General features: G+C 40.1%; 2 long non-coding RNA genes across 3 annotated transcripts; both read right to left on the reverse strand.

Annotated features, from left to right (window-relative positions):
* Nucleotides 1-45,591: 45,591 nt before the first annotated feature.
* LOC311097737 lies at nt 45,592-56,269 on the reverse strand. Its single transcript, XR_014609311.1, has 3 exons — nt 56,161-56,269; nt 50,424-51,003; nt 45,592-46,864 (listed from the first exon to the last, which is right to left on the reverse strand). It is a non-coding gene; the product is annotated as an uncharacterized lncRNA (long non-coding RNA).
* Nucleotides 56,270-90,444: 34,175 nt separating this feature from the next.
* On the reverse strand, nt 90,445-119,041 carry LOC311098213. Of its 2 annotated transcripts, none has more exons than XR_014609404.1 (3): nt 118,589-119,041; nt 91,875-92,449; nt 90,445-91,150 (listed from the first exon to the last, which is right to left on the reverse strand). It is a non-coding gene; the product is annotated as an uncharacterized lncRNA (long non-coding RNA). The 2 variants fall into 2 exon arrangements; XR_014609405.1 differs by lacking the exon at nt 118,589-119,041 and adding an exon at nt 93,645-93,709.
* Nucleotides 119,042-144,179: the final 25,138 nt, after the last annotated feature.

The following is a 144,179-nucleotide window of genomic DNA, read 5'->3' on the forward strand; positions in this document are numbered from 1 at the left end:
GAAACCAGGGACAACGCGGATATGACGCCATTGACGGCGACAAAACGGAAATAAAGCAACGGGACGTCTCTTCGAATTAAATTACAAATTTCTCCTGGTTTAAAAGTAGTTGGAAACAGTCGAGATAATGCAAGTACACAACTAAAAATAATATATAACATAGATATAGTGATTTATAGTGATTGATCTAAAGGATGAGCAGTTTTGTAATACGGTAAGAAAAATATTATATTCAGTTAAAGGAGAACGCCGGTCAATTTTAACATTGAGCTCATTTTTTTGTACATTTGGAGTGCTGTCAATACAGAGAACAACGACAAAAATCGGTGTTGCCTACACCGTGTTATCCTCTTTTTAAAATTTGCACCCTGTTGACTTCAATAGGGCAAGTGCTAAACCTGCTTTTAGCCTCTTAACACCCTTGATGTGTCATTACAAGTGCACAGGTCATGTGAGTGATTCCTTCAGAGTGAACGCGTGTGACTCTGACTGCAGTATATGTGAAAGATATGAATATGAATATGATATGACACTTAATGACAGTTGTAATAAACATGCATAAGACCTCCTTCATATTAATGACATCTGTCATGTCATGATTATGAAGGTGTCATGTCAGTCTTATGCACACTCCTTCAAGTAAAGTGTTACCGGATTTGTTTATTGATGAGTATAATTTCTTGGATGATAAATGTAATAACAAGGTTTTGAGATCACTTATTACCAAAGATTATTTTCATCTTCCAGTTAAAAGAAAAGTTGTATCTCCAGCGTTTTCAAAAGTTGAAACTATCAAAGTTAGAACCAGATATTTGTCATTTCTAAAATGATATTCTGATATTCTAGCTAACACAGCATTAAAGACTTTTAACATCATTTTAGCTCAAAACTCACTTTCATGTTTGAATGCCTTGTTTGAATCACCATATAAGGTAGAAATATTTATATACGATACAAAAGACTAAATGCGTGCAACCATTACCATAGTAAACATGGTAAATACAACTGCTTGAAGAAATCAGACAAATTATATAGGCAATCACAATCGTGTATTTATTTTATCTGTCAGTACGTCACGTCTCTTTAACCATATTTGGTTAATACCATATTTGACTGTCTGATAACCATATTTATCTCTGCATATGTCATAAAATAAAGCAACCAGTGCTTGAATTTGGGGAAAAAAGGTGCCGGTACTCTCTTGCATTGGCAAATCATGACATTTGAGATTTCTACAGCGAAAAACAAAACTTGGAGATATTGCTGGTACAACAACAATTTATTGTTATTTATTAACAACATAAATGCATTTAAACAAATTGTGTGTGCGTGCGTGCGTGCATGAAAACGGAACTCCTCCAAGTCTGCAAATCCAAAAATACAATTATGGTGAGATTACTACATTTTATTTAATTAAATGCATTTATGGTGAGATTATTATATTTTCATGTCATTCTGTGTTAATTTTGACCACGAACCATGTGCTGTCACTTTAATTCAGCGCAGGCAGCACAGCAGAAATAGACTCGGTGTGGAAACGAACACTGCACTACTTTATACGCACTGCACCTGGAACGGATCACCGGACCACATGCGCGTGAAGTGTGAAAGCTCTAACCTGTTAACATGGGTGCGGAAAAAATACGCACCGCATACGCACTGCAAACGGAGTATATGTGAAACGGGCGTGACACTGACGCTTTTTCTGTCAGTGGCAGAGTACCGGCTACATGCGAGAAGTAGCGGAACGCAAGAAAAAGTGCAGGTACGCTTAAGAGTAAAATGTAGAAGTGCCGGTACTGCATACCGATGAGTACTGCCCCACTTCGAGCACTGAAAGCAACTCCGTTTTTTCGGTAACTTCCTCTGTTTCTCCGAATGAAAATAACTGTATTGGGAGAGAGACTGCTAAAGCTCCTCAGGTCGTATTTCTGGTGGAAAATTTGTAGAAATGATCATTCTTCCTAAATGTGATAAACATACTGTCCTGTGACTGCATATAAACAGAAACAGATGCAACTCTTTTCTCTTTGACTCTCAACGAAGGCGGTCACATTTTCTTCCCCTCCTCCCCCTTACCTCCCCTGCTTTGCTCCTCTCGTCTCGTCTAGTCTTGTACTTTGAGAGACTCTCTCCGCACTGCTCTCCAAACTAAGAAATTATGGATTTGATCAACTGGTCTCTCAACGCAATTGACACCATCTTCTCGACGAGAAGCTTGGGTTCGGGGGAACCTGACTGCCCTGCCGGAACGTTCGCAGCTGGCTACACGATGGACGCGTGGGAGAGGTGGTGGGTCGTGTGTCTGGCGGCTCTTTCCTTGGAGGACATTGAAGATATCTACCTATTCGGAACCATGATAACAGGTCTTCTGCTGATTGGATTAGGCATTGCCCTGGTTTATCGAGGAATTAAGAAAACGGTGACAGCTGTTCAAAGCCTCACAGGGCTGCCCGTCATGATTGAAGCAGTGGGCAGAGCTGTCAGCACTCAGACTGGGTCTATGAACCACAATATGGATAACATCATGGAGAAGTTCACAGCTTTGCAAAGGCAAATGGATCGTTTCGGAGATCAAAATGGACCAGGAGAATAGCCATGTAAATTGGAATGCGGCTACTCGCCCCAAGACCAAACAATCCCAATCTTATCTGCTTTCGGCCCCCCTCAACCAGCACTGGCCTTGGCCAAGGCCGCTGTTGGAACAACAACTCCCCCGGAAGAGCACTGCAGTGAGATGCTCTCGCTCTTCCCCACCTGCTGATTGTTGACTCTGTCTGGGACCTGATCAAGGTTGTCTCCATGGCAAATTGCTGTGTATCGCTATGACAATCCTGCGGAATGAGGCACCTAGATTATGATGCCAGGCGTAGTGACTCTCCAGGCCTACACATACACAAACTCTTACATATATATACAGATATGCAATCATCCCCCACACCCCCCATCCCTCGCCTTCGCCGCTTTGTACCACCAGTCTGACAGGCGGGTCTGTGACCAGCGCCGAGAATGGCTGCAGGACCGGATGGCTGCTTGCCTGTGCTGGGTTACCTCCATCCCCCACTCCCCTCCCCTGTTGCAAGTTTTGTGTGTTCATGTTGTAGAGTGTACTGATTATGTGCTAATGTTGCTGAGGTGTTTTTTTTCCTGTTCCCAAACTGTACTCCTTACAGGAGCATTGTCTGGGGTTTGCCTTTTTTTCTCCTCACCTCTCCTCATGTCATGCTGTATTTTTTTCCTCAATCCCCTGTCTTCCTGTCCTGTCTACCCCCTTGTCATATTGTATGTATGTTTGTATGGACAGGTTAATGGCTAATTTCGCTGGTACTTGTGACTAAGTGACAATAAAGGCTACTACTACTACTAACTGAATAAGTACGTGTGTCCTCTTTCTTTTGTGATATAACGTAAATACCACTTTATCCTTGGCTCACACTGGCCAGACAGTGAAAACGCAGCAGGTTTTGGGCTAGGTGCTCCAGGCTATTAGCCCCGCCCGGCCCGGCCCGTTTAAAGCCCTGGCTCACACTGGCCCGACAGTGTAAATGCAGCTTATGAAAGCCTGTAGACTGATTTTTGAATGAAGGACTAGGGTTGGTTTAGCTAGGATAATCAAATGGTGGCATTTACGTGCGCTCCAGAGAACATCTCTTTCGTTCAAATAAAACTAATGCTTATACAATTTTTAGGATAAGAGCCTTTCTGTACTTTAATGTCAATATAGGGCTGGGCGATAAAACAATAAGTGCTGCAACCGATCCCCAACATTTAATTATATTTGACAGTGCCTCGCCGCGTTAAGAGGATGGCCGGCAGATCGAAGAAAGGGGACCAGAAAGGAGAGAACGACCCACCGAGCGCTGTGTTACCCGTGCAAGCAGATATGCTAACTAAAAACGAGGCCTCCCTTATGACTAAGTTCCAGGTGGAATTTAACACAGCGTTCTCCAAACTTGAGGAGCAGGTTGACAAATTCCAGAACACCTTACTGGACCACCAACAGTGTCTCTCGTTGCTGGAGACATTTGCAGACTCCACGAGCCAAGACATGAAGAGCATGGAAGCCGAGCTGGCCGCGGTATCGTAAGCTAACGCAAGACTACGGACCAAGCTCGTTGACCTGGAAGGCCGCACTAGAAGAAACAACATAAGGATAGTGGGCCTCCCAGAGAACTTTGAAGGTGCTCAACCTACGGCTTTTTTCTCTCGAGTCTTAGTGGAGGTTCTCGGCGACCAAATACTGAACTCTGCCCCTGAACTCGACCAAGCCCACCGCTCACTAGTTCCAAAACCGGGACCGGGCGGCAAAGCCCGGCCCGTTGTCATTCGTCCTTAAGTTTCAAGAGCGGGAGTTGGTAGTGCATGAAACTAGACGGTTAAGGGGCAAACTAAACTACAGGGGTGCTCAGATCCACATATTCGAGGACTAGTATCCTGAAGTGGCCGAACAACGCTCTGAATACTGGGCTGAGATGAAGCAATTATACGACCTGGACCTTAGACCAACTCTCCTTTCCGCAACGCAATCTCCCTTCCCCAAAGGCCGCTCAGGCTCTCAAAAAGGCTGGCTGATCACCATTTAACTGTGCCCCCCTTGGTCAAAGCCATCGTGATAATGCAGGCACCCTTTTAGTTATCATACAGCCAATGCACTTCAGTTATACTTGTGTTTCTATGTGTGTGTGGGCTTGTGTGTGTATGTGAGCGTGCACGTGTGTGTGGGTGTATGTGTGCGGGTGTGTGTGGTTGGGTGTGTGTGCACATGCTACATCCCTTCGCAGCCTATTAAATTTTTTACTCTCAATTTTAGTGTTTGATTTTATGGTTGATGTTAGCATTTTTGTTAAGCTTTGTTGATGGACACTGGAGAAAGATGCTGTTGATTAACATTTGAGTTGTGTCCCCCTTGATCAGAGCTATTGTGACAATGCAGGCACCCTTTTTGTTATCACACATCCTCTTATCAGCGACGAGGCTGGGACTTCTAACATTGCATCTTGTATCCGCTATGCAGCCAAAAAGTTGGCCTGTTTGTTCTGGTACTGTTCTGACATTCGACTATTTGGCTGTTTGTTGGAGTTGGGGACAATAGGAAGTCATGCGGAAGTGTAAGAGACACACCGCTGTGCAATGGACACGTTTTTTCAGGACAGAGGTTTCTGTGTGTGCATGTGTGTGCGTGGTGGTGCTGTCTGTGCACCCCCCCCCCCTTTTTTTACCTGCCCCCCCACTTGAAGCTCCCAGCTCCCCCTCTCCCACCCCCGGTTCCAACCCTCGCTTCTCCTACTCATGGAATGTCAATAAGGTACGAGCACGAATAACATTATTAGATTCATCTCATGGAATGTGAGGGGGGTGGGTGGCCCCACTAAGAGCGATAAGATTGTGGCCCACTTGCAACAGCTTAAAGGTGATGTGTTCTTTATTCAGGAGACCCACTTGCGCAACAGGGAGGTTACACGGCTAAAGATGGTCTGGGTTGACCATGTTTTTCACTGCAGATTTAACGGTAGGGCCAGGGGCACCGCCATTGTGATTCGTAAAAACGTCATGTTCGAACCAGGAAAAGTGGTGTCAGACCTCAACGGTTGTTTTGTTGTCGTCGCTGGCAAATTGCAAAACACACCCATCATTTTGGCCAGCGTTTACGGCCCTAACTGGGATGACTGCGCATTTATATCCAAATTTTTCACATCGCTACCAAAGAACGAAAATTATCATAAAATTGTGGGCAGGGATTTTAATCCCATACTGGACAGATCGTCGAACAAACCGTACTCTTTAAGCAAATCAGCCAAAACCCTGCATGACTTTGTCAAACGACTTGGCCTCATAGACCCATGGACACACATCTCCTACGACCAAGACATTCTCTTTTTATTCCCTCATGTGCATCATACCTACACGCGCATAGATTTCTTCCTCCTAGACCAGTGTTACTCATTGCGCGGCTCGCGAGCCTCATGCGGCTCGCCATGCTTTAATTTGTGGCTTGCATGGCGGTAAATAATACAGTGATATGATAATGCATTCACTAGAGATATTTCATAAAAACATTAATAACAAGTAGGGCTTTAACATAACCCGTTAAAAACTCAAAGTGTCAGCTCTATTACAAATTTTTTTGATCAGATTGAAAGGGGTGGTTTATCGAGAGAACGTGAAAAAACTTGATCGATTGAAAACCGAAACTGAAAGGACGACGTATGACACGCTGAACGAGCTGTTCTCCTGATGAATAAAGCGTCATATAAATGAGTGTGCTGTCATTCTAAAATTCTCCTTTCACTCAGCATCTGTGAAGTGAAGCAGGACAACGGCTCACCAGTCCTTGTTTCAGATTATCAGACGAGGTTTTGGGCATTTTTACGGCACACGGTTCATATGTTCATATTCCGATTTGAATCTTTTGACTTATAAACACGCACATCAACCCGATCATGTATCACATCACGATGTTTAGCGTTCATGTAAACTACAATACATTCAGATTCATCAATCGGAATGAATTCAGTCCGATTGAAACAAAAGTTGTGCATGTAAACATATCCAGTCTCTGCAGAGTTGCCAGTTATGGCGGTCTTTCCAGCTCTTAAAGGGGCATTCCACCCATTTGAACATTGTTTTTTATTTAAAGTGGGTCATATATGTAGTCGAAATGTAAAATAAATTTTGAATTTGGTGCCTTCGTGACCGAGGAAAGACAAAAAATAACTTCAGGACGCATTTGTATGAAAGACAACAACTCCCACAATGCACCACATTGCACAGCTCCGCAAGCCACTCCCACTAATCCAGAAAGCGCATATCTGCCTATAAGAGAAATCACTCTTCCGTCTACAAGGCTAGCTACCACCAGAGCTTGAAATTCATTTCACACAAAATGTCTAGTTAGTTGGCGAACTCATTAGTGCATTACTCCTCGTTTGTATTTCTTTCGAAAAGGTGAATTATTGCATGGTACCTGGATGTTCAGTCAGAACATATGCGGTGCGAAACTAGGATAGTTCACAACACAAGCGTCCGTGTCCTCGTCTGATTCAGAGATTTCGTCCAGGAGAAATTGTCATCGTTGAAATTCTTTGCCGCAGACGGACTCTATCTCTGTGTTTGTAGCGGTTCGTAGTTGCATAGTGAGATCACCGGCGCCACCAGTCCGCCCTAACTCGAGCCAGTCTTCTGGTCTTCTGCCAGAAGTCTTCTGGTCTTCTGCCTCGGCTGCTCTTCGCTATAATGCGGCTTGTAAAGGTAGCCACAAACACCTGATTCAAGCATCAGACTTCCAAAATCCTCTTCTTCTATATCATATTGAGTACTCTCCTCCGCTATTGTCATAACTTTACATCTGTCTCCACAGCGCCTGTTAGCTTAGCTTCAAACAAGATGGAGGATATTGCTTTCAGTTTCAGAGAGTAAAGTCCCACCCACTGATCTGTAATAGGTCTGTAGCGTGAGCGGGTCCCGCCCCTGGGAAAGATGAGGAACGAGTGTCTGTAGTCTCAACAGAAATCCCCCCCTCTTACACTTCCTGCTACAATGACGCAAAATGACGATTTTTGCGTCATTGTAGGAGGAAGTGTAAGAGGTAAATAACAGATTTCTCCCGTCTCAGGGGAAAATGAGAGAGTGTTGCACGACCATTCAACAGTATGACTGGGTTTCTAACAATGCAAAGCTTAATGCTAATGGGTGGAGTGTCCCTTTAACGCTGCATGTGCTCTTGGACGGTTAGATAGGCCTACAAGGTGGGCTAATGTAGAAAAAAAATCACTTAAGGTCATTCTGGAATGAATATTTTCTGGAAATCCTGTTTTTTTTTTTCATTAAAGGAAATCATCTTGTCTCAGTTACAAATTTGACTGATAAATCATAAATAATGGGGTTTTTTTTCAGCCTTTTGTGTTTATTGCATTGCATATTGTATGTTCAGGGGTGACAGATTGATAGGCAGACATGGTATTTATGACTGGATGTAACTTTTTATACTTTGCGGTAAAATGGCTCTCCTACTGACTTTGTCCTATCAGTGCGGCTCTCATGAAAAAAATAGTGAAGACCACTGTCCTAGACGATAGACTGCTTTCTATGATTAAATCCAGTGACTACCACAGTATCATAATATCAGATCACGCACCAACTTCCCTTGACCTATACTTCCGCGCTTACTCTAACCCCTTCAGGCAGTGGAGGTTTAACTCCTCTCTACTGGCGGAGGAACTCTATAAGCAATTTCTGCACTCCCAAATCGCTCTTTTCTTCGAGCTGAATGATTTGCTGGATACAAACAGAGGCGTATAATGGGAGGCTTCGAAAGCATATATTAGAGGACAGCTTATCTCTTTCGTATCTAATTTAAAAAGAGTCCCAATCGGTAGACTTACTACAGAAAATTAAGGACATTGATGACAAATATGCGGCCGACCCGGACCCTACCCTTTACAGAGAATGTCTTAGACTCCAGACAGACTTCGATCTCTTATCCACGAATAAAGCCAAGCTTCGTCTGCTCAAATCCAGACAGCGTTTTTTTGAGTCGGGGGATAAAGCTGGGAAACTTCTGGCTCATCAGGCCAGAGTCGAGGCAACCTCACGGCTTATTCCTGCCATTAGAGCTAACTCAGGCGAGATCCACACTGATCCTACCACCATTAAAAAAATGTTTGCCGAATTTTATGCTGATCTGTATTCCTCTGAATGCCTTCCCATTGCAGACGGTATTCTTAATGATATGACTTTCCCCCAAGTAGACACCGCATCAGCTAACGAATTGGGTGGCCTGATAACCACTGCTGAGGTTCAGGAAGCCATTAACTCCCTACAGAGCGGTAAATCCCCGGGGCAGGATGGCTTCACTGTGGAGTATTATAAAACCTTTTTCCGCTCTCCTCGCACCAGTTCTAAGAGATATGTACAATGAGGCTTTTCGTCAGCGTCATCTTCCGGATATCCTATCGAAAGCCACCATTTCCTTAATTCCTAAGAAGGGGAAAGATCCCCTGCTCTGCGGCAGCTACAGACCAATCTCGCTTCTCAGTGTGGACCTCAAAATTCTCTCAAAGATCCTCGCACTCCGTCTTCAACGATTAATGCCCTCGATTATCTCACTAGATCAGACAGGGTCGTTGTCAGGCCAACAGTCTTTCCATAACACTAGACGCCTACTTGACATCATTCACTCGTCAAGCAAGGATACCCCGGAAATTGTTGTGTCCCTCGACGCCGAAAAGGCCTTCGACCGGGTCGAACGGGGGTACCTGTACGAGGCAATGGACAGGTTTGGCCTGGGTGACAATTTTATTCTATGGGTCAGACTGCTATACTCATCCCCGATGGCTTCGGTTCAAACTAATGACATGCTGTCACCCCCTTTCTCACTTCAGAGAGGCACCAGACAGAGCTGCCCTCTGTCCCCACTCCTGTTCGCCATAGCGATAGAACCTCTGGCCATTTGGCTTCACGTGGAGGAGGGCTTCGAGGGCATCACACGATTTGGCATAACTCATAAAGTTTCACTGTATGCGGACGACCTGCTTCTGTACATCTCTAATCCTGTTGCCTCACTTTCTGTGATTTTAAACATTCTGGAACGGTTCGGTGCGTACTCCGGCTATAAGCTCAACTACCAGAAAAGGGAGCTCCTAGTGCTAAACTCTCTGGCTAAGCAGCTCCCACACTCGTTATCGTCATTTAAGTGGGCTGACGACGGATTTAGCTACTTGGGGGTTCATATTACAACAGTCGTGTCAGACTTGTCCCGCAAAAATTTCTTACCCCGGTTGCAAAACTGTAAGTGACTTTGACCGCTGGTTGGTCCTACCACTCTCCCTCATAGGCCGGGCAAATTTGGTTAAGATGGTTGTCTTCCCCAAATTCCTTTATCTGTTCCAGCATATCCCAGTACTCATTTCTAAATCTTTTTTCGACCACTTCGATCCCACTAGGTTCCGCAAGGCGATACTACAATCCCCTAAGTCTGAGGGGGGTCTGGCACTCCCTAACTTTAGACGATATTATTGGGCAGCTAACCTGCAAAAACTTTTATACTGGATGAGCGACGACTGTGCCTCACTTCCTGTCTGTGGTGTGGGTCATATCAAATCAAATCAAATCAAGTATATTTGTATAGCGCTTTTCACAATACAGATTGTATCAAAGCAGCTTCAAAGTATTAAAATAAAATAATACAACAAAGTTTGTTTCTAGTGGAATTTATTGATTGATAGAATAAAATTAAATATCCCCAAAATATCCCCAACTGAGCAAGCCAAAGGCAACAGTGGCAAGGAACCGAAAAACTCCATCAAGTGACCTAATGGTGTCCTAAAACTCCATCAGGTGACCTAATGGAGAAAGAAAAACCTTGGGAGAACCCAGGCTCAGTCGGGGGCCAGTTTTCCTCTGGCATTTATGAACTAGAGGCCGGATTGTAGTTTGAAACTGTGAGATTAACAATATTATATGAATGCCTGGCTGAAAAGATGCGTCTTTAATCTAGTTTTAAACTGGGAGAGTGAGTCCGAGCAACGAACAGTATCAGGAAGGCTATTCCAGAGTTTTGGAGCCAAATGTGAAAATGCTCTCCCTCCTTTGGTGGATCTGGATATCCTAGGTATGACCAAAAGCCTTGAATTTATTGATCTTAAAGAGCGCGATGGATTATAGGGTGATAGAAGATCCGTTAAATAGACTGGAGCTAAGCCGTTTAGGGCTTTATAAGTCAGTAGCAATACCTTATAATTAATACGGAACTTTATAGGTAGCCAATGTAGTGATGATAAAATCGGTGTTATATGATCATATTTTCTTGATCTAGTAAGAACTCTAGCAGCGGCATTTTGGACTAACTGTAGCTTGTTTATTGAGGATGCAGGACAACCGGCTAATAAAGCATTACAGTAATCTAGTCTCGAGGTCATGAATGCATGAACTAACTTTTCTGCATCTGCAACTGATAGCATATTACGTAGCTTAGCAATGTTTCTAAGGTGGAAAAAGGCTGTTTTTGTAACATACGAAATATGATTTTCAAAAGACAGGTTACAATCGAGTATAACACCCAGGTCTTTTACTGTAGAGGATAAAGTAACAGGACATCCTACGATGTCAAAGTTGTATTGTGAGAGGTTCTGTGGGTGGTTTTTTGAGCCGATAAGTATTACCTCTGTCTTGTCTGGATTTAATAAAAGAAAATTACGCGTCATCCAATCTTTTATATATTTAACACACTCTGTCAATTTGGATAATTTAGCGTTTTCATCCGGCCGTGATGAAATATATATTTGAGTGTCATCAGCATAACAATGGAAACTAATTCCATGTTTCCTTATAATATTTCCAAGTGGCATCATATATATTGAGAATAACAGAGGGCCCAACACAGATCCCTGCGGCACTCCATAGTTTACTGGAATTATGATCGATTTTTCTCCATTTAAAGAGACAAAATGGTAGCGGTCAGATAGGTATGATCTAAACCAGCTTAATGCTTGTCCTTGAACACCAGTATAATTTTGTAGTCGATCTAAGAGTATTGTGTGATCTATAGTATCGAACGCAGCACTTAGATCAAGTAAAACTAGTATTGAGATGCAGCCTTGGTCAGAAGCTAAGAGTAAATCATTTGTGATTTTAACGAGCGCAGTTTCAGTGCTATGATGCGGTCTGAATCCTGACTGAAACTTTTCATAGATATCATTTTCTTGCAAGAAAGAGCCCAGTTGAGTGGACACAACTTTTTCTAGTATTTTAGACATAAAAGGTAGATTTGAAATGGGTCTATAATTTGCTAGATTATTATGATCTAATTGTGGTTTCTTAATGAGAGGTTTTATAACTGCCAGTTTAAATATGCGTGTATATTAGATGTGTTGTGTGCCGTCTTAAAGTGACAGTAGCCTAAAGGCCAATTTATACTTCTGCGTCGAGTGTACGCCATAGTGTACGTCATAGGCTACGCACGTAGGCGACGCCGTCGTGAGCATTTCTGTGTTGCTCTGCAGTTACACCACCGAAACACGTTGGCGGGGGGCAAGTTTTAATGTTCCACTGTGTTTAGAATCATCGCGGCTGTTTTAGTTTAGGCTATAAGCGACTGAAAGAGCGCGGATCATGTTGGAGTTGGAGCTTATCGAGGTGGAAAAACAGTTAATTTTAGTGAAATTACTAAAACTAAAAGGCAGAAACAAGAGAAGGCGTCGGAGGAGATGGTATGTGCGACCCGTGAACCTGCTGACGGTTGAACTGAATTTAAAAATGACGGGCGGTGCAGAAGAACACGCCGGAAATGCGTAGGAGGAAATGTGCTGCTACCAAGCCGACCAATCACAGATTTTGCGGCCCACGTCGTCGCGACGTGTAGTTACATTTACGTATGATACACGTCTATGCGTATGCTACACGTACCTACTGCGCGCACCTGACGCAGAAGTATAAATTGGCCTTAATAGTACACATGCTGCCGCTTGTTAAGTTAATTTGATTCTTTAGGGTTTAAATGAAAAGTTTGTAATATACTTTAATGTATTGTAAGAAATTGTAAGAAAACACTAATTTTACCTGGTCAAAAACAGCTCTGTTTTCAGCATGCCATTTAAGTGCATGTGTCTTTAAATGATAATGAGCTTTGCTCACCCCGCCCCTCTGTTCTGTGGGGCGTTTTGACACAACTCACAATTGAATGTTGCCTTGACAACAGTTGAGGGTATATTTTGGAGAAAGAATGGCAGCGGGAGTCTCTGAGGATACATCTGTGCATTTACAGGATGTAAACAGTATTTTGCAGGTATTGTGTTACCATTCATCTTCATGCAGTTATAACTGGGGTTTTTTTTTTACATTACTTCTTAATCAGTAACAGACACCATTATAAACCATCTACAAAAGTAAGCTTAGTGTAGAGTAGAGTGTGGATCGGGACGAATTTTTCTGTCCGAGCCTGGCCCGCGTCCGACAGAGCAGTAACCGAACCCGACCCGAGCCCGACAGGCATAAAGATATTTATGTCCGAGCCCGACCCGAGACCGACAGTTAAAAAAAGTTTTTTCTCATACTAATGACACATGTACGTTTGTTTGTGTGGAAAGCCCACTTTTATTAAGCAACTGTAGGAAGGCATTCGGAAATGTCAACCGGATGAGTGCATCAGCGCGCACGGCGCAACAAGCGCACTTAACACAGGTGCGCATGCACGTGTTTCGTTGTCACGGCTACATAAACACATTTCCGCACACAGGAAGAGGAAGACAGATGTTATGGTAATATTTTACATGTATTTTAATCACAAAAACGAACGTTTGCATCAAGTGAAAGCATCAGGCACATTGGCTACCTACATAATAAGCTGTTTTAAATTTAAAATGTTCAATGTCTTATCGCGCTGATGTGACCGAACCCGACCATAATTTCTAAATATCCATCCTCTATTGTGTTACCATTCATCTTCATGCAGTTATAACTGTTTTTGTTGCATTACTTAATCAGTAACAGGCACCATTATAAACCATCTACAAAAGTAAGCTTAGTGTAGAGTTACCACATTAACTTTAACACCTGCGTACACAATTTGTAATAACACAATAACCATAACGCATTGTTCGTTATAAACGTGGGATTATGAATTATATTGATGCCGTAATGTACCCTGAGTATAAACCTTAGCCACATTCATTGTGAAGTGTGCAAGCGATTTGCAAAGATTAATATAAAGGTTAATAAAACCTTACACTCACTTCTTCTGGAGGTTCAGCAGGAACACGAATAGTTGGTACCGATCCTTTTTTCAGCAGCAGCTTCTTAGCAAAACCAGCTTTACTGACCCTCGTTTATAAAGCAGTCTGGTGAGAAATGATTAGCGCAAACATGAAAGCATTGACGTTGATCATGGGGAATATTCCCTTCGAAAACAAATTCTCCAGTTACTGGAGAAAAACAGACTCTTTCTGGAGAAAAACATGAGCTGTAAAACTGCCAGAAATGAAAGGAAACGACTAGAGATAAGCAAACTTCAAGTTCTCCTCTGAGGTCTTTACATGTGTGTGTGAGAGAGATAGAGAGAGAGAGACTTTTTTTACTTTTAACATCTCTTTAATTATAACTATTAACACAAAAAATACATAGCCTACACCTTTAACACATTACTTCATAAATACATAATCCTAATAAAATATATAAAAAATAAAAAATAACAAAATCAGCTTCTTTTAACATACATTACGTCCTCCCTCTTCATTGGGTTGACATAAAATATTCCCAACACCCCATAAATAGAAGAAAGATTCAGTATAATTCAACAATTCATACTTTTTACCAGAGCTCTGAACATCAGTATCACTATTAAACTGCATTTTTCACTTTCTTGTCAGCCAAATTGACATTTTTGCCTTACCAAATAAAACATTATAATCAAAACAATTTTGCTTTTATTTGAGGTGCTATATTTTGGTCCAACAATAAACAAAAACATTTGTAAAAATGAAACCAAAATTATGGCTCAAGTCTTTTAAAGAATTCCTAATAGACTAACCCTCTCCCTCTTTATGATACTTGAGGTAAAATCCAATTCCCTTTTGATAATCTATTACAAATTGTATTTTTAACACCTTCCCAGTTTTGTACCGCTTTGTACTTCTGAACCTAAAAAGATGCCTAAAAACTTAAATTCATCTTTTCCCACTTTGCATTTCCAGGGATAACAGGTTTTGCATTGACATGACAGCATTTCTCTTCATAATTGCTCCAAAATGCTTCCGTTTTACTCCAGTTCAGTTTTGCAGATGACGCTCTCTCATATAAAGAGATACTGTGAATGACAACATCAATATCTCTTTGATCTTTCACAATTACAGACAGTTATATCGTCTGCAAAAGCTGTTAACTTAAACGCATTGCAATTGCCTTCAACCTTTAGACCAGACAGTTATTTTCTTAAAGGGACAATATGTATCTTTTTAGGTATTTTATTATCTAAAATCAATATTTTTATTCATAAATATGTCCTCAATGGTGTCCAAATACCTCTGCCAATGATCTGACTTGTCCTCGTAAACGAGGAATTTATTATCTTTATATACATGGGACGGGTAGGTCCATAGATATCATATATAAAGGCTAGATGTCTCGTGCGCGCTGCTGGCCAATGGAGGTCGACGTCCGCACGTGGCGGCCATCTTGCGGCAGTGCGCTCGCTCACTCGTTTAATGGTGCAAATACTTTTAAATAACCATAACTTGCCCAATTTTCTACCAATTTTCAAACGGTTTGGTTTGTTATAAACGTCAGAGATGTAGTTATGACACTACATACATACACTGCATACATATGAAAAATTATAACATACATGTTCAAGCATTCGGAATTATAGCCACGTTAATAACGTTTGTAAGAAACCAAACCGTTTGTAAATCCGTCAATATTTCAGCGAGATATGAGGATTTGTGTGCATGCTGATCACTCACCTTAATGCACAGAGCACTGACATAAGATGGCCGAACGGTGATGCCGGAAGTGACTGCGCCATAAGACATCTAGCGTTTATATATGATATCTATGGGTAGGTCCACGGAGGCAGAGCCCGTCTACGGAGAGCCTGCCCACTCCCTATTAAGTCCTATTGTACCGAATTTTGGTTGTAGTTCCACCAGAGATCCACTGGGGGCGATCGTCCATGAGTGCAGAATGAATGGGAGTCTATGGGGCTATACGGCTAAATTTGTCTCTTTCACACGATTGCCGTTGAGAAATCTCAGATTTGATTGTAGGTTTTGCAAGTTCAACATGGGTTATAGGTCGAAAGTTGAATGAACGAGTACTTATGTCCTTTTGATTTCTTACAGGTTGAGTTGTTGTTGCCCATAACACGCTAGCATTCTGCTAATGAACGCTGATTGGTCAGTGAAGGACTGATTACGACCAGAGATGCTGCTTGATGGCATCGTGGCATCCGAAGCGGGACCAGAAACAAACAAAACAAAAGCTCTTCTAGCACGTGTATTTACCTGTGTCAGCTGTGTTGTCGATGCCTCGAGTGAAAAGAAAGTGCAAAACGCGAAAGCACCAAAGTGACTGAAGGATTGCCGTAAAGCAGCATCTCTGGTCGTACGATGTGTATGACGTCATTGACACTTTAAAATACTTTTTAAAGCAAATAAGTGACTCTAAAAAATCTAACACCCAGCAATGTGTAATTTCTTTGCATCTCCTTTCGAATACAACATTCAAATTACTACACAAAAAATTATATCCTGAGAAAAGTGGATTTTGATGTGTATAGCGCCATAGACCTCCATTCATTCTGCACTCGTCCTGTGAGCGCCCTCATATGGAATCAGAGTGGAACTGCAACCAGTTCAAAAGCCGGAATTGTACTGAGAGTGAAACTTCTCGCCTTATTAGACATTCTCTGACGGAGGCTTCCATGTAGTTCCGCCATCTTGAAAAACTATAATAGCAGAGAGGGACAAAAAGTACTAGACCAACGCGTTTCCACAACGCGTTTTCATTCAGAGCCCGCGTCACGTGACTGAAACCAGCAGAAACGGAGCAGAGCAGAGAGAGGCGCTTGTCACTGCCCAGGCAAGTTTAAAAGGCTGCACTGCACGGTTAAGTCACAGGATAACGAATCATCTTCATCGAAAAAATCCAAAATAAGACCGTAAAAGGAAACGTGACCGGAGATTACAAAAACAAGGGTTTATGTCGGGATAGCTAATGCAGGACAAAGCTTTCAAAAGAGACGCTGAAGTTGCCTGTTTTTTTCTCGACAGGTAAGTCAATGTTACGGTCTTAATTACAGGCTTTTTATTTTTATTTTTTTATTAGCCTATATAGACCAGCGTTTCCCAGCGGGGTGACGCGGCACCCTGGGGTGCTTCTGGCGAGAGCAGGGGTGCTGTGTAAAAAAACAATTTTTTACCATCAATCTTGGATCGTCGGAAGTCTCTAATAACAACAAATAATGCGCACAAATTTATAATAAAAATGCAAATCATAAGTTTTCGGCGTTGAATTGCGGAGGTTGCGCTTGCGTGCGATTTTATTCCCGTGCCTCATTCCCAGTGCGTCCACATAAAGCTGCCTATTTTTCATGGATGCGCTTACAGTCAGATACACACGAAAACATTGTCACAACGTCCGTCTTGCCGCATATTCACATAAACACATCGGTTATGTCCGTGCTGCTGTCAACGCAACGCGTGCGATTAATGTTTTTCAGTTTAACACGCTAAAAATATTTAACGCAATTAAAGCAGCATTTTTTTTCTGTCATCCTTTGGCTAGCGTTACATTATATAATCACGTTCTTCTTCATGCAAATGCTTCTAACCATGCAAGCGAGAAAATACAAAAGAGAATGCGCTGTCTGTGATGCTGACACGACGCGCGCCAGACTCGACTTCTCTTTCGCGCTGTCGCTTTGAGTATCCTCATCAGAGCAGTCTTAAATTAGTTAAATAAAGTCTTAAATGAACGTTAAGAGTTGTGAGAAAATGGGACGCGTGTGGGATCCACATGTGACAGTGCAGCAGTGACATCAGAATCAAATATCACTTCATTCATAAAAAGATGCCATTAAACAATTATTTGAAATATACTGTCTTTATGACGTTTCTACATTAATTTGGAGATTTACTGTGAAATTATTAGGCTACATAAAATATAGTAAAAACAAGCTATCTTGTGCAATTATAACAAAATTATCCCAATAATTATCACATTATCCCAATTATTATCCCAATAATTATCCCATACACTGAGTGAGCAAACATTTAGGTGAGATTTGCAATGGTAATTGAGCATGAGCAATGTTTATATATGAATAAAAAGCCTTAATTGAATATGTCATTATGTAAAGTGATCTCTTCAGAAGAAAGTAATGATTTCCTAGATTTTAAATGGATGGACAAAAAAAAAAATAATAATAATAGATAAAAATATCTATATGACAGTAGGCCTATAAGTTCTTCCCTGTGGTATTGAAAATTGATACATTTATTTATTTATTTATTTATTTATTGCTCAAGTCATACATAAATGTTTCATTCATTCATTCATTAATTCGTAACATGCATGAACAAAGAGAAAAAAAGAAACAGGAAGAAGAAAATCTTATGGTACCTTGTGCACATCAAAAATAAAAAAATAAAAACCCCAGCACATTTCAAGGTATAGTATCAAAGTAGTATCATGACAACACTAGTGTAGGGTGCCACACATTTTTTTTAAATTTCAAAGGGTGCCTTGACTGAAAAAAAGGTTGGGAAACACTGATATAGACAGTAGAACATAGTTAAAAGTTAAACAGGCTCTTTGATGAATAGCAGCTATTGAGTAAAGTAGAGAAGGCCCTATAAACAAGGTTGTAAGTTTTGTTTGTTCAAAACTGTAACATTCGTTTGTTCGTTGTGTCAAGTTGTAGTTTGTTTGAAATAACAAACCAGTTCACCCGAAGGAAAACTCGATGAAGTGCTATTAGAGGACATCCTGTCATAGCTTTTTGGCACATAATGGCTACCGTAGATGCAACACACATTTGAAAAAGCGAGGCGCTAGAGAGCACTATTTATTTGATTGCAAAATACAATTTCACCACTAGATGGGAGAAAATCCCACTTAGTGTCCCTTTAACATTCATATGAGTGGTTCCCCTGCGAAAACGTATAACTGACCGGACAGTGGGCATCCTTGTCTTGTACTTTTAAGCAACCTTATTGGTTTACTTAACCCAACACCTATTTTTAGAATACAAGAGGCATTCATATATAAGAGTTTGATCCAAGACATAAAACCATCTCCAAAACCCAAAAACACTCATTGTTTCATACAGAAAACCATGATCCACTCTATCGAATGCTTTTCCTGACCCAGGAACAGAAAGCCAACATTCACTTCATATAGTTTAGAGTAATCTAAAATGTCTCTGATCATAAAAATGTCATCATATATGGTTCTTTCTGGAGTAGAATTGATCTTGAACTATTACATCTCTTATACAGTTTTCAGCCTACTTGCCAACATTTTAGCTATTAGCTTATAATCAGTTGTTAGAATTGACAAAGGCCTCCAGTTTTTGAGATCACTCAAGTCACCCTTTTTTGGTTATAGTGTTAATACTGCCCGTTGGCAACTTGTGGGAAGGCGTTTTTCTTTAAAACACTCTTGGATCATGAAGGATCCAAATTTAAGAATACGTTTAAGATCTGCTGATCTTACTTCCTTACATAACATCACATGAAAAACTAAGGTGAATTACACTGTATTGGGCATTCAAGGTGAACATGATGGCATCAATTTACTGATCAGAAGTCAGCTTTAAGTCAGCTGTCTAAACATTGTAATAGTCAGGGGTTTTGTTAGTCTTTGATCTTCCAACTAAGTGTTGAACTGTGTGTGTGAAGGTTACATAGTCTTAGCTCTCGTGACCATTTGTTGTTTATACCTTTTGGGGAAGTCTTTAATCTTCCTACTCAGAGTTGAACTGTGTGTGAATGTTACTAGTCTTAGTTCTTGTGACCATTTGTGTTTATACCATTTGGGGAGCTCAGTTGGGGGTAATTGCCTCTATTGTCATCCCTAACTAAGGCTGTGTGCATGGTCAGCACCATTAAGGACAGCCCACTGAAATGCCTATAAAGAAACCATGTAAAGTTACGTTAGTCAGACTGATTTGGGAAGAACTGCAGCCGCGTCAACGCGAAGTCCTCAATAAAGAATAACTTTGTTTGAACGTGATCCCCAACGTCTCCTGGTCTCTTGCTTCGACGAAGAAAAAGTTTTCAACAATTTGGTGCCGTGACCCGGATAGAGTTCCAGCTCCTTCACCTGAATCCAGATTGAAACAGCAAGCTCAACAAAAGATCTGCTTTCCAGACTGCATCTTTTGGAATCCAGAGCGAAACCTCTAGCTAAACAAAGACTGCCAGACTGAATCTTTCCAGCTTCCTCCAGATTGAATCCTTCAAGCTCAAACAAAGATCTGCTTTCCAGACTGCATCTTTTGGAATGCAGAGCGAAACTTCCAGCTGAACAAAGATTTCCAGTCTGAATCTTCTTTTACAACCAAGGGTTGGTGAGTGCTACTCTATTCAAAAGAACCTTTAAAGACCAGTACAAGTTTGAAATCCTCTGCGCCGTTCAGAGAAGTAGTTAACAGACAGCTGCAGGGTTTTGTTAACTAAGTTTATCCTCTAAAAAGTTTTTTTTTGAGATGAAATTGCATTATCCTCTACATTGCTAGAGAAGGTTTATCCTCTGTAAAGTTAGTTAAGATTTATCCTCCGCTTTATCAGGGACGGTTAGCATTAGTGCTAATATTTTGGTTTATCCTTTGCTTCAGGCAGAGAAGAATTAGCTTTATGTGCTAGTTATTTCTGTTGATCCTCTGTTCTTGTAGGCAGGGAAGATTTTAGCGTAAAGTGCTAGTAATTTGTGTTATCCTTTGCTCTGGGCAAGGAAGGTTAACAATAGCTGATGTGTTAACAAGTGTACCCTCTGTGTAGACAGTAGAGAGAAGTTTTAATGTTTTTGATTGTGTGGTAACAAAGAAATTCACAAAAATGTTTAGGAAAAGTACTAGACTGATTAAACCTTTTTGGACAGATAGTGAATTCAAGTCTTTGTTATCAGAGCACATGGACTCCATCGTGACTGAGAAAGTCAGATTGAATTTAACAAAGAAATTTGGCATTAATCCAGGCAAAGTTTGGTCAATCGAAGATTGTAAGAAGGTACTAGGAGAAAGTATTCGCAAGAACAGTGTCAAAGGCATTATCTTCTGTCACAGAGAATTCGGTCTAACCCTAGCTACAGAACAGTCTAAGCGCAACTCTGAGCTAGAGAAACAGATCAAAGAGCTCCGTGCTAGAATATCTTCGTTGACTAAGAAAGTAAACCGCAACAAAGATGCAGAAAAAACTGATGTGGAAGAAGTTAGTCAGCCTGATAACAATTATCCTGACTTAAAAGCTTTCGTTGAAACAAATGTAGCCATCCAATCAGCAACTGATCAGCCTGTAGATTCAGTGCAGGTTTGTGGGGCTAGGAGAAGATCTCAGGGAACTGAAAGTGTTACTCCGAACTCTTCTGTTGTCCAAATACAAACGGTTGCCAAAACATCTTTAGGTCCTAAGGATATAGATAGACTCTCCCAGAGTTTACCCTCAGCACGTACAAATTTTTCTGAATTTAGAAGAGCATTGTTCAGCAAAATGCATCTCTATGACATGTCGTTGCCAGAAGTCACACAGCTGATGTCACAAATTCTAACTGAATCTGAATTCAACAATTTTGAGTCTGCTGTTACTTTCGAACTGCAACATGTCAGTAAAGGCGATTTGAGAGAAGGTGTTTTGAAAATCCTAAAGAATATCTTAGGACCCAAAATCGATTGGTCGAGAGTTACTAGCTGTGTACAAGAGAAAGAAGAAACTGTGAGTGAATATACTGAGAGGTTCTGTCAGGTAGCGGTAACGTACAGTGGAATAGTGGATGATTCCGAAAGTGTGTTAGCTGACAAAGGAGCTCTAATCCGAATTTGGGCAGATGGTCTTGTAGCTGAGTACAGAACAGCCTTGCCATTCCTAGATATTACGTGGGCTAAAAGAACTCTCAGAAGTAACCTAGAAAGTTTGGCGATTTGGGAAAGAGATTCTGATGTCAAAGAGAGAGTAAGAATTGCAGCAGCATCCATTAAGGTCAACTCAGAGAAGCCAAAGAAACGCAAAAGTCCTAGAGAAGCCAGTTGTTCTTACTGTGGCAAGCACGGACATTTTGGAAAAGAATGTAGAAAAAACAAAAATAACTTAAGACAAGTTAACAATGTTATGCAGCTCTTACTACATTTGTTTGCTACTTTAAAGCAGCCTCTCCCCTCCTCATTAAACTCGTGGGGCAACTTGATAAGATGTTAACCATTTAGGCTGTGAGTGCTTAATTTCCCCAGTAACTCACAACAAAGATGAAAGACTTATTTTTGTTTAATAGAACAAAAGGAAAGTGACTGTCACAGCCTTTGTTTGGGGGACATTCAGAAAACTCACAGCCTTAAATGTTATGCCATAGAATATTACAATCAGACCTCCATGCTCTATATGATGTCTATTAAGACTGATGTTTCACTGGAGAATGAAAATGTGCCAATTTTCTCACACACTGTACAGTGTGTACACAACACAGGGACAGAATAGGACACGGTTCAGTGAGGGCCCTGGAAAGAACTGACGCAACAGGCGTTCGGGGGCCAATCCAGGGTGAAGACAACCTCATAGGCCTTTCCCCATTTAGTCCATCCTTACCTCACTGGTCCATAGGTGTCAAATCAATTAAGAAATAAGGAAAGAATGAAACAACCGCAGCAGATGCTACAACCCTAGTGTTTAAACAAATACTGCTACAACCCTAGTGTTTGGACAAATACTGCTCTGTCGTCTTTTGTTTTCTTTCTTCCTCTGTGCAGATAAACACTTGATGGCTGTTCCAAAAAAATCCATATGCAACGACGTCTCACCTGCATATGAAGCCACAACCTCAAGAAGACAACTACACCCACTGCTGAACGAGCCAATCACAAAAGAAAAAGAAGAAAAAAAAAAAAAAAACACAACGCAGAAATACAAAACCTTCAGTCATCCATCGATATGATCAAGACTACAAGCCTGCACCATTATCTGAGTGCTGCACCTGGTTAATATGACTGAAGATAACTTTTCATGGTTCGGAAACCTGTTAGTATCAAGTGTGTCAACCAACAAATGACTCACGTCCAGCACAAGGAAATAACAGTTTTTCAACCAGAAAAGACTATTACTCGTAAGGTTTCACGGACCCTAAGTGCATGTTTGTTTCTGTGTCAACATGCAATTACAGATGAACAACACAGAGCAAGTTATATGTGCCTGTAACTTAGACAAGTTACAAGAATGAACATATGCGATGTGCCTGTAAATTACACCAGTTACAAGAATTAACTTTATGTGTTTAAATTTGTATTTTGTGAGAGTTTTTTAAGAACTCTCAAACGGGGGACTGAAGGATCCAAATTTAAGAATACGTTTAAGATCTGCTGATCTTACTTCCTTACATAACATCACATGAAAAACTAAGGTGAATTACACTGTATTGGGCATTCAAGGTGAACATGATGGCATCAATTTACTGATCAGAAGTCAGCTTTAAGTCAGCTGTCTAAACATTGTAATAGTCAGGGGTTTTGTTAGTCTTTGATCTTCCAACTAAGTGTTGAACTGTGTGTGTGAAGGTTACATAGTCTTAGCTCTCGTGACCATTTGTTGTTTATACCTTTTGGGGAAGTCTTTAATCTTCCTACTCAGAGTTGAACTGTGTGTGAATGTTACTAGTCTTAGTTCTTGTGACCATTTGTGTTTATACCATTTGGGGAGCTCAGTTGGGGGTAATTGCCTCTATTGTCATCCCTAACTAAGGCTGTGTGCATGGTCAGCACCATTAAGGACAGCCCACTGAAATGCCTATAAAGAAACCATGTAAAGTTACGTTAGTCAGACTGATTTGGGAAGAACTGCAGCCGCGTCAACGCGAAGTCCTCAATAAAGAATAACTTTGTTTGAACGTGATCCCCAACGTCTCCTGGTCTCTTGCTTCGACGAAGAAAAAGTTTTCAACAATCACCTCATTAAAGTATTTTCCAATGTATTTCCACACAGCTTTAAAAAAGTCCACTGATAGTCCATCAACTCCTGGTACTCTCCCAGGCTTCATCTGTTTAACGGCATCAGTTAACTCCTCAAATGATACAGAACTGTCCAGATTCTCAGTGTTTTAGTGAGAGAAGGAAACCGCTGCAGTATCTGTGACGCATTCAGTATCCGTTTCTTCTTTTCTATACAAGTTTGAATAAAAGTCCAGCGCAATCTTTCTCATTTCTCTTGCATCAAAAGTCTTTCGTCCATCAGTTTTTGTCAAACAATACATTTCATTTTGTTGTTTTGACACTTTTTCTGAATTAAAAAAAAATAAGCAGTGGGAGCATCTATCTCATGTACAGACATAGAATGAGATCTTATCAGGGCACCTTTAGCCCGCACTTGCAACAAATCTTCAAGATCTCGTTTCTTTTCACCCAACATGCCAGCTGAAGATGAATTAGATTTCTTAATCATACCAGATGTGATGTGTAAAATCTCTTGTTCTATTTCAGAAAATTGTTGTTTTATTTTTCTTGTTGAAAAACATGTATACTGCTGACAAAATATCTTTATTTGTGCCTTTCCTATTTCCCACCATTGTATTTAAATGATCAAATTAATTTTTCTTAGAACCCCATTCATTCCAAAACATTTCAAATTTCTCAATGAACTCTTTTTCTTTCAAAAATGCAACATTACATTTCCAATACAGACTTTTAAATTTAGATTGTGTCAAAACAATATTGACTATAATAAAATTGTGATCTGTGTGGAAGTGAAGATATGTAATATTTTCTATATGTTTGCATTTTCTTATATTCATAGAATAGTGTTGATACATACCCTTCTGAATATACGTATGTGTATGTCCTTGTATATGACCAGACAAAAGTTAATGTGACTGAATGTATGACCGAGACAGAGAGTCTCCATTCAAGGGTGTAATATGATTAAATAAGATAGACAAATCTAAACAATATGTTAGTTATGGCTAAGATGTATCTTGATGTAGCATCGGGAAAACAACCTTGGGGGAGGAACAACTATAAAGAATGAAGGATACCCTCCCACTCGTTGTCACACTCTGCAGGCACTTTGTATGGCTGTATGCCTGCTGACCTTTCCTTGCAAGGGAATAAATCATTTTTAAAGACAATTGATACTTGTTTGTCTCTTATTCAGTATTATAAAATTGTTTGCCACCACATCTGATAGACAGCATGAAGACTCAAATTTCATCATTTACTGTTGTTTTTAGTATTATTATTACTTTTTATTAACATTCATAATCAGTAGTATTATGTATCTCTTTTATACTTTTTATATACATTCATAATTATTTGTACCCATTGTATTGTGTTTATACAAAGCATAGCATAAGGGGATATACATTCCAACGTTAACCCTTTATGACCTACCATAGAACAGTTCTGCTAGAGTATATCTTTGTATTTTTACATGCTGTGCTGTCATTCTTTTGAGCATTTTCATATGCCATACATCAAAATAATCCTTACTCTCCCAATTTGAAGGCTATATTTGTAATAAATCAATAGTAACTAGATAAATATCTCAAAAGTGCAATAAAAAAAAAAAAAAAAAAAAATCATATTTTTTTTCTACATATTTTATTCAATACAGAAATTTGATAAATGCCAACCTCAAACTTGTCAATGTGAAAAACGTGCATAAAACGATTTTAAACTATACAGAATTGATTTGAACTGTTTACATAAATTAGTTTCTAAGATACACTCATTTATAGGTCTGTACAAATTGCGTAATATGCGTTTACAAATACAAAAGAAAAACAAACAAACAAACAAAAAACACAAAAATGCATTGCACATCATTTCTTTCTTTGGCTGCATACCTGGCTTTCTTCCTGATAAAACAATTTAAAACTATACAGAATTTATTTGAACTGTTTACATAAATTAGTTTCTAAGATACACTCATTTGAGTCTGTACAAATTGCGTAATATGCGTTTACAAAAACAAAAGAAAAACAAACAAACAAAAAAAAAAACACAAAAATGCACTGCACGTCATTTCTTTCTTTGGCTGCACACCTGGCTTTCTTCCTGGGACGGATCTATTCCTTCAAGAAAGTCGGTTTCGTCCTTGAAACGGAATCTGGAGCCGATGAGCAGACAGAGAGTTCATCTTCATCGGACGCAATTAGTATTGCCAAAACATCTGCGTCCGTGTACTTTCGTTTAGACTATGTTACGTGCGCGCACGTGTGTGTGTGTGAATGTGCTTGCATTTGTAAAAGTGTATTTGTGAGTGTGTAAAGGAGAAATAAATGATAAAATGAAGCAATGATAAAAAGACAATAACGAAAAGAAATACATACTAGTACAGCAAATGGGAGTCAAACGCATGGTCAAATGACGCAGCTTGTGACGTCACAACATGTGACAACCTTTGGGGTCATAGTGCACAGAACGTGATACGTCAATGAGCATCGGAAGATGTAACTATCAATCGCAGATCTACAGAACATGTGTGCAAAGACGTGCAATGCATTTTTGTGTGTTTTTTTTGTAAACGCATATTACGCAATTTGTACAGACTCATTAGAGGGTGAAAACAACGCAACAGGAGCATGTTGGAGGCTTCATCTGAACATGTTACATCTCTGGTTTTGTATGCAAAAAGAGTTATTGAGCTAGCGATTTGGTTTCAGTTTCTATAGGCTCTTAACCAGACACACGCAAACGGTCTTAAAGGGTTAATGGAAACCATATGTTCTTCTGCTGAATGTATGTGTTCCTTTTTTTCCTTGGTCAGTGGTATAAAAACCAAGCCCTTTTTGTTCGAAAATCAGGAAGAGATGGAAATGTAGAGAAGATGACTGAGAAGCTGAATTAGACCTTCGCTTGGTCCATTGTCTCTTCCTCCTATGTTTTATATAACCAAATAAATAAGAGATCTCTTGGCAAAATCACTGGTGTCTGTTTCCATGAAATTAAACAAAAGGGGAAAGCAAGATTTTTAAATCAACAATTTGGCATCACGAAGAACAGGATTGCATAATCCAGGCATTGGTCTAAGTCATTAAGGTAAGACTTTTTCCTTTATATAAAAGTTCTAAGTCTGCCTGATGATTAGAGACAATGATTGTAACTGCTAAAAAGAACTGTGTTGTTTAAGGAACCTGTGGTTTTGCCAATGAATATAAGACATAGTATAATAAAAATAAAAATAATTCAATTTAATTTGGCTTATTTAAGTTCTCTGAAAAGTAAACCTCTAAAATTATTTGATATGCTGGGATTGAGATGGATCTTTTTTAGAAAAAAGACCATCTAGTCAAAAATTTGGGAGAATTAGCTGTAAGACGGTAAAACTATAAATATTTGCTTGGTTTGGCACCGTTTGGTGTGAGGGGATATGGCGGGACTGTAAAAACGAAGGCAGAGTAATCCCTAAAGTATACCCAGCACGGAAGATTCGTACTCAGAAGGAGGCGAGGAGGTGAAACACAAGCAATGCTCGATTGACATGAGCGGTTAAGTGTGGCGAGTCTGTTTAAAACGATGGCAGGAAAAAAAAACTCTAAAACACGGTAATACGCTGGAGTAATACGAGTAAAAATAGTTAGGATCGCGTGCATTCCAATTTTGACCGTAAAGCTGTTCAAATATTTGAGGATACTGATCCGAGTAAGCTTAAAGAAAGAGAAAAAAAAAGGAAAAAGAAAACAAAGAAATTAATTTGAGATAAAATCCACAAATATTTAAGAAAGAAAGAAAAAAACCCGTCTCGGTTACGTATGGTAACCCTCGTTCCCTGAGTCCAGGGAACGGAGACGCCTCGTCGGGGGAGTTCCCCTGACGAATTGGGATCACGCTAGGGAGCCAATTGCCTTCGAGAGAGTTAACAACGAGCCAATGAAAGAGAAACTGAATTGGCATGCAATATTTGCATTCCGTGGCCCGCCTACCAGCGCGGGTATAAAAGGTGAAAGTAAACATTGCGCAATGCTTTTCGCTGAGGAGCCGAACAGTGTCCAGTCCTCCGCGAAGGTACAGCAACATGGCGACGGAACGAGGGTTACCATACGTAACCGAGACGTTCCCTTTCGTCAGCAGGGAACTCCAACGCCTCGTCGGGGGAGTTCCCCTGACGAATTGGGATCCCTACCAAAACGCCATGATGCTGGCCCCTTCCAGCGCCCAGCTAAGCTACCCTGCAGCAGTTTCCAGAAAATTTTGCGGGAGCTAGCTAGGGAATCACACTGCTGTTCTGCAAGACCCAATCAGTGGATATTGGATAACACTGGGAAAGCGTGCCCATCCCCAAGGAAGACAATAAAGGGGGGGGGGGGAACGCTGCGGAAGCTGAGGCAGCCTAGAGGAAGGCCCTCAAAATACACACATGTACTAACCATGTAGGGTAGTGAAACATATGGCAATCCTTGAAAGTAGTCCCAGTCCAGAGGAGTGAAGAGCGTACTCAATAGGGACGACAGAATGAGTCTGTCAAGGGGAAGACACGGCTGAAGTGCACGTGGCAATCACGGGTCGCCGCAGGGACCACTGGAAAAGACACCCAGTGTACTAGCAACTCCTTACTGAAGGTAGCAGACCTGGTGACGGGCGGTCCGCAACGTGGGGGGTGATGGAGGAACTCACGAGGTTAGCCGTTTGCTGGGTAACCAACGGAGCAAAAGACGCACGTATCCGCTCACGGAATGGCGTCGCAAGCCGACACACCTATTCCCTCTAATTACTGGCCGTAGCGAGTACTCGGGAGAAAACAGGTTCCACACGTAGACTATAAAACCTAGCGAACGTGTTCGGTGTCGCCCAGCCCGCAGCTCTACAAATGTCTGTTAGTGAGGCGCCATGTGCCAGAGCCCAAGAAGCGGCAACACTCCTAGTGGAATGAGCCCGCAACCTGGGTGGGCAGGGCTCACCCTGGGACTCATAAGCCCTGGTGATAGCATCCACTAGCCAGTGGGCTAACCTCTGCTTGGAGACAGCCTTCCCCTTCTGCTGGCCTCCGTAACAAACAAAGAGCTGATCTGAGGTCCTAAAGCTTTGCGTTCTGTCTATATAAACCTGGAGGGCCCGGACGGGACAGAGAAAAGCTAGGGCTGGGTCTGCCTCCTCCTGGGGCAGCGCTTGCAGGTTCACTACCTGGTCCGCGAAGGGAGTGGTAGGAACCTTGGGCACATATCCGAGCCGGGGTCTCAATATAACATGAGAAAGGCCAGGCCCGAACTCTAGGCACGATTCGTCGACCGAAAATGCCTGCAGATCCCCCACCCTCTTGAAGGAAGCCAATGCTAACAGGAGCGCTGTCTTAATGCTACATATGGCTCGTTTAAAGTCCAGCTGAAAAATTGGCTATGGGCAAACCAAAGCTGTACACATTAGTATGTATGTTTTATCCTCTTTTAAATTGTTTTATGTTGTAATGTGTATATGGTTGAGTGTTTGTGAAGTTGAATGTAGTCTTGTTTGAATATTGTATATAGGACTTAGTTAATTTATGAACTGACTGTAGATGTAAATTTTATTTTACAATGTTTTTGTGAGCTGTGTGATCCTAGCACGTGGGACTACGGATGGAAATTAGCCTTTGGCTATAATCCGGCATTTTTACATGCATGTACTCAATGTTATGTTCATTAAAATGCACTGTCCCAATCAAATAAAGAGAAAAAAAAAAAAAAAAAAAAATGGACAGGATATTAAGCTCGACTGTCAGCAAAGGCTCAAAAGGAGGACTTTGGAGCGCTTTAAGCACTAAAGTTAAGTCCCAAGAGGGTACAGGGTGCAAGTCGCGAGGTGGATTTAGCCTCCTAGCACCCTTGAGGAATCTGATGACCAGGTCGTGCTTCCCCACGGACTTACCTTCAACTACATCGTGATGTGCGGCTATTGCGGCAACATACACTTTGAGGGTGGAGGGAGACAGCCTTCGCTCCAACCCCTGTTGTAGGAAGGAGAGCACGACTCTGATCGGGCAAGTTCGTGGGTTCTCCCCGTGGGAAGAACACCAGCCGACGAACAGGTTCCACTTCAGAGCATAGAGGCGCCTCATAGAGGGGGCTCTAGCTGAAGAGATGGTGTCCACCACTGCCTGTGGCAGGCCATCTAGAACCTCCGCGTCCCGTCCAGGGACCAGACATGGAGTTTCCAGAGGTCTGGACGCGGGTGCCATAGAGTGCCCCGTCTCTGAGAAAGAAGGTCCTTCCTCAGAGGAATCGGCCAAGGAGGGGCTGTCGCGAGGAGCATGAGTTCTGGGAACCAAGTCCGGGTTGGCCAATACGGGGCCACCAAAAGGACCTGCTCCTCGTCCTCCCTGACCTTGCACAGTGTCTGTGCAAGAAGGCTCACTGGGGGGAACGCATATTTGCGTAAGTCCCGGGGCCAGCTGTGTGCCAGGGCATCCGTGCCAAGAGTTCCTTCGGTCAGGGAGTAATACCACTGGCAATGGGTCGTGTCCGGAGAGGCAAACAGGTCTACCTGTGCGGCTCCGAAGATTCGCCAAATCAGCTGGACCACCTGGGGATGGAGTCGCCATTCTCCCGGAAGGGGAGGCTGACGTGAAAGCTCGTCGGCCACACAATTGAACTCCCCTGGGACATGAACGGCACGAAGCGACCTCAGATGCTTCTGACTCCATAGGAGGAGGTGGGAGGCGAGTCGCGACATACGACGGGAGCGCAGACCACCTTGACGGTTGATGTACGCAACGGTCGCAGTGCTGTCCGTACGGACCAGTACGTGCTTGTGTCTGAGAAGCCCCTTGAGGCGACACAAGGCCAAGCGTACTGCTTGCAACTCTAGGCAGTTGATGTGCCAATGCAGCTGGGGCCCCGTCCACAGACCCGAGACTGCATGCCCTTTGTACGTGGCCCCCCAACCCTTGGCAGAAGCATCTGTGAATACCACAGCATGCCTGGAAACCTGGACTAGGGGCACTCCAGCCCGTAGAAACACAGGATCCGACCAAGGGGTGAAGGTTTGGCGACAGTGCGGGATGACTTTGACCCGGAACGTGCCGCTCTGCCACGCCCACCTCGGGACTCGATCGTGAAGCCAGTGCTGGAGCGGTCTCATATGCAACAAACCGAGCGGCGTTACTGCGGCTGCGGCTGCCATATGCCCCAGGAGCCTCTGAAACTGTTTCAGTGGAACCGCTGACTTGCCTCGAAAAGACTTGAGGCAGTTGAGCACCGACTGGACGCGTTCCTCCGTGAGGCGCGCAGTCTGAGCGACCGAGTCCAGTTCCATACCGAGATAAGAGATCCTCTGCACGGGGCAGAGTTTGCTCTTCTCCCAGTTGACCTGAATCCCCAACTGACTGAGGTGCCGGAGCACCATGTCCCTGTGATCGCACAACACATCTCGCAAGTGTGCCAGAATGAGCCAGTCGTCGTGATAGTTGAGAATGCGAACGCCTTGTTCTCTCATGGGAACAATGGCCGCCTCCGCGACTTTCGTGAAGACACGGGGCGACAGGGCCAGCCCAAAGGGTAGGACCTTGTACTGATATGCTCGACCCTCGAAAGCAAACCGAAGAAATGGTCTGTGTCGGGGAAGAATCGAGACATGAAAGTACGCGTCCTTCAGGTCGATCGCTGCAAACCAATCCCGGGGACGGATGCATTCGAAAATGCGTTTCTGCGTGAGCATCTTGAACGGGAGCTTGTGCATGGCCCGATTCAATACACGCAGGTCCAGGATTGGCCGTAACCCACCGCCTTTCTTGGGTACAATGAAGTAAGGGCTGTAAAACCCTGACCTCATATCGGCTGGAGGGACCGGCTCGATCGCGTCCTTCGCCAGCAGGGCGTCGATCTCTTTCCGCAAGACAGGAGCATCCACTGGACGCACACGGGTGAAGTGGATGCCCCTGAACTTGGGAGGCCGGCGTGCAAACTGAATTGCATAGCCGAGCCGGATGGTGCGAATGAGCCAGCGCGACGGCCTCGGGAGCGCTAGCCAGGCTCCGAGAAACTGCCGCAACGAGCCCACCCGCACCGCCGGCGTACCCGCGGAGGGGCAGCGAGGCGGAAGGCAGGGACACGGCTCCGTTGGCATTGTAGCGGCCGAGAGCGGGGCCTGAGTGTGTACTTGAACAACACCTACCTGCTTCCACCGAGGGACAGACGGCAGAGAAGACCCGAGAGTGTTCTGCTGCGGGCTGTCGCCTGGCGAGAGAAGGGGAGGAGACAAGCAGCAGGCCCCGAGGGCGGCTGCTGGCGTCGACGCCTTCCCACCCAGCGGCAGACAGGAGTGGCGTGACCGAGGTGGCGCCACTGCTATCTGAGAGCTGGGGAGAGGGGACTGAGAGTGGCGAGACCCGAGGGTGGCGCACACTGCCGTCCCACTCTCTAACGGGAGAGACTGCCTGTTCAGCAGACCCAACCGTGAATGACCCAGAGGAGGAAGAAAGGCGGAACAGAAAAAACAAACACAGGATTCTCCACCCGGCCCTCCCCCGGGGGAAGGAGAGGAGCAGAGGCCCCCTCCTGAAGAGCAGCTGTTCGGTCCTCCGGGTCGCCCGTCTCAGGAACGCTTCTTCCCCCTGGTGTTCTTCTTGGAGGTCGAAGACGGCTGAGCGGGCGGGGGAGCCCTCTTGCGACCGGCACCCCGCCTCCTGGGGTTAGACTGCTGCCCAGGAGGAGGAGCAGAGGGGTCTGAGGTTCCTCGGCCGCAGAAGACGGACCAGCAGCAGTCCGCTTTCTGGGCAGGACATGCTGAAGCGCCTCAGACTGCTTCTGGGCAGTGGAGAACTCTTGGGCGAAGTCCCCCACCGCGTCGCCGAAAAGGCCCCCTCGGCATACAGGGGCATTCAGAAACCTGGCTTTCTCTGAATCCCGCATATCCACGAGGGTAAGCCAAAGGTGGCGCTCCTGGACCACCAAAGTGGACATCGCCTGTCCCAGAGAACGTGCGGTGACTTTCGTCGCCCGTAGGGCGAAGTCCGTCGCCACACGCAGCTCCTGCAGCACCCCTGGGTCGGGACCACCCTGCTGCATGTCATGAAGTGCTTTGGCCTGGTGAACCTGAAGCAACGCCATGGCATGCAGGGCGGAAGCGGCTTCTCCACACGCCGTGTAGGCCTTCGCGGTCAGACCGGAAGAGAACCTACAGGCGCGGGAGGGGAGTGAAGGGGCACCCCGCCAAGTGGAAGCGACCTTCGGACACAACTGCATCGCTACTGATCGCTCCACTGGGGGGATTCCCTCGTATCCCTTCACCGCTCCACCATCCAGGGTGGTGAGGGAGGAGGAGTGAGTTGGTCTATGTCTGGCAGTCAGGGGTGCCGTCCATGACTTCGTCAACTCCTCATGCACTTCCGGGAAGAATGGGACCGGAGCGGGACGCTGAGAACCAGCGCGGGCCGCCCCGATACACCAATCATCAAGCCGCGAAGGTTCGGGACACGGTGGAGGGTTCCACACGAGCCCGACATTCGCGGCCGCCCGGGCAAGCATAGCGGCCAACTCAGGATCCGGCTCGGCCGCAGCCACCACACCCGAAGGGGGTAGACCCGCCGAGTCGTCACCTGAGGATGACCGCTATCCCTCCGATGCAGCGATAGACATCGCATCGTCAGGTGGCGCCCCGAAGGAGACAACCGGAACCGCACGGGGCGGCTCCAGTGGCTCCAACGAGGGCACTGATGGCAACGGCGCTACTGAGGAGTGGGAACCTCGTGAGGATCTTTCACCTGGCGAGATATTCCGCACTGTAACCCTCATACGCTCACCAACAGCCACAGCTGAAGTAGTCGCCTGCTGGACTGAACCAGCAGACGAACTAGAACGGGCGTAGACTGAAGGGACACCTTCAGCAACTTTCTGCTGAAGGATTCTTAGTCTCGAGCGGAGCGCCGCCAGAGTCATGTTCCCACAATGAGAACATGACTCGTTCACAAATGCTGCCTCTGCGTGCGCTAAGCCCAAGCACGAGACACAGTATTTGTGACCATCATCCTGCGACAGAAGTCTACCGCATCCAGAAACGCACGGGCGAGATGACATCTTTGTCACGTAGACAAAGACGCAGGTCGCCCGTAAAAGCTCTTTTAGAAAAGAGAGAGAACCTCTCTTTTACGTGCCGAAGCACACAGGGACCCACCGCGGCCACACACGGGGAAACTGCAAGCCCGTGTGGGCACTCACAAAACAAGCACGGCTGGCAGCAGGAAGCGGCGATCGCTGATGAGCGCTGTAACACCGACAGAGAGAGGACTCTTTCCTTGAAGAGGACTCGTTGAAAAAACAAACTCTTTTTGAACACTCTCAGGCGAAGGAAACAGCAGCAAACTTCAGTGTTGAATCCTGTTCGGCTCCGAGGCGATAAGCATTGCGCAATGTTTACTTCCGCCTTTTATACCCGCGCTGGTAGGCGGGCCGCGGAATGCAAATATTGCATGCCAATTCAGTTTCTCTTTCATTGGCTCGTTGTAGGCTTGTTGTAACTCTCTCAAAGGCAATTGGCTCCCTAGCGTGATCCCAATTCGTCAGGGGAACTCCCCCGACGAGGCGTTGGAGTTCCCTGCTGACGAAAGGGAACTGTTTCGAGTTAACTGGAAACTAAACAAAAATACTGGAAAACATTGGAGTTAACTTTTCTCTAAAATTTTCTTTTGTTCTGTGAAGTGAAAGAGAGGGAAAGAGAGTGAGGCAGCCCCTCCCTTTAGAATTTTCTCCTGTACCTTCACACATACATACAGAGAGGGAGAGAGAGAGAAGAAGGGCAGCCTCTGACACACACACATACATACATGCACATATGCATACACACACATACATAGGCTTGCAGTTCTGAGCGCACACACATATATACAGAGGGAGAGAGAGAGAAGCAGAGTACCATAGCCCCACCCTTAGAGAAACACATTCACACTCACAGACACACACACAGTCCTGCTGTTTGAGTGCATCGGCACAGAGTGATAAAACTTTGCAAGATGGCAGAAAGTGGCTGTAACAGCAGAACAATTTCGGCTTGGTACCTTGAAAGAAAGAACAAGAAACAAGCTAAGCTTTTTAAAAAAGGACTAGATATAAATGCAAATATCGATGCACAGTTTCGCTGATTCGAGTCTCAAAAAGACAAGATAAAATCACAAGCATTTCCAATACTAGCATCTCATTGGATTGTGAGACAAGGAGGAATTTGTTGCGATCTAAATGGTGGTCCAGTTCCACTTGCTGAAGCAATGAAGCCTCAAATTGAAGCATTTAACAAGTTTAACAAAATCATGTCCATTAAATGTTCAGATGGAGAAAATACAACCAATGATGATTTGTTTGATCCAGATTGGACAAACATAATAACTGAAGCTGAAAGGAAATATTCACAACCACCAGTGAAATCCACTGCCACAGTAACGCCTCCTCCTTACAAACCAATCTATCCAGCTTTGCCTGAACAATATACAAGTTCATCTAAACCTTTGACACAGCCTCAAGCTTCGAGATCAAATGGAGGTCCAATTGATAAGATGTACATTGCATCTGCACAAGCAGCTCCAATAATAACAAGGTCTAAATCAGCCCAGCCAAACAGAGACATGCTACGATGTACACCAGCTCGTAATTATGGATCTGACTGGGGAGATGAGACGAGATGACGACATGATCACAGTTGACAAGATCGGTCCTGAATTTTCTTCACTTGTTGTTAAAAGGGAAGACTTACAATCTGAAATGATGACAGAAGAGAGACCATTCACACCAGGAGAACGTCAAGCCATTCTCTCAGCTTTGCCTCCTCTGAAGAGACAAGATCCAAACACAGAATTTTGCCGAGAATTAGATTCTCTGGTTGAAGCGCATCAAATGACATTAAAAGACATACACACCATTGTGAAAGCTAAAATCCCAAGAGACAGATGGGAACGCTTGCCAGCTTCGATAACAACAGCCCAATGGATAAATCTGTGGATTGATGACCAGGGGCGACCCCTGGGTCTTTGGCAGGCATTAGATGTGTTTCGAAAAGAAATCCAAGAAATATTGGGAAGTGGAAAAATTCCATTCACATCAGTGACATTGATTAAGCAAAAGGATGATGAATCTCCAGATGAATATGCTCTGCGTAAGTGGAATGCTTACGAGAGATGGGCTCTCTGTGCTAAGAAACAACCGGACAGAGATGATGTGCAGTTCACTGACACACTTTTGGATGGCTTTAGCTCAAAATACCAACAAGCCTTATCACTTGGAGTAAATCCAGGCGAAACATTTGACCACATTTTGCAATGGGCTGGCCATTTAGAGATGGCTACAAGATCAAACAAGGAAGAAGGAAACAAGCCAAATCGAAGAGGAGTGGCAACAGCTCAATTCAACATGGACACAAAGAAGAGGATGATTTTCTGCACCAACTGTGGAAAGCGTGGCCACTCAATAAAAGATTGTTGGGCTAAAGGAGGTGGAGCAGAAGGTCAAGGTCCATCATTTAAACAAGTCAGTGCGAAGAAACATGATGAAACCCCTCAATGGAAAATGTTTACTGAAGCTCAAGTCCGTCAGCTCATTGAGGAAATTATGCGTCCGCAATAGGAATTAGCGGCCCCCTGTATTAGTAAGAAAAGAGACAATCGCCTTTTCGTTAATGCATTAATAGGGGGCCACCCATGTGACATTTTGCTCGACACAGGAGCGGCGATTTCAATAACAGATCTGAACCTACCTACAACAGATGAAACTATGGAAGTTGAAGGAGTTGGAGGAGGTATCACTAAATTTTGCAAAAGTATACAAGTTCCTTTGCAAATACATGAAGATGAAGTCTTATGGACATCCTTCTGGGTGGGTCCGAATTCACAAGGAAGCCTTATTGGCATGGACATTCTTCCATTGTTGAACATGATCATATTTACCGACAGTCGTCAAATCGCTACAACAGCTGGGATAATACCACACGAAGATCGCACATGTAATCTAATGTCTGTTGGTACAGCAAAACCAATTATCAGAGATTGGGGAAAAGATGGTGTGTGGGGACCTCTGTGCAGTTTATATCCAGATGTTTGGGCTAAACATAAATTGGATTGCGGTAAAGCCAACATTGACCCTGTTGTAATTGAGGGACCGATACATGCCCCTCATAAACAATACCCTATCCGACCTGAAGCAAGACACGCCGTGGAAGAGATAGTGGCAGACTTGGAAGCTGAAGGAATCTCATCAACCACTAATAGTCCTGTCTGGCCTGTCAAGAAATTGGATAACTCATGGAGATTAACCATCGATTACACAAGACTTAACAGTGTAACACCAAAACCACATCCTATTGTGGCCAATCCTGCCACCATTCTGAATGATATTCCAGGAAATGCAAGAATTTCCACGGTACTAGATGTACTGTCGGCTTTCTGGTCTATACCTATTGCCGAAAAATCTCAAGAGAAATTGGCCTTCACAGTGGGGGCCAAACAGTTTGTCTGGAACAGACTTCCACAAGGGCTTAATCTATCTCCTGTGGTATTCCATAGAACTTTGGATCAGTTCTTAACGGAGCGAAAAGCTGAAATTGAGAGTTCAGGAAGTGTTTGCCTCCAATACGTGGATGACTTGTTGATTGCAAGTCCAGACGAAAAGAGTCATATATTTGCTCTAAATGTTGTCCTACAAGCCCTCAAGAAAGGAGGATTCAAAGTCAATCCCGACAAAGCACAGCTGGCCAAAATCAAGGTTATCTACTTGGGCCAAGAAATATCTGTCGAGGGAAGGAGAATGACAGCAGAGCGTGTAGAGGCATTACGGCAACTCCCAAAACCTCTAACAGTTACAGGAATACGGAAGGTGATGGGACTTTTCAATTACTGTCGCCAGTATATACCTGATTTTGCCAGCATCACTAATCCTCTCATCGACTTGTACAAGGGAGGAAAGCCTGGAGCGGAACAGATAACCTGGACACCAGAAGCTGAGGAAGCATTTACGTCCATGAAAGAGAAACTGACATCAGCCCCAGCCTTGGGACTTCCTGATGGACGATTGCCATTCCATTTGTGGACCAGGGTGGGAAATGAGACCTACTCAGCAGTACTGTGTCAAAAACCAGGTAATCGATACAGACCTGTTGGATACTTTTCCACAAAGATTCCTGTCACAATGATTGGTCAACCACGATGTATACAAGCTCTCGATGGTGCCACATGGGCAGTGGATGCTGTTGAAAATCTGATAGGAGCACAAACCATCATACTTCATACTCCACACAGTATAGTGACGTTGTTGAACAACACAAACATCAAGACCATAACTGACGCAAGAAGAGCAAAATGGGAAGCAACTTTGTTGAACAAGGATTTGAGAGTGGAAATAATCAGAGACACATCCCTTAACCCTGCAACAATGATGCTAGAACCACATGAGGGAACACCACATGAGTGTGAAAAACAAGTAGAAGAGGAAAGCCATGGTCCTGTTAATCCAATCCCTCTTGAAAATCCAGATAAGGAGTTATGGGTTGATGGATCCAGTTATTACGTTGATGGAAAATGACATACTGGATGGGCTGTAGTGGAAGCTGATGGAACTGTTGTGAAGAAAGGAGCTCTTCCAGGGCAATTTTCAGCACAAGTAGCTGAGCTCACGGCACTTACGGCACTTACTCCTTATCAGAAGGAGATCGAGTCAACATCTACACAGATAGTCGTTATGCTTTTGGCGTGGTCCATGACTATCTTGCTCTGTGGAAAAGACGTGGACTTATCACTAGTAGTGGGAGTGAAATACAACATGCTTCCATAATTCGTCGCTTGATTGCAGCATGTCACTTACCCAGAGAAGCAGCCGTGATTAAAGTAAAATCACATCAATCTGACAAGTCCAAAGAAAGTCAAGGAAACATGGCAGCAGATGCAGCAGCTAGAGAAGCAGCTTTACTACCTCTTACTCCTGTTACCATGGTACAGGAAAACAGCAAAGATAATCATGAGGATCATCTTCTGTCATATCAAACAGAGACAGATGAAGAGAAAGAACAATGGATAAAAGCAGGAGCGAAAGAGGATGATCAAGGCATCTGGAGAATTCCAACAGGACAAGTGGTGATGCCGATTGGAACAAGAAGAGAACTAATGCAGTTGTATCATGGAAAAGTGCATGCTGGAGCAAAAGCAATGAAAACTCAAATCAGTGAGACGTGGTGGTGGCCACGAATAATGAGAGACATTGATGACTACTGTAGAAGATGCTTAATTTGCATGAAAGCAAATGTGGGAAAATCTGTAAAGGTGCGAATGTCACATGCACCCAGACCAACAGGTCCATGGACACACCTCCAAATCGATTTCACAGGACCTTTATCACCCAGTGGAGGGTACCAATACATTCTAGTAATCATGGACAGATTTACTAGGTGGGTGGAAGCATTCCCTACGAGAACTTGCACTGCTGAAGCGGCAGCACGAGTAATGGTGGAAGAAGTTTTTCCACGCTGGGGTCTTCCATATGAAATTGATTCTGACAATGGAACTCACTTCACTGGAAAATTGATGAAGTAAGCAATGAAATTGATGGGGATCAAACAGAAGTTTCACATTCCATACAGGCCGGAAAGCTCAGGCATGGTAGAACGAATGAACAGATCGTTGAAAACCGCTCTTACCAAAGCCATTCTGCAAACTGGCCAAGGTTGGCATAAGTTATTACCTGCTATTCTGTGGAACTTGAGAGCAACTCCAAACAGAGTAACAGGACTAACTCCTTTTGAACTGATGACTGGAAGAGCAATGGTCCTACCTCCTGATGCTCCGCCACCTGCGGGAACAGGAGGAGATTCTACTTTGTTCCTACTTTGTCCCGCTATCTAACAATGCTGGACAAAGCTACCAAAGACAATAATAAAAAAGTGCGAGAAGCTCAAAAGCAATGGGATGAAAAACATACCACTACTGATATTCCACACATTCCTGAGTTAGGCAGTTTTGTCATGGTCAAACGTATTGCTAGGAAAGGTTTAGAACCTAGATGGGAGGGACCATATGAGATACTTTTAACAACTGATACAAGTGTTTGCCTTAAAGGGAAGGGTGTAGGAACAGACAGATGGTATCATTGGTCACAAGTTAAACCTTGCTTAGTGAATGAACAAAATGATAATGATGGCTTATGGCCTGATATTGAACACTGTTCATCCATTAGCTTTAAAGATTGGGAATAAAGAAGTGATGTTTAATTATTTCTCTGCTTCCATTTCAGGAATCAAGTCCATTGACATTGATTAGAGATGGTTGTAAGTTATTCTCAATACGAGACATATTGATAGAACCAAGAATGGGAAATTCTGTGTGAAATTTTTTTTTTTACACATTCTACACTACATACAAAACACAACCTCACAAACAATGAACACCCGCTTACTGATTTTCTACCCCGAGGGATAGAATCCTTTAACATCAACGTTTATTTTAGTTTGTTGTTTTGGCCAGGAACTTGAGGAGTTAAGTAATTAACGAGTCAAGGCACTGGCAGAAGAATTATTAGTTTTTCTTTTCTTAGATGATTGGGGTTCATTTTTAAATGCATACACATAGATGTTAAATGACGCATACAGTAGTATGCGGGGACATGACATGGGGTTCTTTGTTATTTTGTTCTTTGTTTTGTTTTGTTTTTCTTTTTTTCTGTTTCTATTCTTCTGTCTTTTATATCTATTTCTTGGTCTGCTTTTCCTCCTCACTATCACTTCTATAGGTTGGCCACCTGGGAATGATGGTGGAACTGACGGCCGTAGTTCCAGTGGAGGGACTGAAGACTCAAATTTCATCATTTACTGTTGTTTTTAGTATTATTATTACTTTTTATTAACATTCATAATCAGTAGTATTATGTATCTCTTTTATACTTTTTATATACATTCATAATTATTTGTACCCATTGTATTTGTGAAGATGTGGGGGGAGAGAGACTTTGGGGGACTTTGAGTGTGTGTTGGAGAGACTGAAATGTATTCAGTGTTTATACAAAGCATAGCATAAGGGGATATACATTCCAACGTTAATGGAAACCATATGTTCTTCTGCTGAATGTATGTGTTCCTTTTTTTCCTTGGTCAGTGGTATAAAAACCAAGCCCTTTTTGTTCGAAAATCAGGAAGAGATGAAAATGTAGAGAAGATGACTGAGAAGCTGAATTAGACCTTCGCTTGGTCCATTGTCTCTTCCTCCTATGTTTTATATAACCAAATAAATAAGAGATCTCTTGGCAAAATCACTGGTGTCTGTTTCCATGAAATTAAACAACAGGGGAAAGCAAGATTTTTAAATCAACACAGCATGGAAAAATATTACGCCCCATTATTCTATTATTTTCAGCACACTTGACATAAGACCTGTCCAGTCTCGCTACACTTATCATTCCCTGCGAAACTTTTGACCATCTACTACCAAATCATTCTGAACTATAATACTTTTTAAAACAGAAACTGATACAGGATCTCATTAGGTGTTTCGGGTCTTTCGAAACAACAGACACCCTCTTTCAGGCGACCCAGCTGAGGTTGATCAGGCCTCAGCTTGTGCTCTAGCAGCATTTAACCATGGATCCGCTGTTTTGATCCAGAGCCACCTCGAAGCCTTCTCTGCAGCCTCTGTGCTATTGCTAACAGCCCTTCTCCTTCTCTCACCTGTGATGCCGAGTGCAGTGTAGAGGGACTTCCCTGCAAAGCCTCTGCACCCCACCTCCACAGGTAAGCACCCTGCCTTCCGCTGATGAGGCCATCATATTTCTCCCTCTTCCTCTCAAAGGCTTCCTCCATACGGTCTTCTACGGGTTAAAAATATTACTTCTGAATCTTTAAGCCTAAGAAACTCAACAACAACAAATGACAGAAAAACTAAACAAAAACTTGGATAGATCCTACAGCCATTTGCTTTATTTTTTCCATTTTGACAGTTTTACATTATCTTTTTGAGTTTTACTGTATGTACATTCGTTTTTGTTTTGAAATGACCTCATAGCCCACCATCTTCTGAGCTATCGCCACTGATTTTATAAACTTATTGACATCGGGAAAAAGCTAAAGCATATACACAAGTATCAAAGTGAAAGTCTTGGATGCAATTATGTTGTGTGACTGGAAAGACCAGAATCCACAAAACATTAATTGCATACTATACATGTAATGCATATTATTCTCATGATATACATTACTATACAAAATGCACAATTTCAAATACATATACACCCATATACACCCACATACACATATACACATATACACATATGGCCCCACCCTCTTCATGCTGTACATGCTCCCCCTTGGTCATGTCATCAGCCGGCATGGAATATCTTTCCATTGCTACGCTGATGACACTCAACTCTACATTAAAACAAACCCAAACCCCTCTGCAGCCCTTTCCACAATTTCTACCTGCCTGGAGGAGATAAAGGCGTGGATGACGGCTAACTTTCTGCAACTCAACAGCTCAAAAACGGAAGCCATTCTTGTTGGCACTCCACACCAGACCCGGTCATCCACCATCACCAGCATCACCTTCTCCGGCCACGACATCCATCTTTCATCCTCAGTCACAAACCTTGGTGTTAGAATGGATCCTCACTTGACCTATGAGGCCTACATTAAACAGCTTTGCAAAACCTCCTTCTTTCACCTCAGGAATATTGCAAAACTTCGCCCCATACTCACTCTCCCTGATGCAGAAAAACTTGTCCACGCCTTTGTCTCCTCCAGGCTGGACTACTGCAACGCACTCCTCATCAGGATCCCAAGTAAGAACATCCAGCAGTTGCAATACATTCAGAACTGTGCTGCCAGGATCCTGATGGGGGTACGGAAGTACCACCACATCACACCCATCCTAAAATCCCTCCACTGGCTTCCTGTCCAGTACAGGATTGAATTCAAAGTTTCCCTTCTGACCCACCAGTGCCTCCATGGCACTGCCCCTTATATATCAAACAACTCATCACCCTCCTCACGCCATCTCCGCTCTGGACAGGCCTACCTCCTCCAGCCTCTGAGGACAAGGCTTCGAACTATGGGCGATCGCGTAGGAGCAATTTTGAACCTGGGGGGACAGTAAATGCTAGAGGGGTTCGGGGGAATTTTTTTAAAATATATATATATAAAGCACTTAAATGCTCAAAATATGTCATCGTAGCCTAATATATGTTGTCAGTGCCGAGAAGTTTTGTGTGAGTAAATACATAGATTCGCCTATATGAATAACTTATACCTTAGTGGTCCAGTGGTAGAACTTTTGCCCACCGCGTGGAAAGTTATAGGTTCTAGTCCGCATTCCTATAGTTTTTTTTTTTTTCGTATACTTTTTTTCTCTCATCGAAACCGATTATATTCATCAGTGGTTGTATATCAAGCAGGGACACGTTTGTGTGCATTATATTTTGTGATATCACCAGAACGAATAGAGAATATACGCAACGGATTGAAGTGCGCGTCCGAGTGAAGACGGTGTTTGCGCGAGTCACACGAGAAAACACTGTATCGCAGCAGCAACGAGCACTTTGATCACTTGATTTAAAAAACACATTTCACTGACATGATGGGTTTTAACTTCATTCAGGAGATGTGGGGTAACTGCACAACTGACAGATGACTTTGAGCGCACCCGCCAACGGTGTGTGTGTGTGTGTGTAACCATAGCGACAAAACGACGTACTTTCGGATTCTGCACTTAAGCCTATAATTTCGGTTTGAAAAATGTAATTATGTATTTAAAAGTTGCAGAATGGATTCATCTGGAGACTCCGAAATCGGCAGAGATAGGCAGGCAATGCAAAACAAAATCTTACTTTGGGAAATAGTGGGGGGGACAAAACTTAGATTTTGAAATGTGGGGGGGGGGACATGTCTGAATCAAAAGTAAGATTATTGTCTGATAGGGACAGTGGATCTCTGGTACTATCACTCTATCCTCTGTCAGCATCAGAATTTTGTTATGGAAAAGTTGCTGTACTTCCTGGAAAATGAGAGAGCAAATGTATTATAATCTAACAATACAAACTGCTTTGAACTCCCCATACAGTAACAAGTTGCAGACTTAAAATATTTATTTAAAACAAATTATATTTAAGGGATTGTACAGTACTAAATATTTACCTTGGAGTCATGCGGAGTGTGACCAGTAGATGGCTGTATAGCCCTCTATATAAACATATATCCATGGCTGTGTATTCCCTAGTTGCTGGATGTTTTCAGTCATAATTATTTGCATGTATTAAGTTTTTAATTTGGACAATAATTTATTATTAAAGACTATTAAAGATTAAACATTTTTCTCAGAAATGTTAATTTTAAGTGCAATTTTTTGTATTATTATTAGTCATATATAGACACAGAAAAAGCATTTTGTTACTCATACTAGCTACATACAATAGTTTTATCAGTCATCTTTATCACACAAAAGTAATCAGAATAAATAATGCGACCAGGGCGATACTTCAAAATAATTGAGTGTTTACATATTACGAACAGAGACGATGCCTGTGGTCAAGTCGTGTCTCTCCTCTTTCAAAAACTCTGCATTGCAAATTAATCAGCAATTGAGAAATTCAAGTTTAAATAGCTTTATTGGCATGGTAAAAAAGGCTTTACATTGCCAAATTTGAAGCTTTAGGCTTTACATTCAAAGTTGAGGCTTTACATTGCTGTACAGTACTCTAGCCCAATGTTGTTTGGGGTGGCTGGGGAAAAATATGATCTAATCGAAGACTGTAACCGAATGTAGATAAACAAGTCATGTAATGATTGGGCTAACAATGTCAGATACATAGATCACAACATAACCTGCATAACAGAGAAGCATAACATCATTACAGATTATGTAAAGTAAATTTTTTAGATTTACGAGATATTCGATTTTATGCATTTCAGTCAATAGATAAATTCCATCAAATTTAATAGAATAATCCTTACACATTTTAATTGAATAATTGATTAAGGATTGTTCACTTATTCAATTAAAATGTGTAAGGATTATTCAATTTAATTGGTTTTGAATTTTACTATTAATTGAAAGGCGTAATTCTTTTTTTAAAAAAGCTTAATTGTTTTTGAGTGCACTTTGATCTCTGCATATGGTGCACGAGCACGTACAGTGTCACATGCTGTTATGATCAGTGGTGTCCAGAAGATGGCAGTGCTGTGAGTATAACTGTGCTGGAGCTTCATGAAGAAAACACACAGAGAAAAAACAACATTCACACAGAGTTATTCAAATTAGGCAGTGTGAACATTGTATATATATATATATATATATATATATATATATATATATATATATATATATATATATATATTATTTATTTTTATTTTTTTTATTTTTTTTAAATAATATGCATAAATATCCTTACCTAAATGCAAATCATATTGGAATTCTCTGTATAATCATTGGAAAGAGGTCTGGAGTTTACCCAGTGCTGTCTCAACAATAAAGTTAAAGAAGTCATATATAGTTTAATTTACCCAGTGAGACAAGACGTCTTTAGATTTTAAGAAACATGGAGACTATATGTGTCTTATGCTGAATCCATTAAACATTTATTCTATCAGTGTGTATTTACCCAATTACAAATTAAAGATTCAGCTTTCTAGTTAAGATATTTTTATTGTATAAGAATAGGAGTTGATATAAACCTGATATAATCTGAAATAGAATATACAAGATGTACTGTAGAATTCTTGAAACCTTTTTTCTTGTTAATTCCTTTTACGTAATTCCCCTGTATAGTTTACTTTTTTCTCTCTCTTTATTCCTCTTAATTCTACTACGACATGTGCATAAAAAAGAAGAAATATGTTATTTAGGCGACATAAAGGAGAGATAAAGAGTCCACTGGACTTTCTGTTCATCATCATGTGTGAAGTGGTTTCTTTAAATGTTCCAGTAGTTTTCAGCAGTAATGGTTTTGTCTCATTATTAGAAGGTATTATTTTAAAAAGAAAATATCAGTGATAGTGATGCATTATTGTTCATTTATTTGGTGATGATATGTTTGACAATTAAAACTGAATCAACAAATAAACTGTAATATAACAACATACTTCAGCCGAGACTTATTCACAATACAGCATGGCCTTTCGTATATTATTGCTTACATAATATAATGCAATCAAAAGAAACAAATTAAGAACAATATTAAAATTATAAACGAAAAATAAATTCATTTAAACAGCACGCACACACACATACACACACACACACACACACACACAGACAGAGAGAAACACAAACTGATTTGCAAAAACTTAAAGGTTGCAGTGATTCAAAACTAAAATTCTTTAAAAAGATTATGCTGATTTTATGTGTGTGTATTTGTTTGTCTAAAAACACATACATTTAATTATACCTTTAATTTAATGCAGCAGGGAGGGCAATTTTAATTGAACATGTATAGTTATATATCAAGACAATACAGTAAACCAGATAGATAGATGAATTAGCAACCAATAATTAAGTACAAATCAGAGATTACCAGTAAAGACATGAACAAGAACACTAAACACAGTGCTCCCAGTGGCCAGGAAATATTCAAAAATATTGTGTAGGCAGATTAGAAAAAAGATTCATACTCAAAAACATATCAACCAATCCATACCAATCATATGAACCTACATGCATGTGCAATAAAGGTTATCACTTTTGAAAACTTTGGAGTGGTGTCAGCAGGTAAAGCAGCCAGAGAAAATATAATGTTTAAATATCAAAGGCAAGAGCCCAACTAAAGCCAACACCTTTCACCATCATGGTGACTACAAATGAAACAATAAGTAATCAACATCTAAACCTCTGTTGATTCTCAACAAGATCTTTTGTAGACGTCTGACAGAAATAAAGTCAGTCTGTTTAGTAATAAGTTAAGCTGGCAATGTTCGACTCTTTGGTTCAAACTTTAAATGGCGCACTCTGCGCACTGTCACCTGTTTAAATAGGCCACGCCCCTCCCTTACAGAAGCTTAACATAGCGAGTTATCTCAGCTTAACATGATTAGTGCAATGAATCTTTCAGCTAAATAGTACAAACAACTAATGTTGTTTAGCAATGATAGCAGATTTTTACTAAACATAAAAGAATAAGTAATGATTACTCGTAAGTTTAATTAGAAACAAAATCTGGGTTTACAGTATACTTGTTCCTCACTTGCTTCATCACTGCAGTGGCAGCCAATGATAACTGCAATAGGCATTAGAATTAAGATCCATACAAAGATCATAACACAACCGGCTACCTGTGGAAATAAAAACAGTCAGTTAATTAATACATTAACTATTTTTATAGTAGACTGTAATTCAGAAGATACTTTTATCCAAAGTGTTATTACAGGGATAATGACTGTGAAGCCATATAGTCTTGCTTGAGGGCCAAATACAGGGTGATTTTATATTCATAGCTTCATTGGTACACATTTTTATGCATTTTAAAACACTGAAACTTAGATAACAGCAAATATTTTAGCATGAACTACTTTAGAGACAAACAAATCTGCTTAAGTATAAAATATACAATTAGTTTAGTTAAAAATGGTATGGTGCACTGCTAATTTTGTGTGTGTGTGTGTGTGTGTGTGTGTGGACATGTTTTTCTACACCGGTGGGGACTTAAACCTGAATGCACACAGACTCATGGGGACTCGTGTCACCGTGGGGACCTAAATTGAGGTCCCCATGGGTACAAAAGCTTATAAATCATACAGAATTAGTTTTTTTGAAAATGTAAAAATGCAGAATGTCTCCTGTCATGGGTAGGTTTAGGGATAGGGGCAGTGTGTGTACAGTATTTAGAGCTATAAAATCATTATAATGTCAAATTAGGTCATGCATTATTGTAAATAATTGAGATGTTAAAACTTCAGAATAATGTTTTAGAATTTAATTTTAGAAATGTAATAATCAGCCCAAAGTCCAGCCTTGCACACGGCATCCTTTATGAAGCTGGATTGCATATATTGTCCAAATGTCTGCTAGAATATAATTACAGGTCACAAGGTTTTACTTTAAATATTAGACCTAAAATATATTCAAATAAAGCTGCAAGGCATCGCAAGCACAACAAGCACAGCAGCACAGCAAGCATTTAAGCACATATGAGAACAAACATAGTGACAGTTGACTTCAGAAAGTTATTTCTTGGGAACGGTAGCAAATGCCAAATATCTGTTCAGACATTTCTGTTTGGCTCGGTCCAAAGATCATATGAGCCAATTTCCGTAAGAATTGAGCAACATTTTAATGAGAAGTAGCAAAAAAAACTGAAAACTGTAATTTTCAAAATGGCCACTACTGTAATGGGCAGAGTCTTAATGTAAGATGTTGAATGTGTTTAGCATGAAGAGCGGAATCAGGTGTACTGAGTTTCATTTTTCTAGATCAAAGCGTTCAAAAGTTATAACCATTAGAAAAGTACATTTTTGATCTGGTGGTGGCGCTATTCGCCTTATTCACCTGGCGGCCATTTTGAAAACTCGAACGCCGTTGAGGGGTACACAAACCCGGAAGTTTGACTCCGATGCATACGATCTTCCAGTGTGGACCACCAATCTTTCCTGTCTGCCCGAATTAACGATACAAAATGGTTTGTTCCTAATGTAATTTCTTATGTTCTGACCTGTTCCGGTTCCTTTTCCATACTTCTATGTACATGGTTACCTTTACAAACCTAGACCAGTGTGCCTATCAATGTTTTTTTTTTATGTTTTATGATATTCTGGTATATTAAATTATAAAGTTATGAAGGACATCATCCATGTGTAATACAACTGTACTTTATTCTTTAGATAGGTACACATCCAGTAGCTTATACTGTACATACACACACATACATGTAAAACAATCAAATCACTCACATGTAAAAGTAAAGAGCATGAGAAGTGATTATAAGGTCTGACAGGGACTGATCCTGTGATACACTGACCATGATAAGGTGCTATGGTAACAATACAAGTTCACATATTTGTATAGATTCATAAAGAAGAACAATAATGATGGTTAAGGCTTTGTACAGATTCGTAAAGATGAACACTTTCTATTCAAGGTTTGAATATGTGGATATTAAGATTTCAGTTGTAGAGATTTACATAACAATGCTAGATATTTGAATAAAAATTACAATTTTAAAAGAGAGGACCTTAGATAAAGAGCTCCCGCACACTATCGTTACTTGCAATTAAAATAAATATTTATTATCAACATTTCGTTCACACACTTTATCAGGAAATTTAACGATAGTGTGCGGGAGCTCTTTATCTACTGATACAACCTACTTAATTGAAGTGCATCGGGGAACACAGCAGTGAGGCGCCATTGCACTGAGAACTCGCATTGTAAGAACTCCCGGAAGTGGTAAGTGTACCCCTCAGGCTCGGTGGAACGTTCGAGGTGAATAAGGCGAATAGAGTTGGTCGTAGAGACTCCAAAATTGGTCCAATTACTGGTCATTACCATCATTATGACAAAATTCAAAATGGCTGACACATGGTTCATCCAATCTGGCATGATTCAGCATGATTCGGCGTGACGCAAGGAATCTATAGACACCAATATTATGATTTTCTGACAAATTGTTCAAAAGTTATCGGCCAAAATAGCCATTCTCCAGATCATGACCTGAAGGTGGTGCTGTTCCCAACTTTGGCATGGACCCTCAAGTCATAGCTCTGATGAAGCGCACCAATTTTCGTTTCAATTGATCAAAGTTTGGCCGAGCTATAGCTTCTGAACCAATTTTGGGTCGACCTTGTTAAGTTTGTGACATCATAACTTTTGAACAAAAATTGGACACATTTTGGAGGAGTAGCAAAAAAACTGAATACTGTACTTTTCAAAATGGCCACTACTGTAATGGGCGGAGTCTTAATGCCAGATATTGAAATTAATCAGCATGAAGAGTGGAATCAGGTGTACTGAGTTTCATTTTTCTAGATCAAAGCGTTCAAAAGTTCTAACCTTTAGAAGATTGCATTTTTGAACTGGTGCTGGCGGTATAGAGTTGGTCCTAGAACCTCCAAAATTGGTCCAATTACTTTTAATGACCATCTCTAGAATTGTGCCAAATTTCATCATTTTCCTACTTACGGTTCATGGGGCTGCCATTGACTCCCATTTGGGAAAAATAATAATAAAGTAACAGATACAACAGACTAACAGATACAACAGGGGCTATCCCTTTCGGGGCTTGGCCCCTAATTGTAAACCCATGTGAAGCCCTCAATACTCAAGTGTAAGCAAAGACTATAGACAAAGAGAATATAAGTTCTCACTCCTATTACTTATGATTGGGAGAAACTGCGATTTGCAATATGGTGGAATAGTCAAGCCTTCTAAGTAAATGAGCCAATCGCTGATTGGTAAAGTCATTGCATCACTGCAACTCCCATTAGAAGCTCGCGCTTAGGACTTCACATGCGCATTGGCTGGTTGAGCATAAGAAACAACATTTATGGGACAGTTATGTCAGATTTTGTTGCTGAAATATGATATTGAATTGTGTGTTCAGCAAGCAGTTTTTGAGATTTCAGGATTCCCCCATTCAACTAGATAGGAATTGGTCTTGGATGCCTGTAAAACGCCCGGAGGTGTCGCAAATATGGCCGCCGAGTGAACAGACTTCCTCAAAGGGACTTTGGTGTTAGTCAGTCTTCATGATCTACTTATGTATGAATACTAATGAGATCATATTGAATGGTTGACACTGTATAGCAACCTATATTTTCTTACATATTTTCTTACATAACCTATAACATTTCTGAATATGAATAAAATGAATAAAAAAAATTGCAGTATACAGCATACCTGTGAACTGACAACAAAGCTCGCAGTCAGATCTCGTAGTTCGGTCTCATTTATTCCTGGGATCGATTCGGTGGGTTTACACCATTTCAGATGATGCTCATCCTCAGAAACATGCACTCCATTCCAGTCTGTCTTCCAACAGGCAACATAATTACCCTCAAGGAGCAGAAGGATGATCCACACACATGGTGGAATCAGGCAAAATAAGAACTCGTTCAACTTTAAATATTTACAACTGGAAGAGTTTTTGCCATGTTGGGGTTCAGGTTTAAATGGCTGAAAAACTAGACACATTAAAGAAAAAAAGAAAAGGAAAGGTACAGCGAAGACCATGTATGATACTTGGGCATTCAGCTCAACATTGCATGGGCATGAAAAATGGTCATCAAAAAGCCTCTCCAATGGAACTAACAAAAGATTCAGTGGACGAAGAATGGTGAAAACAGCAGATTTGGACAGTCCACTTTTAAATGTTTGTCCAAATCCATGTGCTGAAGACATCTTCTGAGGCTCACACAGCTGCTCTTGATTGATGATGTTTGATTGCTTCTCTCGAGATGTTTAAAGATGGACAGGTTCCCTTAAATGAAATTAATGATCTTAATTATTTAATATCCAACAAGTAAAGAACAGACATTACATTTACATACACCTTAAATGACAGATAGCCACATACAATGATTAATAATACTTATTACTAAATACTGTATTTTAGCTAAGAAAGAAATACAATCCATCCATCCATTCTCAGAACTGATATCTTCTGTAGGGTTGCAGATATAATCAATAAATAATATTACAATGATGAACTATAGTTAAAGGCCACAGTTTTTTAGACATTTTTTCTAGATTAATTTACTTAAAAAACTTCATGTTACAATCATTATTTATAAACAGAAATTATTGCATATTCAATAAGAGTCAATAAAGAACTAAATTTGAAAGTTTATTCAATTAACTGAAATTATGCATTCAACTAGGCCTATATTAAAATAATTACTATAACAACACCTTTGTACCGTTTCATACACAGACACCATTTAACCTCCATCTGGATGTCTTTGTCTCCCTTTCCAAAGCGTTTGTTCTCCCGTGGCGTCTGTTGTTGCTATGCAACCATGAACTGTGCGCTCCACATCATGTTGACTGAAGGTACAATCCATTTAACCGTAAGTGGACTACAAAGTTAAAGATGGCGCGACCACCACAATGTTGCCCAACATCAAACGGCAAACGTAATGAAAGTGGAACAAAAACTGCACTAGGCCTAATCATTATTTTGTGCTTCACGCTCAGTTTGGACCATCAATGTCAGTTCAGCGCAAGCCGATCTTGATCGAGCGACACTGTTACTACACAGCACTAAGAGATCCAGTAAAGAAAGCATTTGAATTCGCCACTTAAGTAATAACATCGCTGCGAGATCTAGTGAGAAACATTAAAATTTCTCCGGTATTAACGGATCAAACAGCGCTGAATTGGAAACCAGGAGAAACATTGTGCCAAGAATGAACTAGTTATAGGCTTTAAGTCCACAGATCAGCAACGTTCACCATGGATTTAACGTATTAACACTAACTGTAGCCATGGAAGTGGGTGCACTTTGGTTTAGGGGTGTTCGCACACCAAGATTTCATAGATTCATAGATTTCATAGATAGAAATATAAAGATTTTTTGATCATGGATGCTCCATCTCAACAACGCGATGTACATCACATGTTAAAGGAACACACCGACTTTTTGGGACTTTAGCTTATTCACCGTATCCCCCAGAGTTAGATAAGTCCATACATACCTTTTTCATCTCCGTGCGTGCCGTAACTCTGTCTGACGCACCCACCGCTAGCCTAGCTTAGCACAAAGACTGGATGTAAATGGTTCCAGCTAGCAAACTAATCCCAGTAAGTGACAAAATAACACCAACATTTTCCTATTTACATGTTGTGATTTGTATATTCACAGCATGTGCAAATAATAAGGTCATATGAGACACAGCCATTTTTTAACCGTATAAATACTGGGAACTATATTCTCACAAGGCGAAGCACTGCTACTTCGGCGGAGTGATTAGCACAGCACCCGAGAAGCACCGTTGGTACGTCTGTCAACAAAAACAACGTGACTAACTAGCTAGTAGCGAACGAGACTGGTGATCATGGCTGACTTTGAGGAATTGTCAGAGGATTTTTACTTGGTATCAAACCAAGATCCAGAACCATATCGCCAGAATACACAGACGAGGAGTTACAAACTTTTTAAGCTGATAGACAAGATGCCGAACAGACTGAGGTCGAGGGGAGAATCAGAACAAACACGGACTAGTGGTGTAAATGTGGAACATGCCAACCTATGCCGACAGAAACCGAGTGTCTTTGTTGTTGTGAATGGGACCGGGTATTGCCATCGATGGCAAGGCTTGATGACAATGAAAATCTTTGCGTCACTACCACAGAGGATTTCTCTGCCCTAATACACCCGGCAGTTGTCGATTTTTTTCCCCGTTGTGACAAGATCAACAACTGGAAGAAACGCACCATGCCGAGTGAACCTAATGGACAGCTGTCCACCAAGTAAGTGATTTTGTAATAATCATCATGCATAGTTCAATGCAATTGTAGTATTGCCATGCCATACAGTTTGTCTATACACGAAATATGCACACATGCCAACTGACATAGCACCCTTGAAATAGCCTTTCATGATCACCTGTTTACTTGTAGCCTAGCTAACTTCATACAAATTGTGACAAAATGATTGTAAACTATGCATTTACTATCTAGTAATTGCTGACTCTATTACTCCAACTCTGAGCGAACTCTCTTCTCCTCACCACGGGGCTTCTCGGGTGCTGCGCTAATCACTCCGCCCAAGTAGCTGTGCTTCGCCTTGTGAGAATATAGTTCCCAGTATTTATACGGTTAGAAGATGGCTGTGTCTCATATGACCTTGTTATTTGTACACGCTGTGACTATACAAATCACAACATGTAAATAGGAAAATGTTGGCGTTATTTTGTCACTTATTGGGATTAGTATGCTAGCTGGAACCATTTACATCCAGTCTTTGTGCTAAGCTAGGCTAGCGGTGGGTGCGTCAAACAGACTTACAGCACGCACGGAGATGAGAAAATATATTTATGGACTTATCTAACTCTGGGGGATACGGTGAATAAGCTAAAGTCCCAAAAAGTCGGCGTGTTCCTTTAACACAGAGATAAAGCAGAGATAAAGATTTAAAGCCTTGCCGGTTAAACATTTAATTTGCATGCTAATGCGCTGTTTTAACATGCGCTTTTCTGAGCGCGTACACGCAAAGCTCACAGGCACTAAAAGCCTGTCAAACAGCATCTGGATTCTGTTACATTTGAGTCTTATTGCGCTAATACTGTCAAATATGTACTCACAAGGTTTACATAAAACAGTTGGTTATTTCTAAAGTGAAAGCAAACGTTTGAGAGGAAATTGGGTGTGGGTCATATGCGTGTATATTAGATGCGTCACGTGCCGTCTTAAAGTGACAGTAGCCTAATAGTAAACATGCTGCCGCTTGTCCTTAAAGGGATAGTTCAAGTTATTAGTTAAATTAAGTTAATATGTTATATATAATATAATATAATATAATATAGTTATTATAATATTATTATAATTATAATATAGTTAAGTTAATATGATTCTTTAGGGTCTAAATGAAAAGTTTGTAATATACTTTAATTCAAAATTCTCATTAGTATTGTAAGAAAACACTAATTTTACCTGGTCAAAAACAGCTCTATTTTCAGCACGCCATTTAAGTGCATGTGTCTTTAAATGATAATGAGCTTTGCTCACCCCACCCCTCTGTTCTGTGGGGCGTTTTGACACAACACACATGGAGTGTTGCCTTGACAACAGTTGAGGGTATATTTTGGACAAAGAATGGCAGTGGGAGTCTCTGAGGACACATCTGTGCATTTGCAGGATGTAAACAGTATTTTGCAGGTATTGTGTTACCATTCATCTTCATGCAGTCATAACTGTTTTGTTTTTTTTTTACATTACTTCTTAATCAGTAACAGACACCATTATAAACCATCTACACAAGTAAGCTTAGTGTAGATTTACCACGTTAACTTTAACACCTGCGTACACAGTTTGTAATAACACAATAACCATAACGCTTTGTTCATTATAAACGTGAGATTATGAATTATATTGATGCCGTAATGTAGCCTGAGTGTAAACCTTAGCCGCACTCATCGTCAAGCATGCAAGCGATTTGCAAAGATTAATATAAAGGTTTAAGGGTTAGTTCACCCCAAAATGAAAATTCTGTCAGTAATTACTCACCCTCATGTTGTTCCAACCCCGTAACACCTTCGTTCATCTTCAGAACACAAATTAAGATATTTTTGATGAAATCTAAGAGCTGGATCACTCCTCCATAGGCTTCTATGTGATCGAAACTTGCTGGCCCAGAAAAGTTATTAAAGAGATCGTTAATATAGTCCAAGTGACTACAGTGGCTCAATCTTAAGTTCATCAAGCGACGAGAATACTTTTTGTGCCCAAAAAAATTTTAAAAAAAATAACGACTTTATTCCACTATTCATTTCCTTCTCTCTGGACCTCGAGTTATTTCACGTAGCATAACTATGCAGTGCGTCAGTGTTGCATGACAAACAACACCAGGAACAGACTGTCACTTGATGGCACTCTGTGAGTGATGGGAAGTTCGGATCATTTTACTGACTCACTTGTTCGATCTCATTCATTAAAATGAACAAATCTTTTTTCGAGTTATTTCGTTCATTTAAGGGGCTTTAAATGTTATACTTTTAACAGCCAAATTCCCCGGACACATCCACCTATGCAGTCTTTATCATATTCTGAATTAAGAAATCATTATAATGCAGTCAAAAATAATTTACAGGGAACATAAATAATTACTTTACCTTCCGAGTCTTTCGTTCATTTGTCACGTGACAGACGCAATGACCGTTCATGAACGGATTGAACCCTGCTTCAGATACGAGCTCCTGCAGAGGTGGTGAAGCAGGCCAACACTGCCACTGTGGCATAGGCTACAACAGGCCTAATGTGTGAAACTTGTGTTGTGGTTTTCTGGGGAGGTGGAGAAACTTTTATGTGTCCCTTTTGTTTTGAGATTTTTTTATTGTTTTGATGTTGTTGTTTTACATGTTTGTTATTTAAACATCTTTTAAACAACACCTGACATTGTTAAAATTAGGGTTGGGTTACGCGTGCGCAATGATGTTTTACAGAGTCTCACTCCAGACAAAGTCCCAAAGTTGGCAACCCTGGCACCGCCAACACACATTTCAGTACAATCAACTTGTAAAAGTGCATGTACCATTATATGACCCCTTAATTTCTTTTCTAGTGCTAAACACAAAAGAAGATATTTTGAAGATCGTGGCTTACCAGACAGTTGCTATTTCCCATTGACTTCCATAGTGTGAAAATATATTCTATGGAAGTCACAGGGGACTGCAACTGTTTGGAAGCACATTCATCAAAATAACCTTTATTTTCAACAGAAGGATTTTCAGTTTTTAAAATTTATGGGATCTTCATTTTTGGTTTAAAATGTTCAGTGACACAATATGCACTTCATACATTTCAGTGTGAACACTCACAAAACACACAGATTTGAGTTCTGTGACCAGACCCCATACACACACACACACACACACAGTTCACAGTTCAGTGAAGTCATAGAAAACCCGCTGTTACTCACAGTAAAGGAAGCCGATCAGCAAATGGGAGAAAGCTCAGATAGGAACGGCTCACACACACACATGCACCTCCGGTTTGGCTCACACACCTCAGGATGTCCTCCAGCGGGAGACATGAGGAGCATCACCAACGGCTTCAGGCCCAGAGCAGAAACAATGCAGATTAACCAGTCTAAAGCATCTGAGCTAATGCAGATTAACCAGTCTAAAGCATCTGAGATAATGCAGATAAACCAGTCTAAAGCATCTGAGATATTCTTCAGCTGATCACATACACACACACACACACACACACACCTGTTCACCCGGATTCTTCTGTGCTGATGACGAACGGCCTCTTACCGGAGTGTGTGTTTGCATATGTGTGTGTATATGTGTGTGAGACATTGAGTGAGGATTCTCCTGTGTTGACGAGAACAGCCTCTTACTGGAGAAAAACATGAGCTGCAAAACGTCTCGGGTTACGGGTTACTGTAACCCTTGTTCCCTGAGAAAGGGAAGAAGAACTGCGTCGATAAGACATTTTGGGGAACGCCCTTAGCGTAGCGGCTCTGAAGCATGAATGAAACTAAGCCAATCTTGATAGGTGTTGCGTCATGACGTAACGTGTGATGACATACACGGAAGCTACAAAGGGACGCCGGCACACAACAGAGTTAGCTTCTGCGATGAAGTCGCTCCCAGGCAGGGGAAGGCGTGGCGGAGGGACGCAGTTCTTGTTTCTTTTCTCAGGAAACTAGGGTTACAATCGTAACCCGAGACATTCCCTTTCGAGGGAACTCGAACTTCGTCGATAAGACACTTTGGGGAACGAGTACCCACTATGCCACAACGAGCCCTGCCTGTCCCAGTGTGAAGCTGCACACAGGCACACTTCGGACGAGAGCACTAGAGTGCCTGGCGTAGAAGGAATGTCCAGGCTATAGAATCTGATGAAAGTATGAGGGGTGGCCGATCCAGCTGCATCGCACACTTCTTGGATCGGGGCCCCTGAAATGACGCCATGCCTCTGGTTGAATGAGCCCTCACGGCCAAAGGTGAAGGCAAGCTGCACACCTGATAGGCCATAGAGATAGCTTGAATGACCCAGTTACTGATGGTCTGTTTGGATGCGGGAAGCCCCTTCTTGGGCAACCCGAAGCACACCAGCAACTGGTCTGACTTCCGCCATGAAGAAGACCTCTGGACATAAATCTTATAAGTCTTTCTTCATCTTCCGTCACGTGAGGTGGAGGATGAAAACCTGCAGAACTGTAAGCCATGCCGTATTTATATGGCACTAAGGCACATTGCCCGGCCTGGGATGCAAGATAACCTTAATGTTGTCTGGAGAAAACCCCAGGCACTCATGAGACGTACACATTGAGTGTGGACGGGGTAAGACGAGCTGAGAGGCGATCAGCACTGAAGCCAACCGGGCAGTTAACTGGGTCCACCTCACGCTCTCTACACCAAGTGGAAACACATTCCACTTTAGGCCGTTCAATCTCCTCATGGAAGGAGCTCTGGAACTGAGTATGGTTTAAACCACTCCAGCCAACAGGCCAACCTCTAGGTACTGAGCCCCCTCAGGGGCCAGGCCCAAAGTTTCCACAGGTCTGGTCGAGGGTGAATATTGAGCCCCGGCCTGTGGAAGCAGGTCCCTCCTCAGAGGCTGGCCTGCCAGGAGTGCTATGATGAAAACCATACCCGGGCCGGCCAGTACGGCGCAACTAGAAGTAGGCTGATCCCATCTAGACAGACCCTCTCCAGAACTCCCGGGAGCAGAGCGATCGGGGGAAAAGTGTACAGGCGTAGCCTCGGCCACGTCTTTACCATGGCATCCAAACCCAATAGGGCTGGATGGGTGAGAGAAAACCACAGTGGACAGTGGGACGTCACTCGAAACGCAAACAATCCACTTCCACTGGGCCGAACGTCTCGCATATCGACCTCCCCTACCTCAGTGTGAAGTCTCCATTCCCCGGGCCTCAGCCCCTGCCTCGACAGGATGTCTGCTCACTGATTCTGGTCCCCTGGGACGTGCATTCCTCTGAGAGATAACAGTTTCCCCTGGGACCACAGGAGGATCTGATGCGCCAAACTGGATAGAGGGCGCGATCTCAGAACCCCTTGATGAATCAAGTAGGAGAACACGGACACATTGTCTACGTGGTGTCCCCTGAGGTCTGGGAGGAAGCTCCTTAGAGCCCTGCCATCCATGACTGCGCCCCAGCCCGTGAGGGAGGCGTCTGTTGAAACGGCTTTCCGGCGACATGACGCTCCGGGCACGGGGCCTTGGGACAGAAACCAAGCTTTTTTCCACATAGATAGGGAACGAAGGCATCTGCGCGTAACCCTGATCATGCGGCACGGGTTCCCCCTCTGGGAAAATCCCTTGGTTTTCAACCACCACTGCATGGCCCTCATGTGCAGCAGGCCGAATGGATTGACGTTGGCCGCTGTTGCCATGAGCCCTAACACTCTCTAAAAATGTTTTACAGTGATGGATTGGCCTAGCTTTATACTGGTCACCGTGGCCAGTATAAAGTCGATAAGACCATCGTGAACGTCCCACGCCACTCCCAGGAACGTGGTTCTCTGGGCTGGTGCCAACACGCTTTTTTCGTGTTGAGTCTAAACCTCTAAAAAACTCAAAACCTTAATGACTAAATTTGATTTCACCCAAATAATTAAGGGTGCCACAAGGATCTCAAAATCTTCAAGGACACAAATAGACCTAATTTTTTCGAACAAGGATGATCGGATTTTGAAATCATATAATTTTCTGACTGGTTTGTCTGACCATAACATGATTCTCGTTGCCCGAAAATTATCAAAAAAACGTCTGCTAAATATAAACAAAACACAGTCAAATATACTGTCCATTCTAAAGCGTGATTTTCCTGCTGTCGATAATGAATTAAATGCTCTTGACTGGAGCACAACTATGGACAATGATGATGTGCATAGCTGCTGTAAAGAGGTAATGAACAAGGTTGAAGGGATCATTTCTAAATTTCTTAAAAAGCAAAAGCATTTGAAAAAGAGAACACTACCCTGGATTAATGAGGAGTTGAAAAAACTAATGAAAGAAAGAGATCCGGCTCTGAAAAAATCTGTTAAAACCAAATTAAGTAGTGATATATATATATTTAAAAGTCTAAGAAATCGAGTCACTAAAAATATAAGAAAAGCAAAAGCGAAGTATTACATTACAACAATAACAGAAGCCAAGGGAAGCCCTCTCATAATGTGGAAGCAAAAAAATGGTATTGTGAAACCGTCAGGCAAATCAAAGACCATCCATGAGCTTAGAAATGGAGGTAGGCAGATTAGGGACAGTAAACAAATAGCACTGGAATTTAATACGTTTTTTGTTTTGTCAGTGGAAGAACTGGTGCAACAAGTTAATGCAGAACAGCAACTAAAATTCACTAAACATCAATCAATAAACCAATACTCGTCATTCTCACTTCAGCAGACCAATGAAGCAAAAGTGCTTGAAGCAATAAATTCAGTTAACAACAACTTTTTCACATAAACACAGTCTTTTTGAAATGAAATAAAAACACTTTTGTAAAGCCGCTGAGACACTTGATCAATTTGTCTATTCAGAGCGGACAATTCCCCACACCTTGGAAACAGGCAAAAGTTATGCCATTATTTAAGTCAGGAACACCTGACTAGGCATGCAATTATCGGCCCGTAATTATCTTACCTGTATTCTCAATGGTGTTCGAAAAAATTGTGTATGGTCAGCTTATGGCTTTTATACAATCAAATAACATTTTACACCCATTACAATTTGGCTTCCATCCTCAATACTCCACCGAAACGACAAACTAGAAATATAGTCTTTTTGGATCTCAAAGGCGTTTGATACGCTAAATCATGACATCTTTATCCACAAACTGTCGAATTTTAACTTCACAACATTAACTTTACAGTGGTTCAAATCATATCTTGAACTGAGAGATCAGTGTGTGGTGGTCAATAATGAAATGTCTACATTCTTAAAAATGAATACAGGAGTACCCAAGGGTCCATTCTTGGGCCCTTGCTTTTTACACTGTATATTAATGATCTGCCAGACTCATGTCCTACAGCAGGATTTCAGATGTACACTGACGATGCAGTGGTTTATGTGCGAGGGAAAAGTGTGCATGCAGTGTCTGATGAACTGGCAAAATACCTGCAAACTGTGGCAGTGTCACGGAACGCACGACAACGCCTCCTCCTGGTTTCACTAGATCCCTCTCTCCTGCATACTAGGACTGCATTTCCCTCATCACCTCATTATGATTTCATCAGTTTCACCTGTGCACCCTCAGCTCCCCTTTATCTGGACTGTTCTGTTCTGTTCTCATTTGTGAAGTCTTGTTTTACCAAACCTCTGTCTCAGTTTGTATCCCTTGCTACTCAGTATTTTGACTTAACCTGGTGTATTTGAACTTGGACTCTGAACTCGTTTGTGAACCTTTGCTGCCTGCCTCTGACTACTGCTTGTTTGACTACGATTCTGGATTGCCCCTGTCATCTTTTGAGTTTGTTATCTTCTGCAATAAATATCTGCAAATGGATCCGACCGTCTCTGCCTCTCCGTCACAGGCGGTGTGGTTTCAAAATGCAGGTCTGACATTGAATGTTAAAAAGACTATGTCTGTTTGCTTTGCCTCAAGATTCAAGTCCATATCAGAAGAACTAAATTTACGGATAAATGGGCATAAGATCCAGCAGGTTTCAGAGGTCAAATACATGGGCCTTATACTTGACTCTCAACTTAAATTTGACAGTCATATAAAAAAAATCTGTTGAGCAGCCAAAGCAAATCTTTACACATTCAGACTGATCAGGGACTACCTACCGTTTCATGCTGCTCACACTTTCATGCACGCCATGATCTTCTCGCTTATGAGTTAATGCATCTGCTCATGGTCACAGGCTACTGTTGCTACAGTTAAGCCACTTCAAATGATTTAGAACAGAGCGGTTAAAATCCTAGATAGGAAAACCATTAGGTCACATCATTGTGTTAGTCTGAGGAATTTAAACATTTTATCTTTTGCAAATTTCACAAAATTTTAAACTAACCCTAATATTGTGTTATACTGTATTATTATGTTTATTTTAACTATGTATTGTTTAATTTTATGTAAAGGCCCACTAGGGACTAACATTGAGAATTAGCTTTGACTAAAATGTTGTAGTATGTAACATGAGCTTATGACACATACTTGTCCCTATTCAAATAAACTTAAATAAAAAAATAATAATAAAATCCCAGGCTCTGGATGTGGGCAAGGACGGCATCTCGATGCCGAACTGCCAGCTCTTGTGACTGGGCCATAATAAGCCAGTCATCGATATAATTTAGCACCCTGATACCCCTTTTTGAAGCCTCAGCGTTGCTAGAGCTGCATCCATAGCTAGGCCGTACAGAAGAACCCAATATTGGAGCGCTTCGCCCCCGAAAGCGAACATCAGGAACTTCCTGTGAGATGGAAGGATGGATATGTGGAAGTATGTGTCCCTTAGATCTATCGTGATAAACCAATCCTCAGATTTGATCTGACTCACGATGATGGAAATAGTGAACATCTTAAACCTGAATCTCCACAGAGACCGATTCAAATGCCTTAGATCTAAAGTTGGCACAACCCTCCATCCTTCTTGTGAACTATGAAGTAGCGGCTGTAGAACCCGGACTCCCTGTCCGGCAGAGGAACACACTCTATGGCCTCTTTTACCAGCAGGGAGTTTACTTCCTGTTGCAATACCCGACCCTGCACTTGTCATGATCCTGGTTTCTTTTCCTCTTTCTCTGTCTCCCTCTTGTGGTCACACACTCACTCGCACACTCACTCACACAATCACGCACACACATCCACTCCTCCGCTCATTATCTCTTACAGCTGTTTCCCCTTTCGTTCCCTTCTCCTCACCTGTTCCCTTTTTTCTCTTGATTGTCTCTGCTTCTTATTCCCTCTTCCTAGCCCTATCTTGTTGTCGGATTATTCAATGACCTCTCGTGAGATACGTCTGTTCTCTAGTCCTGTCCTGTCCTGTCCTGTCCTGTCCTGTCCTGTCCTGTCTTGTCTGTGGAAAGTGAAACCATTAATTCTGCTGTGAGTAATACTGCCATCAGACTGTGTATTATCCAGCTGTGCCTGTTTGCAGAGTACCTGTTCAGCACCTGCTCATGGCTGTTCACCCTTTCTGCTGTCTTCACTATTCCTGACTGGCTGAATGCATCTCGGGGTCCCTGCCTCTGTCCTCGTGGAAGTTTGTGCTGATTTTCTAAAGATCCAGTCGTCTGGCAGTTTCTGTTCTGGCTCTGATTAATGCCTGTGATTTGTGTTCTTATTATTCATTAAGGACTATTTCCTTTATTTATTAAAGACTGTTAACTGCATCCCGCCCTGGTCTTCCATCGTTCTTACCATAACAGCACTGGGTCGGCTTCATTCCACACCAACCCGTTGAATTTCGGTGGGAGGAATCAAACTGCCCATTGTGTGCAGGACCTAAGGAGAAATATTTGGCAGGTCTTGCCATGCTTTGAAATATTCTACTAAGGGAACCAGCCTCTCGAGACTGATTTCGGGTATCATTCGAGATTCGTTCTCAATCCCCTGAAGCGGCTCTCCGGCAGGGTTTGGTTGAAACGATTCTCGATGTGCGGACGCGAGCGCTGCCTGGCCGCAAGCCCGTGAGGCAGACAGAGCAGCGTGCATTCGCTGGAAACCGATGTGAAGCGCACTTTACTGCGGGATACAGACATCGATTTCCTGAGGGCTCCCCAGAGGGGAGGCTCTTTCGGTTTCGTTCTCAAATTCAATCCCTGATTAACAGATTGTACCTCATTTTTTGACGTCACTAAGCATCGCCTGCAACTGCATTCATCTGACTAAAAAAAACCCCACATAATTTCATAAATAATACAGGATCTCTGGAGAACTTAGTTCTGATTGGTTAATCACAATGCTGAGAGGAATAAAAGTTCCCTTTCGAGAGGTCTCTCCTATTGCGTAAGTAGCTTACGCTACGGGAATACTCCTTTTCTCGAGAATATTGAAGCCAAAAAATGTTTAAACGCAGTGCAGCTGCACAGCATACACAGATGAGCGGCGAGAGCGGTCATTGGCTGTGCTGCGGCAACTACATGAACCTATGATGGGGCGGCTCAGACACGCAGTCCAATCAGTGCAATTCGCGCCCTAATGTGTCAGAGCCCGCCAGGGATCTTCCCGCAGAGTGGGGAGATCCATCTGGTCGCACTCAGGGCAGCCGCCCTTGCCGAGTGCAGCTTCTGCGTGGTCCCGGCCCAGGCAGGAAGCGCAGAGGATGTGGCGATCTCCACTGAGGAGAGGTTGGAGTGAGGCATTTGAAACAACGCCCGCGTGAAATTTCTCTTTTAGAAAGTGTCGCGGTAGCGAACACAGCAAAAAGGATACGGCGCACTGGATGGCACAGCAGAACAGCGGGCTGAAGGCGGCGAAGGAAGCTCAGATCTGCAAAGCAGGGGCTTGTTCCGCTGGGTTGCTCGTCGACGGCGGCAAAGGCTTGTGATCCAGAGAATCAGAGAAGTGGAAGTTCGCTGAAGGAGATTAAATCTAGACTTTGACGGCACGATGGGCTGAATTTATAGCCTCTGGCCATGCCCATCCTGGCGGGCTCTGACACGTCAGATCCTGATTGGACTACGCGTCTGAGCCGCCCCGTCATAGGTTCATGCAGTTGCCGCAGCACAGCCAATGACCGCTCTTTTGGCTTCAATATTCTCAAGAAAAGGAGTTTTCCCACAGCGTAAGCTACTTACGCAATACTCATTCCCACATTACATAATGGAACCAAGGTTACGTTAGGAACCGAGACGTTTTGTATAATGACTGATTACCTGTTATTATAAGATTTTCAGCATAATGTAAACATTAATGAAAAACAAAGTTCATGAAACAAAAATGTCATCTTTTCCTTGGTGTAAATGTCAGATAGATCATAACATAACATTCAAATCAGAGACAAACATAACATCATTACAGATTATGTAAAGTAAATATTTTAGATTTACGAGATATTCGATTTTATGCATTTCAATCAATAGATAAATTTCATCAAATTTAATAGAATAATCCTTACACATTTTAATTGAATAATTGATTAAGGATTGTTCACTTATTCAATTAAAATGTGTAAGGTATATTCAGTTTAATTGGTTTTGAATTTTACTATTAATTGAAAGGCCTAATTCTTAAAAAAAAAAAAAAGCTTAATTGTTTTTGAGTGCACTTTGATCTCTGCATATCGTGCACGAGCACGTACAGTGTCACATGCTGTTATGATCAGTGGTGTCCAGAAGATGGCAGTGCTTTGAATATAAGTGTGCTGGAGCTTCATGAGGAAAACACACAACATTCACAGAGAGTTATTCAAATTAGGCAGTGTGAAAATGTTTTTTTATCAATGAAGTCATATATAAAGTTTAATTTACCCAGTGAGACAAGATGTCTTTAGATTTTAAGAAACATGGAGACTATATGTGTCTTCTGCTGAATCCATTAAACATTTATTCTATCAATGTGTATTTACCAAATTACAAATTAAAGGGGGGGTGAAATGCTCATTTTCACTCAATCTCCTGTTAATCTTGAGTACCTATAGAGTAGTATTGCATCCTTCAAATCTTCAAAAAGTCTTTAGTTTTATTAAGAAAGATAGGCTGTACCGAGTCTTTCCGGAAAAAAACGAGCGGCTGGAGGCGGGCCGTGTGGGCGAAGCTAAAGCTGTGCTAACACGCTGAGCTAACAACAACACTCAGAGACATTTGAAGCAGTTTTACTCACCGCCTGCGGTTCCAACCACGACCGCGAACCTTTATCATTGTGACTGCTCGATCCTTAATATGTAATTCTTAATTCTACTACTATATGTGTAAAAAAAGAAGAAATATGTTATTTAGGCGACATAAAGGAGAGATAAAGAACATCCACTGGACTTTCTGTTCATCATCATGTGTGAAGTGGTTTCTTTAAATATCTAAAGAAAATATCAGTGATAGTGATGCATTATTGTTCATTTATTAGGTGATGATATGTTTGACAATTAAAACTGAATCAACAAATAAACTGTAATATAACAACACACTTCAGCCGAGACTTGTTCACAATACAGCATGGCCTTTCGTACCTTATTGCTTACATAATATAATGCAATCAAAAGAAACAATTTAAGAACAAGATTAAAATTATAAACTAAAACTAAATTAATTTAAACAGCACGCACACACACACACACACACACACACACACACATACAGACAGAAACACAAACTGATTAGCAAACACTTTAAGCAAAAACTTAAATTATGTGGAAGCATTCATCCATTCTTTAAAAATAAGGAAAGCAAAACATACAGGTAATTGCTGAAAATATATTAATTTCCATTTAATATATGTGTGTGAGGGGAGGGGTTATTACATTACACAAAGTACATTCAGAACTACAATTATATAAACAAAAGAAAACGTACAGCCTTGTAGTTTGCCAACAGTTACAGAAATACTTTAAAGCTTTCCTGTTATCTGTGGGGTATGGTTTTCTTAATAGGTTACATAGCCTATTCTGATTTCACGTTGAAGAATAAAAAAGGGGTTTGGTTTTACTCTACCTTTGCATGTATGTATATGATATTTAGTGAAAAATGTTTAGACTTCAGTTGTCTCGCTAAGTCCGAAAACGAAATGAATCCAGCCCTTTGGGAGATTCAGCTCGAAGGCCGGTTAGCGCCCTCTGGAGGAAGACACCATATAGCATCTTTGCAGGCAATGGGGACAGATCACAGTCTATGAGACAGATAGGCTTGTGCATTTGTGAATCAGGGCCGCGGAACGACAGTCTCAAAAGATTCCACAGATACAAAAGCGCATATTCAGGGGCATTCTTAAGGCAGAACACCAATGCAAAAGACTCTGAAATTACAGGTACAGATAAAGCAAAGTTGTGAATTGTGTTGTGAGCAAAGCAATGCGAGTAAGGACAATAATGCACGATTGTGTGTGGATCGCTGTGTGTGTGTGTGTGTGTGTGGATCTCTCGCGTGCATTCGTGGATCGCTGTGTGTGTGTGTGTGAGAGAGATAATCTCTCGCGTGCATTTGTGGATTGCTTTGTGTGTGAATCTCTCGCGTGCATTTGTGGATTGCTTTGCGTGTGTGGATCTCTCGGGTGCATTTGTGGATTGCTGCGCGCACATGTGGATCTCTCGCGTGCATTTGTGGATTGCTTTGCACACATGTGGATCTCTCGCGTGCATTTGTGGATTGCTGCGCACACATGTGGATCTCTCGCGTGCATTTGTGGAAGGTTTTGAGACTGTTTTCACTCCATAATAAATGTTTTATAATAACCTAATGCACAAAAATAAACAAGAACTATTACAGAGGAATGATTAAAATAAAAAATATAAGGTGCCATTAATGTTTACAGTAATTTTGTAATTTACACAGTGAAGTGCAACAGAATGTAAAAAAAACCTCTTTAATTCCTTATGTTTACCTTAGATCAGACATAGTTAAAACTATGGATATATGCTCAACTACTTTTTGCTGCTTTCATTATTACTTTAGAATTGTTTTAATACTTTATTATTTTATTAAAGTATTATTTCAAATTTGCGCAAGCGTTTTTAAGACGCGTGATGTCACCACTTAACGCAAATACGACGCATGCGCTGTCAGCGCGATATGGCACAAGAGTTTTCAACCGCATTTCCTGTTTACCGTGGCGTCGACGTCATTACTGTGCCACTAACCAATGAGAACCAGGTGCGGCCCCGCCTCGATCGACGTCATCACTTTACCGCTAACCAATGAGAAGCGTTATCTGCAGGCTGCAGCCAGGTGTATTTATATGAAGCTCCAGCACAGTTATATTCAAGGCACTGCCATCTTCTGGACACCACTGATCATAACAGCATGTGACGCCGCTGTACGTGCTCGTGCACGATATGCAGAGATCAAAGTCCATCAAAAACAATTAAGCCTTTTTTTTTTTTTTTTTAAGAATTACGCCTTTCAATTAATAGTAAAATTCCATCCAATTAAATTGAATAATCCTTACACATTTTAAATAAATAAGTGAACAATCTTTAATCAATTATTCAGTTAAAATGTGTAAGGATTATTCTATTAAATTTGATTTAATTTTTCTATTGATTGAAATGCGTAAATCTAAAATATTTACTTTACATAATCTGTAATGATGTTGTGTTTCTCCGTTATAAATGTAATGTTATGATCTGTGTATCTGACATTTACCGCAAGGAAAATACATGACATTTTTGTTTCATGAACTTTGTTTTTATACTCTGTTTACATTATGCTGAAAATCTTATAATAACTCATTATACAAAACTTTTATTCCTCTCAGCATTGTGATTGACCAATCAGAACTAAGTTCTCCAGAGATCCTGTATTATTTATGAAATGATGTGCACAGACAGCCTATTCAAGCCCTAAGTGACCAGAAGAGCCTCACGAGAGATTATCTGGATTTATCAGAGATAGGACAGGCCTCAGCTCTTATGCTTAACCCTCTGAGCCTGTTCCGTAACGCGAGTGAAAGTCTTGTATCGTTTTTTTTTTTTTTACAAACTTTATTATGGACAATACACAGGACAATAGGTACAGAGAACACTACAAATACTGTGCAACCTGCTCACCAAAAAATGAAATGTACAGTATGTACAGACCAGAGAATAATAACATATAACTTAATATATAGAAGGGTAAAATTAAAAATTATGCAGTTCCTTCAGGAGATGAAATGTTCTTGTAGCCTTCATATTTTGCATGTTTTCTATTGTTTTGTAATATGATTTAAAGTCCAGATGAAATACCTTAAAACAAGGTTGTGAATTAGACCATTTACATTTGTGAATATGGTATTTTCCGAAGATAATAAACAGCTGAATAACAAAAATTAATTTTTTGGACAAACCACATAAATCAAAGTATAACATGACATCAAAAATATTGATTCTGATGTTTACATTCAATTTTGTGATTATATATTCTTCCAAATCAGACCAAATTTTTTTTGTGTACATACAGTGATAAAATAAATGAAAAATAGTCTCCTTATTTGATTGGCAAAAAACACAAGACTCTTCTATGTTTATTTTAAATCTTCTTAACGTATCTTTAACAAGATAAATTTGATGTAAAATTTTAAATGAAACTTCTTTTATTTTATTATTAATACAGTATTTATAAATAGTAGCATTTGCCTTTTCCCAATTTAAATCACCCATGGTTGAATACCAAAAAAACTTTGCAGCAGGTGGAACCGAGCACGAAATAATATATAATATACACGAAATTCTAATATATTTATTGTATTCTTTCTTTATAATGTCTGTATCTCCAATAATTTTTTTTATTAAATTCAACACTAATACCTGTGAATGATATGTGTTTTAGAATTTGAAGTGAACCTGTAGGGATTGCATCAAATACAACTGTGTATTCTTTTGGTGTCACTGGGAAGTTAAAATTTTGAAGAAATTATGAATATGACATGAGCAAACCATCTTTGTCCAGTAACTGTCCTACCAACAGAATTCCTCTATCAAACCATGGCCAACAAAACAGAGTCTTCTTTTTATAAAGGATTTCTTTGTTATTCCAAATAAAGTATCTATGTGGACTAAAGTTGTGTTTATAGATCAATATCCAAGATAGAAGGGCTTGTTTGTGGAAGTCAGCTAATTTCAAGGGAATTTTATCAATAGAAAAAATACATTTCAGTAGAAAATGTATGCCACCAAGAGAATTGAACAAATATGATGGAAAAGCGTTCCAGATGCTGTCAGGGCTTTTCAAGAATTCTATAATCCATTTAATTTTAAAAGTATTATTTATAGTATGAAAATCCAGCACTTCCAGACCACCTTGGTCTCTACATCCTGTGATAACATCTTTTTTGAGATAATGGGTTTTTTTCCTCCAGATATAATCATACAGTATTTTATCCAATTCTTTAATTGTATTTTTTGGGATATCCAGCGATAAGGCAACATATACAGAGCGTAATATACCTTCTGCCTTTGAAATTAAAACCCTGCCAAATAGAGACAAGTCTCTCATTAACCATGAATTTAGTTTAGATTGTATTTTTTTAACAATTGGATCAAAATGTAACTTATGACGTTCCTCTTTATTTTTACAAATTACAATTCCAAGATATGTCACTTTTTCATTACAGTTTTTTGGATTGCTTAAGCACAATTTTCAAAACAGGGCCCGTGTTTTCAAAACACTACACACAATTAGCACAACCACACACCCAATTAGCAAAACACTACAGATCTTTTGCATAATTAAACACTCTTGTAAAAACTATACACTTCTGTTTAAAAACCACACTTTGTTACCATATGAAACACACACGTTTCACATTACTGTACTGTAGCGTTTATACGCCCACGTATAAATATAATTAATTATTATTCATAACGGATTATGATCAATAATTAATATTTTAATTATTTTCAGAATTTACTGTAGCAGAATCAATAGTATGATCATTTTATCCATTCATCCAATGAACAGAAAGCATAAACAATTATTAACTCTAGGAAATATAATATCTTCCTGGCCAAGAAAGAATAATCCCCAGCTAACAATAAATTAAGAAATAATCACGTGTAAAAGCATCGGTAACTTAGATCGAAGTTCAAGACAATACATTTCGTAAGCACATAACACAAGTAATATTTCTCTTTAAAATACGAACAAGACTTTATTGATTATTCTAACACATACACCTAATATCTAACACAAACACACGCACACGCAGACACACGCATTCATACAAGTTGCCAAAAGAAAGAAAGAAAGAAAGAAAGAAAGAAAGAAAATTAGAAAGAGTTTGGAAAGAAAGAGTTTAACCCTCTGGGGTCTGAGGGGTTTTCTGGGCCCTGGAGGTGTTCTGACATGCCCTGACATTTGTGCTTTTTTCAGTTATTTATAAACATGATAATGGCAAAGGTGTAAATTCACTCTATATAGCACAAACAGGGCTACCATAATATGTGATCAACATGCATGTATATGTTTGAATTTTTAAGAGAATAATGTTTATGCGTGGTTATTGAAAAAAATGCGTGGTTATTGTCGCTTCGAGTTCTGGCTTCAAAATGATGTGAAAATAGTCTTGCTTTATCGTTCACATTAAACAATACATTGATTTAAATTGTATAAGACAGGTTTTGCTTGGAAAGCCAATATGCAAGGGGGGCGTGAACGAGGAGTGGTTTCCACCTGAGAATACAATGTCCCACCCATTATGCGTAATGAGCCATTCATTCAGGTGTGACACTGACTGAGCCCCACAAGAATGAATGCAAGGACAAAAGATATATTTAGAAGAAGACTTATATTGACCATTTAAGATTTTGCTTACATCTATCTTGTAAATATGTTTTGCTATTTTATTAAAAAGGTTACAATTACAACAATAATTACAATTTCAACAATATTTCAAGTGTACACTTTCTTTGTAAAAAAAATATTATAGGCCTACATTTTATCATATGTATTCATTAGTTTGAATATAGCCAACATTGGAACAGCTAACATCTTAGTTGATGACTTTATTTTTGACAAAAATAGTATTTTTATATATATATATATATATATATATATATATATATACAGATACATGTACATGTACATACATATATATATAGTCAACAAAATGTTGTCTTTCATATTTCGCTGGACTGTAACGTTGTTTTTATGAAATATTAGTGCATATAAATGTTAATTTGCAGTTTAATACATTGCTTATACAAATAGCCTAAATTTTATTTCACCATATTTCAGTCGATTTTTACTCATCTCAGTATAGCAATACAGTTTGCTAAAACATCATCATTCATTCACACACAGAAACTCGATTCAAATTTAAACTGTCTTTTTGCGAGCTGTGGTAAACAACGCGCATCTCTGCCATTCATTCATTCACACACAGAAACGCGATTCACTTGAGAAGGAAAAAAAACTTACTTCAGTATTCCTCAGCTCAGTCGGATCCTTGCTCCTCGAAATACCTGCACTTCTGAGGTACATTTTCCATTATTATTATTCCTCACAGCGTTGCGAGACGGTGTAAACAAGTACAATGTGTTTTCTCGAGCTGATATGGGGGGCGTTTACAGGTTTGCGTGGATTGCCTCAGTCATTTGCGTTTGAATAGCGCGCGCTCTCCGTGGGCGGGGTCACATTAAAAATAATTAGATGAGATGAGAACGACTAACATCTCGCTCTTTTCTTACAGATTACATGAACTGAGAATATTTGTTTTTTATATAAATTACTTCATTTAAAAGAAGAGAATTCAAGCTTCATGCCTGTGTGTCTGTATGCCTGTTTGACTGAGTATTCGCTGAGTTATTGTTCATTTTCGGACGCGTCTCAGAATGGACTACACTGACAGAGAGAAGGCAGAACTTGCTTTGTATTTATTTTTCTTTATTTGGCAAAAAGCACAACACTTTGTTTTTATTGTGAGTATACACAAAAATAATACACATTTAACAGAATCGATTGATGTATGAAACTTGTATGTAAAATCAAAGTCAACAGATTATTTTGGAGTCTCCTTTGCACTGATAAGGAAAAAAGCGAGCAGATCATGCCGGCGTGATTGCCGACCTCAGAGGGTTAAGGCTATATTGCATCCCAGGCTGGGCAGTGTGCGTAATTGCCATTTAATGTGGCACGGCTTACGGTTCTGCAGGTTTTTCATCCTCCACCTCACGTGATGGCGGATGAAGAAAGACTTAATTTACTCTGCCCTGTCAGAGCTCAAGATTTATGTCCAGTGGTCTTCTTCATGGCAGAAGTAAGACCAGTTGCTGGTGTGCTTCGGGTTGCCCAAGAAGGGGCTTCCCGCATCCAAACAGACCATCAGTAACTGGGTCGTTCATCTCTATGGCCTATCAGGTGCGCAGCTTGCCTTCACCTTTGGCCATGAGGGCTCATTCAACCAGAGGCATGGCGTCCTCTAGAGCCCTCATTTCAGGGGCCCCGATCCAAGAAGTGTGCGATGCAGCAGGATGGGCCACCCCTCATACTTTCATCAGATTCTATAGCCTGGACATTCCTTCTACGCCAGGCACTCTAGTGCTCTCGTCCTAAGTGTGCCTGTGTGCAGCTTCACACTGGGACAGGCAGGGCTTGTTGTGGCATAGTGGGTACTCGTTCCCCAAAGTGTCTTATCAACTGTACGACTGTAACCCTTGTTCCCTAAGAAAGGAAACGAGAACTGCGTCCCTCCGCCACGCCTTCCTCTGCCAGGAAGCGACTTGCTTCATCGCAGAAGCTAACTCGGTTGTGTGCCAGCGTCCTTTTGTAACTTCCGTGTATGCCGTCACACGTTACATCATGACGCAACACCAATCAAGATTGGCTTAGTTTCATTCATGCCTCAGAGCTGCTACGCTAAGGGCGTTCCCCAAAGTGTCTTATCGACGCAGTTCTCGTTCCCTTTCTCAGGGAACAAGGGTTACAGTCGTAACCCGAGACGTTTTGCAGCTCATGGTTTTCTCCAGTAAGAGGCTGTTCTCGTCAGCGCAGGAGAATCCTCACTCAATGTCTCACACACATATACACACACATATGCAAACACACACTCCGGTAGAGGCCGTTCGTCATCAGCACAGAAGAATCCAGGTGAACAGGTGTGTGTGTGTGTGTATGTGATCAGCTGAAGAATATCTCAGATGCTTTAGACTGGTTAATCTGCATTGTTTCTGGACTGGGCCTGAAGCCGTTGGTGAAGCTCCTCATGTCACGGATGATCGACTCCCGCTAGATGACATTCAGCTCCTGTAGCAGCACGTTCATTCCTAACAGACACCCTGAAGTGTGTGAGCCGAACCGGAGGTGTGTGTGTGTGTGAGCCGTTCCTCTCTGAGCCTTCTCCCGTTTGCTGATCGGCTTCCTTTACTGTGAGTAACAGCAGGTTTTCTATGACTTCACTGAACTCAGTGTGTGTGTGTGTGTGTGTGTGTGTGGTTGTGTGTGTGTATGGGGTCTGGTCACAGAACACAAATCTGTGTGTTTTGTGAGTGTTCACACTGAAATGTATGAAGTGCATTTTGTGTCACTGAACACTTTTAACTAAAAATGAAGATCCCATAAAATGTATAAAACTGACATTTCTTCTGTTGAAAATAAAAGTTATTTTGATGAATGTGTTTCCAAACAGTTGCAGTCCCCTGTGACTTCCATAGAATATATTTTCATACTATGGAAGTCAATGGGAAACAGCAACTGTCTGGTTAGCCACATTCTTCAAAATATCTTCTTTTGTGTTTAGCACTAGAAAAGAAATTAAAGGGGTCATATAATGGTACATGCACTTTTACAAGTTGATTGTACTGAAATGTGTGTTGGCGGTGCCTGTACACAACCATCATAAAATGATAAAAATCCATCCATTAAATCGAGCCGTCTGACCGTGTGACGTCACATGGTCGGACGCCCTTCCCACGATTGTTAATTGACAGCAGCGTTTCAACACAGACCTGCCCTGAGCGAGCTGTCTGTCATCATAGTCCGCATCGTTGATACGCGGGAGCAGAATGGCGTCTTAGCGATTGTGGTGTTCTGTTCTTGGGTGTAATAAGGAACACAGCATCATTTTGATGTTCCTAAATCCGAATCGCTGAAGACGCAGTGGCTGAGTTTTGTTTTCGAAGGGAATATTCCCTGCGATCAACGTCAATGCTTTCATGTTTGCGCAGTTCATGGTAATGTCATGAACTGCTCCGAGACTCGAAGGTGAGATCCAAATGCAGCTTTCATTATGGGCAATCCAAAGGTGTAATCCAAAGTACAGGCAATGGGTCAAAACACAGGTAGGAAGTCCAAACAAACAAACAAAACAAAACAGGCAGGGGTCAGAGGTAAGAGAGTAATCCACGGAACAGGCAAGAAATCCAAAAACCAAGAGACAGGAAACCAGGGAAAATGCTCAGAGATGCAGTGCGACACAAACAAAACTTCGCTGTGAGTGAATGAGTGAACATGGAATAAATAGGCTGAAACTAACAAGATAATGAGACACAGGTGAATGTGATAATGAGTGCTGATGAGTCCAGGCAGAGAATGATGGGAGATGTAGTTTGTGAGTGAAACATGATAGTCTGGTGTGGAGTGCCATCTGGTGGCTCTCAAGGGCACTCCAGCTGGTGACCGTTACAGGTAACACAATACCTGCAAAATACTGTTTACATCCTGCAAATGCACAGATGCTTCCTCAGAGACTCCCGCTGCCTAGCCTAGAAATCTAGACGCACCCTAGCGGCAGCAAAATGTATTTTGCAGCCAGGCCAGTCTAGCAACTCTCCATTGACTTTCGAGCTGCAAAAACCTAAATTGGGTCAGGCCAATCACGTCGCGGCAGGCGGGACGGGCTTAACATATGACGACAGAGTTGCGACGGTTCCCTGGCTGCCACTTGAAAACAAAGAATGACAGCTGCTGCTGGAGAACAGTCTTTCGAATCGGCTTTGTCCACGACTCTGGAGGACTTGGAGTTAAGTTTTTATTTGAGAAAAGAGCAAAGAAACGGCACTTAAGTCATTCTTAAAAAAAGGAAGATGTGTTCGTCGTTTTGCCGGCCAGATATGGCAAAAGTTGAATCTATCAACTAGCTCCGCTGTTGGGAAAATGCTCTGGTTGGTTGAAGCGCTGTCCTATTGCGTGCAGAGGGAATTTGAAAGACAGCCGTTTATCCCGCCCCTCGGAGTGAGCGTGTCTATGGTGAGTTTCCAGACCTAACATCTTGATGTAGATCTGGCTTGCCAGGCTACCCGCTGCCATTCTTTCTCCAAAATATACCCTCAACTGTTGTCAAGGCAACACTCCACGTGTGTGTGTCAAAAACGCCCCACAGTACAGAGGGGCGGGGTGAGCAAAGCTCATTATCATTTAAAGACACATGCACTTAAATGGCGTGCTGAAAACAGAGCTGTTTTTGACCAGGTAAAATTAGTGTTTTCTTACAATACTAATGAGAATTTTTAATTAAAGTATATTACAAACGTTTCATTTAGACCCTAAAGAATCATATTAACTTGTACAAAAATGGCATTATATGACCCCTTTAATACAGGTTTGGAACAACACTAGATAGTACTAAGTAACACAGTGGCGTAACTTTGTTTTAAAAAGTGGGTGGGACATTGCTAACACAATGCTAAATCATATGTATGTACAATAACATTACGATGTCCAGCAATTGATTTAATTAGTAGGCTACATTGGGTTTAATTTGTCATTTAATGAGGTCTAATATATGTTGTTCGTGGCGTGAATTTTCACGTGAATAAAAAAACCCAAACCCCGCCCTTAAATTCTTCTTGCCAGTGATTGGCAGGAGCACTGTTTGTTGTGTTTCGTGGTGCGGGTGAGCCCAGCTTGTTTTTGTTGCCATTTGTGGAGCCTGGGCTGTCTACAGAGATCGCATTTTTTTACAGTGTGTTCAGGGGACAGGCAGCTAGCGGATAGTGAGGAGATGTTTGCTGTATGTGACAAAAAATGTTTTGGCCTAAACAACATGTGACATCGCTTATAGCACCTTTAATATAGTTGAATGCATAATTTCAATTAATTTAATAAACTTTCAAATTTAGTTCTTTATTGACTCTTATTGAATATGCAATTATTTCTGTTATTAATTTCTGCAATAATTTTTTTAAGTAAATTAATCTCGAAAAACTGTTGTCTTGTAACTATAGTTCATCATTGTAATATTATTTATTGATTATATCTGCGACCCTACAGAAGATATCAGTTCTGAGAATGGATGGATGGATTGTATTTCTTTCTTAGCTAAAATACACTATTTAATAATAAGTATTATTAATCATTGTATGTGGCTATCTGTCATTTAAGGTGTATGTAAATGTAATGTCTGTTCTTTACTTGTTGGATATGAAATAATTAAGATCATTCATTTCATTTAAGGGAAACTGTCCATCTTTAAACATCTCGAGAGAAGCAATCAAACATCATCAATCAAGAGCAGCTGTGTGAGCCTCAGAAGATGTCTTCAGCACAAGGATTTGTAAAAACATTTAAAAGTGGACTGTGTATTCCACTGAGTCTTTTGTTAATTCCATTGGAGGGGCTTTTTGATGACGAATTTTCATGCCCATGCAATGTTAAGCTGAATGCAAACACATCAAACTTGATCTTCGCTGCACCTTTCCTTTTCTTTTTTTCTTTAATGTGTTTAGTTTTACAGCCATTTAAACCTGAACCCCAACATGGCAAAAACTCTTCCAGTTGTAAATGTTTACAGTTGAAAGATTTCGTACTTTGCCTGATTCCACCATTTGTGTGGATCATCCTTCTGCTCCTTGATGGTAATTATGTTGCCTGTCGGGACACAGACTGGAATGGAGTGTATGTTTCTGAGGATGAGCATCATCTGAAATGGTGTAAACCTACTGAATCGATCCCAGGAAGAAATGAGACCGAACTACGAGAATTGACTTTGAGCTTTGCTGCCAGTTCACAGGTATTCTGTATACTGCAATTTTTTTAATTAATTTTATTCATATTCAGAAATGTTATAGGTTATGTAAGAAAATATGTAAGAAAATATAGGTTGCTATACAATGTCAACCATTCAATGTGCTCTCATTAGTATTCATACATAAGTAGATCATGAAGACTGACCAACACCTAAGTCCCTCTGAGGAAGTCTATTTACTCTGCGGCCATATTTGCGACAATTCAATAACATATTTCAACAACAAAATCTGACATAACTGTCCCATAAATGTTGTTTCTTATGCTCAACCAGCCAATGCGCATGCAATGACTTTACCAATCAGCGATTGGCTCATTTACTTAGAAGGCGGGACTATTCCGCCATATTGCACATTGCAATTTCTCCCAATCATAAGTAATAGGAGTGAGAACTTATATTCTCTTTGTCTATAGTCTTTGCTTACACTTGAGTATTGAGGGCTTCACATGGGTTTACAATTAGGGGCCAAGCCCCGAAAGGGATAGCCCCTGTTGTATCTGTTAGTTTACTTTATTATTATTTTTCCCAAATGGGAGTCAATGGCAGCCCCATGAACCATAAGTAGGAAAATTATGAAATTTGGCACAATTCTATAGATGGTCATGAAAAATAATTGGACCAATTTTGGAGACTCTAGGACCAACTCTATAGCACCAGCACCAGTTCAAAAATGCAATCTTCTAAAGGTTAGAACTTTTGAATGTTTTGATCTAGAAAAATTACATTTAGTACACCTGATTCCACTCTTCATGCTGATTACATTCAATATCTGGCATTAAGACTCCGCCCATTACAGTAGTGGCCATTTTGAAAAGTACAGTATTCAGTTTTTTTGCTACTCCTTCAAAATGTGTCTAATTTTGTCCTAATTTTTAATAATTTTTGTTCAAAAGTTATGATGTCGCAAACTTAATGAGGTCGACCCAAAATTGGTTCAGAAGCTATAGCTCGGCCAAACTTTGATCAATTGAAACGAAAATTGGTGTGCTTCATCGGAGCCATGACATGAGGGTCCATGCCAAAGTTGGGAACAGCACCACCTACAGGTCATGAGATCTGGAGAATGGCTATTTTGGCCGATAACTTTAGAACAATTTGTCAGAAAATCATAATATTGGTGTCTATAGATTCCTTATGTCATGCCGAATCATGCTGAATCATGCCAGATTGGATGAACCATGTGTCTCCCATTTTGAATTTTGTCATAAATTGCAATATCTTTTAATAGGGACATGAAAAGTTTGAACATAGCACCACCTAGTGTTCCATAGATATAACATTTTTTAGCAAAAACGCTTATAACTTTTGAAATCATAGTTCAAAATTTGATTTCTTTATGTCATTATATTCCTTGGCTTATGCCGATTCCAACGAGATCTGGAAGATCAAATGTTGCTCAATTTTGTCCAAAATTTGATCTGATGATCTTTGGATCGAGCCGCACAGAAATGACTGAACAAATATTTGATATTCGCTACCGTTCCGAAATATTCATCTCCAAAGTTGACCTTGCCTGTATTTGTAGCCTTATGTTAGTTAGCTTAGCATACTAATTGGTTAGCATGCTAACCAGATGCCATTATTTCTAATGTGGCTCTTCATCTATCAGGCTAACCATAAGCTACATTAGCATTAAGCTAGCTTGGCATGCTAATCTGATTAACATGCTTTTGTGTGTTCATTCTTTCACTGAAGCCTCTCCTCTGCAGCTTTGTAATTCATGTCTTTTGAGTGGCGCAAGCTGTAAACCACGTGTCACGAACCCCGAACCATTCCGCTCGTGAGTTCAAATCCTGTGTGGCACATGCCCAGACCGCAAGAGGTACTGTGGCCTTAAGTGGTGGAAAAGCTGTTTCAGTTACAGACATGAGAAAGGAAAGGAACTCAATAAATATAACGTGCAGCAAATGTATATAGAAATTCTTAATTTTGAGTTTATTTTCACTTGTACTTCTGAAACAGCTGTGTTTTTTTGTTTTTTTTTTCAAATTTGGCACACTTGTAGTGATGACCAGTAACTGGACCAATTTTGGAGTCTCTACGACCAACTCTATAGCGCCACCACCAGATCAAAAATTTACTTTTCTAATGGTTATAACTTTTAAACCATTTGATTTAAAAAAATGAAACTTAGTACACCTTATTCCGCTCTTCATGCTAATCACATTCAACATCTTACATTAAGACTCTGCCCTCTACTCTGTACTTGCTGTGCTTGCGATGCCTTCGGGCTTGGCCCCGGATTGCTGCTTGCAGCTCTATTTTAATATATTTTAGGTCTGACATTTAAAGTAAAACCGTGTGACCTGTAATTATATTCTAGCAGACATTTGGATAATATATGCCATCCAGCTTCATAAAGGATGCCGTGTGCATGGCTGGACTTTGGGCTAATTATTACATTTATAAAATGAAATTCTAAACCATTTTTCTGAAGTTTTAACATCTAAATTATTTACAATAATGCATGGACCTAATTTGACAGTATAATGATGTTATTGCTCTAAACACACACACACACACACACACACACACACACACTTAGCAGTGCACCATAACATTTTTAACTAAACTAACTGTATATTTTATACTTAAGCAGATTTGTTTGTCTCTAAAGTAGTTCATGCTAAAATATTTGCTGTTATCTAAGTTTCAGTGTTTTAAAATGCATAAAAATGTGTACCAATGAAGCTATGAATATGAAATCACCCTGTATTTGGCCCTTAAGCAAGTATATATGGCTTCACAGTCATTATCCCTGTAATAACACTTTGGATTAAAGTATCTTCTGAATGACAGTTGACTATAAAAATAGTTATTGTATTAATTAACTGACTGACTGTTTTTATTTCCACAGAGAGCCGGTTGGATTGTGCTCCTTGTATTTAGCTGTATTATGTTCATTACTGCACTTTTCAGTGGCTGCTGCTGCAGAGATAAAGAAACTGTGGAACAAGTATAAAGAGTACACTTCTTACAGAGAACAAGACACCACTCCAAAGTTTTCAAAATGATAACCTTTATTGAACATGCATGCAGGTTCATATGATTGATATGGATTGGTCTTTTGAAAGAATATATACATATAGGCTGATTTGGGCAGGGTTCGAATTATGATTTCATCTTTGTGGGGGTCTCTTTAAAAAAAGAAAGAAAAAAAAAGTAGCCTAAGAGCAGGCGCGGTAGCTTAATAATGTAATATAAAAATTTGTAAATATAATACAAATTTAATAAAAAAGCGTTGGTAACACAATTCAATTTAAATAGTACATTTGGTTTAATTTGTCGTTTAATGAGGTCTAATGCTGTTAGTTGTGAGAATTTTCAGATTCAATCGTGTACTTAAGTGGTCCAGTGGTAGAACATTTGTCAAATGCGTCAGAGGTTCTGGGTTCGAATCCGCACTCATCTAAATTTTGTTTGTTTTCATCAAATCCGATTATGTTTATAAGTGGTTCTATATCAGGCAGAGACACGTTTGTGTGCATTTTGTTTTGTAATTTTACTGGAACGAATAGAGAGTCTCCACAACGGATTGAAGCGCGCCCGAGTGAAGACTCTGCGCGAGCCACAAACAAACACAGTATCCGCGCCAATGATCGCAGCGGCACTTTTATCACTTGATTTAAAGAGCATCTTGCAGGTTAGAAGACCCAACAAGTCAATGTATAGAAAAATAATGTAGGAACTAGATTTTCTTTAAAAAAAAATTATAAATACGCTACAGTGGCTTCTGGAGTCGTTTTTGTGAGAAAATTTAACTTCCGCATCTGAAAATGGGCGTGACGGGCGACAGTCGTGACGTAGCACGAGGGAGAGCGGTCGATTCAAACAACAGGGAAAAATGGATTGCAATGACATTTCGGACGCTGAGGAAATTGTTGACGGACCATAGCCATACAATTATGAGAGCCTGCTAGGCTGCCAAGAGAGCAGGGACAGGCCAGGATTAATGTTAGACAGAACATATTGGAACTTACAATAACAGAAACTAGCTTTGATCAGGCGTTTGTCATCGAGAGACAGAGAGATATTTATTCCTGATACATTTTTTGTTCCATAGGTGCTTGTGTGGGAAATGCGAGGCAATGTTTACAGCTGAGGAAAGTTAGTGTTGCAGGGAGGTGGATGCATACTGGGCCTTAGTGGGAAATGCCAAACTTCCATGGTTGCAGTTAGTGTTACTACAGTAAAGCCATGGTGAATGTTGCTGATCTGTGGACACTGGATAGTTCGTTCATTCATTGCACAATGTTTATTCCTGGTTTCCACATCAGCGCTGTTTGATCCGTTAATAACGGAGAAATGTGAATATTTCTCACTAGATCTCGCAGCGATGTTATTACTAATGTGGCGAATTCATATGCTTTATTTACTGGATCTCGCAGTTACAGTGTTGCTTGATAAGGCTCGCGCTGCACTGGTCCAAACTGATAAACGGTCCACACAAACACAATAACGAGTAGCTCAGTTTCGTTCCGCTTACATTGCGTTTGCCAGTTGATGTTGTGCTCGCGCCTACATCCGGCGGGAGAACCCGAAGATGCGTGCACTGAAGGAACCGCACTAGCTCTGAGTCTCACCCGGTTCTTACTTCGGTATCCCATGTTGAACTCCATCGCCGGGACGATAATCCTCCGATCTGAAGTGAACGCTACACACGACCGCGTTTTCCGAAGCCGACGCGGAAGAGAAATCCCGTCTCTTCACCTGCACAAACCGCACCCAGGCACGAAAGATAGCACCGTCCTTTTTCTTGTTAGGAAACCGGTGGACTCGATGTCCTGACAGGCTGGAGTTTTTGCAAGCTCCACAAACACAAAAATTTACCATGACGATGATAAATTGAAATACAAAAACTACTGAAAACACACTGACTCACGACCGCTCTCACTGAATACCAACCTACTCTGCACTGAGCTGCGGCAGAGCACAGCACACATCTCCCTCGTGTGACGTAAAATGACGCGATGTTGAAAAAAAGCGGTTTGTACGAGCAGGCAAAGAAACGCTCACTTTATCTACTAAATTGGTGTCCTTATGTCGTTTTAAAACATTTTAAATCCTGCATTATCTTTTCATATGGTATTTTCATACACGGTTATATATTCATTTAGATTTTTTTTTTACATGCAAGATGCTCTTTAAGCATAAGGATGTACCGTAGTGTGATGACGATCCGAGATCCCGCGAGATCCATGTGTTTGGCATCTTGTCCTATCTTTTAAGTCATGCTATAGTAGTCTGAAGGAAAAAGTGCTTTATTTGTAATTTAAAATAATGGTGCTGCTGATGATTTTTAGAGACCCCCACAGGTGTATGATTTTACTGCTTTCATGGGAGCTCATCCTCTCTCTATGGGAGCTCAGCTCCCACTGGCTCCCACGTAATTCGAACCATGTAGGCTGATTTGGGTGTACACAAATACAGTGCCTTCACAATATTTTTGAATATTTCCTGGCCACTGGGGGCGCTGTGTTTAGTGTTCTTGTTCATGTCTTTACTGGTAATCTCTGATTTGTACTTGATAAATTGTTTGCTAATTCATCTATCTATCTGGTTTACTGTATTGTCTTGATATATAACTATACATATTCAATTAAAATTGCCCTCCTTAATTTATAATAACTTAATTTAAACAAAGTAAAATATTTCTTTCAAAAGAATCCACAAGTATTACCCTCAAGTAAACAATTCTCATGCAAACCATTACATGGAAAAGTCGGAAAGTGAGATTTGCGTCAGTTGCTCCTTTTGTGCTGAATCAGATGAACCAGTTGTTCATCTTTTTTTGATCTGTTCATTTACTATAAAGCTTTAGCAAAAAAAAATCTAAGTTTATTAAGAGTTATATAATAAAAGCGGGGGAAAAGTATATTATTTCAACCAACTAAATAATGAGACTGGATGATATACTCAATTCAAGGCAATATTTATTTGGCTGCAACCACAACACAAAAAACACTTTAAATTTAATGGTTCATTAATTGCCAAACATGTTTTTTCAATCTGCGAAAACAGGAATAGTTCACCCAAAAAATGAAAGTTCTGTCACCGTTTACTCATCCTTAAGTTGTTTCAAACCTGTATGAGTTTCTTTCTTCAGCTGAACACAAATGAAGATATTTTGAAGAATGTCAGAAACCAGACAGTTGACAGTAGCCATTGACTTGCATAGTATTATTTTTTTTTCTACTATGGAATTTAATGGGTTCCGTTAACCGTCTGGTTTCTGACATTCTTCAAAATATCTTCATTTGTCCACACAGCCAGGATAACCAAGGAGTGGCTCTGTAAGAAGCATATCAAGGTTCTGGCGTGGCCTAGCCAGTCTCCAGACCTAAACCCAATAGAGAATCTTTGGATGGAGCTCAAACTCCGTGTTTCTCAGCGACAGCCCAGAAACCTGACTGATCTAGAGAAGATCTGTGTGGAGGAGTGGGCCAAAATCCCTCCTGCAGTGTGTGCAAACCTGGTGAAAAACTACAGGAAACGTTTGACCTCTGTAATTGCAAACAAAGGCTACTGTACCAAATATTAACATTGATTTTCTCAGGTGTTCAAATACTTATTTGCAGCTGTATCATACAAATAAATAGTTAAAAAATCATACATTGTGATTTCTGGATTTTTTTTTTTAGATTATGTCTCTCACAGTGGACATGCACCTACGATGACAATTTCAGACCCCTCCATGATTTGTAAGTGGGAGAACTTGCAAAATAGCAGGGTGTTCAAATACTTATTTTCCTCACTGTATATGTGTGTGAGGGGAGGGGTTATTACATTACACAAAGTACATTCAGAACTACAATTATATAAACAAAAGAAAACGTACAGCCTTGTAGTTTGCCAACAGTTACAGAAATACTTTAAAGCTTTCCTGTTATCTGTGGGGTATGGTTTTCCTAATAGGTTACATAGCCTATTCTGATTTCACGTTGAAGAATAAAAAAGGGGTTTGGTTTTACTCTACCTTTGCATGTATGTATATGATATTTAGTGAAAAATGTTTAGACTTCAGTTGTCTCGCTAAGTCCGAAAACGAAATGAATCCAGCCCTTTGGGAGATTCAGCTCGAAGGCCGGTTAGCGCCCTCTGGAGGAAGACACCATATAGCATCTTTGCAGGTAATGGGGACAGATCACAGTCTATGAGACAGATAGGCTTGTGCATTTGTGAATCAGGGCCGCGGAACGACAGTCTCAAAAGATTCCACAGATACAAAAGCGCATATTCAGGGGCATTTTTAAGGCAGAACACCAATGCAAAAGACTCTGAAATTACAGGTACAGATAAAGCAAAGTTGTGAATTGTGTTGTGAGCAAAGCAATGCGAGTAAGGACAATAATGCACGATTGCGTGTGTGTGGATCGCTGTGTGTGTGTGTGTGTGTGGATCTCTCGCGTGCATTCGTGGATTGCTGTGTTTGTGTGCGAGAGAGATAATCTCTCGCGTGCATTTGTGGATTGCTTTGTGTGTGTGGATCTCTCGCGTGCATTTGTGGATTGCTTTGCGTGTGTGGATCTCTCGCGTGCATTTGTGGATTGCTGCGCGCACATGTGGATCTCTCGCGTGCATTTGTGGATTGCTGCGCGCACATGTGGATCTCTCGCGTGCATTTGTTGATTGCTGCGCGCACATGTGGATCTCTCGCGTGCATTTGTGGATTGCTGCGCACGCATGTGGATCTCTCGCGTGCATTTGTGGAAGGTTTTGAGACTGTTTTCACTCCATATTTTATGCCAATAAAGTAGTTTTAAGTTAAACTAACTACATATAGGCTACATTGTCAATCTCTGTCTGTATCCCATATTATGCATGCCAACTCAAAAAAAAAAAAACTCAAACCAGTGATAACTTTTATTTCAAAACAAAAATAATTGTGTAAAAGAGATATGCACACATACAGATAATCACATACATCAACCGTACACACACAAGCGTATGTACGTACACACACACACACACTTGTACGTACGTACACACACGCACGCGTGTACACTCACACACACTCACACACGTACGTACACTCACACACACTCACGTACGTACACACACACACACTCACACACAATCTACTCAGCCTGAAAAAAAAAAACAGTCAACCGAGCAACAGCCTTCAGCCTCCTTCTCAGAATAAAGTCCCCGCAGGACTCCCCTTCGGCCATCACCCAGACACAGGTGGGCAGTGCTTGTATACTTCAGTGCAGTGCAAGCACAGAGTCAGCGAGTAGGGCATCCGGAACTCTTGCCTATATTGTCTGGAAAATGCACTCCAGTTCACAACACCTAATTTAGATAAAATACAGAACAAGCAATATGGAATCGTTTTAAAGAGAGGCATTAACATACACTCAAAAAAATGACTCATTGGACAAACTCAATTTAATTGATGGCAGGATTTCCATCCAATAAATATGTGTAGCCCCAACTTACAAAAAAATAATTCATGCAATGAAATGTAATTAAGTTGGTCCAACTCAATTTTGACCAACTTAAATGAGTTGGTCCAACTCAATTATGAGCAACTTAAATGAGTTGGTCCAACTCAATTATGAGCAACTTAAATGAGTTGGTCCAACTCAATTTTGATCAAATAGTTTAAATGAAATGGATACATTTAAAAATAAGTTTTAAGCTTCTTAAACTTAAATTAGAACATTTCATTGAAAAATCAATTAGGAAATCCTTATTTTGTACCCCATAGAGACAAGAGACAAATCTTGATCGAGATGTTTTTATTTAAAACTCAATAGTGCAATAGTTATTTAATGTGAAAAGTACTTAGAAAAATGCAAGTAAACATTTTAAAGCCTTTTTCCAAACATGTACAAATGTCTTTGTTCTTATTGAACACAACTGAAGATATGTTAAAGAATATGGGAAACTGAACAGTTCTGGGCCACCATTGACTTCCATAGTAGGAAGAAAAAACAACAACTATGAAAGTCAATGGTGGCCCAGAACTGTTAAGTTTCCCAAATTCTTTAACACATCTTCCTTTGTGTTCAACAGAACAAATAGATTTATACAGGTTTGGAACAACCCCGGGACCAGTAAATTATGACAGAATTTTCATTTTTGGGTGAACTATCCCTAAAGACAAGAACGACTAAGTAGAAATACACACAAAAAGTGTGCAAGAAAAAGCATGAAAGAGTGTTAAAAAAAAAAGTGTGTAAAAAAAGAAAAAAGAAATTGTGTGTTAAAAAAAAAATTGTTCATTAGGATTTTCTGGATAAACTTGAAGGTGTACTTGAAGTTGTCAGGAAAATTAAGATCAAGAGCATAAATGAGACCAAACAGCATGATGAATGCCAGGATCACGCAGTCTAGGTCCCTCAAAACCTTAATGCCCTCGATCACAACTCCTATGTCTTCTGTACAATCTCCTCTTTGGATTTTGTAAATCCCCATGACTGTGTTTGGGATTTCATTTTCTGCATCCTCAGTGGCCTGGACAAAACACAAAACACTTTGGTTAAGCCCAGGTGAATTTGACCCTTTATATTTTAAAAGTAATCAGCAAATTGCATTGCTACTTTTCACTTTTACTATTACATTGTTGGCTGCCATTTGTTTCCATTTTATGGACATAGACATACACATCTGAAAACTTCTACAAATTCTATTGTGTTCAGATGAACAATGAAAGGCATACACAAAGTTATTACCCCTGCAAAATTATTACTATTAAAAATATTATTTTATTAAAATGAATAAAACAAAATATTATTATTCCACTAATACATATTTTATTGTGAAATGAAAATGAAAATTGAGCATTTAATAATAATCAATCATATATTCTTTTAAAATATAAAAGTATTAACAGAATTGTTGTTATATTCATAATAATCACTTACCACATACTCCTTGAAGAAAGAGTCTGGATCTTCAGTCGGGTAGATCATCAGGCCTTTCAGGGTGCACTCTCTCCTGATGTTTATGTTGTCACACTACAGCAGGGGGAATGTGTATGGACATGGATAGCGAAAACTGCCACTAAAGCACAGATGAGTCTGCCTAAAATGCTGCAACAAATACCTGCTAGCTAGTTTCGATGGACACATTCTTTGCACTGCCACATTCACAATCCTAAAAAGAAGAATAAAAAAGTATTATAAGATACCATATTTAAAAAATGACACAAGGAGCCTAAATCAGAATATTTGAATATGACTTCATATAAATAGGAGGTTGCTGTTCACCTGGTCATGTTCATAAAACTGTGAAAGAGAAGATGTTGATTAGGAGTGGGAACCAGTACTCACATGAAAATATGCTTTTTGTTTACATGGTTCTGTTTTACCTAACTCCTTCACTTAAGGGATTAGTTCACCTCAAAATGAAAATTTCCTGATAATTTACTCACCCCAATGCCATCCAAGATGTTCATGTCTTTCTTTCTTCAGTGGAAAATAAATTAAGTTTTTTGAGGAAAACTCAGGATTTTTCTCCACACAATGGACTTCAACGGTAACCAAATAGTTGAAGTCTAAATCAATGCAATTTCTAAGGGCTCTGAAGTGCTTCAAAGGGCTCTGCATGATCCCAGCTGAGGAATAGGGTCTTATCTAGCGTTCGTTTTCTAAAAAAAAAAAATCCTGAAATGTTTTCCTCAAAAAAATTAATTTCTTTTCCACTGAAAAAAAGAAAAACATGAACATCTTGGATGACATTAGGGTGAGTAAATTATCAGGACATTTTCATTTTGAGGTGAACTAATCCCTTAATATGACACTTTACAATTCTCTCAAGTAATTAAATTGATTTTAAAATAATTTTAAATGTTTACTTGGTACAATTGTCTATATCTATCTATAGCATGCACTGTGTTTCATCGTGCAACTGATACGCAAAAATGACTTTTTATATCATATTATACGCCATCAAAGTGCGTATGTAATATATATATATATATATATAGATAGATAGATAGATAGATGGATAGATAGATAGATGCCTATTTTTTTGAGAAACGAATGGGAGTTTACAGAATACATAGATCGATAATGCAAATATGCGTTTTATAGCGTTAATCAAATAGCGTGTTTACTGCAAAAACAGACGACCATCGTCCATTCTGTCACATTTTTCAGGTGTTCTGACTGATACCCGTCTGTCACTTGCTCTGATTTACCATGGACAGCTCAGCTACGATGTTGTAAATAGGTAGTTTACATGATAAAAATAATCTAATATTGAGATATACGTTCTACCTTATGTACTTCTAGTTTTAATTATTTAAACAGGCCTTTGAACAAAAAAGGCCTGTCGTGTATTTTTCCCCCCACAGCGCTTAATGTCATATGGCGATTGTGAAACACGGAACACCTCACTTTCATGATTGTATGGTGAAATGTCTTATTTTTCATGTTAGGCAGGTCAAATTTGATCAAGAAAAACGCACTGTGGCCAATTCAGCGTGAGTGAGTGACGCAGCTAAAAATAGACTCGGCGCCGAAACTATCGCGGCATTAGCAAGCCTCCAATTCATTTTATGACGGATATATCAATCCAGCTAGCAAGCCAATAAGTTAAGAACCAATTTTGCACAGTTACAGTCAAATTCGGGATCGTTAGACTGGTCTAACACAGAATTTGCACGTTGCGTGAGTAAGTTAAGCTATCGAAGGGACACTTAAAACAATTCACCTCGCATAACTTTCACTGCTGTTGCATATTTCACTCAAAATTATGATATAAGTTACACATCCTCTTACAGTGAGGTAAATTCTTTATTATAAATACTCAAGCAAGATAATACTTACCAATAACGAATACGACGTTGCAGTCCTTGCGGCGGCAGACGATAAAATGGCGTCCACATCCTCTGAGCATGTTCTTCTCTGAGCTTGTCTTGCACATGCGCAAATGGCGCTCTCCGAAGCCAAATAAATTTGAGTTAACCAAATTAAATTATATCTCATAGATGACACTAATTAGATATATTTAAATAAAGTGAACACAATTTAAATGTGTCATACCTAAGAAGGCCTTGAATCATTTTTTTGAGTGTAGTACAGAGTCATACAAGGAATTTATTTGTTATATATTTTAAACATATTATAGGAAAATGTTAGACAAGATATGCTTGAGTGTTATTGGCTTTGTCTGTAAAATACCTAAGAGACTTACTTGGTTTATGACCAACAAACTAGTTAAAAAAGTTTGTCAACACAAACTTTAATTTGGCTTGAGAAAGCCTATCCTAAAAGTTTGAAATAGTTTTAAAACCTTGAAGGTTTTCATAACCTTATATTTATATATATTTATATATATTAATAACAATAATATCAAAATACATTTAATCAATGTATTCATAGAAAAAAAATCATACAATATATCTTTGTATATTAGGCTACTATTAACTCTTAAATCCTATATTTCTTCTCCTGGTTTAGTTTTGCCACTGTATTTCTTTTTAAGGGCCTCTGTTTTAACCTATGGTTTTAACACTATATCCTAATCCCACCAAAACCACAGACACCACGCAAACGCGCGCGCGCGCGCACGCACGCACGCACACACACACACACACACACCACGCACACATACACACACTTAGACCTACCTGTCCTAGTTATTTGTATGATATGATGAGTAAAGTTAGCACTACACAATCTCATTTTTACACCAATTAACATCACACTAAACGCCACTTCAGAATTAAAAATTGTAAAATAAAATGTAAATAAAATTAGAACAAAAAAAGAGTAGCTTGCCTGTAATGTAGCCTACTCACCATGCAGCGATGAACATCGGAAATGAAAACATGTTATAATCACGTCATGACTTCACGCCACTAACCAATGAGAAGAGATGTTGGCGGGAAGAGACGTGCAGCCCCGCCCCAGGTGCGGCCCCGCCTCGATCGACGTCATCACTTGCCACTAACCAATGAGAAGCATTGTGCCAGGTGCACCCCCGCCCAAATCTGCAGGCTGCAGCCAGGTGCTTCACGCTTCATGAGGAAAACACACAACTTTCACACAGAGTTATTCAAATTAGGCAGTGTGAAAAATGTATATATATATATATTTTTTTATTTTTTTATTTTTTTTTATAAAAAAAAACATATGCATAAATATCCTTACCTAAATGCTAATCATATTGGAATTCTCTGTATAATCATCGGAAAGAGGTCTGGAGTTTACCCAGTGCTGTCTCAACAATAAAGTTAAAGAAGTCATATATAGTTGAATTTACCCAGTGAGAAGACGTCTTTAGATTTTAAGAAACATGGAGACTATATGTGTCTTTTGCAGAATCCATTAAACATTTATTCTATCAATGTGTATTTATCTAATTACAAATGAAGGATTGAGCTTTCTAGTAAAGATATTTTTATTGTATAAGAATAGGGGTTGATATAAACCTGATATAACCTGAAACAGAAAATACAAGATGTACTGTGAATTCTTGAAACCTTTTTTCTTGTTAATTCCTTTTACATAATTCCCCTGTATAGTTTACTTTTTTCTCTCTCTCTCTCTTTATTCCTCTTAATTCTACTACGATATGTGTAAAAAAGAAGAAATATGTTATTTATGCGACATAAAGGAGAGATAAAGAGTCCACTGGACTTTCTGTTCATCATCATGTGTGAAGTGGTTTCTTTAAATGTTCCAGCATGGTTTTGTCTCATTATTAGAAGGTATTATTTTAAAAAGAAGATATCAATGATAGTGATGCATTATTGTTCATTTATTAGGTGATGATATGCTGGACAATTAAAACTGAATCAACAAATAAGCTGTAATATAACAACAGACTTGTTCACAATACAGCATGGCCTTTCGTACCTTAATGCTTACATAATATAATGGAATCAAAAGAAACAAATTAAGAACAATATCAAAATTATAAACAAACTAAATTCATTTAAACAGCACGCACACACACACACAGACAGAAACACAAACTGATTAGCAAAAACTATAAGGTTGCAGTGATTCAAAACTAAAATTCTTTAAAAAGATTATGCTGATTTTATGTGTGTGTGTGTGTGTGTGTGTGTGTGTGAGTGTGTGTTTATTTAAAAACGCATACATTTAATTATACCTTTAATTTAATGCAGCATGGAGGGCAATTTTAATAGAAAATGTATAGTTATATCAAGACAATACAGTAAACCAGACAGATAGATGAATTAGCAAACAATAATTAAGTACAAATCAGTGATTCAACCAATCCATACCAATCATATGAACCAACATGCATGTTCAAGAAAGGTTATCATTTTGAAAACTTTGGAGTGGTGTCTTGTTCTCTGTAAGAAGTGTACTCTTTATACTTGTTCCTCCTATTCTTCATCACTGCAGCAGCAACCACTGAAAACTGCAGTAATTATTATAATTAAGCTCAATGCAATGAGCACAATACAACCGTCTCTCTGTGGAAATAAAAAAAGTCAGTCAGTTAATTAATACAATAACTATTTTTATAGTCGACTGTCATTCAGAAGATACTTTTATCCAAAGTGTTATTACAGGGATAATGACTGTGAAGCCATATAGTCTTGCTTAAGGGCCAAATACAGGGTGATTTCATATTCATAGCTTCATTGGTACACATTTTTATGCATTTTAAAACACTGAAACTTAGATAACAGCAAATATTTTTGCATGAACTACTTTAGAGACAAACAAATCTGCTTAAGTATAAAATATACAATTAGTTTAGTTAAAAATGTTAGGTGCACTGTTACTTTGTTAACGCTATTAAGCATAAGAAAACATTTATGGGACAGTTCATGTCAGATTTTGTTGCAGAAATATGTTATAGAATTGTGTGTTCGGCCAGCAGTTTTTGAGATTTCAGGATTCCCCCATTCGACTATAGATAGGAATTGGTCTTGGATGCCTGAAGCACTCCCATAGGCGTCGCAAATATGGCTGCCGAGTGAACAGACTTCCTCAAAGGGACTTTGGTGTTCGTCAGTCTTCATGATCATACTTGTATATGAATACTAATGAGAGCATATTGAATGGTTGACACTGTATAGCAACCTATATACTTATTTATCTTTTTGAAAATTTGAAAATCATATTTTCATAACCTATAAAATTTCTGAATATGAATAAAATGAATTTAATAAATTGCAGTATACAGCATACCTGTGAACTGGCAACAAAGCTCAAAGTCAATTCTCGTAGTTCGGTCTCATTTCTTCCTGGGATCGATTCAGTGGGTTTACACCATTTCACATGATGCTCATCCTCAGAAACATACACTCCATTCCAGTCTGTGTCCCGACAGGCAAGATAATTACCATCAAGGAGCAGAAGGACGATCCACACAAATGGTGGAATCAGGCAAAGTATGAACTCTTTCCACTTTAAAAATTCGCTAAAGGCACAGTTATTGCAAATTCTGGGTATAGATTTAAATGGCTGTAAAGCTAGACACATTAAAGAAAAAAAGAAAAAGAAAGGTGCAGCGAAGATCAAGTTTGATGCGTCTACATTCAGCTTAACATTGCATGGGCATGAAAAATGTTCATCAGAAAGCCGCTCCAATGGAACTAACAAAAGACTCAGTGGAATAGGTGAAAACAGCAGTTTTGGACAGTCCACTTTTAAATATTTGTAAAAATCGTTGTGCTGAAGACATCTTCTGAGGCTCACACAGCTGCTCTTGATTGATGATGTTTGATGGCTTCTCTCGAGATGTTTAAAGGTGGACAGGTCCCCTTAAATGAAAATATCTTAATTATTTTATATCCAACAAGTACAAGTACTCAAAGAAGAACAGACAATACATTTAGGCTACATGCACCTTATGACAGAGAGCCACATCAATTTTATTTATTTATTATTATTTTTATTATTATTAATAATATCAAATACTGCATTTTAGCCAATAAAGAAATACAATCCATCCATCCATTCTCAGAACTGCTATCTTCCGCAGGGTCGCAGAGATAATCAATAAATAATATTATAATGATGACCTAGTTACATTTTAATGGATTAATTTACTTAAACAACTTCAATCATTATCTATAAGCATAGCAATTATGACACTCAATAAGAGACAATAAAATAACTACATTTGAAAGTTTATTAAATTAACTGAAATTAGACATTGGCTAACTATATACAAATATTTACTGCATACAGTACAACACCATTCTTTGATCAGATCTTTGAAATCAAGCTGTCGTGCTAAATCGTGATCAATAGACAGCATGGCCAGACCATTTAGTCTTTCCTGAGACATTGTTGATGTGAGGTAATTCTTTACTTGATTGAAATTACCGATAATCATTATAATTACAGATTATTCTGTCCACTTGCAACACTCACAGGCAAAGTGCAAAATATTCCAAGGCAAATCACACTTCACTGAAAATACTCTGGAGCTGCATCATGTAAATTTGATTCAAAAGTTATATATATATAATTCACAGCAACAGCAGCTCCAGAAAGAAACATAAAAAACTAAATCAGCGACAGGATTATTGAATCAGTGATTTGAACTCCAAATCAGTTCTGTTCATGAATGAATCATTCAGACTTGTTTTATCACAGGTTTTCTCCTATTCATTGCAATGAACCGACTCAAATGATTCATTCAAGAATCGGACATCATTAACGTTTATTTCATAAACTCTACCGGGAAAATTAGAGCAGATGTAAATGACGAACTACATCGTAAATTTCGATCAATTCCTCACAGAGAGTGGTTCCAAAACTTCGGAAAAAACATGAACACACACACACACACACACACACAGTGATTAACTTCAATCAGATGTCAGGAGTATGAACTTGTTAAGTAAGCTAAAAAGCAACTATTTTAAGAAATGAATAAATCATTAAATATCACATGTAAATATTAAAATTAATTTTTATTCTAAAATTCTCCAATGTAGATTTACTTACTCTTGTTTTTGCTCTTCTTGTCTGTTCTGGAGTACTGACTTTGTATGATTCCTTCAAGTTTATGCGACAACAAGCAGCAGGGTGTGCTTTTATCTTGGGGTTGTTGTGAACCAGAACTATCATTGTGTCCTTTAACATTATTCCGTGAAATTGTTTATTTTCAATTGTTGCCATCAAATCCTTGTTTAACAGGTTTCTGAAGACTACATAGGCTACTCCCAGTGTCACAAAATGCAAATAGTCAACATTGTTGGCAAAGCACATAGCTGCCAACTTTTGAGTTTAGCTTGGAGTGGGATTATGGAAGCATTCACCGAGACTCACGCCTATGGACTCACGCGATTGACACTTTTCACATGCTCTCACGCACAGAAAAATACGAGGCTGAATCCAGCTTCTTATTCGCAGCTTCTTACTGACGCTATCTGTTCCACCTTAAATGACGCGAAATTTCGTACGAGGTACCGTACCGCTCAGTGGAAACGAGCCATAAGTTGAGCGTCAATAACCGTGTTATTTTCTCTATTAAAACCGTGCAATTTTTCTATTTTTTGCGTTTTTTAAACGGATTGAACGGTTTTCAGAATAAAAGAATAATAAACGGTTTAAATGCAAATAACACTGATATATCAGCGAAAATGGACTGTAAAAATATAAAGGCACATAAATAATTAGGCTAGTATTCTTTAATAATTGTCATCAGCTCAATTTAGGGACCATGTGGTTTTTCTCTTATTTAGGGACCCTGTTTATGTTGTAGGCCTATCTATTTTCAGAAAAGAATAATACACTATTTTGAAAGGTAAATAACAAATAATAATGACATAAAATGACTGTAAAAAATATAATTAGGCCTACATCATTCTTTAATTATTGAAAATAACATAATTTGAATCTATTTAAAACATAAATTGAATACTTTATTTATTTTTTATTATTATTACAAATTAAAATTTCACAAGGTAACCAGAGATTATGCTCCAGCTTGGATCGGGAGCAGGACTCGGGACATCAGTACAACATCAAGAACTCACAAAGACTGAACTAGACACAGGGCTTATATACATAGGCAAACAAGCTAAACAAGATAACAAGGGGGTGTGGTTAATCAGAAACACCTAGGAAAACTAATAAGAAGAAAAACTACAAAGGACTACAAAACATGGCACAGGACATGACAAAAGTCCACACAAGACAAGGGGAACACAAGACAGGAATTATGACAATATGTATGCCTGTCGCAATTATTAAATAATCATCTGATCGTTTTGGATATCTTTAGTGACAATTACATATCTGTAATAGAAACTACTGTGTTTTAGAATATATTGCATAATACATAAGGATTTACTGTATGTTACAGTCTAAGCCTTATGAGTGTTGTATTTGTATTTTGTGTGTATCTGTTAGACATTGCCGAACAACAATAGGCATTGCTGAAAAGTCAGGGAAAAGGTTAGAGAAGTCAGAGAAACTCAAGATAAAAAAAGACATTAAAACTGTATACTGGTGCAGCATGCAACATTCTGTCATTAAAGGCTTTCAACTTATAAATTTCAAATTTAATCTACCTGCAAATTGCTGATGGTCAGGTGCGTCAGGCAGAAATGCTTTGCAGGTATTCGTACCTGTGCTTACAACTAGTTCATCTGGACTACTGCGAACAGTGCAGTTGACTACCAGGAAAGTCTGGTGGGCTGCCAGGGAAGACTGGCTGGCAGCAGGAAAGACTGCACCAGGGGTGGCGGGGCTAGTTACCCTACCGACACATCTGTGGAGCAATAAGCTTCAATGACACCCTAAAGTAACTACAAGCAAAACAAAGAGGAAACAGCCCGGCGGTCCACCGAGAGCCGAGAGAATATAACACGGTATTGATTGGCACGACAACGATGAATGAGCAGAGGATCCTACGAGAATGCAGCTGCGGGTGGTCCAAAATTACAACATATTTGCATCGCTTCTAAATGTGGAAGGGAAGATTTTCTTTTCAGTGATGGCAAAATGAATGACCATTTACCTCCTGGCAAATAATTATATCGACACCAGTTGCCAGAAGGCAGGTTTTCCAGGATTCCCGGGCTGCGTAGAGCATTCTGCTATGATTTGGGAACAGATTCAGTCAGCCAAGCGCAGTAAATCAGACCTCCATATGGTCTGGCTGGATCTCGCAAATGCCTATGGGTCTGTTCTCCACCAGCTTTTCAGTTTTGCACTCGACTTATTCCACGTCCCCCCAAGTATCCGCAGCCTCATTAATGGTTACTTTGATAACTTTCACGTTTTCCAAACTAAAGGTTTGGTGTTACCAATTCACCTTGTACCATCGCTTGATGTGGCCCCTCAAACTGTGTGACATCACCTTATCGGCAGTCCAGAAAATGGACTCAAAGGCTAACAACTACATTCGGAAGTGGCTGGGCCTTCCCTGATGTCTGTCAACTGCAGCCCTGTTTGGAAGAAACATCTTGAAGCTCCCAGTGAAATCCATCAGCTTGGGCTACAAGCTGGAGAAGGTGAGGCTGGTATTCAAGCTGAAAGACTCACAGGATCGGGCAGTGAAAAATACCAAGGCCCAAGTGCAAACTGGAAGGAAATGGAAAGCATTGCAGTCGGTACACCAGGCCATAACCCGCCTACAACACCATGAGGTCGTCGGATTGGTGCAACATGGCAGGGCAGGCCTTGGTTGGGGAAAATCACCTAAGATGTGGTCCAAAGCCTCAGACAGAGAGGAAAAAACTGGTGATCTCCGAGGTCGTGAGGGAGGAAGAGGAGGGCTACAAGATCAAAGCAGTGAGCCAGTGCCAGCAAGGGAGATGGACAACCTGGGAGGCTGCCATCGACAGGGTCGTGACGTTGGCCAATTTGTGGAGAATGCCTCAAGCAAGGCTGAGCTTCCTAATCAGGGCCAGGTACGACACCCTCCCAAGTCAGCTCAGAGGAGATCTCCCAGCTATGCTGTTCTGTACCCGTTTCACAGTATGTGTCTAAGTTAATTTTGTTCCGGAACTGCCATCTAGTGGACGTTAAAGAAACTACAGGTTTTTTATAGCAGGAAGTGCAGCTAGGCACATGGCTGATGCATGTTGCTCCATCTGAGTGTTTTTTCCGTGGATAATCCTCATCAATCCTTGCTTTTGGAAGTTTTGAAGAGCAATAGCTGTAAGTTTTCTTTATGTACTTGCTTTGGGTAACTCAAAAGTATATTTTGACATTAACATGTAAAGTTATTAGAAAGTGTAATTTAAGCATGTGACATGCTGTCTTAAGTTTTCAATGTAAATAGTAAATATTCTAGGAAATACACAAGAAATCTATTTTAATATGAAAATGTGTTTGATATCAACAGTATTACTGTATATTATTATTTGTGTTATTTGAAGCTATGTTTAGTCATGAGTATAATTGGAGATTGTATTTCTTTCTTTTAGTTTCACTCTGATCCATCGTAATGTTGTGACATCAAGATTTAATAAATGCTAGAACTTCAACTTGCATTTTTTGATTATAATGGATGGAGTTTAACTTGCTGTCAAACTTCGTAAAGATAATACATGAAGGGAGGACAGTATATATGCGGCCATCAGAACTCCAGCTTACAGCACACCCTGTCCAGCTGCAAAACTGCTCGAGCTGAGAGCTGATCTTGATCGCCAGCTGAAGTTCCCACAGCAGATCGACGTAACCTCCCTCTGGCCAGACATCGTGCTCTGGTCTGCTTTTGCAAGAACAGTCATTATGGTTGAACTGACTGTGTCATGGGAAGATGGTCTGGAGTCTGCTTTATGAGGAAGAAGGAGAATTATGCAGACCTTTCAGCTGCATGCACAGCGGCAGGGTGGAATACTTTCATCTGTCCAGTGGAAGTAGGCTGTCGAGACTTCACTGGAACCTCCACGCAACGGCTCCTGAAGTCTCTCTCTGTCAGAGGCGCCAGGGTGTCAAAGGCACTAAAAGATCTGGCTGAGGAGGCAGAGCAAGGGATCTTCTGGCTCCGGAGAAAGGACAAGGTGTGGACAAGGGGAAAGGAGGATCCTAGGGGTGGCTGCAGGGAGCGGTAGGGAGACGCCCCTGCCGTTGCTCCACCACCCGGAGATGTTCCGAGATTAAAGGAGCGAAACATCAACAATGGGTTGCTCCTGGCTGACAACTCAGCAGCCAGCCCAAACGGCACCGGCGGATGTGCGTCAGGCAGAAATGCTTTGCAGGTATTTGTACTTGTGCTAAAACACATGCTCTGGACTCCAGATGTTGCCATTGGGCCAGAAACTGCTGACCTGTGAGTATAAAGGGCAAAAAAAAAAAAAAAAAAAAAAAACCAGAATTGAGTGCCAAGTCATAGAAAGAGACTACTATAGTAGAATACTGGTAAGAGCCACATGTCAAGCATTAGGCATGATAACTGGTCTAGGATACAAGTGGATCCAACAATTCTGCAAATAGTTCATTCTCCGTGAAAAGTTCCAGTTGCCCTGACAGATATAATAATAGATGAATTACACAAAATATAAGACATGAGGGTCACTGCGAGACAAACAGTGCCAACCGACTGGGTCAGTAGCATGGTAACAATCATCAAGCCAAACAAAACTCACATAGTCTTGACCCACAGGATCTAAACACGAACACTATACACACTCATGGTAGAAGTATTTTTACAAGTATGAATTACTAAGTTTCTATTTAGCTTCCTGCTCATTTTATTAAATTCTGTCACAAATTAAATGATGCATTTTTCTTTAATGCTTCAAAGACTATTAAATTTCCCCTGTAGTCAATAATTGTATCCCTTAAAACTAATCTCTGATCACCAAAATAAATTTTTTTCCTTGAAAAAAATTATTCATGCCTTAAAATAGCTTGAATGTAACTCAACACCCTTGCCTCATTTAGTGTACGTGGTTCTATGAAAATGCAAATGAGCCCCACCTCCACTCACTCAGCTCAGAGATCCATCCTCTGTCTTTGGCTCACTGCAGTTTTAAGGAGAAAATAGCAATGGTGTTAACTTATGAATTTACGCATGGTTTGTCTTGAAGCATATTAAAAACACCACATAGACATATAAACAACATTAAAAGCTGGATTTTCAACACAGGTGGACTTTAACACTATAAACTTATGCCAAATTAGCACCCAAGTGGAAAGGGCCTTACCGAGTAATCAAGCAGATGGGTCCAATTAATTATCAAATAGTTTTGGAATCTACAGAGGAAGATGTTAGAGTTACTCACGTCTGTAATCTGAAACCATGCTACCCCACCGCTGCTGATTTGGAGTTATATAGTAAACAAAGACTCCAGGAAATCTTTCAAGAATCCTCAGATGAGGATACAGAATTCCGGGGATTTTAAAGCATATGACTCTCACAACCTTGAGGTTGTTTTTTTCCAGCAGGGTGGAATGTGACAATTTCGTGACGAACCCACACCTTTTAATTACTATCACATGAATGAAATGAAGTTGACCAATCAGGAGACAGACAAAGGATGACGCAGAGGGTATGAAAAGGAAGTGGTAAGGAAATGGAGGAAGGGGCGGTAAACGTAAAGGTAGCAGGGGACAGACAGCAGACAGTCATAGCTCACGGTTCTCTTCATTCATTGCATGAATCTTTCACCTGCTACTAAAGACTGTGTGGAAGTGAACATTACAAGTAACGCTATTGAGTCAAGTCAAGTCAAGTCCTGCGTGGAACTCCTCCAAACACACACTGTTTCGAGTTGGTACAGTCAACAGAGGGAACGAGCCAAAAGGGATTTAATCGCTGCCTGTTTTAAAGCCTTACTGTACCTCAGGTATTCACGCCAAATCAATTCCACTCAAGCCCGAAAGTCTTCCTCTGTGTTGTGCATTCACGTCAGTGACAAACGCACATAACGTTACACGCACACACACACACACACACAAACGAACATTCACAATTATTCACCCCAAATTCATTCAAGATACGCTCAGAGCGAGCGCTTTTGTTTTGTTCCTGTTTTTGTATGATTATTTTTGAGCGTGATGATTTGCATATGAGTGTAATAAGTGTGATATCTTGAGTTATATTTTGCAAATCATGGACTATTGATTACTGTGTGCCTACACCACACGACCTACATTCATCTTGATGTTACCAAAGGTAACATCAAGATGAATGAACTAGACAAGAAGATAACTGAACTTCAACTTGAAATGAACAGCTTCAAAACAATCAAGGTGGATATAGAAAGGCAAAGTGAGTCCTCATCTACAACCCCACCTAACATACCTGCTTCACCAATAGTAAGTCCTGCACATCTACTAACCTGCCATCAAAAGTGACCATTTAAGACTGACCTTTCCTACTTTTGGAAGATCATCTGATGACACAGACCCACTTCTATATCTAGCACAATGTCAAGACTTCCTAGCATTATACCCTCTTGCTGACATTGACATTTTAGCAACTTTTCGCACAGTCCTACATGGCACAGCACGAGACTGGTGGGAGGTCGCTAGATCTTCCATAACCACTTTTTTAATTTAAAACGGCATTTCTTTCTGCTTTTCTGTCAGAAGATTATGAAGATGAGTTGGCGGAACGAGTCCGTACCCGAACACAAGGAGAAAAGGAGACAATTCAAGATTTTGCTTTCACATACAGAGCCCTCTGCAAACGTTGGAAACCAACCTTGACAGAAACTGAGGTGGTTAAATTGATTATCAAAAAACATAAAACCTCACCTGGTCAGTCAGTTACGTAGTCGTGTCACAACAGTGGAAGAACTCGTAAAGTTGGGTCATCAACTGGAGAAGGACTACGAGCAACAACAGCAGTATTAAATTTGTGTGAGTAAACCATCATTCCCAGATGTGTCACAAAAGCCCACAAACAGAACTGCTGACAAACCCTCTTCTGTACGATCCTGGAGATGTAAAGGATATCACACACCTGGAAACGTCCACATTATTCATCCACTCCTGAGAATCCACAGCACCCACCTGGTAACAGAAGGGCATTTCAACCTCACAAACATGGCAGCCAACCAACCAGTAATGCTGTAACTGCTACAACCATACCTAAAATGAAAACAACTACAAAATTACCTTAATCTCCATCTCCAATCATTCCACCTCAGTTAGTAGTGCTTGTCTGCATTGGTGTTTGGGCAGGAAAAGCTATTGTGGACACAGGAGCAAGTTATACTATGGTGCAGGAGGAGGTGTGGAAAAAACTTACCCCACATGAGAAACTGCAACCTTGGACTTTGGGACCTTTGTATCTGGCAAATGGAGAAGCTGAAGTTCCTTTAGGATGGATACATCAACAAATTTATATACATGATCATTCTTTTACTTTACCCATTGCAGTCCTTTCTTCCAAGGCCCTCGCCTATTCAGTAGTTTTGGGTTTGGACTGACAATACTTTTAAGTCAAATCCAGGAGAACAACATTTGTTTCAACCTGGAAATACCAATGTGCCTGCAAGTAGCAAATCCCAACGACAAAGAAATGTAAGAAAGCTGCAGAGTCTGTCCTTACTAAGCGCTATACCTCCTCAATCTACACTCATGTTACCATCTCTTGAGAATACAGACTTAACTCTGATTGAAAAGGCTGTGAATGATGCCCACTTACCCCCTGATGGTAAACAGCAATTGCAGGAACTTCTGGAGATGAACACTCAAGTATGCACACTTCAACTTGGTCGTACTGATGTTCTGCAACATTATATCTACACAAGTCAGCAAGTACCCATTAAACAGAAACCTTACCGCATGTCTCCTGTCAAGCAAGCTCTGGTAAAAGAACAACTGGAAGGGATGCTTAAGACAGGAATTGTGGAACCATCACACTCGGGTTGGGCATCTCCAGTCATTCTTGTCCCCAAGAAAGATGGCAGCATGAGATTCTGCGTGGATTACAGGAAGTTAAATGCAGAGACATTGCAGAGATTCTCAATCACTTTCAGGGGCAGCAATTTTTTCCACAGTAGATCTCAACAGTGGTTATTGGCAAGTGGCCATGGACCCCTCAAGTAAACCAAAAACTGCCTTCATCACTCCTTCAGGACTTTTCCAATTTAACGTTATGCCTTTTGGGCTTAGGAACGCCCCCGCAACCTTCCAAACGTTAATGGAGACGGTATTTGGAAAATTGCGAGGAGAACTGTGTTTTGTCTACATAGATGATATAATCATCTATTCATCAGACCTAACTCAGCATCTACAAGACCTTCAGACTGTCTTCCATAAGCTACAAGAAGCAGGAATGACCATCAACTTGAAAAAAATTAAATTCTACATCCAAGAAATTTCATTCCTTGGCCATGTTGTGAACACTCAAGGTATTATGGCAGACCCAAGCAAAGTTGAGGCCATTCGGTCTTATCCAGTACCCACCTACCTCAAAGAGGTACAGCGGTTTCTTGGACTAGCCGGATGGTACCATCGATTTGTGCAGATTTTTTCACAAATTGCATAACCCATAAATGCTCTGAAAAAGAAAGGGAAAACTTTTCATTGGTCAGATCAATGTCAACAGGCATTTGAGCAGCTCAAGACATGTTTGTCTTCACCCCTCATTCTTAGTCATCCAAATCTGCAGCATCCTTTCACAGTATACACAGACGCTAGTGACATGGGTTTAGGAGCTGTGTTAACCCAAAGAAAAGAACAAGGAATGGAAGAAGTTATAGCTTATGCAAGCCGAAGCTTAAACCCAGCAAAATCGAACTACTCTGTCACAGAAAAAGAGTGTTTAGCAGTCATCTTGGCGTTAGAGAAGTGGCAACATTACCTTGAGTACAGAATGTTCACAGTTGTGACTGATCACTCTGCCCTTCAGTGGGTAATGTCCTCTACTAAAACCACTGGTCGTCTCATCCGATGGGCCCTGCATTTACAAAAGTTTGACTTTGTCATCGAAAACAGAAAAGGAAAACTAAATGCAGTGCCAGATGCCCTTTCCAGAATGTCCAACTTACCTGCATGCACCTTGTTCACTAGCCTGAACAACAAAGTAGACTTCCCAATTACTGCTATGGACCTATGGGAAGAACAACATAAGGATCCTTAAATTCAAAAGATTTTCAGAGGAATAGCAGAGAACAAGCAAGCTACCCCTGAACAATTTGAGATTGTTGAAGACAAGTTGTATCTCAAGACTCAACTGGACAAAGGACAAGTTCAGTACAGAATGTACTTACCTAAAAGCCTTAATCCTAAAATTCTTCAGCATTACCATTCACATCCTCTGAGTTGACATGGAGGTATTTTTAAAACCTACAAACGTCTACAGGATGTTGTCTTCTGGCCTAAGATGTGGACAGACAGACAAGAATTACGTTAAATGTTGTAAGAAGTGTCAAACCTACAAATATGACAATCGCAAACCTGCAGGCAGGCAAGTTACAAACTACCACCACACGTCCTATGGAAATGTTAGGAGTGGACATTAAGGGGTCCATTGCCCAGCAGCAGCCCACACCGTCACGAATACCTTCTAGTCTGTGTATATTATTTCTCTCGGTGGGTTGAAATGTTCCCAATGCGTAAAGCAAAAGCACAGACCATTGCTCTGATTCTCCGCAAGGAAATTCTTACCCGTTGGGGTGTGCCAGACTTCATATTATCCGATCAAGGAACCCAATTCGTCTCATCACTTTTCAGGGAATTGTGTTCAAAATGGAACATTGCACAAAAATTAACGACAGTGTTGTGTTTTCTGTGGAGTTCTGTCATTTGTGAAGTTTTGTTATTTCTTAATTACATGTTTAATTAAATGTTTACCTTAAACCAGAGCTACAAATGTTGCAAGTAACACTTATGGAGAAACGTTTGAGGTTTAGCAGCCCAATAGTGTAGTGCCTCTTTAAGAGAGGAGTGTGATGTGAGTACTGTACATGTGACCGGTGTTTACTACGTGAAAAGGAAGCACGAGATTCATTAAGTTTGTAATGAAAACCCTTTCAACCCGGTGTGCAGCCACTTGGTGAGCTCTCTTAATTTCAAATGTTTTCTTGTCTGCTTTTTATAATGTACGCTTCATGTTGTCTGCTCTCGCCATGCTATGTTGTTGTACTGTGTTTACGTCCGTTGCACGTTAAGATAACGCTATGCTCCAGTAGATTTAAGCAGTTTAATTAACTGATAAAGATAACGCTATGCTCTAATGTTATAAGTTGACGAGGTGGCGAAGCCGTGGGACATAAAACTAACATTTAGACTTATAACATTGCTATACCATACGTGTCCATCCGTGTTTACTTTCTTTAGCTTTATAAGTGTTTGATGAAGTATAAATCGCAGACCGGTATTTAACGTAAGTAACATACTTCCTGGTTTGCCGCGGGGCATTTTGGGAGCTGTAGTTTCCAGCTGTAGTTTCCTGCTTGCAGAAAAGTCTGCATGCATCTTGCATAGGTTTTTGGTAGGACTTGAGTATGGTGTATAATGTTTGAAATGTGAAGCGTGTACATGAAAATTATGAAATGATGATTATTATTATTATTATTATTATTATTATTATTATTATTATTATAGTATATTAACATTATTATATATTTGTATTTTGATTCATGTTATTTATTGTTGCTTATTGTTATTGGGCTGTTGAAGTAAAGAACTGGGGCTGTTTGTAGTATGCATATGAAAATTGAAACGTTGCATTTCTTATTTCAGGTTTATTACCTGGTTATCCTTTGTGAAAAAATAAACAAACAAATGTGGAATACCGAGTAATATCCTTTGTACACTGGGTTGCCCTTTCCGTGGGAAGAAAACGGAACAGACAGCATACCATCCACAAACGAACATGATGGAGAGAGTGAACCGCACCTTAAAATGTATGATTGCCTCTTACCTGGATGTAAACCGCAAAAAATGGGACCAGTACATACCTGAGCTCCATTTTGCTGTTAACTCTGCCATCTAAGATAGTATTGGAATGTCACCTGCAGAATTACAACTGGGCCGAAAGCTCCAAGGTCCAATGGACAAATTGTTTCGACCTCAGGGAAACAACCTCTCACCATCTGATCCATCTTATGATGTTGTAAACCACATAGCTCAACTAAAGGACAGAGCTAAAGAGAATTGCATACGAGGGAAAAAACGCCAACTGCGAAACTACAATAAAAACAGACGAGAAGTCTTGTCTGGCTGAGGAACTTTCCACAATCCAGCGCCCAACAAAGTTTCAGTGCCAAATTAGCACCCAAGTGGAAAGGGCCTTACCGAGTAATCAAGCAGATGGGTCCAATTAATTATCAAATAGTTTTGGAATCTACGGGCGAAGATGTTAGAGTTACTCACGTCTGTAATCTGAAACCATGCTACCCCACCGCTGCTGATTTGGATATGGTAAACAAAGACTCCAGGAAATCTTTCAAGAATCCTCAGATGAGGATACAGAATTCCGGGGATTTTAAAGCAAATGACTCTCACAACCTTGAGGTTGTTTTTTTCCAGCGGGGTGGAATGTGACAATTTCGTGACGAACCTGCACCTTTTAATTACTATCACATGAATGAAATGAAGTTGACCAATCAAGAGACAGACAAAGGATGACGCAGAGGGTATGAAAAGGAAGCGGTAAGGAAATGGAGGAAGGGGCGGTAAACGTAAAGGTAGCAGGGGACAGACAGCAGACAGTCATAGCTCACGGTTCTCTTCATTCATTGCATGAATCTTTCGTCTGCTACTAAAGATCTGCGTGGAAGTGAACATTACAAGTAACGCTAATGAGTCAAGTCAAGTCCTGCGTGGAACTCCTCCAAACACACACTGTTTCGAGATGGTACAGTCAACAGAGGGAACGAGCCAAAAGGGATTTAATCGCTGCATTTTTTGGAACCTTCAGACACCAGCTGCAGAGCGTTGCCTGTTCTAAAGCCTTACTGTACCTCAGGTATTCACTCCAAATCAATTCCACTCAAGCCCGAAAGTCTTCCTCTGTGGCGTTGTGCATTCACGTCAGTGACAAACGCACATAATGTTACACGCACACACACAAACGAACATTCACAATTATTCACCCCAAACTCATTCAAGATACGCTCAGAGCGAGCGCTTTTGTTTTGTTCCTGTTTTTGTATGATTATTTTTGAGCGTGACGATTTGCATATGAGTGTAATAAGTGTGATATCTTGAGTTATATTTTGCAAATCATGGACTATTGATTACTGCAAGCCACCACAAGAATTACATCAAAGGCATTGTGATCCGTTAATGTACCAAACCTTTGTTGTGAGAAAATGTTATCGTTTATTTTATTTTTTTGTTGTTTTGTTAAAAGAATAATATAAATATTTACACTAAATCTTTCTTGTGGGATGTTTTGTGAAGGAGGTTATTGCATATACAATTTGTTTTTGTGTAACTGGTGGCTTGTGAGCTATCCTGGTATAAATTATTATGTGTGGTAGACTTTAATTCTACCTGGCGCCCGAATTAATTAATTTCAAATTTAAAAATCCTTTTGCAAGGGCGTGCCACCGTTACATGTTTCATGTCTGTCATGTGATCCCCTGTTCTAGTCATATGATCCAGCCATGTGGTCTATGTTGTCATGTTGTCATTGGTTCATTGTTTCATAGTTCACAGGTGTCCCTTGTCTTGTCCTTGTGTATTTAAACCCTTGTGTTTGCTTTGTTCCTCGTCAAGTACTGTTTCCTGTTACCACTGTTGGTTAGTGTTCCATGTTTATGTTTTGAGTTCATGCCATGACATGACATGCCATGCCTTTGTTTTATGTTTGACCCCGTTCTGTTGACGAGGAACAAGGCAAGCATGAGGGTTTCAATACACAAGGAATAATGACAAGACAAGGGACACCTGTGAACAATGAAACAATGAACCAATGACAACATGACAACACAAATTATAAAGCTCAGTTCAAAGTAAAGGTAGAGTTAGAAAGGTTATTCCTCCCCTTACTTAGGTTAGTCTTCCCCTTACTTTAGCTGGAAGAATACATTCTGTGAAAATGACAATTCTTCCCAAGTTCCTTTATTTGTTTCAGTCCCTACCGTTTTTTGTTTTGTTTTTTGTTTTCCCCCAAAATCCTTTTCTGTTCAATTAATCAAACTATATCCTTATTCATTTTGGAAAATAAGATCCCCAAAGTTAACAAACATATTCTTGTGATGCAGGTGGTTTAGGCCTCCCAAGTTTTACTCATTATTACTGGGCATTTTGGCTTCATTGCCCAGAAACAAATTGGTGTTTAATTGAAGCACAAACATGTCACTCTTCCTCTCTCCCTGCTTTAGTGTATTCTTCCCTATCTTTGAAAGCTTCTCGATTCACATCTTAACCCTGTAGTACTTTCTACTCTGTTGTATTACACATTTATAAAATGTTACATCTAGATTCCAATACAATAGTATATAAACTGAGAAAGTGCTGTACACTGTGTTTTACATTTTGAGGCATAGGTGATGAGATTCAAAGAAGATTAAGTCAAGCAACCCAGGTGTCTGACATTAACCTTTTGTCTTTATGCACCTCCTGAACAGTGTCATTGTCCCAAGTTAAGCTATGATAATGTGAAGGTATGGGTGATACTGTCAGGCTGATTGGAATAGCATCTATGCATTTGAATGACACTGTTATGCTGATGAGATCAGGGCTGGAGGAATTCCGGTAACAAGCTGAATCCTGTACTTAATTTACATGCTTTGTTCATAGTGTCTCCACCTCTATGTTCTCTATGTAAATAGACCCCCCCCCCATTCTGCCCTAGACAGACTTGATGACTGCACCGACAGCTCGTGTTCTCAATAAAGAATCCTGCTGAAGAAACAACCAAGTCTCCTGGTCTTCGCTTCTGAGTTTCCTACAACTCTTAAGATCTTTAATCAGTTTCGTTTTCACTATAAATTTACATGAGCGTCAGTTTTGGGTCCTATTTACAAAAATAATTTATTCGCTCCCTGCACACTAGACTCACATTTAGACAGTGGGTAACTTCCGGGTTAATAGGCATCAATGATTTACCTCTGCGGATTGTTTGACCTCCCACAAAGCTATCTTTTTAGAAATCTCCAGATTCGTAATTTTGTTAAGAACAAATTTCCACCCTTCCCTGATTTTCCTCCTACCTTGCACTTAGATAGTCTTACTCTCAATTTTAATAATAAAGGATTGATTTCCATATTATATTCCCAGCTCATGTCTTTGAAAGGGTTAAATAAAATGAAATCCAGATGGGAAAATGAACTTGGAATAAAGTTGTCTGAGGCTTTTTGGGGGGAGGCGCTTAAAAAGGTCCACTCATCATCATCCTCTGTTAGGTTAGAGCTCATACAATTTTAAGTGCTTCACAGGGTTCACTTAAGCAAGGAATGGTTAGCGAGAATATATCCCGGGTTAGATGCAGCCTGTGATAGATGCTCTTTCTCCCCAGCCAGTCTGACACATACATTTTGGTCTTGCTCCTCTCTGAATAATTACTGGCCATTGGTTTTTAAAACTCAGTTAAGCCCTTGTGGTGACACTGCAGCCTTGTTCTTCAATAGCTATTTTTGGAACTCCCAGTGACACTATAACCATTACCTTAACTGCAACCCAGAGGGACATCATTGCTTATACTTCTTTATTATGTATGTAAACACATAATTAAGTCTTATCATGCAATTTACAGTGTCAATACGTAATTACGTGTTTACACAACAGTTTCACACATTTTTGGCCCCTTTGGCCTTCCATAAAGAAAGTGTCCGACTTCACGTCTCCATTTTCAGCTCCTCCCCACATGTACGCGACAACTCTTGCCGATCAGTTACATCCAGCCGCAGCCGATGTCTGGCTCACCACACACACTCACGATATGAGCAGCGAGATGGACCTAAATTGCCTAATGTTTGTGGAATTCTCTTCCTTAGGTATCCATACACCTTCAGCATGTCTCCACTGGCTTGCAATAGCCTAATCTCCCTGCGCCATATCGTCCACAAGAGATGCCAGAGCAAACGCAGCAGTTCTGGGCAGCGCTTATAAACGTTTTATGAAAAGCTTAGTTCCAGTCCTTGATTCTGATTGGTCTATATTATTGTGACTAAAACACAGCTATGGCCACTTCACCCATCACTACACAACACCCCTAGCAACCACTCTTAGCAACGTAAACATATGTTTGTTCTCATTGATATTGCTCATTGAAGCTTATAGAGTAGAGTATTGTGAGAGATTAAGTGTGTGTACCTGCATTTACAGTAGATATAACATTTTCCTTCAGGTCAGTCCTATATTTGTAATAAAATATCCGTTTGAATGTCCACTGCGATTGTCCTTTTAACAGTTAAGGGGTTTTCCAGTGCCGTGACATGCTAGTCATTTATCAGTTACGTCTTGTTTCTCTGTGTTCACAACTTTCAGTCCTTTCAATATAAAAGTCTTCTCTACTGACTGACTCACTCATGAAGTCTTTGCCTCCATCTAATGGCGAAATAATTTAACTTCTGTTGCTGCTCACGGTCAGGGACTATTTTTCCAGCGGAAGGAAGGCTTTTAGTGATTTTACTTCATAAAAGTTGCATTGATACATATTTTTTGGCTTTAATATTTGTATTGTGTGGTAACCGTTTTACAAAAGCAATAAGTTACTCTAGGCTAGTGCTGTATAGTGAATGAGTGAATAAGTCACGACTGACTCCACTCTTCGCGTCGTGCCTAACAACGCCCTTCAGCTGACAACGCCCTTCAGCTGACAACGCCCTCGTGACTTATTCACGATACAGCACAGCCTCTTGTACCTTATTGCTTACATAAGGCACTCCCCTTGGCCCTGCGGCTGAACTGGTTGTCACTGCCCTCACCACCACTTCTTTCCAGCTTGGCTCCTTCATGTTGAAGTCTACCTTACCTTAGTGGCTTGAGAAGGGCTTTTTGTTGTCCCAGGTCCAGCTCCCTATTGGGATCAAGCAAGGTGTCATAAAGGAAGTGATCTACTTCCTCCTTGGTGCATGAGAGATGTCCACTTAGCTTCCAAGCAGTTCTTTTGTGAAGCCGAAGGGGTTGGCAATAAATTTCACTTCTTCCTTCCCCGTCTCCTGTGCCACTCTGTTCTTCTCAAGGTCAGGAGCTTCTTCCTAATTAAGTTGCGGAGCTCAATAAGCGGTGGCTTCTCCTCCTCCTCTGCAGTCTTGTAATGCTCTTTGAGAGTCCGATCGCAGTTGATGAATTCTCTCTGCTCTCCAGTTCTTGGTGTATGGAGTTTTGATGATTTTCTCATCCTCTTAACTGAACCGCTCAGCTCCGTAACTTACAATGACTGTAGTCAGGGCTTAAAGGCGACTGTCAGCAACACCCTTCCACATATTTCATGTTATTCGGGTAAAAACTTCTCTAAAGTGCTGCCACTCCCTATTCTTGCTGGCTGCAGGTGAGTACTGGTACTTGTGAGTACTTGTTGGTAATAAACATTACCATAACATTACATAAACTAGGTCAGCCTGAACCGGGAACACTTCCTTGAACACCTGATGTACTGGTTACATCATAAGAAGAATGGCATTTATGCTAATGTTAGTCTTTCTGTTTAACCCAAGGCTTACTGTAGTCAGCCGTATCCAGGCCGTATCCAGATCAGATGAAGGACCTGCACCTAGACACGACCACAACGCATGATGTAGTCAGCCGTATCCGGGCCGTATCCAGATCAGATGAAGGACCTGCGCCTAGACACGACCACAAAGCATGATGTAGTCAGCCGTATCCGGGCCGTATCCAGATCAGATGGAGGACCTGCTCCTAGACACGACCGCAACGCATGATGTAGTCAGCCGGATCCGGGCCGTATCCAGATCAGATGGAGGACCTGCACCTAGACACGACCACAACGCATGATGTAGTCAGCCGTATCCGGGCCGTATCCAGATCAGATGGAGGACCTGCACCTAGACACGACCACAACGCATGATGTAGTCAGCCGTATCAGGGCCGTATCCAGATCAGATGGAGGACCTGCACCTGGACACGACCACAACGCATGATGTAGTCAGCCATATCCGGGCCGTATCCAGATCAGATGGAGGACCTGCACCTCGACACGACCACAACGCATGATGTAGTCAGCCGTATTCGGGCCGTATCCAGATCAGATGGAGGACCTGCACCTCGACACTTCAGACACTTCATACACTCCACTTCCTGCTCAGCTACTGTTCGGACGCTCTTGCTTACTGCTCCGCGCTTTGCTCTATCGCTTTTACATTTTATCTCCTTTTTTTTTTCTTTTTTTTTTTCTTTATTTTATTTCCTTTTATCACCTAATTTTAACTTCAGCAAATCAGCACAGTGCTCATACGACAAAGTTTGGATTACTACAAAAACGTCTATAAGAATTCTTTTACCCGACCAGCCTACATTCCGGGAAAGGAAAACACAACTGCCTCAAGGATAAGAGAAAATGCCTCTTCTGGAATCTACTTGCTGCACCAACTGCCACAGACTTTTACAAAGGATTGCAGTTCTTGAAACAAAGTTACTTACGGGACCACCAAACCAGACGGAGCACACAACAGAGCTTTGTCATGGACACCCTCAGCATACCGGTGAGTCCCATGAAACTAGTGCTCCCCGACAGGTAGAGAAACAAGCCGATCAACTTACTAATCGATGGCACAAACAGGGAGCGAGACCCAAAGGCACTCGAGACATCAGATTGTCACGAGCGTCACATATTACTGCAGTAGCATCCTCTACCCCAGATACAGCTCTGACAAGGATTGCAAACACTGGTCTCCTACCACCGCCTATACATCTTGAGAACAGATTTGAAGTACTAAGGAATGTAAATGAGGAATCCCCAAACGTGATGAATGTGATCGAACACAGACTGAATGGGCCAGTAGCTAACACTGATGCTAACTGGCGCTCAAGGTCGAGCAGACAGCGGCACTCAGCTCAGAGCGCAGCCGAGCCCAGGACTCTGATAGTGGGGGACTCCATAATCAGAAACATTAGCAGCAGGGATACAACTACGTGCTGCCTTCCACAAGCAACAACTTCTGATATAAACAGGGAACTTCAGAACATTCTGATGAAACATAAGACTGCAAATCGACTCATCATTCATGTGGGGAAGAATGATATTCATAAAGAGCAGTCAGAACTCCTTAAGAAGGATTTCCATGAACTTTTTGAAACACTTAAAAGACTGAAAGTTCAAACATTCATCAGTGGACCTCTCCCAGCAAGAGGAACAAACAGGTTTTCACGGTTACTTGGGCTTAATACATGGCTGCAAAAAACCTGCAATATAAAAGGAGTGAACTTCATTGATAATTTCAATCTTTTCTGGAGTCAGAGACAACTGTTTCATCGGGATGGCCATCACCCAAACAAACTTGGTTCAAGAGTGTTAAAGGACAATATCTACTTCTCCCTCAATCATCCTTCTGCAGTTTGTGCCAATCCACTCAATCTGAACAGCACACACACACCTGGACACAGTATGAATGACCACGGGACTTCACTTCAGCAGCAAAATGGACATGATAACACCACTCCGCCAAAACAACCTCTGCTCACGGACACAATCTCAGCTGAGCCCTGCCCACAGAGCTCACCACAGACAGACATATCAGAACTGCTTGAAGATTCAGCACCCAAGGATGACTTCCTGGAAAACAGCCAGGGAAGCCAGGACAGCATATCACAGCCTCCGATAACAACAGAGCAACAGCCCCTCTCACCAGACACTTTTTCCCTCTCTCCAGCATCGCCACTTCTGTGCTTCTCACAGAAAATGGAAGAACTGGTGTATGCTGGAACCAGACTATCCCACTCTTTTGCTGCAAGCCCCCAGATACCAACCAAAAAAAGACAGGCACCATTACCACCAAAGCCTGCGGGCCCAGCTCGCCCTCCCCCTCCTCCTGTGAGAGCTCTTCGGCCTCTGCCACAACGCCAGGGCCCACACCCTCCTCCATCTGCTCGAGGTGAACCAAAAACAACTGATACCAGCTCTCAGTGATATGTGTCGGGTCCCCGTTTTGATAACAGTGACTTTCTCAAATGTTTACAGAACAAGTGGGAACCCAGTGTGCCTGTATCTTTCGCTATTGCTGTTCTATTACAAGATAGAAAGTCTAAGGCCTTCAATAGCCGTACAGCAAACCTAACTAATCTGGTGCCTATTACACGTCAAACTAATATTGCTGTGGGGAAAAGTAAGTCTGTTAAGTTAGCACTCTTTAACATCCGCTCACTTAAAAATAAATCACTCCTAGTCAACGACTTAAAGGAGACATATCATGCTTTTAAATCGTTCCTTTTTACATATAAATCATCCATTTGTAGTCTATATAAAGCGGAACTGCAATGCTTGGGTCTGAATTCCTCATTATTATAGCTCCACAGGCCCCTTTTCTACCCCTTTTCTGATGTGCGTCTGAGAGCAACTCATTTTGGTGCGGTCTCTTTAAATACAATTGAGACACTTCATACCCCGCCCCCTCTCCAGGTTGTAGCGGTGACACTCGGTTCAACTCCACCCCGTTCGGCCATTTTTGTAGTTTGATAGCAGAGATGAGATTATCTAGCGGCACAGAAACGTTTTATTCACACGTTATTAACAAAATGTCAACAACGGAAGACTTGTCCAGCCAGCCTTACATGTTCGAGCCAGAGTCGGAGCCGGAGCGAGATGAAAATGAAGACGACGAACCTGCAGAACAACGTCTTCATATGGATGTATCGCAATGGTGTGTTACTGTATTTACACATGAAACTTTGGTCTTCCGACCTTTTACCACCGTGTCGATTTATTTTGATTAATATGTGCGAGGGAGAGAGAGCAAGAGAGCGTCTAGTTTGGAGACGGTGAAGTCTTGTTTACACTTTCGCCTGGCTCCGAAGAGAGAGAGTGTGCCCGCGCGCAACCGGGGTCTCTCTCTCTGCTCGTTCTTTCAGTTAAACATGCACCCTGTCCTATTTTTTACAGTCTATGGCCCTGTCACAGGCGCGGCAGTTCATCTACATTAGACGGTGTAATGAAGCGTGTGGGTTACTACATCCAACAACCGAACATTTTAACTTACCCTCTCGTAACTTTGCATCCTTTAGCTTGGACTACAAAACTGCAGCGAGAAATAAAAATGGCGGATTGCTCGAAGTGTTGGGCCGGAAGTCAATGTCCTTATTTGGCAGTTCCGCTGCAAATACTGTGACGTAGTAGTTCAAAAAACGTCATAGATAACAGAAAAATCGGAACAGGTTGAAAAATATGACCAAAACAGAATATAAAGATATCAACGAAGCACCTGAAGAGAATAATTTTTTCTGTACTTCTAAACACTCCAATTATACAACAAAATGCATTTAAGGGCTAAAAAAGTGGATTTAGCATGATATGTCCCCTTTAATAACCACAAACAGTCTGGATTTTATGCTTCTAAATGAAACCTGGCTAGAAGACAGCTGCAGTGCAACAATCCTCAATGAAGCAGCCCCTCCTAACTTTACTTTTATGAGTGTCTGCAGAGCTGTTAAGAGAGGTGGGGGTCTAGCTGCTCTTTTTAAAGATATCTATCAATGTAAGCAAATATCATTTGGGAATTACTTGTCTTTCAAATATCTGGGTATTGTGTTAAAAGGTGCTCCACGCATTTTACTTATCATTATTTACAGGCCTCCAAAATACTCTCTAGCCTTTGCTGAGGACTTTACAGAACTGTTATCAACAATTACCTCAGAGTTTGACTGTTTTGCCATTGCTAGAGATTTTAACATCCACATAGATAGTGCAGAGAACAATATGGCAAAAGAAATCAAAAGTGTTTTAAAAACTTTTGATCTGACTCAGCATATAAATGGACCCACACACAATCGTGGACACACTCTAGATTTACTTATCAGTAAGGGTCTAAACATTTCATCAATTGTTATTAAGGATGTAGCACTGTCTGATCATTTCTGTATTTTCTTTGATATATTGATCTCTCCTGCCACTGAAGCTAGATCTGTGTCTGTCAAGAAGAGATGCTTAAATGAGAACACTAGTGTACTATTTATGAAGGCTATATCCTTAACACCAAGCATATCTGCAGACTCTGTTGATTTTCTCCTTGATTCTTTTAACTCAAAAGTTAAAAGTCTAATTGATGATATTGCTCCTGTGAAAGTCAGGAAGAAGAGTGGCAGACAAAAAGCACCTTGGAGAAACTCAACAGCAGTGCAAAATATGAAAAGACAATGCAGAAAAGTAGAGCGCATGTGGCGGAAGACAAAACTTGTAGTCCATTATAACATCTACAAAGACAGCATCCATGCTTTCAATATGGAACTAGGCAAAGCTAGACAGACTTTCTTCTCAAATATTATAAACAGTAATTTAAACAACACACGCACTCTTTTTGCTACAGCAGAGAGACTGACAAACCCCCCAAGCCAGATTCCCAGTGAAATGCTCTCAGACAACAAGTGCAGTGAGTTTGCTTCTTTCTTCTCTGAGAAAATCAATAATATCAGAAATGTGATCAGCACATCCTTGAGTTGCCCTGGGGTTAGACAGGAGAGAAAGTAGTTACTACCCTTACGAAAAAGAAGTTTATTCAAGTGTTCTATTAGTATACTTCTTTTAAACTAAAAATAAGAAAGTATACTTTCAGTCTACTTTTTATATACTTCTCGGAAATATACTTTATGTACTTCTCAGAAATATACTTCAAATTGCACTTAAGTATACTTGACTTATACTGACAGAAAAGTCTAAGTATATTTGGCCTATACTTGTTGATCGAGATATACTTAAAAGTATAATTAAGTATTCTAAGTATTCTTGGCTTGTACTTGTGTTTACTATTTTGATTGAGTAGCTTATTAAATACTTTTTTAAAAACATAATATTACATACCGTCTTATAAACTAACATGTTCAGCTTTATATAGTAACAAACTGTCGGGTGGAATAGTTTATAGAGTAAATAAAATAAGCATGGAAAATAAGTTTATTCAAGTGTTATATTAGTATACTTCTTTTCAACTAAAAAGAAGAAAGCATACTTTCAGTCTACATTTTTATATACTTCTCAAAAATATACTTAATTACACTTAAGTGTATTTGACTTATACTGAGAGAAAAGTCCAAGTATATTTGGCCTATACTTGTACTCAATCTTTTGATCGAGAAGATATACTTTAAATTTTAATTATTCAAAGTATACTTGGCTTGTAGTTGTGTTAACTCTTTTGATCGAGTAGCCTATTAAATATACTTTTTTTTACATCGTTTTTCATATACAGTCTTATGATACTTTGTTTGAAAATATTGATTAAAATGTTGATATAAAACAGATATGTTTCTAATTCTGCGTATCTGGATTTTTGTGTAGGCTAGTCCACTGGTAGTGTACATATTTACTTTAAACTTTTCCCCACCATTGACTGAATTTTCCAGCTATCCATGTTTTCACTGGTATATGGTAGGGGGCGCTATGACACATCTTCTAGTACAGAATCTCTGGATCAAAACACAGGAGAAGAAGAAGCTGAAGCATGTGATAGAAGATTGCTCACTCAAATGTAAAATAATGTGATATCAAACATTAAACAGCTTGTAAATCAAAACTGCTTAATGTTTCCAAATGAAATGAAGCGTAGGCCTAACCCATGAAGAGAAAACGACTGTGAAGCTTTGGGGGTGTTGGACTCGATCTACTCCACCTGTGTTTTGATCATCGTTCTGGATCTGATCAAGGCATAGTCTTTGACAAAAGACTCTTTTACTCTTTTAGTGTACTCTCAGTAAACTTGTAGTGTAAAACTACTAAACTAGTAGTTTACTGAGAGTACACTAAAAGAGTAAAAATAATATATAAATGGTAAACTATAAGCATGATGTTAAGTTCACTTAAAGAAAACTTGTAGTATAAAACTACTAAACTAGTAGTTTACTGAGAGTATACTTCAAAGTTTCTACAAGTATTAAAATAGTAAACTACTAGTATACTCATAAGTTCACTTGCAGTACAAATGAGAAACATAATTATGAACTAGTTGTGCACTTAAAGTTTACTACTGTTACACTTATAGTACACTTAAATATATACTTTTATATACTTCAAGTGGGCCAATTTAGTCCCAAGCGGTATTAAAATAGTACACTTACAAGTTTACTACTAGTACATATTGACATTAGTATACTTACTACATAAAGTATACTTAAAAATATACTTGAACATTACTCAAGTATACTTCATAAAATGAACTTGAAGTATACTTTTTTTTCGTAAGGGTATGTATGACTTCAAAGAAATTGATGGCAAAATTTTGGAAGAAACCGTACAGCACCTTAAAACATCAACCTGCGCTCTTGACACACTTCCCACATCTTTTTTCAAAAGTGTGTTAAACAGTTTAAAAGCAGATCTTCTAGAAGTGGTAAATGCCTCACTTCTCTCTGGGAGTTTTCCAAACTCCCTGAAAACTGCAGTTGTCAAGCCCCTCCTGAAAAAGAACAATCTGGATAAGAACATATTAAGCAACTATAGGCCGATCTCAAATCTTACTTTCATAGGCAAGATCATTGAAAAAGTTGTCTTCAATCAGCTGAACAAATTCTTATGCTCGAATGGATACTTTGACAATTTTCAATCTGGTTTCTGACCGCACCACAGCACAGAGACAGCGCTCATAAAGATAATAAACGATATTCGCTTAAATACTGATTCAGGCAAATTATCAGTGCTTGTACTACTCGACCTCAGTGCTGCATTTGACACTGTCGATCATAACATACTTCTTGACAGGCTGGAGAACTGGGTGGGGCTTTCTGGGATAGTCCTAAAATGGTTCAGGTCATACTTAGATGGGAGAGGTTATTATGTGAGTATAGGAGATCATAAGTCTGAGTGGACATCCATGACATGCGGAGTCCCTCAAGGCTCAATTCTTGCGCCACTCCTGTTCAACCTGTATATGCTCCCAATGAGCCAAATAATGAGAAAGAACCAAATTGCTTACCACAGCTATGCAGACGACACACAGCTCTACTTAGCCCTATCGCCTAACGATTACAGCCCCATTGACTCCCTGTGCCAATGCATTGATGAAGTCAACAGTTGGATGTGTCAAAACTTTCTTCAGTTAAACAGACAAAACTGAAGTCATTGCGTTTGGAAGCAAAGATGAAGTTCTCAAGGTGAACGCATACCTTCACTCTAGGGGTCAAACAACTAAAAATCAAGTCAGGAATCTCGGTGTGACACTAGAGTCAGACCTTAGTTTCAGTAGTTATGTCAAAGCAATAACTAAATCAGCATACTACCATCTGAAAAATATTGCAAGAATTAGATGCTTTGTTTCCAGACAAGACTTAGAGAAACTTGTGCATGCTTTCATCACCAGCAGGGTGGATTATTGTAATGGACTCCTCACTGGCCTTCCCAAAAAGACCATAAGACAGTTGCAGCTCATACAGAACGCTGCCGCCAGGATTCTGAGCAGAGCCAGAAAATATGAACATATCACACCAGTCCTCAGGTCTTTACACTGGCTCCCAGTTAAATTTAGGATTGATTTTAAAGTATTATTACTGGTATATAAATCATTCAATGGCCTAGGACCTCAATACATTGCAGATATGCTCACTGAATATAAACCCAACAGATCACTCAGATCATTAGGATCATATCAGCTAGAAATACCAAGGGTTCACTCAAAGCATGGCGAGTCCGCTTTTAGCTATTATGCCAGCCGCAGCTGGAACCAGCTTCCAGAGGAGATCAGACGTGCTCCTACAGTAGTCACTTTCAAATCCAGACTCAAAACACTTCTGTTTAGCTATGCATTTAATGAATGAGCACTGTGCCAATGTTCGTCCGACTGTTTGTACTGTACTGTATTTTATTTTCTTATTTTTCTAAACTGTTTTAATTATTTTAATTTCTTTTTATTATTTTAATTTCTTCTATGTAAAGCACTTTGAATTGCCATTGTGTATGAAATGTGCTATATAAATAAACTTGCCTTGCCTTGCCTTGCCTTGCCTCGACACCACCACAACGCATTCCTGAAGTGTCATCAGAGGTTGTGTCAACTAGACTCTCCCCTGTGAAGGCCTCATTGACACGACAGCCATCGGCACTGATCCTCAACAAACCCGTCTCCATGCTGGCGTGATGACTCTGATCTTCAACCAGATGGAACTGGATAATATTCTGAATGTTCCGATCCAATCCAATCTGACTTCTGACCTGTAATGCTCCCTGAATCATTATCATACACTGTTTGTTCGCTGGCCAGTGGAGAACTGAGTGACTGAGTTTCTCCACAGCGGCTATATATATAAATGAACTAAATTAATAACCATTTTACAATAGAAATGAACCATCACTGAACTTACTTAAGCTGGACTACGACGCTATTTTCTTCTAGATCTATAATAGCCATCGCCATCTTGGCAGCGCGTCACTCCCGGATAAACAAAATGGGCAGCGAGGCGGATTAGCTGAGGTCACGTGACGCTAACACTAACAGACAGCAAAATGGTAAATGGACTGCATTTATATAGCGCTTTCACAGACCAATGGCCACCAAAGCGCTTTACATATAGCCTCACATTCACCCATTCACTCACTCATTAATACACCGACGGCGGTGTCAGCCATGCAAGGCGCCATCCAGCTCGTCGGGAGCAGCTGGGGTTAGGTGTCTTGCTCATGGACACCTCGACACTTGGTCAGGTGGAACCAGGGATTGAACCAGATTTTCAGCATAATGCAAACAGTATGAAAAACAAAGTTCATGAAACAAAAATGTCATGTCTTTTCCCTGGTGTAAATGTCAGATACATAGATCATAACATAACATTCATAACAGAGATACAAAACATCTTTACTCATTATGAAAAGTAAATATTTTTCTTACACAATCGGCATGTACAGTATGTGTGTACTTAATGTTAATATTGGATGTTAGATAACCTACATAAGCTATAAGAACAAACTTTATTATAGCCAAAGGGTCAGATAATAAGGGTTTGTATTATTATTATTATTATTATTATTATTATTATTATTATTATTATTATTTATTTTTTGCTGTTATATATGTGACACTCAAAAATAGTTTAAGCCTTTTCAAATTCAATAGAATGGGCTAATCCTTACACATTTTAATTTAGTAATTGATTAACGATTGTTCACTTATTCAATTAAAATGTATACGGATTATTCAATGTAATTTCGTGGAATTTTACTATTAATTGAAATGCGTAAATCTTAAAAAGAAAAGACTTAAAGGGATAGTTCACCCAAAAATGAAAATTCTGTCATCATTTACTCTCCCTCAAGTTGTTCCAAACCTGTATGACTTTCTTTCTTCTGCTGAACACAAAAGAATATATTTTGAAGAAAGTCGGTAACCAAACGACTGATGGACCCCATTGACTTCCATAGTAGGAAAAAAAAAATACTATGGATGTCAATGGGGACCAGCAACTGTTTAATTACCAACCTTCTAAAATATCTTCTTTTGTGTTCAGCAGAAGAAAGAAAGTCATACAGGTTTGGAACAACTTGAGGGACAGTAAATGATGACAGAATTTTCATTTTTGGGTGAACTATCCCTTTAATGTTTTTGAGTGCACTTTGATCCCTGCACGCCGTGCACGAGCACGTACAGCGTCACATGCTGTTATGATCAGTGGTGTCCAGACGATGGCAGTGTTGCGAAAGTAACCGTGCTGGAACTTCATGAGGAAAACACACAACATTCACACAGAGTTATTCAAATTAGGCAGTGTGAAAATTTTAGATAATTTTTATGATTTTTTTTATAAATCTATCATTTCAAATAAAAAAATATTATGCAGAAATATCCTTACCTAAATGCAAATCATATTGGAATACCCTGTATAATCATCGGAAAGAGGTCTGGAGTTTACCCAGTGCTGTCTCAACAATAAAGTCACAAATAAAGTTTAATTTACCACCCAGTGAGACAAGATTTTTACAGACAGGTATCTTTTGCAGAATCCATAAAACATTTATTCTATGAAAAGATTAAAGATTCAGATCTAGTAAATATATGTTTATTGTATAAGAACAAGAGTTTGGAGGAAAATTTAGTGATTAATTATGTATGGAAAATATCATATACACAAACAAAAATGGGCAAAGAATATCTGCATGCAAGATAATACAGTTTTTTACAATTGCTATGACAGATTTTTCAATACTTTTAACAATTTTCCAAAACTCTTAACACAGTTAGCACTACATCCGTCTGTGTAAGCTATACTATTAACACATTTCTTGTTGCTTTAACACAAAATGCATACAATTAACATAAATTTAAAATGCTTGAACTTCTTTTACACACAAGCTCAAACAAGACCAAAACAATGGATTTTTACTGCCAAATTTACCAATGCTTTAACACTGTATGTCAGAACAGATAACACCATGTTCTAACCCTAACCTTACAGGCTACAGTCAAGGTAAACAGCTGCTTATATTGTGAATTGAAACACAAATATATCCCCTGTATTTTATTCCATTGCTACTGAGGAACAGCTGATTGAAGTTATGCAAATATGGGACAATGTGGCATTCCACCATTCCCGTCTAGTCACAGCCTGGTTTGACGCCCATCAGAGGATGATGTCTATTTTCCTTGCCCCTTACTTCCCTTTCCTCAACCCCATTGAGGAGTTTTCTCAGCCTGGAGATGAAAGGTTTTTGACCATAGGACCAAATGTCCCTCCTGTATGCAAAAGATGCTGCATACCAAGACATCACAGCTGAACACTACCAGGATAAGGCATGCCAAAAGATTCTTCCCAAGATGCCTTGCCAGGGAAGATATCAGGTGTGATGTGGATGAGAACGTGGACAAATGCAGAAGACCGGGCAGATTAGAAGATGGCTTTTTCTGTTTGTATATTTTGTATTTTCACATACAGTAATACTGTAAATGGCAGCTATATTGCATATGTTTGTTATCTTGCAGAAATGTCCTGTTGCAAATAAAGCCGTTACTGCAGCAATTCTGTCTCTGTCTTCTTTTTTCATAAACCATACATTCTATAAAGGTACTCTAAGAAGGGTCATTTACTGTATTTTGTTGTATTGAATTTCTGCTGCAAAAAAACAACAACAAAATGCATGCATTTACATTACAAACAAAACAAAAATGTAGAGAGACTTCAAAAAAAAAAAAACTGCAGTGCAAAAGACAATCTACTGTCTATTGTATGAGGGCATACCTGACACATATAAACTAATGCAGTTTCTGTAATTCCATCTGATGTTAGTGTTTTTATGACATTGTGCTATGATTGACTAAATCTTCCTGTTGGAAGAGAACATGTGTTAACGTTTTGGTAGACATAGTGTATTGTGTTAGTGCATTATTGTATTTTGAAAATTAGTGTTGGAGTTTAGTTTACAATGTGTGATTTTGAGCATGAAATTTACCGTTTTGCCAATTGTGTGTTGTAGTTGTGTTGGTGCATTAAGAGTTTAGGAAAATTGTTAAAAGTATTGAAAAAACTGTCATAGCGATTGTAAAAAACTGTAACATACATTGTTATTTTCTACCAAATTCTTTAAGATTGAGTCAAATCTATAATTCAGTTGAATGGATTGTCTGTCAATGCATGAATGTTACAAACTTTATATGATTTACTCTGGGTATAAATGATCGGCTCATAAGCACCTGTTTATGATTTCAGCGCTGACTGCAGATGATCCTGTAGGTGTTGTGTTGTGTTGTGTTGTGTTGTGTTGTGTTGTGTTGTGTTGTGTTGTGTGTTGTGTTGTGTAGTGTAGTGTTGTGTTATGTGTGTTGTGTTGTGTGTGTCGTGTTGTGTCGTGTTGTGTCATGCATTGTTGTGTTGTGTCGTGTTGTGTCGTGTTGTGTCATGTATTGTTGTGTTGTGTTGTGTTGTGTCGTGTTATGTCAAGTATTGTTGTGTTGTGTTGTGTCATGTATTGTTGTGTTGTGTTGTGTCGTGTTGTGTCATGTATTGTTGTGTTGTGTTGTGTTGTGTTGTGTTGTGTTGTGTTGTGTTGTGTTGTGTTGTGTTGTGTCGTGTTGCAAAGTTGTCTCTTTGACTTTGATACTCTGGGCTGAAAGGATCCTGCAGATTTGACGGTGTAAACATGAGTTAGTCTTCGTCTGCGAGGGTTCCCGAGCGTCTGCTCTTGTGTTTCTGACCTCACTCACTGTTTATACTGCAATACACAAGAAGAGAACAAGTCTCTGAGTAATAAGCAGTTTACTAAATACAACTACCATCTAACATGCACAAAGACACAAATAATGCAAGAATAACAGACAGACACTCATTTGATTTCTTTTGAGTGTTTGAATATCTTGTGTGTTTTCTGTGTGAATGTTGTTAACAGAGTTTTACACTTCATTTGGAAAAGACGTCCACTTATGTGGTTCAGTCTAAGAAACCAGTGACTTTTAAGTAGATTACTTACAAACTGTAGTCTGTTACTGATTACTAATTACATTGCAGTTCGTAACCTATTCTATTAAATTAAACGTGTATTCTGAATACTTTTTGATTACTTTTGACCTAACTCATTTATCACATAGATTTGAAAAAGATTATTTTGTACCATGTTGCAACGAAATAAAGTTGTTGTTTTTTTTGTTTGTTTTGTTTTTTGTTATAAACAGCATGAAAGGCATCAAACATTATATGATGCCAGGGTTTCACTAAATGGAGTAATGAAGAAACTGTAGGGCTTTCATGAGTTAATGAAAAGCTAATAATTGAAGCAAAAAATGTAAAATTAAAATAAATTATTTGAAGAAGAAAGAAATATGTGGACACTAAAAAAGATTAAATATGTTATTTGTTTACATCAATGTCAATGTGACAGTTAACCAACATCAGAGAGCCGTGAACGTGTGTGTGATGTGAAATTATTGAAATTTTAATCCAGCCTTTAACTCAAATTATTTTATCATTTTAGCTGTAACAATATGGAAAAGACAACAGATACTGCACTTGTGTTCTACTATTTCATGAAAATGAGTACTTTAATGAAAGTTTTAATGAAAACTTCTTTACTAGAATTAAGGATTAAACTTGTTTTACTTCAGCAATAATCTGACACGGGTCTTCTTTAAAATGAGACCAAACTCAAGTCTGTTCTCCCATGCTTCACATTTCTGTTGTGTTGTACAGACATTTTTATCCACAATGGACATATGTGTAACTTATTTTAATTGGCGCACAAGGGTTAAACAATGCAGGACCAGAAACTAACTGAAACAGGGCTTAAATACAGAGATAAACTAACTACACACACCTGAACTGAGGAACATAATCAATTATAGAAACAGGGAGCGAATGGAGGAGAACTGAACCAATCAAACACATGGGAAAACGCCTCGGTTACGACTGTAACCTCGGTTCCCTGAAGAGGGAACGAGCGTTGCGTCGAGAATGACGCTATGGGGAACGCTTTGCGTGATGACGTCTTGAAGCACATGTAAAATCAGTCCAATGGTGTGGCGGAACGTCAGAGGCGGGTGACGTCACGTACCAGGAAACTATAAAAGCCGGCCCGAAACAGAAAACGAAAGCTTCGTAAAAGTCTGAAGTCGAGCTGACAGGCATGAAGGAGATATGGCAAGGCGACGCAACGCTCATTCCCTCTTCAGGGAACCGAGGTTACAGTCGTAACCGAGGCGTTCCCTTTCAAGGGAACTCCCGTTGCGTCGAGAATGACGCTATGGGGAACGTCTATACAAACGCCTCCATAGCTACGAATGTCTGTCCTGTGTGTAATCTGGAGAGCAGCACTAGGAAGACAAAACATGAGACCCTGGAGCAGAGTCTAGATCCAGAGAGTAGAACCTGACGAAAGTGTGCGGTGAGGACCAGCCTGCCGCATCACAGACGTCCTGTAAAGAAACTCCTGAAATAAGGGCCTTAGAGGCCGCCATACTCCTCGTCGAGTGCGACCGGACAGCCAAAGGAGAAGGCTGCCCAGCCGCCTCATAAGCAAGTGAGATAGCCTCAACCACCCACTTGCTCATCCTTTGCTTAGACACTGGACCTCCTTTGTTAGGGGACCCAAAGCACACAAATAATTGATCACTTTTACGCCACAGGGCAGCTCTGTGGACATACGCGTCTAACGCCCGCACAGGGCAAAGCAAATTATTAGCCTCCTGGTCAGCATTTTGAAAGGGAGGAGGACAGAAGGCCTGCAGGACAATAGGTCTGACCACATTAGTGGGGACCTTGGGGATATAACCCGGTCTTGGATGAAGAAACGCTTTAACCATACCCGGAGCAAACTCTAAGCATGACGGAGCAACCGACAATGCTTGAAGATCCCCTATTCTCTTGAGAGAAGAAATAGCAAGAAGAAACAGAGCTTTCAGAGTTAAAAACTTCTCAGGAACCTCCTCAATGGGCTCAAAGGGGGCCAGGGACAAGCCTTGTAATGCAATGGACAGGTCCCATGGCGGAACCCTAGAGCGAACTGCAGGCCTCAGCCTCCAAGTGCCACGAAGGAAACGAGATACCAAAGGGTCTTTCCCCACAGACATTCCACCCAAAGGAATGTGGTAAGCACCTATGGCCGCCACATAAACCTTTAAAGTGGACGGGGTCAGACCTGCCGTGAACCGGTCTTGCAGGAACTCCAGCACTGTACCAATTGGGCAGTTAACTGGGTCCAACCGACGGTCACTACACCAAGAAGTGAAGACTCTCCACTTCAGGGCATAAAGTTTCCTCGTGGAGGGAGCTCTGGACTGTAGAATGGTCTCAACAACCTCAGTTGAGAGACCTGACTCTATGAGCTGGGCCCCCTCAGAGGCCAAGCCCACAGGTTCCACAGTTCTGGCCGAGGGTGAAATATCGAGCCCTCCGCCTGGGACAAAAGGTCCCTCCTGACGGGTAGCTCCAGAGGAGGCCCGTCGAGGAGCGACACAAGATCGGGAAACCATACTCTGCCTGGCCAGCGCGGGGCTATAAGAAGCAGGCAAACCCGGTCCCTGCGAACTCTCTCCAGAAATCCCGGGAGCAGAGCAACTGGGGGAAAAGCGTACAGACGTAGCCTCGGCCACGTCTGCACCATAGCATCCAGTCCCAGAGGAGCTGGATGCGTGAGGGAGAACCAAAGTGGACAGTGAGACGTCTCTCGAGACGCAAACAGATCCACTTGAGCTTGGCCAAACTCCCTCCATATCAGCTCCACCACCTCGGGGTGGAGCCTCCATTCCCCGGGCCTCGGCCCCTGTCTCGACAGAGTGTCTGCTCCTATATTCTGGACCCCGGGGATGTAAGCTGCCCTGAGTGACAGTAACTTCCCCTGGGACCACAAGAGGATATGGCGTGCCAAGTTGGATAACGGGCGCGAGCGCAAACCCCCTTGGTGGTTGATATAGGCGACTACCGACGTGTTGTCCGTGTGTACTAACACATGGTGTCCCCTGAGATCTGTGATAAAGCTCCTCAGAGCCCGGAAGACAGCTAACATCTCTAGGCGATTGATATGCCAGGAACGATGATGGTCTTCCCACAGACCTTGAGATGAGCGACCCTCCAGGATCGCTCCCCAACCCGTGAGGGAAGCATCCGTCGTTAGCAGTTTGCGACGACAAGGAGCTCCCAACACTGGGCCCTGGGACAGGAACCAAGGTTTCTTCCACATAACCAGGGCACGTAAGCATCGCCGCGTGACCTTGATTGTGCGAAATGGGTTGCCCCTCGGGGAAAACCCCCTGGTCCTGAGCCACCACTGCAGGGGCCTCATGTGTAGCAGTCCAAAAGGTATCACGTTGGAAGCTGCTGCCATGAGACCCAACAGTCTCTGGAACTGTTTGACAGTGAGTAGCTGGCCTAGCTTTACACTTTTCACAGCTGCAAGGATGGACTCTATACGTGGCGGTGACAGGCGCGCCTGCATCGACACTGAGTCCCAAACCACGCCTAAAAAAGTGGTCCTCTGGAGTGGAGAAAGCACACTCTTCTTGGCGTTCAGCCGTAACCCCAACTCTTTCATGTGGGCGAGAACAACATCTCGATGTTGAACCGCCAACTGATGCGACTGAGCTAAAATCAACCAATCGTCGATGTAGTTCATGATGCGAATACCCTGGAGGCGCAGCGGCGTCAGAGCTGCATCCATGTATTTGGTGAAAGTGCGGGGTGATAAAGCTAGGCCGAATGGAAGTACTCGATATTGGTATGCTCTGCCCCCGAAAGCAAACCTCAGGAACTTCCAGTGACATGGACGGATGGAAATGTGGAAATATGCGTCCTTGAGATCTATCGTGACAAACCAGTCCTCGGACCTGATCTGTGGCACGATCTGTCTCAATGTTAACATTTTGAACTTGAGCTGCATGACTGACTCGTTCAGAACTCGAAGATCTAAAATGGGACGCAATCCCCCGTCCTTCTTTGGAACTATGAAGTACCGGCTGTAAAACCCGGTTTCCCTGCTGGAGGGAGGTACATATTCTATGGCCCCTTTCTCTAACAGAGTGTTTACTTCCTGTTCCATAACCAGAACCTGCTCGGGGCCCACCAGTGTGGGCAGGACCCCCATAAACCGAGGTGGGCGTTTCTTGAATTGTATCTGATACCCTTTTTCTACGGTCTGCAGGACCCAACGAGAAACATTTGACAGTAGCTTCCACGCTGTCAAAGATTCTACTAGAGGTACCAGCCTCTCGAGACTGGTTTCTGGATTTTGTTGTTGCTGAGTAGTCGGTTCGTCGCCCTGTAACGGCGCACCGGCAGGGAACGACTGAACAGACTGCTCTAACACCCTCCTCGGAGGGGGCGGGCATCCCGAGGCCACTACGTTTCCGGGTGGTCCTTGAGATATGTGCTCGCCGGAGACCGCTGCGCCCTGTAACACCTGAGGCGGCAGGGTTGGCAGAACGGTCCCCTGAGGGTACCGAAGAGAGACGGGCACCGTAAAAAGAGGTGTTAACCGCTCTGCTTCGGGGGGGACTACCCTCATTTGTCCTGAGCCCTCGGACGTCAGGACTTTTTCCCAGCAGCCTTCTTGGCGGTAATGACGGTCCGCAGATCCGTCCTACCCCTTAAAGACTGCTGGGTTTGAGCGCGCCCTCCGTGTCCCCGTGACTTTTGTGGGGGAGCACGGAAGGACACACTCTGTTTTTGAGTGGCACGATGTTCAGCGCTTTTTTTTTAGAGGAGTGAGGCTGCTCCCGCTCAGCAGCCTCATAAAAAGAACGGCGGGGAAGAAGTCTTTGAAGAGCTGCTGCTTGCTTAGAAGCTTCTTGAGATTTTGCAACCGCACTGCTGACTGCATCGCCAAACAAACCAACAGTGGAGACCGGAGCATCTAACAGAACATGCTTTTCTTTATCCTTAATATCGCTCAGATTGAGCCACAGATGCCTCTCAGTGGCCACCAGGGCTGCCATAGACCGCCCGCCTGACCAGCGGCTGCATATGATTTATGAACCAGGGAGGATGTCATTTTTACTGGTTTAGATGGAAGTGTAGGAGTCTTCAGGGAAGATGCCGTTGCTGGAGAGAGATAGCTCGCGAGCGTCTCTTCCACCTTCGGCATCTCCCCATAACCATGCTCTTTATATTTATGAATTGAAGAGTAGTGGGACGTGTGTGGTGTAAAAACACTATATGACACTGGTTTTCCCCACGATCTCGACACCTCGGTGTGGAGATCGGGGAAAAACGGAAGACTCCTGCGCTGGGGCTGCGCACGAGATGGCAGGAAGCGTTCGTCAAGTTTGCTTTTAGAACGAACGTCCTGCCTATCCTCTGGCCACTCAATGGAAAGTCTGTCAACCGCTCTAGTGATCACATCGAGCAGTTCCTCAAACGCGTGAGACTGAGGTGGCGAATCCTCAGACTCAGCTTCAATACTCACAACATCCAACTCCTCAGAGCTGGATAGTTGCAGTACTGGTGCCTCCACCGGGGGGGAAGAAACCGCAGCGCGTGCTTCCACACCCTGATGAGAGGCACTGGATCTGTCAGTAAGAGGCTGAGATAAGGCAGAGCCCGTCTCAACATCCACTGACAGATCCATTTGCGAACCCCAGGTCTGAGATCGCCGCCGAGCCTCAGCCGCGGCGGGACCCGAGCCCTGGGGAACGTGGTCGGGATTGAACCGAGCCAAACGGGATCGGAGCGTACGCAATGGAAGCGCACAGCAATGCACACAGTCACCACCCTCGAGTGCTGACTGGGCATGCTCCTCTCCCAAACAAACAACACAAAGAGTGTGTGTGTCACCTCCCGTTAAATAACGCGGGCAGGGATGGACACACACTCGATACTGCTGCTTGCTCGCCATATCTGAATAAATATATATATATATAGACAGACAACACCAAATAACAAGGACAGATTTCAACACAGAGCGCAACTGAAGACTCAGAAAGCTTTCGTTTTCTGTTTCGGGCCGGCTTTTATAGTTTCCTGGTACGTGACGTCACCCGCCTCTGACGTTCCGCCACACCATTGGACTGATTTTACATGTGCTTCAAGACGTCATCACGCAAAGCGTTCCCCATAGCGTCATTCTCGACGCAACGGGAGTTCCCTTGAAAGGGAACTAAAAGAGCAAACAGAAGTGAACACAACGAAATCAAAAAGAGAACATAAAACTCACAATATCAAGATGCATGTCAAATGTTGATCTATAAGCCGGCATTCAATGCTGGCAGATCACAACAATATCTTTATTAATCGTCCTTTAATGGAAGATTATGCACCAGAGCAAAGCCTCTTTAACAGTTCACCATCAGAATTACCAACGCTATCTCACGACCAATTCGTACGAATTCGTACGAATGATAAAAAGTTGGCTAATTCGTACTAATTCGTACGACCTAACTCGTACGAATTTGTACGATTTGTCTAAACCCACGTGATGGGTAGGTTTAGGGGCGGGGTCAGGGGTAGGTCATTCGTATGAATTCATACGAATTGGCCAATTCGTAAAATATGTACGATTTTGCAAAAATCGAAGTCAGGTCGTATGAATTCATACGATTAAGCCACCTCGTAGAATTTGTACGTTTTCCCGTGAGATCGGGCTCGAATTACCAGATATAAAGGATAACATTTGAGAACTAATTGCTAACTATTGGAAATCAGCCACAATTTAAAATTCATTTTGTAGGAAGCATTAAAATCTCCTCCTAGAATAATACAAAAAAAAATCATTCGGGGATGAATTGGGAGCTACTTATTTTCAGTTTATTTAAGAAGAGTTGGAACAATCTTAGTAAAAAAGAAAAACAGAAGAGTTCTTGAAGAGACCCTGATCATGAGATGATCTCAAACCCAAATGTCTTGGAGGAAAAAAATCTGAAATTGCAGATTTGCATTTTTGCTATATAAACTGCATATTTCCTCAAGCTTGAAAAGCAGAATTGCACCATCTCAACAATTGAGCAACTCTGTGCTGATGGCAAAACTGTAGAAGACACAAAAGAAAATCTCAAACTTCAGTGTCAGCTTTTAGAAAAATCTTTATCGTTGAGAGCAGATAAAAACTTGAGTTTCGTGAGTTGTGAAAGTTACCTCTGGAGGTGATTATGGGTTACCTCTGGGTTATTTATGATGACGTACAAATCACAATCAAGAGCTTGATCAACAATAAATCCCAGGATTTACAACTGAGCTGTACACATTATCTGCTGATGAACGTATTCCTTTATTTGCTTTTAGTGTTGATAAAGAAGATTTACCTCCTACACTGATGCAGGGAATCATCCCAAATCATTCCTAAACCACAGAAAGATATTACCAGTTTGGACCATCGGTGACCCATCACACTCCTTACAACAATTATAACATTTCTGCTGACTTAAAGTGTGTTTGGAGAGCATTATAGATGAGACACTATAGATTAGTTTTAGTTGTATTTGACTATAGTGATTTTGTGGAACATAATATTTTTATCCTCTACCTTGATTTTCTCTTTTATAAATAAAGCATAAAATCTCTGTTCCTTCTAATTCTAGTATGGTACTACTAGATTGTACTTCTAGTCACGTGGCATTAGACAAGAGTGTCCAATATCCGCATATTCGTTTTCACTTGTGTGTCAGATATCTTATATTTCTAATAGTGATTTCAGTGGTATCTCTATTGCTGATAAATCGGATAAAGAACTTTATTAATAAGCCCTCTTCTATCTCTGATCCCTGATGTTATTTTTTCCAAACTAGGATTCTTATGTAATTATGAGATCATTAAAATCCCTTTTCCATAAATCTTCTTAGCTTGGCCTCTCATTTCTGAACACAATTTTACGCCTCACTCATATTTAATTTGGGATAATAAGGACTTACTGTATAAACACAAATCTCTCTTCTTTGATAGTTGGTTTAAAAATCTCAACTTTTCAATCAAAATGGTACGTGTTGAAATTATTCTGAATTCTTAAAGCAAATAATTCCTGTTACTCCAAACGAGTTTGTAATTGTGACTGATGCAGGTTCAAGAAGACTGTGTTTTTGGTTAAATGCTTGAAATAAGATCTGTCGTGAACACAACCTCGAGATATTTTCACTTTTTATAAAATACATTCACTACCGGTCAAAAGTTTTAGATCGGTAAGATTTTTAATGTTTTTAAAAGAAGTCTCTTCTGCTCACCAAAGCTGCATTTATTTGATAAAAAAAAAAAACAAACAGTAATATTGTTAAATATTATGACAATTTAAAATGACTGTTTTCTATTTAATATATTTTAAAATGTAATTTATTCCTGTGATCAAAGCTGAATTTTCAGCATCATTACTCCAGTCTTCAGTGTCACATGATCCTTCAGAAATCATTATCATATCATGATTTGAGGATCAAAAAACATTCATTATTATTTTCAAGTTTTTTTTTTTTTCAAAATTCTTTAATGAATAGAAAGTTCAAAAGAACAGCATTTATTTAAAATAGAATATTTTCTAACATTATAAATGTCTTTACTGTAACTTTTGATCAGTTTAACGCATCCTTGATGAATAAAATTATTGATTTATTTTATTTCTTTCCCCCAAAATTAAAATTCTTACTGACCCCAAACTTTTGAACGGTACTGTTTAATGTTACAAAAGCTTTAGATTTCAGATAAATGCTGTTCTTTTCAACTTTCTATTCATCAAAGAATCCTGAAATAAAAATGTAAAAAACTGTTTTCAACACTGATAATAATCATAAATGTTTCTTGATCATCAAATCATCATATTAGAGTGATTTGTGAAGGATCATGTGACACTGAAGACTGGAGTAATGATGCTGAAAATCCAGCTTTGATCACAGGAATAAATTACACTTTACTGTATATTACATAGAAAATAACTGTTTTAAATTGTAATAATATTTCACAATATTATTATTATTTTTTGTATTTTTAATTAAATAAATGCAGCCTTGGTGAGCAGAAGAGACTTCTTTTAAAAACATTAAAAATCTTACCGATCTAAAACTTTTGACCGGTAGTGTATTTGGGTGTAATAAAGTTGAGTGCAGGATCTAATCGTCAGCAGGTTTATTTACAATGAACTCAAGAACTAAGAATATGAGCAGAACAACCAGCGTAAGCGTGACGAGAACTGACAGAAGAGCTGAAATACACTGAACAAACCAGTCAACTAAATGAACATCAGGTGCAATCGATAATCAAACAATGAGAAACCTAAAAGACTAACTAGAAGCGGGAAAAGGAACAAAAGAAACAGAAAACAGAGCAAAAACCGACTCAAACACAGATAAAACAGGACATAACCCTGAAAACACATCAGTTATGCCCTCTTGTGATTTTTTTAAGCTTTTACTTGTCTTGTAAGGAGTGTCTGAATGAGACTACAGATGTTGTCATGATGAAACGTCATCAGCCAAAGAGGTAAACTCAACTACTCACTCGTCGCTTTCAAAGCCTCGTTGTGTCTGTTATCGCGCTCTTGCAAACTATTATAACTCCAACTATCAGGGAAAATGTTTTTAAGCAAAGACAGAGAGAGCTTAGTGACGGTGACGTTAACGTTCTGCAACTGCGGTGTAGTTCGTTTAAAGCTCTTCACTTCTGCCGATCGTATTTACGCTTCATAAAACATAAAAGTTGTGTTTATTTGTTTAAGAATTATATGCTTTTGTTAGTCACAGATCTTATTTTCAGCATTAATGCAAAAGTCAATGGAGTCAATTTGTGAGTGTGTGATGTGAACTTCAGACTGGCCAACAGAAATACTTCATCACTGCAATACTTTGAGCAATGAACAGGATTCCCTCCACAAAACATCTGATGGAATAATTCAGATATCAGAGTTCATTTTTTTCTGATAAATGGTTTAATACTTTTGTTGCGGATGTATTCGACTCCAATGTGGATATTTTATTATATGAAAGTTTTATGATTATATACCAATATCCTGTCCCATTTAAAGAACTAATTCTGCGATAAATTCTGCGATAAATGCTAAATGCAAATGTTTTTGATGAAAGCCTCCTTCACCCCTGAGTCATACTCGAAACGACGATCTCAGTGATGTTTGGGAGGTGGTTTGCTTTGAAGTAAAGAATGCAATAATACATTTATTCCTCAAATTTCTCAGTCTCGAAGCTAAATTACTCCAAGAGGAAAGTTTTTTTTTTTTTTTTATGTCTATAGAAACTTGGTTATTAACATAAAAATATTGCATGCACAATAAAATTCAAGATGTGATTTTAAAATTCTGCACAAAATCTACCCTTGCAATGCACGTTTATCCAAATACTGCAATATAATTGATATATGCACATTCTGAAAAATGAAATTGGAGACATTTGTCTTTTTTCACTTTCCTGGAATTATTTGAGTTTCTATTGTATTTCTAAAGCTAATAATAACTTTTGAATTAAGGATATTAGTTGTTTCGTATTTTCAAAACCAAAACAAGTCATTAGAATCTACTGTTAAATGTCTTATTCTTGTGGCAAAATCATATTTTCACAAAGGTTTTTTAAAAGAAATGCCTACTTTTATAGAGTTCTTATGGGAAGTACAGTAGAACATTTAATCAAATCATTAAGAATAATTAATTATAAAGAATGCATTTCTGTTTTGAAGAGATATGACGAGATCTTTCAAGTATCATAAATGTTAGTTTTCTTTCTTGTCCCCCCTATAGTGTTAGAATAAGTGTAACTATTTGATATATGCTTGAAAATGTACAAGATCCTGTAAAAGATGCGCACTATTGTCATTTTCCTTGCAATGGAAACAGAAACTGCACCAGACTACAAACTAAATGATTACAAAACAAGAGCAAAGACAGGCGATATGTGAATGTTGCAGTGTGATCGTTCATTGTTTTAAAAGGAGAGGAGAGTGAACAACATCATAACATCATCTTTTTAATAAGACATAATGTCACTAAAAACAAAAGAGAAAACATACAGTTACTATTTTTGTGTTTTCTATTACAATTAATGTAATAAAGCTGTTACATCAGCCACATATCATCTCAGAAACAGTGTTGGCATCCAGCATGATGTAGTCAGTTTGGGGTTTCACAACAGCAGAAAGCAATGCGGCGCACACCTCCGCAAACTTCAGATCTGGTGTGAATAACACGAGAAACTTCCACATCCAGTCCACCTCTTTATCTAAAGTGTCAGATAATGCTTTTCCACTACATTACACAAGTTGTTGACATTACAAGGAGAGAAACAACTGCTTGCTTCCTGCCTTCAGTTCAGTTCTTAAAAAGGTATCAGAAATGTCAAGCGTTTGTGGTTAGTCTTTAAATGAAGTGAATCACCGCACACTCCAGCGTCTTTGTTCTGTTGTCTTTTGTTTTGCTTGTAGCGAGAAAGATGATTATCAAACCCGAGCGAACGTGAAGACGCGACAGAGATGTGTGACGATAGGGCTGTGCTTTCTCTGTGCTGTTGACAAACTCTTACAAAATACTTGAGAGCAAAACAGATGATATGTTTGGCAAGCATCTCTAGTGAAGAGTCAAAATGCATGCTTTTACTTAACCATGACCATTTTATTGTGTATGCATGTTTTTGTGTTGCTCTAGGCCCGTGTGGAGCTCGTCTGCGAGATTGCTCAAGAGTCGTACACGCACAGCACACACTCAGGCAGGAAACGTTCAATGCCAGGTAAATGCCTGCATGTGTGTGGAGGTCTTCAACACCCACTCAACTCTCACCCGCGTCAACATTTTCCACTCACTCCCCGTCAGCACGTTCTGCGCGCAGATTAACACAACCAACGAATGAATCTAGGGCAGAAGTGCTGGTCAAAAATAGCTCATCTTTTCCACCACATGCATAAATTATGAAACATTTCTTTATGTACTGGTAGAGGATATATTGTTTAATTGCTAAGTAACACAAGTACTATGAGATTGATGTTTGATGCTATCTTTTTGGAAAGTGTAGTCTATACCTTGAAGGTCCCGGACTTTGACTGTACACTGTAAAAAAAAAAATCTTAATTTTAAAAAGCAACGGAGAATACATGTTAATTGCTTAACAGTATGTACCCTTACTATATACAGTGAAAAACTGTAATAGCTGTCACGGGACATTTCATGTAATTTTACAGTAAAATACTGTTAAATGTACGGATTTTGGATTTTGTACACTGTAAAAAAAACCTTACCGTTGCATTTACCGTACCTTACTGTAAATATACGGTAGCAATTTTTATGTTTTACATCATTATACAAAAATGTATGGTAAAAAACTGGCAGCTGTGGTTGACAGTACTTTACAGTAAAAAAATACGGTAGAAATATTTATGTTTTACAGCATTGAACTAAAGTTTTCAGTAAAAAAAAAACTGGCAGCCAGTTGCAAGCGATTTACTGTAAAAAATGTGGTAGTAATATTTTAGGTTTTACGACAGTGATCTAAGGATTACAGTAAAAAACTGGCAGCTGTGGTTGCCAGTACTTTACCGTAAAAAATATGGTAGAAATATTTTAGTTTTTACGGCACTGAACTAAAGTTTACGGTATAAAAAAAAAACTGCCTGTAATTTAAAAATATTGTATTACAAACCAATTTGTCATAAAAGTTAGGTTTAGACGTTGATGTTTTATTGAAAATAATAACGACTGAAGTCACCATTATGGAGATCAGTATTTGCTTAAATTGGGCTCTTGACCCTTGACTTTCTAACTTTAGATTTTGTCTGACTGCTTTAACTGTGTGTTTGTAAAACACATTCATTATGGCATGAAAATCAGAGAGAAAATGTGATCAGGTGTTGTTGGCTGTTTATTCATGATGATATAATTGTCATATTGTGTCCTGATTCACTGATCTCATAAAGAGTCTGATCTTTCATTGTATGAGGAATGTTTAATACTAATATATTTCACGTTTTTGAGTATAATAGCTCTGTGACCCTACCGCATGCGAACCAGCAGTGACAAACTGATAATCTGAAAAACTTTAAAAACACATGGTGTACAAAAAAAAGGTTTTGAACTACTGTACGATTTAGACCAACACAGACTTCAAGAATCAGCGTATGAATCTCAACAACGGTGACAATCAACAAAATAATCAGATAAAACTCTGAACATCACAAAACAAGCTACTAAAAAGTTGCAACAAAAACAACAGCAAAAATAAAAGCAGATAATAATAATAAAAGAAAATACTAAGGCAATTCAGCATAATTTATTCATGCTGCAATGCATGCTGGGAGATATTGATGAGTTTTTATTGATGGCTCCCATCATGCACTTTTATCATTACTGTTGTTGAGATTCATATGCTGAATCTTGATGTCTGTGTGTGTCTGAGAGATACAGTAGTTCAAAACTTTATTGTGAACAATGTTTTTAAAATTCTTCAGATTATCACAACACTGATGGATCACATGCTGTAGAATCATAGGGCTACTACAATCAATAATGTAAAATTAATGACCCATATAATCAAAGATAAGACACTATATGAGCTCAGTGAATCAATGTCATCATCAAAACATAACCAACATCACCTGATTCATTTTCTCTCTGATTTTCTTGCCATAACCAATGTGTCTTATAAACACAGTTACAGCAGCCAGAGATAATCTAATGTTAGAAAACCAAGGGTCAAGAGCTCAACTAAAGCAAACACTGATCACCATAAGGATGACTTCAAATGAAACAATAAATCATTCACATCTAAACCTCTGTTAATTTTCAAACAGAACTGTATATGTATGACAGAAATAAAGTATATCTGGTTAGTAATAAGTGAAGCTGGTAATGCTGTTTGTTCCTCCTCTGCTGAGATCTTGAGAGATTTGATGTTTTTCATCTTCAGTTCATCTAAGGCTGTGGCTGAAGTCAGTTGTAGTTCTTGTGTTTCTGCTCGTCTCTTCTTTTTTTTCTATTCTTGTTGTTTCTCTAAATTGACATTCCCAGAATTCCATGCGTGACACTTCACATTTGATGTTATTTCATTTAAACAATTATGTTTCTTCTTAGTTTTTGCTATCAGTTATGTACATTTGGGGTTTACATTACATCATATATTGTTTAATGAATGTTTATGGCATTATTTAGAGTCATGTGTGTGTAACCATGATGGTGTTTTGTATTTGTGTGTATGACACTGCACCTTCTTTATATTAACATGTGCCTCGCCCTGAGCTTGTGGAAAACTAATGAACTAGTGAACTTTGAATCATCATGTGGTTTTCCTTTTTACCGTCTGTATTTTTATGGTGGTTATCAATATTACAAAAGTATAAAGCAGATTTTAATACTTCAGTGAAATTGAATGATAACATTTATCGGTTAATGAAATATAAGGGTTGTCCCATAAAAACTAAAAGGTTACTGCTGTATTTTTTATGGTAAAGTACTGGGAATCACAGCTGATGTTTTTTTACCACACATTTAAGTCCTGCTGATGTTTATTTATTTATTTATTTATTTGCCCTAAATTTAAGTCCAAAGTAAGGTTGCTACCATATTTTTTTTTACGGTAAAATACTGGCAATCACAGCTGACGTTTTTTTACCATAAATTTCACAGGGTTTTTTTACATTGTGTTTTTTTTTGCCCATAAATTTAGAAAAATACAACAGAAAAATATAGGCCTACCGGGATAACCTGGCTTCTCTTGAGACTCCCCTGTTAATGAAATGCTAAAGCACGATCACACGTTGATCTGATTGGTTACAAGGTAGTTTGTGATGTCAGAAACACCATTCTGATTTGAATTATAGAAATTGATAATGTGCTATTTGTACTGAATGCCAGGTAAAAGAGATGTGTTTTTTAGAGATTTAAACTGACAGAGTATGTCTGCTTCCCGGACAATGTTTTTTCAGAGTTTTGGTGCTAAATAGGAAAAGGATTGTGATGCATTTTAATTAATCAACTATAATTAATCAACTAACATTTGTTTTTCTTGCAGGAACAACATTCATATGCTTTTAATGTTTCCAAACTCTTTGGGGAAAACTTGTGACTGACTGTATGTGTCTATGTGTATAAATACAGAAAGGGGAAATGAAACTAGACAGTCTGTTCTCAGAATCTTGTGATTAACAATGAAGTCATCATTAAAACAGAGTTTGCTTTACTTAGTAACAGAGGGGTTTGCATATGAAGAACCAATCAAATAGTGGGGAAATTATGTAATGCAGCCTGATATTTATGCCATACCTCTAAACTATAAAAACTGTTGTATATGTGTTTTACAGTGGGATTCTCAATGGAATTTGTCTGAGATCCTCTGGCCTTGCTTCTTGGGAGAGATTCCCTGAGAACTGCTCGGGAAGATCTTCTGGCCGTGATTAAAGCATTTAAAGGACATTTGCACGTCTGTTTGTCGATTTATTCCTGCGCAGGAAGCTAGTTTAGGAAGCTAGTTTAGGAAGCTAGTTTAGGAAGCTAGTTTAGGAAGTAAGTTAGTTTAGGGGAACAAGTTAGACTAGGTGAGATATCCAAGTGGGGACGTCGCCAGGAGACGAGACCCAGGTACAGAGTTGGGTGTCCATTTGGAGACACCCCAGATAGTTGGGTTTAGGGAAAAAATCCACTACAGGATCTACCGCCGACAGTCGATTTTGATATTCTAGGTATTATCAACTGGTCGGAATTTTGAGATCGCAATAGACGTGAAGGACTATAATGTGTTAAGAGCTCGCTCAAGTACTGCGGAGCTAAACCATTTAGTGCTTTATAAGTAATCAGCAATATTTAAAAATTTATACGATGTTTAATAGGGAGCCAATGCAGTGTGGACAGAACCGGGCTAATATGGTCATACTTCCTGGTTCTGGTAAGGACTCGAGCTGCTGCGTTTTGGACCAGCTGTAGTTTGTTTATTAAGCGTACAGGGCAACCACCCAGTAGAGCATTACAATAATCTAGCCTTGAGGTCATGAACGCATGAACTAATTGTTCCGCATTTGTCATTGAGAGCATATAGCGTAATTTAGATATATTTTTAAGATGGAAGAATGTGGTTTTACAGATACTAGACACGTGGCTTTCAAATGAAAGATTGGTATCAAAGAGCACACCCAGGTTCCTAACCGGCGACGAAGACTTGACAGAGCAGCCATCAAGTGTTAGACATTATTCTAGGTTATTGCGTGAGGAAGTTTTTGGTCCAATCATTAGAAATAAGTTGTAGGAAATTACTATAAATGTTTTATATCAGCTATCCATTCCGTTAATTTTGTGAATTAGTAAGTTTCGTTGGAGCGCAAACAAATATAGAGCTAAGTATCATCAGCACAACTGTCACAGAAACTCATTCTTATTTTCATTATCATGGACTTTTAGTTTGTTTTCACCAGTTTTCTGTCTTCCTTTGTTCAGTTTTTACGCCACTTATCAGTTGTCATGGTAATTAATTTAATCAGAACAGGTGTTTATCATTATTTCATTAATTTGGCTTGTACTTAATTTGCAGTCTTTTCAGTGTTCAACTGTCCGTTCTCGGTAATGCATGAGTTGAATTTCATCGTCTGTATTTGTTGGATTACCTTCTGAGTTTGTTATTAAAGACTTTAACCTAGTCGTCTTCGTCATCGCCTGCTTCTACAACTATGCATGGCAATAACAGTGAAAACTAATTCCATGCTTCCTAATGATATATCCTAAGGGTAGCATGTACAGAGTGAACAGCAACGGTCCTAGTACTGAGCCTTGTGGTACACCATACTGAACTTGTGATCGATATGACATCTTGTAACAGTCACCAGCTGGAGTGCCCGTGAGAGCCACCAGAGGCCACTCCACATCAGACTATAGTCATTTCCCCACAAACTACATCTCCCATAATTCTCTGCCTGGACTCATCAGCACTCATTGTTTTCAGCTGTGTCTCATTACCTTGTTTAACTATGAAAGCCTGGTTTTCACATTCATTCCCTGTGAAGTCTTGTTTAGTGTTACACTGCAATTCCAAGCATTTTCCTGGTTTCCTTTATCTTGGTTTTCGATCTTTTGTCCGGTTTTCTTGGTTTCCTCTGTTTTTGCCTGTGCCCCATGACCCTGTTATTGTTTGGACTGATTACCCGGTGTTTATGACCTTTGCCTGTTTTCAATTACGATTGTGGATTATCCTTTAAAAAAAAAAAAAAATTGCATTTGAATTCTCAACCTTTGTGTCTCAGAGCAGTTCGTAACACATCTCTTCATTTACTGCTACAAACTGATAACAGTCAGATAAGTATGATTTAAACCATGCTAATGCAATTTCACTAATGCCAACATCATTTTCGAGTCTATTTAAAAGAATGGTGTGGTTGATAGTGTCAAATGCAGCACTAAGATCGAGTAACACTAATAGAGAGACACAACCACGATCGGATGATAAGAGCAAATCATTTGTGACTCTAATGAGAGCTGTCTCAGTACTATGGTACGGTCTAAATCCTGACTGAAAATCCTCGCAGATATCATTTCTTTCTAGAAAGGAACATAGTTGTGAAGATACCGCCTTTTCTAATATCTTTGACAGAAAAGGTAGATTTGAGATCGGCCTGTAATTGACTAATTCTGTAGGATCAAGTTGTGTTTTTCTAACAAGCGGTTTAATCATAGTCAGCTTAAAGGTTTTCAGTACATATTCTAATGATCAAGATGAATTAATGATATTAAGAAGAGGATCTATGACATCTGGAAGCATCTCTTTCAGTAGCTTAGTCAGTATAGGGTCTAACATACATGTCGTCGATTTAGATGATTTAATGAGTTTAGTAAATTCTTCCTCTCCTATAGCAATGAATGAATAGAATTTTTACTTAGGGAGACTACAATGCACTCCCTGATGTGATACTGTAGGAGGCGGTTGCATAGTTATAATTTTTCTCCATAATATTATCAATCTTACAAGTAAAGAAGTTCATAAAGTCATTACTGCTGTGCTGCTTGGAAACCTCTGGGATTGAAGGTTTATTCAAGGTTTATTCAGGAGACGAATTTCCTCTAGTGGAAGCGTTCGGTACTGCAGCCAAACACAATCTGACCGAAAGCTAATTTTTTTAGATATCAGGCTCAAATTTTTAACACAACTTGTTTAGATTTATGGCTTTGATTTTCTCACAGTTTTAGAGTAAAACATGTTTTTGAAAATATATATTTCATATAAAAATGCAAAAAATTTTTGCACATTTTTCATAACAATACACGTACATTTCTGTAACTTTTTAAAGTTCACTTTTTAAAACTTTTACTTCAGCAATAATCTTCCAAGTGTCTACTTTATAAAGAGATCAAACTTAAGTCTGTCGCTCTAAAGCAGAGGTCTTCATTCCTGCTCCTGGAGGGCCACTGTCCTGCAAAGTTTAGTTCCAACCCTAATCAAACACACCTGAATCAGTTCATCAAGCTCTTCAGAATCGCTGGAATATTCAAAGGCAGGTGTGCTGAAGCAGGCTGGAACTAAACTCTGCAGGACAGTGGCCCTCCAGGAGCAAGATTGAAGACCTCTGCAGTCTAAAGCATTCAAGATTTACCACAGTTTAAATTAAAAAATAAAATTGTCAGGTCTACGCTCAAAAAGTGAATAAATGGATTATAAATACAGCGTAAATATAATTCAGTACCATAAAATCCCCTAAAAATACAAAATATTAAATAAAAAAACATCGAACTAAAACTAGTACATTCATTTCACTGAAATAAAAACATTTCTGTCATTTTTCACCGACACACAAAGAGCTCCAGAGGGTTACAAATAAAGCTTCTTTGGGCATCAATGAAGAACCTTTAACATCGACTTCAGTTTCTTTATAGTGGAACAATTCTGCTATGATTCTTCTATGCCTTTGCTGCCAAAAACACTTTATTTTTAAGACTGAAAGGTCAAAAGAGTCCTTCACCCTTGTGTCATGTTCCTCCTTCAGTGTGTGTGTGTGTGTGTGTGTGTGTGTGTGTGTTCATCAGGTGTAACTGGTGCATCTACTGTAGTAAAGCAGCAGCACACATGATCTGAGGAATCATTCACATCTGTTTCTTCTTCAGAGAACGAGCCTTGTAACGGCCACTACAAACGACAAAACATGTGGGACAAGAGCTAATAAAGCAGTGACAGACACCACCATCCGAAGTGACATCATCTCCTCCTTATTTGAGGTCACTCGTTTCATATGCAGAGCGAACAAAGACTTCTGCTTTTAATGAGTTGCTTCCGCTCGAGAGTCGTGTCTTTACCAATCAAAAGATGATTGTGAGGAGATGATGTCTCTGTGGTGAGCCTTGTGTCTCCATCTTTACGAGTCTCTGTAATCAGTGCCAAGACGAGGAGCTCGCGACGGGCATCTGAGGGCGCGATGGAGACGGGGAATGATGTGGAAATGGAGATGAGCGTTTGTTCCCAGCATTGATCCACAGCCGAAGATTGATGGTGGGAACGAATGTGTTGATTTGTTTTCCCACACTCATCTGTACATTTACTTTCCTGTGCTCAGAGTTTGATTTGCTATCATGGGAAAACAAGATGGTGGAGCGATGCTGTGCTTTCTGTGGCTTTTCAGTTCGTAGTGAAACGGTTTCGCTGACCCCAGTCACACTTTAAACGTCTTAATGTCATTGCATTATATAGAGCATCTATCTATCTATCTATCTATCTATCTATCTATCTATCTATCTATCTATCTATCTATCTATCGTCTGTCTGTCTGTCTTTTTAACTAATCATTCTTTCCTCTTTCTTTCTTTCTTTCTTTCTTTCTTTCTTTCTTTCTTTCTTTCTTTCTTTCTTTCTTTCTTTCTTTCTTTCGCTCTTTCTCTTTCTTTCTTTCTTTCTTTCTTGCTCTTTTTCTTTCTTTCTTTCTTTCTTTCTTTCTTTCTTTCTTTCTTTCTCTTTTTCTTGCTTTCTTTCTAACTAATATTTCTTTCTTTCGCTCTTTCTCGCTCTCTTTTTCTTTCGCTCTTTCTCGCTCTTTTTCTTTCTTTCTTTTTTTTCTTTCTTTCTTTCTTTCTTTCTTTCTTTCTTTCTTTCTTTCTCTTTCTCTCTTTCTTTCTTTCTTTCTTTCTTTCTCTCTTTCTTGCTTTCTTTCTAACTAATATTTCTTTCTTTCTTTCTTTCACTCTTTCTCACTCTCTTTTTCTTTCTTTCTTTTTCTTTCTTTCTTTCTTTCTTTCTTTCTTTCTTTCTTTCTTGCTTTCTTGCTCTTTTTCTTTCTTTCTTTCTTTCTTTCTTTCTTTCTTTCTCTTTTTCTTGCTTTCTTTCTAACTAATATTTCTTTCTTTCGCTCTTTCTCGCTCTCTTTTTCTTTCGCTCTTTCTCGCTCTTTTTCTTTCTTTCTTTCTTTCTTTCTTTCTTTCTTTCTTTCTTTCTAACTAATATTTCTTTCTTTCTTTCACTCTTTCTCACTCTCTTTTTCTTTCTTGCTTTCTTTCTTGCTTTCTTTCTTTCTTGCTTGCTTTCTTTCTTGCTTTCTTTCTTTCTTGCTTGCTTTCTTGCTCTTTTTCTTTCTTTCTTTCTTTCTTTCTCTTTTTCTTGCTTTCTTTCTAACTAATATTTCTTTCTTTCTTTCTTTCACTCTTTCTCACTCTCTTTTTCTTTCTTTCTTTTTCTTTCTTTCTTTCTTTCTTTCTTTCTTTCTTTCTTTCTTTCTTTCTTTCTTTCTTTCTTTCTCTTTCTCTCTTTCTTTCTTTCTTTCTTTCTTTCTTTCTCTCTTTCTTGCTTTCTTTCTAACTAATATTTCTTTCTTTCTTTCTTTCACTCTTTCTCACTCTCTTTTTCTTTCTTTCTTTTTCTTTCTTTCTTTCTTTCTTTCTTTCTTTCTTTCTTGCTTTCTTGCTCTTTTTCTTTCTTTCTTTCTTTCTTTCTTTCTCTTTTTCTTGCTTTCTTTCTAACTAATATTTCTTTCTTTCGCTCTTTCTCGCTCTCTTTTTCTTTCGCTCTTTCTCGCTCTTTTTCTTTCTTTCTTTCTTTCTTTCTTTCTTTCTTTCTAACTAATATTTCTTTCTTTCTTTCACTCTTTCTCACTCTCTTTTTCTTTCTTGCTTTCTTTCTTGCTTTCTTTCTTTCTTGCTTGCTTTCTTTCTTGCTTTCTTTCTTTCTTGCTTGCTTTCTTGCTCTTTTTCTTTCTTTCTTTCTTTCACTCTTTCTCACTCTCTTTTTCTTTCTTTCTTTTTCTTTCTTTCTTTCT

This window comes from Abramis brama (genome assembly GCF_963993115.1).
Source record: "Abramis brama genome assembly, chromosome: 15".
In the NCBI taxonomy this organism is placed as follows: domain Eukaryota; kingdom Metazoa; phylum Chordata; class Actinopteri; order Cypriniformes; family Leuciscidae; genus Abramis; species Abramis brama.